Source organism: Rattus rattus, chromosome 14, assembly GCF_011064425.1.
Source record: "Rattus rattus isolate New Zealand chromosome 14, Rrattus_CSIRO_v1, whole genome shotgun sequence".
Taxonomy (NCBI): Eukaryota; Metazoa; Chordata; class Mammalia; order Rodentia; family Muridae; genus Rattus; species Rattus rattus.
In genome coordinates this window covers 57,938,581-58,082,759 of record NC_046167.1, presented here as the reverse complement: position 1 = coordinate 58,082,759, position 144,179 = coordinate 57,938,581, and the positions used below count along the sequence as shown (strand labels likewise).

The following is a 144,179-nucleotide window of genomic DNA, read 5'->3' as shown; positions in this document are numbered from 1 at the left end:
TGTAATGATTGGTTCTCCGTGTCATTTCTTTTATATATCAATCTCACTATTTCTCATATGGTAGAATTTTGGTAAGACTTACATGGGGTTTAAAGTGTTGGAGTCTGGGAACTTGATCAACACCTGTTTCACATCCCTATCTATTAGTTAATAGGCTGCTGGAATTAGAGTTCTGTAGGGTGTAATAGGTTGGCCTGATGCTGCTTGTATTCTGATGCTAATATTGGGCCCCCAAGACCTGATTGTCCCAGAGACAAGAGAATCTGTACTTAAAACCAAGTGACACTGTGTGACTTTGCTCCCAAGTTTTTTCTGATGGGTAAATAAAGATGCTGACAGTCAACAGCTGGGCAAAAGAGACATAGGTGGGGTTTAGGATTCCTGGGGTTCAGAAGGGGACCACGAAAGAAGAAGGTGCAGGAGGAGGAAGGAGAAGCCACTATGGGTTAGGTGATCCATAAATAAAGGTGATCTTGAGGGCTGGCCAAATGGAGTTAAGAGCAGCCCAATTAAGCATACTGATGATTTGGGGTTATCGATAGGAAAGTAGACTCTGATAGCATAGAGGGTCAATATCTGCCCAACTCTTGTGCTCTTTGAGCCTTTTGGTAAACATAAATGTTGTGTGAATCTTTTATTTGGCAACTAAAAGACCAAAGATGGGGTAGAAACTCTGGATTGGGATTAAAACTTTCTACAAAGGTAAGAGAACGCTAATAGAGAATAAAGGAAGGGGACTCCACTGATCTCCTCTGTGTCTCGGTGTTTACTGTGAGAGTTAATTTTGATTGTCAGTTTGATTGGGTTGAGAAATGCCTATGAGTTCAGTGAGTTCAGTCAAGCACACCTCTGGGTGGATCCATGCTGGTGATTCCCAAACAATTAGACCTTTGGACCTAGGTTTACACCACTAGTATACTCAAAAGTTTGTGCAGAGTATTGGGAAGGGATGAACTATGGAAGGTAAGGTCTGAGTCAAGCCAACAGATGAGTAGGAGCCTGCTTTCAGCTGCAACTTGATGGTCCCTTCCTATTACTTCTTGCCACCATGTTTTCTGTCTGCCACAGTGTGAGCCTCTCTACCCTGCCTCACCATCCTCACCAAAATGGACTGAAGGGGTGAGCTTAAATCAATAATCTCCCCTCCCCTTTAAGTTGTTCTCTTAGGTATTTTGGACACTGTAGCATAAAGTCTGGCTAAAATACTCTCTATGAAGACACACGTGACCTAGTTTCTGTTGTTCCATTCTTCTCACCTCAGCAACCCATCAGGACCCGCTCTGAGCTGCAGGTCTCACCAATCGCACCTTCAAACACCCAGCATGGCTGGAAATGGCTAGTACCTGAAGTGAAACTATGCAAATATGTGAGTGTAACTCTAGTGATGTCTATAATACTAAAAAAGAATTCTAATTGTTATGAAAATTTCCCCAATTTGTTAAATTTATTAATAGTGGAGGGGGAAAACTTTTAAATGCTTTTCAAAGGGTGGGAATAGAAACCATAATCAAGATGGAGATTGAATCTCAAAAATCTTGTCAAGAAATCTACTGTGCTTTTATTCCATTTTCTGAGATAAACAAGATGCTTGAGGCCATTTTACTATCTCTGTATTTCAGCTTCCCTGGTTATAATGGCTGATGGGAAAGCATGTATATGACCATTATGACTGAGGCTTCCTCTATTTGGTCTTCAGCAGTTTCTTGGTACACAGTTCCTGAACTTCTCAGTATTTTACCTAATGATGAAATGACCTAGGCCACGCAGTTCATTCTACAGTGACAGGGTCCTAAGTGGGATGACCAAGAGATGAAAAGGTAAAGAACACTGAAAGCTGTGGCTGAGGTGTCCTACACCAGCCATGTCTTGTTCCAAGCAAGCATATTTAAGAAGCACAGCATCTTACATTCTTTTCTCAGGGAAGAAATAGGACAAAGTCAACAGAAAGTATCATACAAGCGGATGAGTCAGCAGGAAGCTAACCAAACAATGCTGCACAAAGAGAACACAAAGTATCTCAAGAACATTATAAACTGAACACAAAGTAACCTGGAGAATTATAACCAGAGCCATTTAGAGCGAAGAGGCAGGTTCTCCGGAGCCTCCAAGATCCTCTACTCTCCAAAGCCTCTGGCCCCAGGCTATTACCAGCTCTACCACACATATGCCTGTCTTTGGGAAAGGAGCTGTGTTCCTTCTCCATTCATCATGGCCTAAGGGAAGCCTTGATCATTCCATCCCTCAATAAGGATGGTATCTTTCCTATGCTTCTGAGGTCATTGTTGGTTGGCAGTTCTTCAATAACTACAAGATAGGGGCCGGTCATCAGAAAGACCAACTCAGGATTTAAGGGTTGGGACTTTCAGTCTCATCTTGCAAGCACTGGGGAGGAGACATGGTCACCAATAGCCAATGATTTAATCAAGGATGCCTATTATTGAAGTTTGCACGAACAGCCAAGGTGACTGTATGCCAGAGGGTCCAGATCTCTAAACACACAGGAGATTCCTGGAATGTCCCGCGCGCCCTCGCCAGCAAGAAAACACGCGGGGACATACGAATCCTTGCTGCAGCCAAACGTTTATTGATCTTAAGGAGAGGCCCGCGCGCCAGAATGGTGGCGAATGTTATAGCGGCCCTCTACACTGGAACATGAAGCTTCTCATGGGGACACAGAAAGTCTGTAGCTCTGTGTCCCCCATCCCTGTGTCCCTGGGTCCCTGCGTCTAATCTAGCCTTTTGTCTGAACTTTTTCTAACAGACTTCATAGTAAACTAGTACCTAGAACAGTTTTCCTCATTCTGAAATCTATACCAGCACATTAATGGGCCCAAGGCTGTAGGAACATAAACTATTCCAAGGAGGATACTACGGAAATGCTCTCTCTCTCTCTCTCTCTCTCTCTCTCTCTCTCTCTCTCTCTCTCTCTCTCACACACACACACACACACACACACACACACACACACACACACATTTAACTTTTAAATTTTCGAACTTGAAATCCAAATGCTTTGCGAGGATATGTATTTATTTTCGTTTGAAACATCCTTTCTTGCGGTTATTTCTGGAAAATCTTCAGCAGCTAAAATTATCTTCTTCTGAAATTGTTTTTATTACACCTTTTCCCGGTCCTCCCACCCCCACCCCACCCCCCGCTTCTTACTTAATTCATGCACAGGGTTACTAGTTTAAGAGTGCCCTCTCCTGTTACTTTTCTAAACTATAAATATTTTATGGAAATGTATAAGAAAGAAAAGGAGTTTTGGGTACTTTTCCATTTCCCTTTCTACAGAATCTTCACACACACACACACACACACACACACACACACACACACACACTGCCACAACTTCTTTCTACTGCCACACATCTCTTAGAAGCACTATTATTTTTGTGTATCTCAGATTTCCCCTAAGAGTAACGTTTCTCACAGGTTCCATCATTTCTGTCCCTTTTAAGACACCTACCTGTAGACAGTGCAATGAAATACAAAATCCAAGCTCTGGGTTAAAAATTGTAGCTGAGTGGTAGTGGTGCTTGTCTTTAATCCCAGCACTTGGGAGGTAGAAGCAGGTGAATCTCTGAGAGTTCAAGGCCAACTTGGTCTACAGAGCTAATTTCAGGACAGTGAGGGCTATAAAAAGAGACTTCTCTCTCTCTCTCTCTCTCTCTCTCTCTCTCTCTCTCTCTCTCTCCCTCCCTTTCTTTCTCCCTCTCCCTCTCTTTCCATATACATATACATATATGTGTATATATACATATATACACATATGCGCATATATATATATATATATATATATATATATATATATATATATATATATTCTTGAACTTTTTCTCCTAACAGTAATCTTTTTGTGTGACGCAAAATGTCTCTGTCCATCTACTCTCTTATATGGAACCTTTAAACCACTTCTCCTATTCTTCCATTCTTCTGATATCAGACAGAGATGTTCTCAAGAATTTTGTTGATTATATTTTTGGACACTATGATTATTATTAATCTAATATTTCTAAAAATATAACATGGTATGAGGGATTTGATTACACTGCTGGTTTACCGAACACTATTGGTTGGGGAGGTATCTGCAGACAAATTAAATCAGGCCTCTACCCTCTCCTTGTATAACATGAAAACCGTGCTTAATGACTCAGCTTCTAGCTCCAGCTTCTCAGGAAGCTGAAACAGGAGGAAATAAATTCAAGTCTCAACTAGGCAACTAAGCCAGATCATGTTATAAAAAAATACAAAAAATGGCTGAGAGCAGTAGAGCCAGAGAAACGGCCTAGCAGTTAAGAAGCTTGTACTGATTTTCTGAAGAACCTGGGCCCACAGCCCAGCACGGAAGGGACATGGCTTATGACCACCTGAAACCCCAGCTCTAGGAAATCCAATGCCCTCTTCTAGTTCCTGCGGGCAGTGGAACTCATGTCCACACACCCACACACATACACATAATTGAAAACAATAGAATAAATATGTTTAAATAGACTGGGGATGGGGTTGGGGATTTAGCTCAGAGGTAGAGCGCTTGCCTAGCATGTGCAAGGCCCTGGGTTCGGTCCCCAGCTCCAAAAAAAAGAAAAGAAAAAAAAATAGACTGGGGATATAGAGCAATCGCAAGGCACTTGCCTGGCAAGCATGAGGTTTGTGGTTCAATCCCCAGTGCCTCTGTTAGTTAATATTAATTCAGGCTTCTACAGCATTAAAACAGAATGGATTTTTAAATAAAAGTAATGATATGAATGGACTTCCAGACATTATGTTGATTTGAAAATGAATAAGTAGAAATGAGTAAAATAAACATTGTCATTTGTATAAAATATTACAACTGAAGTGAATTTATTGTAAAATAAGTAAGATAAACTGTAGCATAGAAGAGATAGAAGGGAAATTTTCTGTAAATGATTTCAGAGAACTTAGTCCAACAGTGAAAAATGCTGTCTTCATCCAGGAACAATCGTGTGATTGAATACATTTCTTGAAACATATCAGTTCTGCGTTTACAATATCTGTGCTTTGTCGCCTGTATATTGTATCTCAATTGATCTGATCTTTTCTATAAAACTCAGTGTGTTCGTTAAATAAAATCAGGCAATATGAGGCGCTTCATAAAATAGGTCAGAAAGATTAAAATATGTATACTATTTTTAGTGTAAATAGAATTTTAGAGACTAGAAAAATAGTCGCTAATATGGATTTAGTAAGAATTCCAGGGGACCAAAATAAAGGAATAGAAGAGAGGCAATCGTCAAAGAAATATGATGAGGTTTCCAGAACCAAAGGAAGAAATAAAATTTTATATGGAAAATGAAATGGAAATTTGAGCAAGCTAATTTATTTTCTTTAGAGGGTTCTCAAAATATAGTGAAATGTAGCCTTTCACAGACTGAGAGGAAACCTAAAACCTTGGAAGTCTGTAAGAAAAGGAAGGATGAGAGGTATTGGTTTCAACTGTAAATCTAGATGCCAGAGAACCTGGAGAAATGACAACATGCCATCTCAGACCTACAAAATTGTTCCTGAGAAACAAAATAAAAAGCAAAAATAAATAAAAATAATAGGAAGGAACATTAGTTTCTTACTGATAATTGATACAAATGTCTATAACGGTAATGAAGAAAAACATCAAAAATTAATAAAACTGAAAGTTGATATTTCAGCCCAGCCTCACAGATGTCACAGGAAATGATTATTTTTTTCTTTCCCTTCCAATGCAAAATTTTCTTATTTTGAAATCTAAAAGGACCCCGAGCCGATGTGAAGCACAACGTCTCTTTCCAAAAGCAGAGTGGGCTGAGGATAGCTACATTTAATTTATATTTCAAAGTAACTATTTGGGTAAAAAGTCAACAACCACCACGGCCACAACAGAAGATCAGTTTGAGATGCAAATACTTCACCTTCGCCTGATCACTACACATTACATACAATTATTGAGCCTCAGACTGCATCGTCGATAATCCCTTGTCAACAACATATAAGACTACCACTAAAAACGCTATAACAAATATGTGCCCGAAACCTTGAAGAGAGAGTCTGAAGAACGCAGAGTGCGATGCATGAAGGTAACAAGGACAGTGGGCAATGCAGCTGCTCGCAAAGGGCTCAACGTGTGCCCTGCAAGCTTCCTCCTTCATGCTCCATCAATTCCCTGGCCCTGCACACGGCTGCCTGCATACACAGTGGCCTGCCCCTGCTCATCTCACTGACGCCCAGATGCATCTTTTCTAGAAACATTTTGACAGGCATAGGCAGAGAGGACAGTTTTACATCTTTTCTAGGGGTTTCTCGCATTAATAGGTCGACACCAAAACTAACCGTCACACTCCACAAAGACTGCAACCATCATCGTCATCGTCATCGTCGTCGTCGTCGTCGTCGTCGTCTTCATCATCACCACCATCACCATCATCATTATCACCGTCATTTCTAATTTTTTCATGTATCACTGCTTGTCCAACATCTAGCCCAGAGCCTAACTCATCAGTAGCATCCAAAGAACTGGGGCGGAGGAAAAGTAGGACGGAAAATTTCTGGATAAGACACCTGTCTCCCCACCCCCACTCCCCCCCCTTTTTTTTTTAACACTGTCTGCATTTCCCAAGCATAGCAGCACCCTCCATTCAACCCATGAGCTTCTCATCAATCCCACCTAACAGAGATCAACTCCAAAATCTGCAGTCCCTGCCTTCTAATGCTCCGCGATACAGCAACCCTGCCCCGAGAGCCACTTCCGTACTTGGGTATGACACAGGGCACTCTAAGTTGCCCGTCCTCCATGTGATGCGATGCCAAGGAAGAAACATCTGTGCTTCAGAAGGAACTTCACGTAAAGGAAGAATGAGAGCTGGAACAGAAGGGAGTGCCCTGGAGGCTACAATGGTATGAATGCTCCCTGTAAGCGGGCTGGAGACAGCCCTCCTCTGCAGGTGCATTTCCTAAATGAATTACAATGCTTCCAGATTGCTTGTAAAAGGAGAGGCAGTGCTTATGGTGAGGAGCCTGTCATGTGACTTCCCATCACTCCTCTCCCCACCTATATCCTATCCTTATCTCCCTGTACACTTGCACACGTGTAGTCAAGTACCAGCATTGTGAACCTTGCCTCAGACTGCTTTCTGAAAAACCATGGCTGGGACCCAGAACGGAATTAAAAAGAGTAAACGGGGGGGTTGGGGATTTAGCTCAGTGGTAGAGCACTTGCCTAGGAAGCGCGAGGCTCTGGGTTCGGTCCCCAGCTCCGAAAAAAAAAAAAGAAAGAAAAAAAAAAAAAAAAGGAAAAAGAGTAAACGGAACGCCAAGTATTCATTTCCCCGTTTCCTGACTATGCACTCAGTATCACCAGCTTCCTCATACCTTCGTTGCCATAACTGGTGCGATTCTCACTGCCACACTGCTGTGGACTGTACCCTGAAACCGTGGGCCAAGAAGAACGTTTCCTCCTGTAATGTTGATTTGGCCCAGTCTTCGTCACAGTTGTGAGTAAAATGACTAAGACAGTAGGCCATGTGCTTGGGCAGGGTGCACATGGGTCAACTGTCATTTTACGATGTGAATGGCAAGGGTCTGGAATGCTAAAGCCTGAGTCTCTCCACTCCATTCGGTACCTCTCTGCAGACACAAGCCATCTGTAGAAATTCACCACAGGAGAGAATAGAAGAGAGTATTTCATATGTTTCTGCCACTATCAAGTTTACTCGTAAAATAGAGCATTCTGTTTTGAACAAAAGAAGAAGTTAATGCTATCATCCTGGATGGAAGTTTTGATAAAACTCTAACATAGACGCACAGGATGAGGTGATAAATGATGCCAGACACGGCAGTGTTCACTGTGATAACTTGTGGTGCATCTTTAATGAGGGTGCCGAAAAAAACAGGTAACGCGTATACAAATTGAGAACAGCCAATTTGGGGATTAATTTTGACCTACTGTCTCCTCATATCCTTCCACCTGAACATTTGTCCAGAGTAAATAAATTAACACACACACACACACACACACACACACACACACACACACACACACATAAAATAACAACAAAACCATAGGGCAGTAATCACAGAGATAGCTCTTAACAATGTTGTGCTAGCATTCATCAAGACTGTACCATTGTGACCAGATGTGTTGATGATAAGCACTAGTCATCCCAGCCCTGGGGATACTGAGGCAGAGGCTAGCCTGGGCTACATATGGTAAAATCTGTCTCAAACAAACAAAAGGAAAACTGTGGTTTACTCAATGGAAATTAAATCCATGAGTGTGGTTTTAAAGCGAAGTATATCTCATTTCAAACAGAAACCCTTGGATTGGCAGCCAAATTAAAAAAAAAAAAATGGAAGGAAGAAAAAATGTATTCTGATCCAAGATTCAACATCCTGTCTATCTCTTTCTTTTAATTTTACTTCTAAGAATAAAGTTTGTGTTGAAAGAAGAATTTTATCATCTTAGACAGTGCTGATGTGCACGGAGACTTTTAAGCATGTTTGTTTATACATATTCCTCCCTCAGTCATCAATTGTTTCCATATAGTCTTTGAGAAATAGAGGGATTTACATAATGGTATTATGGGCCACTTGTGTGGCATAAATACATATATCTCTAAGTAAACATTATATACACATAAAATACGTACATAACACTAAGTCTTGCTTATACAAGCCAAAGTAAAGATAGTGCCTTCTGGCTTAGCTCAGAAATGTAATTTCTGTACTGAATCATTTTTTCTGTTATATCCTTTCAAGTTGAAATCTAGACAAAAAAAAGATGAAATTTTCACATGTGCTCACGCGCGCGCGCACACGAGCGCGCGCGCGCGCGCACACACACACACACACACACACACACACACACACACACACACACACACGACAAGCACGTAGGAATAACCACCCCATCAGAGTCTAAATGAATCCCAAACCAATGAATGGGAAATAGTCAAGCATCATAATCAGAAAAGTGATTTTTTTTATTTCAGCCGGTCTATTTTTACTATTCACCAGAGCAAGAGAGAGGAGCCTGCTTTAGTGTTCTTATGGATGGTAACTAGATCTGCCTTACACCGAGAAGCCTCCCTCCATATGGTAAAGTCGTCGTTACTCCCAGCGGCTGCAGTTTCTGAAGGCTCAGTGGATCTCCTCTACTTGTCCTGCCATGAGAGTAACATCTGAACAATGACGACGACGACGACAACAACAACAACAGAAAGTGCTACCCTGCCTACTGTGAACTCAGGATTGAACTTTCTAGTCCATGAAGGAGGGAAGGTGGGATACAAGATAGGAGAGAAGGTATCTGGAGATTCTGAAGGAGAGTAGAAGTTACTCCCTAATGTGGGAGTTCTCCTCACAAAAACCATTCTTCACAGGAGGAAAGTGCTAAGGCGTGATGTTATGCTTACCTGCCTTTTCCCAATTCATTGTCTCAGGCATTACCTGCCATGAGCCACCGAAAGAATTACAGTTGAGAATAGTCAAAAAAAAAATCCACGAGAATATTGTTTTTCTTTTCTCCTCCGTCCTTTAAGCGTTCAGGATCTGGCTACCATGAGAGGCAGGTCTGTGTTCACAGTAAATTACCTTTCTGTATCACCACCTTTTAGGTGATAAATAGGCCAGGTTCGAATTCCTACAGCTGTTTGCAGCTAATTTTACGCACTCGAAGTTGTCTCACGCCTATTCTTTCAATTCTACAGACATTTCATTCTAAGCAAAAAAAAAAAAGTCACATTAAACCAATGTTTTCTGGGGAAAATATGCTTAGAAATAATATGCATTTATACGTGTATGTGTACATATCTTCCATGTGAAGTAAAAGTACTTAGAGGGAGCCAGAAAATGACTGCCCATGTGACACTTAGAACTCAGATTGTGAATTTTTAACTCATTTATGTTCGGTTATAAAGCTAAATACTGATGGCAGCATAAGCTATGGGTCTTAGTCGACTCTCTGCACTGCTTTTAATAAATTACGGACAATTACCAATACTTCTGATGGTGACATATTTTTCAATCATCTCGCAATTGGGTATGGCCTTTCTCGCCCTCTTTATATGACTCTGCCATAAAGAATAAAGCCCAGGGTGGTTATGATTAGCTTATTATACTAAACTCCCACCAAAGAGAGAGAGAGAGAGAGAGAGAGAGAGAGAGAGAGAGAGAGAGAGAGACACGCTCCTCAGATTTTACTTTTGGACTCTGTTAAAAGGCGTGTAAAGCACGCGGGCATTGGCTTTGAGAAGAGGTAATTGTGATATTAAATTTTATTGAGATTTCACAGGTCCTGATTTGTGTACAGCCCTGTGCTCCGAGTTCCCACGAAGCAGTAAAACGTTTAAAATACTGTCTGTGCAAATGCAAAATTTATGAATTCACACATCTCTGGTTGATTTATGTGAAATAATAATGCACTATTTAATGCTTAAACATGGCTAGGAGCGATGCTCGCCCATCAAGATGTACAATGGAATAATAGATTTATAAGACAGATAACCTTTCTGCCTACAGAAGCTTGTTTAAGGTGCTGTACAGATATATTAAACTATATGTAATTTTACACTAACTTAATGCTGTAGGCCTCTACTGCAAGCAATAAAAGATTACAGCCCCGGCATTTGCAATAATAGAATGATCTGGCTATTCAACATAAGGTATCGGAGGACTAAAAAGAGATAAGGAACTTGCTTCAAACTTTTGTCCCTTTTCATGCCTGGCACTTCGCAAAATATTTCTTTTTCCTTTATGTGGCCAACATAAATCCAGGGCCAAGTGCTTGCCTCCCACTGCCTAGCAGAGGGGAAGAGGCTCTGTGAGCTCTTGGAGGGTGGCAATCAAATGATTCCAGGAGGCCTCCAGGCACATTTACTTGTCCTGATTTGATAAAAAAAAAAAAAAAAAAAAAAAGACTGAAGATGTGTTTACATAAGATATGGCCGATACAGTGGGAAGTTCTCCGGTAACCTATCCTGTTTCTTACCAATTTTAGGACATATTAAAAGTATTTTTCATTGTTATTTATTTAGTGTGTATGTGTGCGTGTGAGACAGACAGACAGACAGACGGCAGGCAGTGCATGTGGGACATGGTGCTCCTGGTGAGGCCACAATACAGCCTTGCAGCCATAGTTTTTCTGCCTCCATGATGTGAGTTCCTGGGATTGAACTCAGATTGTCAGGTTGAGCAAGTCCCTCTACCGACCAATCCATCTCATTGGTCCATACATCTATTTTAATCATAGAAAAAAATGATTTTTAAATTTTGGATCATTGTATGGTAAACACTGTAATTCAACTAAGCAAATTTTGATGTTCAGATGTGTTAAAAGATGCAGAAAACAGTAAATATTTTAAAATATGGCATCCTCTCAGGTTTCAACCTTCTTTTCCGCACTAAGCTTGAGAAAGGACAGAATATCCACCTAAAATACATAAATATGGAGATAAACATATAAAAATTATTCCCAGTCACATTGCTGTTGTGACCAAATTTAACATAGGCATTCATTTATAATGAACAAAGAGGAATTCAGCATGATCTTCGTAATCTGAGTAAAATTTGATAAGAAAATACCCATAGATAATGCAGAATGTTAACCTAAGCTCTTTCGAAGGGATTGTAGTTTGGTAAAATATCATTTGGATGCACAACACTTTGCGAGGATTGCCACATCTGTCAAGATTGCCACATCTGTCAGTCAAGAGCAGTGGTTCCTAACCTTCCTACTGCTGCTTCCCTTTACTACAGCTCCCTCTTGTTATGGTGACCCTCAACTAAAAATCATTTCATTGCTACCTCATAAATGAAATTTTCTGCTGCTAAGGATCGTAACTTAAATACCTGATTTGCAGGATATTTGACATGCTACCCCCAGTGAGGGTAGCGACTCACAGCTTGAGACCTGCTGGTGGAGAACCATACTAGGCTGTACACCAGCCCCCCAAAAGAACGTATTCCTTCCTTCGTTTCTGCAGTTTGGAATTCAGAAGCTCCAGTTGCAACCCATTAAAAACTGAGTGACATTTCCAAAATGCTCAGGAAGAACCGTTTTCACTCAGACTTCTAAAACTTCCTCGTATGTCTTTGTCCACAGTTCTGGCTGGAGACGAAGCTTCCCAGGACGAAAGGAATGTCACGTGTATGAATTTCCAATCGGCTATGTTTGCCTGGAAACTACCTGCCGGTATGTTCACTGTCGTCTCAACTCCCTTTCTAAAAGCTAAATTTCAATAGCTATCATTAATGGGGGTTTTTAGCAACTTGTAGTCACCGTTTACAGTGGGATCGCATAGAACTAAAGCATGTCTGGGGGTTTACAATGTGGGCCAATCATTGATGGATGGTTTTCAACACTGCCCTAAGGCTGTGACTCCTCCCTGAACAACCAGAGACCCTGTAGCCAGCTACAACTTGCCAAAATATGTGGTCATTCTGACTTTGGAAAACACTTGACTTTCATCCATTGCAAGCAACATCTGCTGACTTTCCAGAGCCTTACCCCGCAAACAAGCTATCCCGCAATCGAGCCATGGCTGTAAAATTAAGATAGGCGAGCAGAGACGGCAGAGCTCGCCAACCTTTGATTATCAAAGGGACACAAATGCATGCTTCTCCAGAGAAAGAAAAGAGCCAGCCAGAATACAAAGGGCAACTAGAAATCATATTAACTTTGGATTGTAAAAACAGGCTGCCTCTCTTTGAATAGCATCAGCACAAACAACGCTGCCTCCTCCCCATACACCACCATCTTTCTCGGCCATCCCACTGGGCTGAATTGCTATGCAGTATTCTTTTTCCTCTCTTTACTGTTTGACTCCCCCTAGTAACATATATGCTTCAGCAGAAAATGTAACTCAATGGTAGAGCATTCGCTCAGCACGTGTGGGGCCCTGGGTTCAATGTCTAACACAGCAAAACGTAATAAAATACAAAATAAGAAACGTGAGTGCTGTGAGCCTATGGATGAGCCCCTTTTGTTGGCTACTGTGTGAGACCACACTTGGCACCTGCCAGCGTTCAGTTAGGAAGTGTTCGCTGGTCAAATGCTTCCCTTCTTCTAATGCTGCAGTCTTGAACAAGTCCTAGAAATGGTCCGGATTTCATTCTCCCTGTAATTTCTAGAATGATGTAATTAGACTGAGTGGTAGCTCAAGTTAAAAGGTTTTGATTTGAGTGAAGTGTTTTAATTTCATCCAATAGATCTTTACCTTTAAATTATAGGATGCTTCCATGAACTCATCTAGGCGATATTAATTTTCCAAACACGGCTGATTATGATTGTTGTGGGAAATTAGAGCTTCACAGACGCTGACTTCTTCGTGTTAACGATTTACATTTGTCTTCAGTTATTTGGGTTTTGAAAACTGAGTGGTTGTGTTAACTAGCATTGTATCCCTTTCCCAAGTCCAGGTTTAACTACCCTTCCTCCCCCTGCACTATTCCTGAAGCTGGACCCTCTAAGCGGCTCTCCAGAACCTACTGATGCAATTCTAGGCATTGCCAGTAGAGGGGGCTCGACAGACATTGCAGGAGAAGCCCGGAGGCCTTCACCGCGGCTGCCCGCTGTGTGTTTTCCTGCCTCTCTTCTGCAATGTCAGCCAGGGAGGGAATGTGCTTGGTACTAAATTACCCGCCAAGTTTCAGCAGCAGCAGCCCTCCAGGCAGCATCACAGTAAGCTCAGCTGGTGCCAGAATCATCATCCCAGACAGACTGGTAGGCAGCCCAGTGTCTCCCTAGAGGTCCCAGTGTGCTATCCTCTTTTCCAGTGCTTTCCCTGGGCACCCCAGCAAGAGATTTGCTGCTTGTCAATCAGCAGCACCTCAGTGATCTTCCCCAGCCAGTGAGCAGCAGCCACCGGCTCTCCTGTTCCTGAGGAAGGCACTATGCTGTGTCAGTCTTCTTGGGCACCTGCCTGAGTCACAAAATAAGCCCGCAATTCTCTGTGTTCCTATCAACCACTTACCAAGGAGCCCTACTCGCTATTTTATCATTCTTGCTTGTTGGTGCTGTGTTATTTGATGTTTTCCATTGATCAGACGCTCTTGCTATCTACAGTAGAACGGAACATGACCCAGGTCTCTTGTTCTCAATCCTCCTGCCCCTTCCTCCTGAGGTCAGAGATGACAGGAATGTGCCAGTACGCCTAGCTTTAACATTATAGGTTGTTTTATTCAATACGGCAACGAATTATAACTCTTTCATTTATTTTCTTTAAAAAATATATATATTTGCAATGTTGGAGTCCCCTGCATGCCAGGAACTGTAATCCCAACCCTCTTCGTTTAAGGTCTCAGTCTGATTATTATCTAACTGGCTTTGAACTGGTCTTGAAAGTGTAAGATCTTGCTTCGCCCTCTCAAGGAGCTAAGATGACGGAACTGGACTCCCACAGGCATCATGTTTCTTGGTTTCGATTCATTTGTGCAGATCGTCCCGTGTTTTCTATTTTCTGAAGGACAAAGTGATTCTTTCAATCGATAAAAATACATGGATGCTTTCACCTTACATTGAGTTAATGTTTGTGATTGTATACTTTGTAAAGACTTTGGAGTTGATAGATTTTTTTTAATTCTTTTTATTACTGTGAAGACCAACGGAAACCCTAAAATCTAGAAGTCTATTTCTTTCACTTCTAATTTTATACACAAGTATTTTTTTAAAGAGAGGTTTGTCTTTTTCGTGAGCCAGCAAGAAAGACTGGGTTTTTAAAGTTCATTAATTCCTAGATTCCTGAGCTGGAGAGATGGCTCAGTGGTTAAGAGCACTGACGGCTCTTACAGAGGTCCTGAGTTCAGTTCCCAGCACCAGCATTGTGGCTCACAACCATCTGTAATGGGATCTGATGCCCTCTTCTGGTGCGTCTGAAGACAGCAACAATATACTCCCATACATAAAATAAGTAAATTTTAAAAAAATAGAAATAAATAAATCTTTTTTAAAAAAAAATCCAAGACTCCAGTTTCCTTATAGCAGAGGATAGATTAGGCTCCAGTGCACTTTACTTAAAATACAGCTTTTCTGAGATCCTGTGCATCTTACGGGACATCAGACATTTAATGCAGAGTATGCAATAGATCATATGATGAAGAATTTTTAATCTATTTTATATCACATATTATTCTTATGCATCCCCTCCCTTTAATTCTCAAAAGCTAAAATGTATTGAGACTTCCAAACGCTTGACAGTCTTGTTTTCTCACTGATTGGGAGAGAAGGTGCCATGTGACAAAACTACCCACACCCTCCCCTGTGTTTCCCAAGAGCTGTGCTTCAGTCTTTATAGGAAGTGCAGTTGTAATATCAACCAACCATTCCCCACCAGAGCTCCTAGAGATTAAACCACTAACCGAGGAGTACACATGGAGGGACCCATGACTCCAGCCACATATGTAGCAGAGCATGGCATTGTCCAGCATCAATAGGAGGAGAAGCCCTTGGTCCTGTGAAGGCTCATTTCCCCAGTGTAGGGCGGTCAGGTGGGAGTGGATGGGTATGAGTGGGAGCATCTTCATAGAAGCAGAGGGGAGGGGGTTATGGACGAGGGGGGAAAGGGGATAACATTTGAAATGTAAATATATAAAATAGCCGAGAAAAATAATTTTTAAAAAAAGTACAATTGTGGCTGGAAACAGGAACCCAAGCACCAAAGTAACCTCCAAAAGAAAAGGGGAAAAACAAAAGAGTCATTTTCAAAACCACAGTAAGACATGCTATGTATTGTAAGCAGGGTGGATGGAGAACATCAGCAGGAAATGTGGCACACGGGAGCTGTTGCTGCCTGAGTGCATGGGGGGAGAAGAACGTGTTCCTACCTAGCAAGACCCATGATCCTCCTCTGAGGCCCCATCATTGTCTGATTGTTCCGCTCCTTCCCCTACAAGCCCCTGCCATGTCACCATACTGGCCCATGGCCCTCATTTTTAAAAAGGCATACGGGAGACTAAGGCCAAGTCAATGGAAATGGAATTTCATTAATGGAAATGAATTTTTAATGCATTGATCACTATAGCCCTTGTCATCAAAATCATCCCAGGGGCACTGTGGCAGAGAGGCAGCAAGTGGCCAAGAGTCCAGCCTCCTCTGCAGCCTTAAAACATAGGTAAGTTCATTGTCTATCTAAACATTGACATGAATAAAAGGTTTTATGTGTGGATTCTAGGAATTATCATTAATGGTATAAAGTATGTCCTTTCCCACTTCCTGGATGTTTCTTGCCTAATCAGTTAACACTAACTATCTCTCATTTTAATAGCCATTTTAGACCCTGACACAGCATAACGGATCTTTGACGTCATAGTGGCAGCCTACCAGCCCTGGACTATTCACCTCAAGAACAAAATTACTGCGTTTAAGCCACTAGTAGACACATACAGAAAGCTCTCGCCTTGGCCACTACTTGTGATTTTAGGTTTACGAATTTGTAGCTGCTTTTGCAAGCTAGAAAAACAAATCGTCATATCCCCGATACATGGGTTCAATGAAAGACCAACCAAGGCGCTGTTACTTATGGTACAATTCACCGGCTGGCAGCAGTAACATCTGTCAGTTTAGCAGAAAGTTCCTATGGAAACAGAACCTGTGTGCTAACAGGATTCTTGGGTGACAACATCTGTATACATTTAAGTCTAAGAGGCACAGCTCTAAGACCTCTGCCTGTTGTAACCAACCATGGACAGGTACTGCTGGTATTCTTGGATGTGAGCAATTTCTCAGCAGGATCTTCCTGTTAGGATCAATAACAAGAGTTGGCCTTTGGCAAAATATCCAGGTTCTAGTTGGTGTGTTTTAGTCACTGGTCGGTAGTGCTCTATCAAGGGCTATATTTTCCAGTTAATGGATATCAAATAAACAATTGCAAACCGAAGTGTTCTGTGTTTCAGAAAGCAAGGAACACAAATGTCAGCAAGTAGTTTTAACACAAGGAAGTGTTCACCTCTTGCTTTGTTTTTGGCCATATACAATACTAGTTTCTTACAGAAATGGACACACTATAATCTAGAGGCAAGTTGCTTAATTCCAGGGTGAAAGTTTCCCCTCTTGCTGTGGTTTCTTTGTACAGAAAGAAGCAGAAAGCATGTATAAAAGGTTGGTGTGTCTTCAAGACATCGGGTAAGTTTGGCCCCAATCACATAGCACACGAGATAGAAGTTAGACTCTCGTGGGCCTTGATGCCAATGTTCTTTCTCTCAGACAGAAAGGAAAGAAGAAAGAAAGGAAGAAAGAAAGGAAGAAAGGAAGGAAGAAGAAAGAAAGGAAGGAAGAAGAAAGAAAGGAAGGAAGAAGAAGGAAGGAAGGAAGGGAGAGAGAGAGAAAGAAAGGGAAGAAAGGAAGGGAAGAAGGAAAGAAAAGAAAGAAAAGAAAGAAAATTGAATTGCACCAATTTTGACTCTGCAAAATCTCTTCCAAATGCTATGTATATGTAAAAGCACAAAGCTGTGTGGTGTCCATTTTTTATGGATAACTACAGGTGTAGAAATGTAGCCTTTCTGGAGATATTGCTTTATTGACGTCTTGGTCCCCTAATTATTAGAAATAATTGTTATCTGGAATTGGCAATGCTTAAAATTAAAAGTAAGATTTAAAGAGCAGCTTTCTACGGGACCCCAACATGAATTTGTTTTCCCTTACTTTGTTTTGGGTTGGCTTATGCCTGCTCTTGTACCGACAGTTAGGGGAACTAAGGTTAGATCATACTCCTGCCCAGTGTTCTTAGTGAAGTAGCAGCAGATGAGGCCAAAGACACGGGAGCTAGGATCAGACAAACCTACATTTATAACTCAGGATTTACAGTATGTTAAATAGACTATCGATTTTCCAATGCTTAGCTGTGCTTACTTTAACATGTAACAAATATGGCATATTAAAATGTATAACCTAATAACTCTGACACATGTGCACGCACCCATAAAACAGTTATCACAGTCAAGACAATGGGTATACCTATTAGACAGCCTCAAAGGTTTCCCGTGTTACTATTTAATCCCTGTTGTTTTTGCCACCCCCACACCACAACACCCTGCTCTCTAACCATGTCTGGTATTGCTTTCTGCCGCTCATGTGAATCCCCTAGCAACGGCATCATGCGGCTTCTTTCAGGTACCCCATGGTTCTTATGGTGAGGAATGAATGACTGCTCTTTTGCTGTTAAATGCTATTCCGCTGTAAGACAGTTGTAGGAGCCATCCCTTCTCCACTGACCCAGCCTGCTGCACATCTTATGACCACAGAGATCGTATATGCTGGGGCTGAGGAGTCTTTACTTTGTTCGCCAACACCACGTTTAGCCTCCTGCTTGCCAGTATTTTTGGCTCTTTCCAATGGTTGCTATGAGTAAGTCTTTGCGTCAACATATGCTTTTGTTTCTTTTGATGGGATTTCCGAAAAATCGCACAAAGGAATACTTAAATTTCCAAGATACTGCCTAAGAAGTTCCCCATTTTAAACTCAGAATCTGAGAGAAGTCTGCCAAATCAAGTTTCACAGCTCTCTCACTAACCTTATGTTCATTCATTCGTCCGTTCATTCACTCGTTCGATTTTTCAGTGCTGGGAAACAAACCGCATGCATCCCACGCACGCGTTCTACTGATTGATCTCGCTTCCAACCCGCTTAGCATCGGTCTTTCTTTTTACTGTCATCTTCGGGTAATAGTAATATTCCTTTCTTTAATCACTAATGAAGTTTTTGGCCCATGTTTATGTGCTCTGTGCATGTCTCATCTCTTTCGAGCAAACTTTTAGTTCTAATCTTTTAACGTTTTTAAATCGCGTGACTCGATCTGCGGTGGCTGCATTTGGGAGCTCGTTCATGCCCAGCTGTAAGTGCTTTAATGCATTTTTTACTTGTAAGTCTGAATACGCCCAGCCCTAATCTATTCAGTGCATCCTCTTGGCAGTTCCCTTCAAATAAGTGAGTTCTATGGTGATAGAGACCAATTTGGCTGGCTTTTTTTTTTCTTTTGGGGGTTATGCTTTTGATAAGTCTAATTAGTGGCTACCTCGATTTCACAGTGTCTACCTCTAGGCATTTTGTATTTTTAGATGCTTAGTGCCACGGTGTTTGGGGTCACCTTGGGTGGGTGCCCAAATCTCTTGTAGGAACTGTCCCCTCTTCGTTGACCCAGCCCTGCTGAAAATCTTTTGACTTTTTGATTACAGTGCTGCTTTTGGAGGATGCCGGCCGCTGCCAAACCGTGTGACACTGACCGTGGCAAGAAACTTCTCCTAGAGCAGAACCAAGATTCCTCAGCTCCAATGTATACTTTGCTGTTTCCACCGTTGCTCAAGGGCTGCACCGTGTGATTTCTGACTCTGTGCTCATTTCCAAATCAGTGTGTTAGATTCTGCCAAGTGTCTGTGAGGATTTTGAATGAGATCGAATTGGATCTATCAATCAACTAAAAGAAAACACCATCCTAAGAATACGGCGTTCCCAAGACAAGAACATTGCTCTTCTTTCTCTCAGTTCATTTAGGTTTGAAAACTTCTGTCAACAATCCACCTCAGTTTTCAGGCCCTGACATTGGCACCATTTTTTTTTTTAATTTAACTCCAAATATTTTCTTTCAATGCTCATTTAAACTCTATTATTTAATTTGTAATTGCCCACTGCTAAACTATAGAAATAAAAGTGGATTACATTCACCTTCCATTTCAGTTGTAACTTTACTTTGTCCTGCTTTATAAAAATAATGACAACTGTCAACAGACATGAAGCCCCAACGGTGATGACAGCCACAGGTCTTACATGAGTCTCTTTGCCAGGATAAGCAATATTTTCTTTTTTTTTTTTTTCATGTTTTCCTAAAAGCTGATCAGGAATCAACATTGAATTTTTTTGTCAATGACTTTCCCAGTTCTACCAAGACGGTCTTACGCTCAGCTAATTTTCTTTACTTTGTTTGAAGTGGAAGGAGTGGTTTATCCACACGAAGAATTACGTGTATTGAGTTTTAACTGTTGCTAACTGTCTGCATTCCCAAGATCAAGTTAAGTGGATCAGGCTGTGTTATCCTTTCTAAAAATAATTGTGGGTTCTACTTGGAACTTCCCTTAATTCATTTTGTATCGGAGTTCACTGATCAGGCTGTAATATAGTTTCTTATATCTTTTCTGGAGTTTGAGAGTTGAGTGAGGCCTCTCTCAAAGAAAAGGTCTGTAAATAGCTTCCCTTTTCAATTTTCTTCAAGTGTTCTCATAGACTTTGTATTGGAAAGGCTAGAGCTTTCTTTGTGGGCAGCTTTTAAACTCCATATCGCTGTCTAAAGCTCATCTCTGGAATGCTTTCTATTATTAGAATAGTTTCATAGAGGCCTCTAGTCATCTATCTATTCTAGGGTAATTGTGACAAGAAATTGAGCCACTGTGGTTTAATGTCTGTCAGGGTGGGTGCTGACAATAGACCAAAGAATCAAGACTGCCAAGTGAACCAATGAGGTTACTGGGGTGTCTTACAAGAGCATCAGTAACTCAGGTAGTTGTAGTGCCAAAAATCACCATTATACCAGCACTGGCAACTCATGAAAGCCAGGTCCCTGGAGTCCCCACTCCGGCTTGCAGGCAACTTCCCCAAACTCCCCTCCACAGCTGGTTTACTACTTCTCTAACCCTGGGAAAGAGCCCCATGAGTCTTGTAACTTTCTGGCCCTCCTGTATCTTGTAAGTTGGTTTTGCCTTCTGAGTCTTATACGCCTCCCTCCTCCTTTAAAATGAAATATTTCAATTTGAGAAAATAGCTGCTTGACAGTGTCATTAGATATAAAGTGGACTTTTTTTTAAAACAGGCAGTATATAAGGGAATTTTTTTCATCAAATATTCTTAAGTATAAACTTCTGTCTTACCATTTGCTTCTCTTTCGCCTCATCTGCATTTTTTCCTTTCTCTCTGCCTTCATTTTTATCTTTCAATGGTCCCACTATATTTTTTTGGTTAGCTAACTAACTATACAGCTTTGTTTTGATTTTTTCAGTCATTTATTTGCAGTTTGGGGACTATATACTGAGGATGCGTACCCCAAGAACAACATAAGAACCGTACAATTGTTGGTTCCTGTTTCTACCTCCTGGTCTTTGTGCAACCAGTTAGTTTTCTTTCACACTTTACCCACTCCAAATTTCTAGTTTTACTTTATTTGATTATCAATATGGTGAACAAATTAAAGGCTGGTGCCACAGCTGGCCCACTGTATCTTTCCCATATAAAAAACACTGGCTGGATTCAAACCTAATTTCTGCCTCTGACTTATGTACTCTGTGTGTGTGTGTGTGTGTGTGTGTGTGTGTGTGTGTGCAGTTTGTTTGTTTGTTTTGTTTTGTTTGTTCTTTTTTCAATTTTAATTTCATTTTTTCTACTGATTCACTTTACATCCCACTGCCCCCTTCTGGTCACCCCTCTCACAACCCCCCCCATCTTCCTTCCCCTTCTCCTCTGAGCAGGTAGGAGCGACCCCTGGATATCCCTCCACCCTGATACTTCAAGTCTCTGGGAGGCTAGGCACTTCCTCTCCCACTGAGACCAGACAAGGCAGCACAACTAGTAGAACATACCCATGACAAGACCTTTAGGGATAGCCCCCATTACAGTTGTTCAGGACCCACATGTTAAGCACATGTGCAACATATGTGCAGGGAGGCCTAGGTCCAGCCCATGTATGTTCTTTGGTTGATGGTTCAGACTCTGAGAGCCCCAAGGGTGCAGGTTTGTTGACTCTGTAGGTCTTCCTGTGGAGTTCCTATCCCCTTTGGGACGCTCAAGCCTTCCTCCTATTCTTCTATAAGAGTCCCCAGCTTCCACCCACTGTTCAGCTGTGGTCAACTGCATTTGTCTGAGTCAGCTGCTGGGCGGAGCCTCTCAGAGGACAATATCCTCCTATCTGCAAGCATAATGGAGTATCATTAATAGTGTCGGGGATTGGTGTTTGCCCATGGGTTGGATCTCAAGTTGGGCTGTTATTGGTTGACCGTTCCCTCAGTCTCTGTTCCCTCCCCTATGCCTGCATTACTTGTAAACAGGATAAATTTGGGATTGAAAGTTTTGTGGGTGGGTTGGTGTCTCCATAGCTCCACTGGGGATCTTTGCTTCTCTGCATGCTCTTTGGATGATGGTTCAATCACTGTGAATCCCCATGGGCTTAGTTGACTCTGTAGGTCTTCTTGTGGTGTCCTTGACCCCTGCTGCTCCCTCAATCCTTCCCCCACTCTTCCACAGACTCCCCGAGCTCCACCTAATGTTTGGCTGCAGGTCTCAACATTTATTTCTATCTGCTGCTGGATAAAACGTCTCAGGTAAGACTTATTCTAGATTCCTGTCTACAAGTACAGCAGAGTATCGTAGTGTCAGGGTTTGGCTCTCTCACAAGGGATGGGTCTACCTAGCCCCCTAAATATTTGGAGCAGATGTACCACTTGATGTGGGGGCTCTCTCTGACTCTGTTGCCTGCCTTTAGATCCCCTTCCCCTAACTGGACTGCCTGGTTGGGCCTCAGAGGGAGAGGACAGGGTGGTACCCAAGATGGGCTTCCCTTTCTCTGAAGAGAAGGGGAGGGGGTCATATGGGTAGAGGTTAGTAAGAATAGGACTTGGAGGAAAGATGGGAGTGGGACTTCGATCAGAATGTAAGTGAATAAATAAGTAAATGGAAAACCCTTTGTTTCCCCATTTCTCCAAAGAATACCTGAAAATCTCACACAGAACACTCAGAATTGTCACTTGTATTAAACATTCAGTAAGGATGAGAAAATCGTGTCCCCAGAAATGAACTCATTTTCCTGTCACCAGAAAGACTAATAGAAAGTAATTCATAAAATTTTACTAAAATATAAATATACCCATGCTATTACACATTTTACATACACATCTGTTGTTCTTTGCTTTGGTCTAAAATTGATGCTTAAGAAATATCAATTAACCGTTTGACATAATTGTGGCATTTTGTTACCTGTGGGGAGAGACTTATGATTTAGTTTGTTTGGGTAAATATTTTCTCCTCTTTCCACCTTGAGAATGATTATAATAGTGCCTTAGACAATCAGTGCTCTTCCAACAATATGTTACACGTGAAGAGAACATCAGCCCTAGTCATGGATCCCCCACTCCAGTTAAATGTCCTGTTATAGGAGACGGTGGACTTGCATTTCAGTTACCAGCCTCATTGGGTCAAGTTCATTATATGAAATTCAGGCAAATACAGGAAATGGGAAAATATGGTGAATTTTTATTTACTACTTTTAAAAATAATAATCTCACTATCATAGTACTTTGATTTACTCATCTGTCAGAATTCTCTGTTCTATGTTTTAAAAGTTAATTGCATGCTGTACTTTTGCAAACCAGGATATGCCATATTTATTCCTATTCATTACAGCTCCTCGTGTTTTTATTTGTGGAACAATCTTGAGCTCAGGGAAAGAGGAAGGGACCACTGCTGGCAACTGACAACTGATTGAAAGCCAGCATGTATTTTGGAAGTCTTTGTACTGGGGAGGGGATGCCAGCAAGATGCCAATAGCAAAGGCTACTAGTTACAATGGCTGCCATGCCTTTTCTAAGTAATAGAAAGGACTAAAGTGGAAAACTGCTCAAGATGGGATTCACTGCGAAGAATTCATGTCGAACGCTTTGGAATTTTTCCATGGCAACCAATGGAATGTGCTATTGGGAGGTAGTGACTGATTATCATGGCCTTTGGCTTTTCTCTAGATTGAACCATGTTATCTAACTAGCACAAAGGTTAAGGCCCTTTCAGTTAGACCCCAATACCAAGCTCTTGGCCAGTACTTTCTTTTGCAAGAAACTTGCCTGTCACTTTGATCAAACCATTTGAAATCACACAGCAAGGCAGTCTCTCCTTACAGAAACTAGCTGTGGTGTAGTGGTTAACATCAATCGACATAACCCAGAATGACCTGGGAAGAGTCTTCTTGGAGGACTGCCTCCATTGGATTGGGCTGTGTGCATGTCTTTGGGGGTTATCTTCCTTGATTGATGTCAGAAGACACTTTCTACTGTGGGCGGTAGCATTCCCTACGCAGGGTATCCTGAGATGTATAACAATGGAGAAACATAGGGGAACGCAAGTGAGCAGGTGAATATATGTGCATTAATTTATTTCTGATTTCGACTGTAAATATGATTAGTCATATATGAAGCTTCTGTCTTGATGTCCCCACAATGACAAACTGTAATTTGTGATTGTAACATAAAATGAAACCTTTTCTCCCCTAAGTTGCTTTTCATCAGGTTATTTTATCATAGCAACGCAAATGAAACTAGAACACGTGACAGTGAAATTAAACTCTGGAGATTGCTAATGGGTAAGAATTAATGGAAGACAAAAGTGATAAGCAAGAGCTGAGACATCCTTATCAAAGTTTAACAGAAGCAGAATTTTTCCAAGATAATGAATTCTAAAATGGTTGGAATTAAAGCCTTGCTTTTAATTTCATCTTAAAGATTTAATAGTTCATAGAGAATTTTAGTTAATGTTATCATTAATTAAAACTAATCTTATGAAACTCCTCCATAATAAAATAAAAGCCTTAGATTATCATAACCCTGGGAAAGAATTAACAGCATATTGCTTATTTATTTTTCTAAGACAAGCATAAAATTCAAGATAAATTAGATACCCACCATAAAATAATGATATTTTAGTAGTAATGCATTAAGAAAGTACAGGAGTTTTTCAAAAAGTTAAATATTTCCTATAAAGTTTAAAAATAATTTTCAGGATTTTTTTTTAAATTTGCATAGCCACACAGAAGATATTTTAAAACAAAACAAAAAAATTAAAGACATTCATGCGTTAGAAAATACTTAAGGGCAAGTTAAGAGAACATCACTAACCAATCTTTGGAAGATTTATTTATTTATTATTGTTATGTTCATGTGCCTAATATGCTTTTATGTACCCTACATACATACAGGAGTCCATGAAGGTCAGAAGAAGGCATTGGATCCGCTGGAACTGTAGTTACAGATGGTTGTGACCCATCCTGTGGGGGCTGGAAACTAAAAGTGGCTTCTGTGGAGGAGCAACAAGAGAGCTAAACCAAGTCCACGTGGGATTTCAGAGGGCATTGTTCTCAGAAATTTCTATCTCCAATGATGAGAAGAAAGGAAGGAGATTAGTGGCAAGAGAATGGAGGGGAAAGAAAAGTGATGGGAAAAGCAATTGTCCTTTGTAGTAGTAGATGGAAAGCACCCATCCCTTGGTAGTAAGTAAGTGAGAAAGCACTCATCCATCTTCGGTAGGTGGGAAAGCATCGGTCCCTTAGTGGCAGGTTGCTCCTCCTTGCCTCTCAGCACTGCTAAGTGAAGACATCAATGGGCATCTTGTTATCTCTGTGGCTGCTGAGAAGCCACAAGATTCCCAGGACCGCCCTCATATCAACCAACTCGTATGCACAATGTCAACTTCATGTTTTTTTTTTTTTTAACCATGCCCACTCTCCCACCACCTACCTCCTGCTTCTCTCTCACCCAGAATCCATTTGCTCTGGCTTTCTCTCTTGCTCTCACAAATTTCACTACCTGAGCATAGAAGTAATTGTCTTTGAGGAGGTTCATCTGATGGGAGTGGTACTCTAGACATAAGGAATTGCCTGTAAATGCAGACTCCAGCCGGCATACCGTGACTGGCTGTGATCTGGGCGATTGTAAGCATCTGATCTCACTTTTCAGTCACTGCTGAAGGGATGTGGCTGATGCCTTTCTAAGTCCTGACACCACCCGTGGCAGAGCTGTGTGTGAGTCCTGACAATATTTAGTCAACAGCTAAACAGAAACATCATTCCTAATCCCCGGCAGTTGCTGTTTCTTTGAATTCTACCTGTAACACTTCCCATCTCCTTTTAAGCATCTTAGAGTAAACTGCTCGTAGTCAACTTAATGTAACTCCTTAGTCTTTTAGAGGAAGGGCTTGTGAGCTCAGCAACTTAAAAAGAGGAAGTTTGAAAGGAAGTTAGGAAGTAAAGGAGAGAAGGAAGAAGAAAAGGAGAGAGGAAGGAAAGGAAATAAGACATTGCATTATATTGCTTTTCCTCCAATGGATATGTTGACATTTAAATTACAGACGTGTTCGTGTGTGTACGGGTTTGCATGTGTGTAGTGTGAGCACAGTGATGTATGTAGACGCCCATGCACACTTATGCAGAGGCCAAAAGAAGATGCCCAGGTTCTTCCTCTCTGCCTCTCCATCTCCTTCTTTGAGACTCGTTCTCTCGCTGAACCTGAGGTTCGCCATTTCAGCTAGGCTGGTCAGCTAGCTCCCAAGATGCACCTCTCTCCACTTCCCAACACTGGTTTTACAGGCATAGCCAGGCCCAGCTTTTACACGGATGCTGGAGATTTGAACTCAGTGGTTTCTGATTTCACAGACAGCTCTCTTGTCCCCTGAGCCCTCTCCCTGAACCAATGACAGAATTTCCAGAAGGTGAGTTTTGCAGGCCTAGGTAATTTCCTTTACTACAGAGACACAAAAACTTTCCCAGAGTCACACAATTGATGGCAAAACTGAGGGTGCTTTCCCCACTGGCTGTTACAGCTTCATTTGTATCTGTCTGCACTCTCAAGCACAAACCACCTGAGCTGTGTGTATTCAAAATTTATGATTCATAATTTTTAACAACTTAAGCCATATGACATATATAAGCATGATTTTCTAGAAAACTACTTATTAAAATTGACTGAATCTTAATTAATAAATAATCTAAAAAAAGAATTTCTCCAAGATTGATCATCAGTGGTTTGTGTGTATATGTGAGTGAGGGAAAGAGGGAGATAGGAGAGAGAGAGAGAGAGAGAGAGAGAGAGAGAGAGAGAGAGACAGAGACAGAGAGAGAGACAGAGAGACAGAGAGACAGGGACAGAGAGACAGAGAGACAGAGACAGAGAGACAGAGACAGAGAGACAGAGACAGAGAGACAGAGATCTTTCCCCAAAGAGTACACTAATGAATTGACAGACGCCTAGAGTTGATTGCGGAAATGTCTACCTGTTTCATGAGATAGTCCCCAATGACATTTGGGATTCGTGAATGCATTAGGAAATGTAAAACTTCTAAAATTTCTGTCTTTAAAAAAAAAACAGTCCATTGTATAAAATTTTCACATTTCTATTTGATTTATTTTACTTTTTATGTGTTTATTCCTAGACCTAAAGAGAAGAGAAAGATCTTCAAAGGATGCCAAACCTTAGATTGAAGGGGACATCAAGGGGTGTGGCCTGGCTTCCTGCTTGCTTTGGAATTAAGGTGAACCCCAAAGAGCAGCTTCAGAGAGCAACACGCACGCTCCAGCACACACACACACACACACACACACACACACACACACACACACCTGACACCCTGCATTCCTCTGTCCTCACTAACATAAAGCTTGTCCTCAGGGCAAGTCAAATGAGCTCCACAGTTACTCATCTGGACGTCAGTAAGACGCCTTGAGAGGTGCATACTCTTCAGTACACAAAACAGCTCCACAAGTACAAACCAGTTCAAAGACGCCCTGTACAGCAAGTCAGCTCGCTATCTTGACACGCACATTACTTAAGCCCGGGATTAACGTCTACATTCCAGGATGATGTCACGGTGAAAGGTTCGTCCTTTCCTTTTCAAGGACTTCTTGGGGTTTGGAATTTGGATTAAATTAACTGCATGCAAAAAAATAAAAATAAAAAACCAATAGTTGCCATGATTTGGGAGTATTATTATTCAAGCTTCATATAACAACAAACAGGGCAATAATGTAAAATGTTAAGTCTGCACCATCGAAATAGGAAGAAAGGAGGTGTGTGGCTGTGCCTTGAGCCATGTACAATACAGAAGGAGTTATAGTGTCCATGCTAGCAATTTATAGTAAAAGATGTAAGTGGCTCCAACTGAAGCCATATTTAGACACAAAGGTTATGTCCTTCCTGGTCAGAAGTTCTGCCCTGTTGAGCGTTGAGAACAGATGTTTATGTATACAGACCCCAGCTTGAATTCGTTTTTTTCCCCCTATTTATTAGATTTTTATATTGTTTGAAATGCAGAATTCTTTGTGAGCCATTTTCTGGCTTCCTGGGTTTACCTAAAACTTTCTTTCCTCACTATCAAAGATATCCATTTCCCATAGATTGCTTAAAACAGATACATGATGTTTGTTTTCTCATGTCAACCTGATGAGAGACTGACACTAGCTCTAGATGTCCCTTTGTGCTTGTCATTCTGTTTTCTCAACCTGTTTATCTGGTAGCTGAACCTGTTTTCAGTTCCTTCTAGTTTACCTGTGACATTTATATACATGGTGTGTGTGTGTGTGTGTGTGTGTGTGTGTGTGTGTGTGTGTGTGTGTGTGTGTGATGTGTACCATCTGGGGAACAGAATAAGAAGTTATTTTCCTGGAATGATCATTGTATGTTATTAAGTAGGTGAGTTCTTTTGTAATATGTTGTCCCAGTCTATAGATTCAAATGACATAAAAACTAACAGCACATTCATTGATTGACACTTAAGTTTTATTTAGACCATGTGTATTAGTTAAGACAAAACACTTTCCCAAAGCCACTGCATTTAGAAATGGTTTCAAAAGAGCCCTAAAGGTATCTTGCGGGAGTTTCCACCTATTCATCTCTTATCTGTTTAACTACTGGAGAAAACATTTTTAATCACAATAAAGTAGCAATAATGACTAAAAATAGTTCCTTATATACTCCTCATCAGAAACAGTATCTTCATTCTTTTCTTAAGTTTACTCGCTTCGAAACAAAACTGCACCAGCCTCTCTCTCTCTCTCTTCCTCCATTTGCTTTGCAATGGAAAGTGTTGGTCAACAGCTACATAATTGGATGGGAGGGCTGAGTTCTGGCACTTTCCTGTTCAGTGGGGATCACACAATTAACAACAACGCATGTCCCACAGTAACCGGACTGTTTTGAATGTTTGCATGGCAACATTCGAGGTGGTAGATATGTGAATCATATGCTTTGCTTATTATATTACATTGCACCGAATTAATATGTGTAGGTATTATGCCCATAAGGAAATAAAAATAAGGGACAATGATCTCCAGCTTCCACTGACCCAACTAACTCTGTCATATCAGAATATGGTGCAGCTCAGGAGTCACCTATCACAGCAGGATCCCCATGGATCCCAAGAGGAGGCGGTCACTCTTCAACCAGCTTAGTGGCTGACTCATAGGAGTCCATGAATGTTTGCTTTTGAGATGTGTGAAAATAAGTCTAAATATGATACTTTAGATAACAGGGATCACTAATCTTCTATTTCTATTTAAGTATTTATTCTTTCATAGTTTCATCCAGTGTATTTTGATCATCTTTAATTCCCCTTCCTAACTTCTTCAAAGTCATCCTACTTTCCTAGCCCCCTAACTTATTATCCTATTTTCATATAAACCTGTTTTGTGCTGGCCACATACTCATGGGTGTGGGACCATCTCTTGGAGCATGATTGGCCTACTAGGTGCACACTCTTAAAAAAAATATTTAAAGTTCCCCTAGCAGCTATTAATGGCTGTATGTAATCTGTCCGTGTTTCCTTGGGTATGGAAACATACCCAATGGTTGACCTACCAAATGCTCACCCTTAAAGAGAATACCGACTCTCCTCCCAGCACCTATCAATTGCTAGCAGCTTTCCAGCTAGAGGTATGACTTCATGTCCACCGCCCCCATCTATGCTGGGATTTCTGTCTAGCCTGAGCTTGTACAGGTCTTGTGCATTTAGTCCATCACAACCACTGTGAGTTCATGTGCAGCTGCCCTGCATCCAGAAAACAATGTGTTTAGTCATTCACCATCTCTGGCTCTTAGAATCTTTGCACTCTCTTCCACGGTGTTCTCTGAGCCTTCCAAGCATAAAATGTGATATAGACAACCCTTAGAGCTAAGTACTCTGAGGTCTTTTATCTCTGTGTGTTGACCGATTGTGGGTCTGTGTGTTAATCTCCACATACTACAAAAGAAGAAAAGAAGGCTTCTCTGATTTAGTGAGGTGAGAGTGATGTCTCACTAAACACAAATATTAGTGATGCAATCCTCCTCCCACCCAGCCCTGTGTGTGTGTGTGTGTGTGTGTGTGTGTGTGTGTGTGTGTGAAGCAATTTGGTCCTGAACTTTGAGGCTTTGATCACTCTTTGGCTTGACCTTCCCAAGCAATTGCAACTACTGACACATGCCACCATACCTAGCTTTAATCTTCAAATTCTAAAGAACATTTGTTGTGCCTTATTTCTTTCAACACAGTTGCTCTTGGTGTGCATCAGCATTGCCTGACAATTTGTTAGAAATGTAAACTCCTGTTCTATATCTCATAATCTACATATGAGGAGCTCAGGATTGGACCTATGAGGTTTTTATTTTGAAGACTCATTCATTTGTTCATTTTTGTACATGGGCACACACCTGATGGGTGGATGTCTATGTACCAAATAGATGTGGTGCCCCCACAGGCCAGAAGAGGGCATCAGATCGCTGGAACTTGAGTTGTAGATGGTAGTGAGCGCCCCTGATGTGGGTCCTGGGAACTGGCCTCAGGTCCTCTGAAAGTGATCACATCCACTGAGTCATCTCCTCAGTTCTTCAATCTGTACTTGGACTTGGATAGGCCCTCAGGCAATTCTGAAGCCTGTTAAAGTAGAAAACATTATGTTTGTTCTCTAAAGGAGCTATTTTATAAGACTGTCCATGTGAACGTGAGAGTGTGCCTTCGGAAAGAACCAGATTCCCGTGTCTTCTAGCTCATTCTGAAGGCGCTTTCAGTGAACAACAGAAAAATACTACCCAGCTCTTGCCACTCTCGCCTTTAGTTGTTCTCTGCCAATTCAAGTTGTTGAGAACAAGCTCCGAACACCATTATACAATAAACAAGGAGGTTTTGTTCTTGTTCATTAGTGCTTCTAAAATGCATTCCAAGCCTTTTGTTCACATGAAGTGTTGCTGTTTTCGCACATAAATGATGGCATGACACGATTCCATGCAGGGTATAGTGTACAAACTCTAAACTTACTGGTTCTGTCCAGTGGCAATGAGGCAATTAACACGGTAAGCCTGAAGTGTTATGCAAGACAAACCTTAAAACTCATGGCCTCCTCTCTACCCTAACACTGGTTACAAGCCTATATTGTTCATTTTCCTCCCAGGGCTGGCAGAGGCATTAGAAGATGTGTCAGATTAATGTCATGTGCCGTGAAGAAGCATCTTTGAAAGAAGATTGTGTTTTTGTTAAATAATTATATCCAGTGTATAATGTTATGTATCAAACTATCCTAAAATTTTAAGGCTAGAAGCAAAAAATTGTTGTGTAAAAGATTCCTTCAAGATTGAAATATTTCATCCTGCAAGAAGCTCCATAAGCGGGAAGGTAAACAACTCAAATTAGCTTCAGGAAGTCCCTGAAACTGAACAGATTCACTAGGCCCCTCCCTGCCAACATAAAAAATAAAAACTAAGGAGTTCCCTTCAGAAAAGGAAGCTGAGCAGCTAAGAAGATTCAGACAAGCTGAGTTGCAAAGATTTTGAGACTGGACCAGCTGTCTTGAAGAGATTTAGATCAACTCAGCCACCTGGGAAGGACACTCTCCAACACGTTGAGGTGCCTGCAGGCTGTGCAGCTTGCTCCAGGTTCCCAGCTTTGTAAGCTGTTGCCCGTGCTGGGGTAGCCTTTGGTGTTGCATCCGCCTTTGGGTAATTTCCATTCCTTTAAGTAACCCCGCATCCATATTCCTATAAGTAACCCCAATAAAACTCATTGGTCCACCAAGTTGGTGGTACCCGCATTTTCATCTGTCATGAGTTCCCTAACTGGTATGAGTAGTCATGTGTGTTGCATCTCCCCAGAGAAAGGTTTATCACACAACACCCACATCTGGCTCCTTTTAGCAATTCGAACAAGGCCAACCTATCTCCCGAAAGATGAGAGGAGCCTGAGAAGGCAGAACCACTTCTGAGTGACAGTCACTTAGGAAACCATCAAGACTGCTGCTCTGTTAGGACCTTTCATTTCTCCATCGGGGTCTCCCCCACAGTACACATGGGGCTTCCTCACCAAGTGGCAGCTGGAGTCCAAGAGTCAGGGCTGCAGGAAGCAGCAAGCAAGAGTTTTCAGAATCTGAAGGCCATAAACAGAAAGCCAACTCAGTACCACTTTTAACATATAGTATGTGTCACCTATAGAACCCACATGAATTCCAGGAGAGAGAATACACGTCCCATTTCTTTTCTGGGAGTAATCTCAAAGAACTCAGGGCCCTCTTTAATTTGCCATAAACTCCTTTATTCACTCAGATATAGATTTTGAGCTATTGGTATTGTTAGCTTTCTTTAGCTACATGTTATGTGTTTTGTATAAGAATTTAGTCAGTGGAGTGAAGAAAAACTTTTAAACGCTGAATATATGTGAGGATTAAAAATTAAAGTTGAAAACCATGATCTTCATTGCTCTGTTAAAACTATGTCTGTAACTGAAGGTCAAGAACAACTCACAACCCTGTTTCTACAAGGGCTGGGTGATCGCAGAGCATCTTTGGACCCTGGAAGGACTGTCTGTCATTCAGTCATTTAACTGGCTGGTTTTGTCTCAACTTGACCCAAGCCAGAGTCATCAGAGAAGAAGGAGCCTCCCTTGAGGAGATGCCTCCATTAGACCCAGCCGTAAGGCATTTTCTCAATTAGTGATCAAGGGGGGAGGACCCAGCCCATTGTGGGTGGTGCCATGACTGGGCTGGTGGCCTTGGGTTCTATAAGAAAGCAAGCTGAGCAAGCCAGGGGAAGCAAGCCAGGAAGTAACATCCCTCCATGGCCTCTGCATCAGCTCCTGCCTCCAGGTCCCTGCCCTGCTAGAGTTCCTGTCCTAACCTTCTTTGGTGGTGATCAACAATGTGGACATGGAAACCAAAGAAACCCTTTATTCCTCAACTTGCTTTTCGGCCATGGCGTTTCCTCAAAAAAAAACAGAAACCCCAGCTAAGACAGTTATCATAGTTAAATAGATCCAGCAGCACTCAAAATAAAAGTAACACATTATCAACCTAAAGATACACTGACTCCTCTGCTTAATAGCAGACACTTTGTTTTCTTTCCTTCAATAGAATTCCCCAGGGGTGGGGGGAGAACAGTTTCCAATGTTCAAGTTCACTTGGCCTTTGAGCACAAAAATAGTTTTTCCTCAAACCTTAAGTATTACCAAATCTATTAGAAACAACAGATAATAAAAGAGCTACAAAGAGAGTCGTTACATGCAGAGGTAAAACAATGTAACATATACTTTTAGTTTAAGTATGTATTGAGGTCAAAATAGAGCAGTGTTTGTCCCTATGGGCTTGGATGGAACCTCAAATTAATTAAAAACCATTTCCTCATGTCAAAGCAAACATAACCACCCATAACAACATGGCTGGCTTTGTGGTTGCTTTATTGTTGATCTCCAGATCCATCAGTAAAGCTCCGACTCAAGGCAGAGTACCATCAGCATTGAATTTCACACAGCCAGAGTCTGAGAGAAACCACATAATTTCAAAGGGTAAATGAATGGCAAGCCGCATATATGACTGCCCCATGTATAGTCTTACAAAGTGACATGGGATTACTGTGTGGTGCTTCAACCATTAACTTGGTGAGTCCTAATTAATCTAAGGTGCCAAGTTTTTGCTGGAAATCCTGCACCAAGCCTCAGATACAGTCGGCTGCTTCCCCCTTCTGGCCAAAGGTGGAGAGAATTTTGATTTTACTAGTTTGAGCAGGACTGTCTTCCCAGGCAGCCTTTGAAGTCGAGTCTGAAACAATGAAAATTTACTATACATTCTCTCAGCGAAATAAAGAGTGCTGTGATCCCGGAAGCATGGATCTAAGATCCAGAAATCGTCTCCTAGGAAGACGAAGAAGCATAGAAGTGAGATTCCCTTCCATTTGTCAAACTGCCTTCAGGATGGAAAAGGTGAGCTTTGTTGCTCTGAGGTCACTGGAGGCTCAGCTAAGATTGTCTTGATTGTCAACTAAGATTATCCATACAGAGTCGAATAGGCATTGATTGTTCTACAGAGAAGAATATGAAATTATACAGATAAAAGCTGCACAGATTTTACTTCAGGTTCTAACTCAAGTCAGTGCCTCCTCATGGTCCTGCAAGAACGGTGAAGGAGTCGTTAGGTGCAGAGGCTCAAAATATGACACTTAATTGGGATAATTTAAAGAATTTCAATCTCCCTGTAGGTTTGTTTATATTTGTCCATAGGCCTCAAAAATAAGAATTTGAAATTAGATTCTACAAAATGTCAAGAGAAAAGAGATTTTTTTATAAAAAAGAAAAGAAAAGAAAAACTCTCATTCAACAGTCTTTGCCTAATTTATATTAACATAAGTCTGCAGGCATAACAAGCATCTTTATAGGTAAAAAAATCACTATCTCATTCAAAGGAATGAAGTTTAGAATAATAAATTCTGCTAAACTTTGGTTTCGAAAAGTGTGTGTTTTGAAATGTTGATAAGAAATATGAAAACGTTGTTAACTGAGGAATGTCTGAAGGAAAAGAACAGCCAAACTTTTCATCCTTCTGTTCCATGTGTAATTTTTTAAAATGTAATAGAAGCTTCCCAAGGAGTCAGAGAAAGTGAGTGATTCGAAATCAATAAACTGTGCAAATGCCAGCATCAACCAGATACAAATAAGAAATCAAATACATCCAGGGCAGTCTTCTAAATTTGTTGTAAGTTCTCCCAATAACATGAGCCTGCTTGTTTTTTCTAAAGACTTTAAGCAAGTTAAGCTGAAATAAGCTGCTATTGGATGAGGAGAGAGAGTGTGTGAAATGGAGGGAAATCCCCATCTCTGTATCAATCCACTGTGCTTCGGAGGTGGAAGGCACACCGAGCGTTGCACAATGCTGCACTCACGCAGCCATTCCTAGAAGCTCAGCCCCAACCGTTTTCATTCTGTAAAAGACAGCAGCACATTCGCCACCAGAGCTTGCTAATTGGACCTTAGAAAAGCGGATAATAAATGTCTAAAGCATTCAAGAAATGAGGTCTGGTGGGACCCTTGGAGAGAGTCATGTGTCCCCACCCTGAGAGGAAGGATGATGCATATTCACTCTTTACTTCCCATGAGCAAAGGGCACATTAGAACCATTTGGGAGGCTGGGGTATAGGGAGTGTATTGGCTGGTTTTGTGTGTCAACTTGACACAAGCTGGAGTTATCACAGAAAAAGCAGCCTCAGCTGTGGAAATGCCTTCATGAGACCCAGCTGTAAGGCATTTTCTCAATTAGTGATCAAGGGTGGGAGGACTCTGCCCATTGTGGGTGGTGCCATCCCTGGGCTGGTGGTCTTGGGTTCTATAAGAAAGCAAGCTGAGCAAGCCAGGGGAAGCAAGCCAGTAAGTAACATCCCTCCATGGCCTCTGCATCAGCCCCTGCTTCCTGACCTGCTTGAGTTCCAGTTCTGACTTCCTTTGGTGATGAACAGCAACATGGGAGTGTAAGCTGAATAAACCGTTTCCTCCCCAACTTGCTTCTTGGTCATGATGTTTGTGCAGGAATAGAAACCCTGACTAAGACAGGGGGCAATGTTCTCATGTCTGACTTAAGCATTGGAATCAGTATCTATCTGAGTATCTGTCCTGAGTGTAAACAGAGAAGTAGCCCTTCATAGAGAGTGATCTGGCCTCTGGTGGTCTGGCTCATGTGAGCCTCTCTTGGACCTTGAAGGCACAAGATGAAATTCACCAAAGAAGGAACAAATGGTGGGGCACTTGTCCTTCATCTTACCTAGGCTAACACTTTATAGAGAGAGCCTACAGGAGAAAAAATGGAGACTAACACTGCTATGAACATGGAGATTCATAGACTCATAGAGATACCCAGACTAGAGTAGCGACAGATCAGAGGGACACCATGCAGAAGGTGACTATGTAGGGAGATAGTATGGCCACATTGAAGGAAATACAAGCGAGTGGTTTCCAATGAAGCAGGCCTGAAGAAGAATGTCCTGGATAAATAAATAAGTTATAAGGAAATCAGTTTGAACCCTGCAGGTCTTTAGAAGGCAAAACTTACATGAAGTAAGACATTGTATTGGCCACTGAGTGCTTGAAAATCAGACTGAGACGTTTTTTTAAAGCCCAGTTTGTGTTAGGAAGGAGTTCACTTTTCAGACTCCTTGGGCTGCTTAGATGACACACTGGCTGAAAGCACTCACCCTGTGATTTGAATGACATGAGTTCAATCCCAAGTTCCCTAGCAACCCTGATGAAAGCACAGAATAGTTTCCTGTAAGTTGTCTACTGGCCTCTGTATGTATACCATCACACACACACACACACACACACACACACACACACACACAGATATTCATATGCAAAGACACACAGATAAACAGATGCACAGACACAGATAAATACACACACACTACACACTAGAATTTTTTAGACTTCTTAGCAGACTCAAATTAGTTCAATACTTAGCATCATTATCATCACATAGAGCTGTTTACAGACTACTTCAGACTTACTAGTTCATGATCTCTACAATAATATGGCCTATGTACGCATTAAAGTTGAAGAATTATCAACTTCAAAATGCCAGCTGAGCAACCCCCATAATGATTGCTTGACTTCTACTTCTTTGACCTTAATAGCTCCTTAAGACTCTCTCTCTCTCTCTCTCTCTCTCTCTCTCTCTCTCTCTCTCTCTCTCTCTCTCTCCCCTTCTCTTTTTTTTCAAAATAAATACACCTTACCTTCTAAGAGTTGACACTAGCATACATGCATGCCAACCCAACCCAAATCAACCCAACCCAAACCAAACCAAACCAAACCAAAACTAAAAAGGAAATTAGTGCTTGAAATATGAAAGTCAAGTGAAAGGTAGTAGAGAAATGAGGTGAGGAAGTCACAGTTTTCCAATGCCAGGAGAAGGTGGATGATAAGTGTGTTATTTGCATCATTTTTCTGGGCTGAATGCTATTCCACCAGAACACACACAGTGAATCTGTAACAAGCTGGTCTGGAGAGTGATGGTATCGTTTGTGGGAGGTTTGAGCTGCCTCTCCCAGCCTATGGTCAATGCAGATCTTCACAGTACCTCTTTGCTTCCACTCAGCTTGGGATGGAGAAATATCCTTTTTCATGAGTTTCAAGGATTCAATGACCTACTCCTGCTTTGTCTGCCATTACTATCCTTAACCCACAGGTTGAGAACCACTGGGCTTAGAGTGTAAAAGTACATTCTGATGTAAATATCTCATATGCAGGATATCTTATATGTGAGGTCCAAACGGGTCGAGACCCACATGCTGAGAACCAGTGTTTTACACTGTAGGTTGTCTCTCAAAGGCCCCTGTGTTGAAGATTTGGTCTGTAGTCTGGATCATAAGTGGAGGAACCTTTAGGAGGTGGGTCTTAGTGGGGGTGAGTTAGGTCACTAAATGTGGGTCCTCCAAGGAGAAGACAGGATTCTGGCTTCTGCAGCTTGCTGCCTTTGCTTCCTAGCCACCGTGAGATGAGCAGGCCACTTTCACCTGGCATTTGTCCCCTGTGCATTGTGCTGCACAGGTCCAAAGCAGCAGGGCAATGTGAGAATGGGCACAGGCCTCTAAAATGTGAGCTGGAACATAGCTTCTCTCCTCAGTGGCTGACTGGTCACATTACATCCTCAGTCAGGAAACAGAGCGTGAACAGGAAGTGAGGGCGGTTTCTACAACTTCCAGATCTAAAGGTTCCTAAAGGTTCCTCCACTTATGATCCAGACTACAGACCAAATCTTCAACACAGGGGCCTTTGAGAGACAACCTACAGTGTAAAACACTGGTTCTCAGCATGTGGGTCTCGACCCGTTTGGACCTCACATATAAGATATCCTGCATATGAGATATTTACATCAGAATGTACTTTTACACTCTAAGCCCAGTGGATCTCAACCTGTGGGTTAAGGATAGTAATTGTAGACACTGTTTACAAAGCACTTACTATAGGCCAGAAGTAGGTCATTTAATCCTTGAAACTCATGAAAAAGGATATTTCTCCATCCCAAGCTGAGTGGAAGCAAAGAGGTACTGTGAAGACCTGCATTGACCATAGTCTGGGAGAGGCAGCTCAAACCTCCCACAAATGATACCATCACTCTCAGACCAGCTTATTACAGATTCACTGTGTGTGTTCTGGTGGAATAGCATTCAGCCCAGAAAAATGATGCAAATAACACACTTATCATCCACCTTCTCCTGGCATTGGAAAACTGTGACTTCCTCACCTCATTTCTCTACTACCTTTCACTTGACTTTCATATCTCAAGCACTAATTTCCTTTTTAGTTTTGGTTTGGTTTGATTTGGGTTGGGTTGATTTGGATTTGGTTGGGTTGGGTTGGGTTGAGTTGGGTCGCATTGGGTTGGGTTAGGCTGGATTGGGGAGTTTGCTTTGGCCTGATCAAGTTGAATTTCTATGCCTTAAAAGGCATTCATTTGTTGTAAACATTCAGTGATTTTTTTCTCTTTGGATCCCCACCCCTCTCTGTTTTCTTTTATGCATCTCTGCTATGTGTTTGCTATTGAGTTTTCTTAGATGGGCAACACTTGCTCTTTTGTGTCTGTTTTTGCTTTGGAAAGCTTTTTTCTTGTTTTACACCACCTGGAGATTGGCCTCCTGATGTTTCCCACACACCCAAAGCTACAAATATCCAACAGTAACTGTGACAAGTAAACCCTCAATCTAGTTGGTCTTATTTGGAAATATCCGATCTCCTCCAGTTCAATCCTTAAGAAGCTGTGTCAGAGGCCAGGTTCATGTTGTCTGTACCACAATATCATTGTTGGTTTTTAGGACTCTCTCTGAAGAATGGTTGCACAGGCACACACACACACACACACACACACACACACACACATTCTGATTATATTACATATATATATATATGCACATATACGCACATGAATTTGTAAATTTTATACACACACAATGAATGTATCTTCACACCATGATCATGACTTCTTAGATGTTATCACCTTTGTGTGCCAAAGATAGACTTAAAAGATTTACTTGACACCTGAAATATTTGCAAAACATATTGACTTTCATTGATACTTAAAATACTGTGGCTGAGACATTTCAGTTATTTATTGTTTTTGGTGTTTGCCTGTTTGTTTGTTTGAAACAGGGTTTCTCTGTGGAGCCCTGGTAGCCCTTGTAGCCCTGGTACTTACTCTATATATGAGGTTGGCCTCAAACTCAGAGATCTACCTGCCCCTTCCTCCAAAGTGATAGGATTAAAGGCATATACCACCACTGCCAATGTAAATATTTATTTTTAATATGTAATTTATATACCATAGAAATTGCCAATTGAAGTGTGTTAATTGATCTTTATTCACTCTAGCTTTTTTGAGACAAGACTTCATATTGACTATGATGCTGTGATACTCACTCTGTGTCCAAGGACGACCTTGACCTCTGCCAAATACTGAGATTCCGGTGTGCACTGCCACAGCCAGCTTCAGTGGTCAACACCACTCACAAGATTTGCAACCATCCACACCATCTAATTCCCAGGCCCACTCGTCATCCTGCAAAGAGGCCCCACACCCGTTACTGCTCACACATTGCTTTCTCCTCTCCCTTCCCTGGAAATCACTAACATTGTGCCTTCTGTCACTAGGGACATGATCTTGCTATTTCATACAGGGAATCATATAGCATGTGCTCCCACAGAGGTGTCTGGTGTGTTCCATTAAGCAAATACCTCTGTCATAGGGTTTCTACTGCTGTGAAAGAATCATGGCTATCTATGGTTGCTATTGCTGTGATCAAACACCATGACCAAAAGCAAGTTGAGGAGGAAATGGTTTAGTTCACTCATAATTCCACAGAACAATTCATCAACAAAAACAGTAAGGGTAGAAACTCAAGCAGGCAGGAACCTGGTAGGAGATGACACAGAGGCCATGGAGGAGTGCTGCTTACTGGCTTGCTCCCCATGGCTTGCTCAACCTGCTTTCTTCTAGCACCCAGGACCACTAGCTGCCCAGAAATGGCAGAGTTGGCACCACCCAAGTGAGTAGCCCTCCCACATCAATTATTAATCAAAATGCTCAACAACCTTGCCTACAGGCAAATCTTATAGACGCATTTTTCTTGTCTGAGAGTTGCTCTTTCCAAGTATCTCTAATTTTTGTAGAGTTTGCAATAAACTAGCCAGGGCAGTCTCCAAGGCTCATAAGTGATGGAACATGTTATCAGTTCTTCATTTCTTTTCATTGGTAGGTAATATTTCCTTACATCATTATATTGATATACCATATTTGATTTATCCATAGACCAATGAGCCAACACATGGATGGTGGAACCAAACCTCTACTCTGTGTAAGAATAATAAGTGTTCTTAACCACTGAGCCATCTCTCCAACCCTCAGCTCGTTCTTGATTTGTCTTTCAAATCCTGCCTTCTGATTCCTGCTCAGCAAAAAAAAAAAAATGTTTTATTTGTAACATGATTTTCCATTTAATTTCATGTTGCTTTCATGGAACTGACATACAGACAACAGTCATTCTCATTTTACAAACAGACACCAGGTAGCAGTATGGTGAGTTGCTATGAGGCAAAGCTAAGTCTTCTTAATTTCTAGATCATTCTTTCTTTTCTTCATAAACTTTCCAACTTTTGAATTCATTCCAAGTTCCTGTTAGAGTCATGACACTATGACATTAGAGTAACTGGACTGTTTGGCTACCCTGGAATATTATCTCATTGAGGAGATGGTGAACAAAAACGCTAAGCTATTCAAAGGCAATAAATACATAGAGAATTCCTTAAAAGATCAATATTTAATAGCCACATAGAAAATATGAATTACAATTTAACTCCAAATAAAATGAAAACATATAGATCATGGTAAAAAAGAGAGATAACTTGAGAAACTGATATTTGAAATCTTTCAGGTCATGACAATCACAGTCCAGGGAGTATTCATTCTAGAATATTCATACAGTATTCATTATACAAGAGTAGACGAAAACACAAGGACTAACAGTAACTCCTATTCTACAGGCTCAAACACATCCTTAACCAGTTGGTATTTTATCATTAGTTTCAGTTTTAAACACCAACGTGCTCTGTCTCCAAATCTGCACATGGAGCTAGGCATGAACATCTTTCCCATAGCCAAAACTTAATGCTACTGATTTTTATGTTTTTAGCTTTTAATCATAGAGTTATACGTCTTCTAAATCTTTTATCTTTTACCAAATCAATAACAGCATGTATTCCCGCAAAACTCTGTGCTCAGAAGCTCATTCTGGACACCTCTCCAAGGGAGAACATAGCAGATACATTAGTCTCAACAGAGCAGACACGCTTTGCTAAAAATAACGAAACGACACACAACAGAGCTCTGACGTGGCTGAGAAAGAGGTAGACTCTTTTAACTGGATTAAGGTACAAAAGGAGTAATAGAGTCATACAAAGGGGCCAGAAATTAGGAGGACGAGGAGGCAGCCTGAGACAAAGAATAACAATAATTTCTATGCTGTAATTTAAAGTTTCCTTGGGCCTGCAGTTCCACTGAAGATGGAGGAAACAAAATGGAGGCTGGATGGAAGCCGGAATTACGGTGAGGCTTGACTTGGGGATGGTATATGGAATGATTGTCTCTTTCGCTTCCTGGCTACCACAGGCTAGCACCTTTGCTCCACCCCCATATCCCAGCAGGCTGTGCTACCTCACCACAGATCTTTGAGAGGAAGAAGGTTTTCCTTCCTCTTTTTAATTGGTTTTCTTAAATATCTTGTTATAGCAACAGAAATCTCACTAGTGCATTCTTCTAATTCAAAATCATAGTCTCCAAAGTTAAAACAGAAACCCATTGCTGGGCTAACAAGCAGCATCCAAGCCTGTGAGGCCAGGAATGGTGGCAACTGCCTGCTCCCCAACATTGAGGGAGTAGAGGTAGGAAGACAGGGAGTTCAACAACTTCGTTCCTAGTTGTGATGTACTCTGCTGATTTCTCTAGAACGTTGAGCTGAGATTCCAGAACATTCTTATGCAGCAGTAGTGAGCTCTGTTCCCTGCGATGTTTACACAGTTTTTGAGGTATGTGTGCTGTGTCCAGTCATTTATATGATATAATCATTACCTTCTTCTAAGATGCCATTAGGAGTTATGATTTGAAACTATAGAAGTGAAATAATTCAGTACGAACCAGTTCAGCTTAATTCAGTGAGTCCTATAATTTTCATAGGTGAAACATTAACCTGTCCTTAAATTTTTTATTAATTTATTTAAAAAAATTAATTTATGTTCAAACATATTGCTCAAGGGGTTTAAATTATTATTCATTCTTTAAAAGACCCTATCTTCCCAACTTTGCCATCCTTGTGTCTTTAATTCAGCCTGAGGGTGGCCTTTAGCATTCGCTGGCATCGTTTGATTCTCTATCTTCAGACCTGAGTAATTCTGACGGTAGTTCCTTATCCTGGCTGGACCCTGACTGACAATGTGACTCAAAAACCTTCCACGAAGTATTTGTCCTATGAAAGGGCTTCTTTCCGTACTTTTGGTTTTCACAAAGTTGACTAGGTGATTTTGTTTATCTTACTGTAGTTTTTCATTTTCTTAATCATGTATACTTACATACTTCAGTAAGTCATCTGGTCATTTTCTCATCATAATTTCTGCCAACATTTTATCTGAGCCATTCGACTTCTGTTCACCAAGAAACTCAATCACATAGAATTTAGACATTCATACATTGTATCTGCATAAAAATTCCAATGTGTGTGTGTGTGTGTGTGTGTGCATGTGTGTGTGTGTTTGCATATATTTGAGTCTGTTCATGTGGTGTGTTTGTGTGTATATACATGTGTGTGGGGAGGTGTGGTATATGTGTGTGTATGTGGTGTGGAGTCTGTGGTGTGGTATGTGTATACATGTGTGTATATGTGTCTATGGCAGTGTGTGGTGTATGTGTATGTATGTGTGTGTGGTATATTTGTGTAATGTGTGGTGTGTCTGTGGTGTATGTGTGTATGGTGTGGTATGTGTGTACATGTATGTATACATGTGGGTGGTGTGTGTTTAACACGTGTACAGATGCTTGTAAAGCCAGAAGAGGGCATGTGATCCCTTGAAGCTTAAGGTACAGGTGGTTGTCAAATGACATGGGTTCTGGTAACTGAACTCAGGTCCTCTAGAAGAACAGTAAGAGTTCTTAACTGTTGAGCCATCTCTCTGCAGTCCCCTGGTTTCACAGGTTCTGTTTAATTGGTGGGAGATTTTTAGATTTCCTGTTCCCTCTACTCCTTGTCCCTCGCATATGGACAAATTGGTAGGAAAACCTTTGTTGTCCTTCTCTATGTCCCAGGAGGAAACTCAAATTATTATCTTCTCTCAGCTCTCTCTTCAGACCACACTGAGAACACAGTCTAACCTATTTTCCCTACACAGCCCCGGTTTGTGAGTAATAAGCTCTTCGTGCCATCTTGGTACCAAACACGCCATAGAGACAGAAGCTGCTTAAAAACTGGGAGGAATCTCAATTCACCAGAAAGCTGGAGCAAATCGGCATCTGAATAGCACATACTCTAAGCATATAAAGTTTAAAATTTTGTAAAGTATGGCCACCACAAGGGGTTTTAACATGAATTAAACATTAGCGAGTGCATAGATGAAACCAGCCAGAATCTGCAGAAGACTCCATGGCTGAGAAACACGCCGGGCTGCAGTTGCCCAACAAAAACGTTTAAGAAGTTAAACCACATTGAAAAGGTTTTGATAAAAATAAAATTACCCTAAAACATAGAGTTAAGCTAACTAACGAACCAATACACATTGGTGAAGCTTAAAATACTCTAAGAAACCAATGGGTCAATTCAAAAGACGATTACATTTTTTTAAATCTCTGGCTAGGGGTGTGGACATGTATACAGTTGCTTGTAGAATCAGAAGAAGGCCTTACAACCCCTGCAGCAGGAGTTGCAAGCCGTTGTGAGTCATCTGATGTAGGTGCTAGGGTTTGAAATCCAGTCCTCCGTAAGCGCAGTCCATGCTAAATCTCTGAGCCATCTATCCAGCCCATAAAAATAAGATTTAGAACCAACACATGTATTACAAATGAAAAGATATGCATGATAATAATGAAAACAATAACGAGTATGAAGCAGTTAAGGTATGAAACACTAGAGCATGAAAATGTGCACGGAATGAAATGTTGGGATGTACAAGAGAGAGACCATCTGTGATGCAAAGAACATGTGTGGTTCATACGGACCATGAAAATCCAGTTCACCACACAAAGAGCTGGTTATCAAACCGTTGGCAAGAGTAATGGTAAAGGACAGATTTTAGATCGTAAGCACTAAAGCCTGAACAAAACTTGGGGCTAAAGCGATTGCTCAGTGGCTACAATGCTTGCTGATTCTCCTGAAGGCCCCAGGTGAGTTCCCAGCACCCCAATCAGAAGGCTGACAATGGCTTGTAACTTAGCTCCAAGATGTCGGACAGCCTTCCTGGAATCCATAGGCACCCTCCCTTCCCCTCACACACAGACAGACACACAGATGCATAAATCTCTTTTTAAATGGACGTAATTTGGGAAACTCGTGGGCTGAATGTATAATAAAATTATGAACAACTTGATGCTACCCTACAATTACTTTTATTGTATAATACATCAGTGACACTAGAGAAACACACTAGAAACCGTGAATATATTAGGCGAGCTCATTTGTGAATATCAGTGCCAAATTCATAAACTGTTATCCAATCCAATTTAGTACTAATTCTTAAGCAGACTCCGAAACGGGACGTAATTGGACTGGATAACAGGACGACATCACTGTATCTATCTTCCAGCAGGTGATACAAGGCAGCACCACAGTTATGGGGTCGAACACAACAGGTTCTCTTAGTGTTGTGGAGGTCAGAATCTATGTTCCAAGGAATGAATCCTTAAAGGGAAGGTCTAGCCTTCACTCTCTCAAGTTATCAGTTGAAGTCGTGATTCATTTGAAAAAGACAACACCCCACCCCACGGTAGGTGCCACGTAGGTGACAGTCTTGCGTTCACAAGTTTAGCACCTTACAAACAAAAAGTCTATAAATTGAAATTCTTTTTTAAATTTATTTTATTTATACGAGTACACTGTAGCTGTCTTCAGACACACCAGAAGAGGGCATCAGATCCCATTACAGATGGTTGTGAGCCACCATGTGGTTGCTGGGAATTGAACTCAGGACCTCTGGAAGAGCAGTTGGTGCTGTTAACCGCTGAGTCATCTCTCCAGTCCGTATATTGAAATTCTTAAGTAGACTCTAAAACAGAACAGAAGGTCTAAATTATAAGTGGACTAGTGAGACAAAATAGAAAGAACAGAATGGAAAATAGTTTACAATGTTTGCTGTGAGTCTGGAGCTGCGAGCCAGCTAAATACTAATTATATCAGCAGTGATAAATTAACTGAAATATCTGATGACTCATGGCTTTATTCTACAACTCACGGTTTCACTCTAATTGTACAGTGAGGAAACCTCTGCAGTGGGTATTCAAGTGTGTGCCTAGGCATGGTTGTGGTTTTGTTATTTGGTTGGTTTTGTTTTTCTTTTAAAAATCCCAAATATTTGGTTTTGCCAAATGAAGACTCAGGAGTCAGACGTTGTGGTAAAAGCACACTAGCTCAGAGAGGCAAAGGAAGCACTCAGCTTATCTTCCTCCTCCACCAATGTCCCAGAGGGAGAAACCCTTTCCTCCTTCTCCAGGCTGTCTTAAATACCCTTCAACTCCATGTCCCTCCTTCCTACTTCCTGTGTTCACTCCCGTCAACTGGTTGCTTGCTCCATCTCTTGACCTATCATTGACTTTGTTTAATCCTGTTTACAGAAAGCTCTTTGTGTGGGGGTTAGGGCTGAGCTACATAACAACCTGTTTACAATAAAAGGATAGCTCTTGGCGTAAAGTGTGTGCTAGGGTTGAGCCACACCACAACAAGAAACAGATTTTTTTTTTCCAGTTTACAATCTTAGGGTTTGCAATTCCCCAAATTGAAAATTCTGAAATGAATGCAGCATCATTGTACTACACTGGAAAAACTATGTTGGCTTAATAGAACGCATTACAAAGCAGTGGAAATGAACTATGTCTTCTTATGTAAATGAATATCCAAAATGTAACATTGAACAAAATAAGTTATAGGAAAAAAGTATCAACATTTAAAGATAATTCATATTACTTGCATAAGTAAAAAAAAATAAAATAAAATAAACAAGAGGTAGGGGTCATCAAGCCGTAATCCCGTTACCATTGAAAAGAAGAGAGTGCTAGCAAAAACAAGACTGTTTCAGCAGGAATTAGTCCAAGGCAGTACGTATGTATTATGGAAGCTTTTTAAAGTTATTGCTTTCTACATGGATCATGAATTTTCATGAGTTCTTTTACATACAAAATTCATTCCATGGTTTTAAAAAACAATAAGCAAAGGGCAGGGGTCAGGAACAGAAAAGGCATTCTGAATAAGAAAGTCGGAGTGTGTTTGTGTTTGCATGAAAACTCTGATGCGATAACACAGCCCACCTGAGTCATTACCTCTTCACAATAATGCTCTTCCTTCCCCGTACCCAGAGCCACAGACTTGGATTCCTGACTGATAAGGGCTCAGTACGGCTGGGACGCCACCTATGTGCTCCTATCGGTACTGCATAAGCTCTGCGTGACTTGTAATATCTAACACAGTGGGAATGGTCATTGGCATGTCAAATCCTGCACTCCTCTGTATCAGGCGTTAACACTTTTACACAACGGTAACAAAGTAAACTGTGGGAACAGGGAAGCACAGCAAAACCACAGAGAAAATTAGCCTGCAGTGAACAGCCAAGAACCTGTCCCACACATGCGATGTGCATTGCAGACCCTGGGAAAGGACTTCGCTAAAACCATTGGAAAAGGAAATAAGTCAAAAGTGTAGTGTGCTAATTAAGTTTTGTCAACTTGACACAAGCTGGAGTCCTGTGGGAAGGGGAAACTTCAGTTAAAAAAGTATCTTCATCTGATTGGCCAGTAGGCAAGTCTATATATAGGAGTAGTTTTTGGTTTCAAGATCCATCTGTGAAAGCCCAACCCACTGTGGGCGGGGTCACCCCAGAGCAGGTGGTCCAATGGAATGCTTAAGGAAGCAGGCTAAGCGCCGCATGAGCCAACCAGGAAGTAGCACTGCCTCATGACTTCTGCTTCAGTTCCTTCGTCTACATTTCTGCCTTGAGTTCCTGGCCTGACTCCCCTCAGTATTGGGGTGTGAAGTGGAACCCAAGCTTTGAGCCCTGGTGTTTATCTTAATGATGGGACACAAACTAAGACGTGGACCTGCTTCTTACTTCATTACTTCCATGAGCTTCTGAAGAGCAGAGAAGGTACCCAGAGCCTCACCTAGGGCCTGTGGCTGCATTTCAGTCCTTCATCAGATGGCCCAGATGTTTAGTAAGTCACTAAAATGGGGATAAAATGAAAGCACACGGGGTTGGGGATTTAGCTCAGTGGTAGAGCGCTTGCCTAGAAAGCGCAAGGCCCTGGGTTCGGTCCCCAGCTCCGAAAAAAAAAAAAGAAAGAAAGAAAGAAAGCACACTTGTCTTTCAGCCTGTGACAATTATGCAACACACTCAAGCCTCCAGTATCTGCCAGTTCCACATGCACATGCCTGTAGCAAGCTGGTCCAGACTTTGTTCCTGTCTCTATTCTGTAAACGATACAGTGGAGCAATGGCCATTTCCACTGTACAACGAGTTATAAACGTCACGTGGAGCTGACGCGCATGTGTGGAGTTCCAGCAAACCTGAGCCATTATCTGTCAGGAATCCCAGAGCGTGGCTCCTGGTATCTGAAGGGTTTCCCAGAAACAGAAATCCCTGGGTATATTGTGGGAAGAATGTAGCCCATCTCAAGTAGTAATAGAAATACTACTCATGGGATGAATTCTCACTAAGTGGCTAGCTTCCAGACTGCCAGGGTTCCAGTTTCCCAGATAAAAGGCTCAGTGTGATATCGCTGAAAAGATCCGTTTAAAATCATGTTTGTGATTTTACATTTATTTGCCGTGTATGAGAGAGAGCTGTGTGCACGAGCAAGTGTGTGCATTGTGTGCAAGTGCATGTATGTGCATGTGTGATGAGCGATGGTGAATGTCAGAGAACAATTTTCCTTCTTTTCCACCATATGAGCTCCCGGGATCGAACCCTGCTCCTCGGGTTTGTTTGCAAGCCCCTTTACCTGCTGAGCCATCTTGCCAGCCCATTGTTTGTCACATTTCTGTCTAAAGTCACAGGCTTTGATTTTGAACAGCTTTAAGAGATGAACACATATCCTCGACTTCATATATTCAGTACCCAGTATAAAACTTTGCGGATAATGACTTCTTAGGAAGTAAATAGTGTCACACTGATGTAAATCAGAGGAGAAAGCCACATTACTATAAAGAGGGAAGGAGGCAACACGGGCGTTGGAAAATGCCACAGCTTTTCACTGCTGTGTGGGGAAAAAAACAAAGCAGTGTTTTAAAGGCCAAATTTAATGGATTCCCAAGGCCGTGCCACTGTGAAATTATGCTACTGTGGAAGAAGAATTCCAATCAGACCTTCCAAAATGTAAAATATCACGAAAGATAAAGTAATAAAACACAGTATACTTTAAGTGAATAGTCCAATTAGCCAAACACCTGGGAGAACTTGAGAAAGAACATAACTTTATATGGGCCGAGAAAGGGGCGGCCATTAATGTTCACCACGATGACGGGCCAGAGACAGCAAGCACGTGCTCATGTGACATTCCGGCAAACCCTCATCACCAAGCAGCACCGGCCATCTGCTGTGACCTCACAGGTCCCCATGTCCACAGCTAAAATCATCCAAATGCAGAAAAATCAAGAGAAACAAAAGCTGTGCTCCGTCCATTTTCAAAGAAGAAGGAATGAGCCTGAAGAACTAGCATTAGCTCAATGTTCAGGGTCACCGGATTGTATCGTGTGCTTTAGACACTGACTTGAATATCTATCTGTCAAAATGACGTGTCATGGGAGAAACACATGAGCTCATGGCTGCCGTTCACTGCTAAAATACTGAAGGAGATATTTCTTTTGGAATCCATATCATAAACACTTTTAGGATATGTAAAATTATAATTTTCCATTAGTCCTGTTGAATTTTTGATTAATTATAAAATTGTCAAATTAGTTTGTCTTTTTTTTTTTTAATGTGTGACTGAGCTGTTTAATTGTTGGAATTATAATATCATTATCCTCTAACAAAAATGTGGGGGGTTTTTTGGTTTTTGGTTTTTTTTTTTATTATTATGATTTCTCGACTTGGAATATCAGAAGGTTTTTTCCTTCTGCACTTCCGTTATCGTTCTAGGGTGATCAGAGGTCGTATATCAAAGCTAGGTCTCCAAGCTATTACATCTCCCTGTCTGGTTAACCTTATCAGGAAAGCACATGAAAACCAACCCCACAGATTAGAATTCATCCGCTCCGTGAGTTATCCTGGCCATAAAGTGCTGCACAAAACTGGGATAAATTATGATGGAGACCAGAAATGGGTTACATTAACTCTGGGTGATTGAATTGGGCTGGAAGAGCTGAGTGAGTGTCAAGTCACAGAGTGCAGTGCGGGGGACAGTGGCGCATAGATAAAGAAGTGCGGGCTCAAAGATGCCTGTCATTCAGTTTACTCTGACCCAGCCCTGAAGAAGAATGCTGAAATAGCCAGCTGCAAACACATCTGGACTTCAGGGTCTTTACCAATAAGAGTGTAGGACAGGCAGGCGTGTCTCAGAACTCTGAATCTTCATCCTACCACCCTCAGCTCCAATATTTTGAATCAACTCAGATTTGATGCAGACATGATGGGGATCCTAGAAAGATGCCGGAACTCACACACTCACGCGTAATAAGAACTCACGAAAATTTGTGAGTGAATTTCCATTAGGGCCGACAGCCCAAAGCACAGTCTTAGAAAACACACGTCTCAGCCTACAGAGTTCACGAAGTGATCCCAGCGTTTGTCACTGGTGTTCTCAGAAGACACAAATACCCTCTTCTTCTCTGCTGGCACTAAGTTCAGGTAGGAGTGGCTTTGCTAGTAAAATGATAGCCCAAAAGAAAATTGTTAGTGCTCTACAATATTCTGGAGATAAAGAGTTGCTAACTATTAACAGCAGTGAGTGTGCTTGCCAGAAGATGCAGCTTGTGGCTACCTCCCTCCTCATTTCTTGCCACAGTGAGAAATCTGAGAAACCCATCCCATCCCTTCCTGCTCCGTCCCGGCATTCCCACGGAAAGTGCAGAACTTCCAAAATGCATTACCATGCAAATGTCTGGGGTGCTTTTTGCCACACATTTATATTGCAAGGTAATCAATAAATTATTATTTCAATATTTATTGGAATCTCAGAATAAGAAAGGAGATGGATTACACAAATTCGTCTTCTGTGATTAATGGATGTTCCAGCAGAAGGCAGCGCTGATGGAGGAGGTCAGTATGCAGACTATATTACTGAATATTTCAGCCCAGGCTGTAAATACAGTGTCTGTTTCTCTTAGGGACTGTCACACTGAGTGCAGTATAAAAGGTAATAAATTTCAACAGATTAATTAACTCTTTGGTTACTGGGGCTGTGTATCACCTACCCTGTCACCTAATAAAAATTCCTTAATGCCAGGACATAAAGAAGGGCCTCTTTGGAAATGAGTTATTAACAGCGTTTCGTGAATAGATGGAGAAATTGTAGCTGAGCCATTTAAGTGTCATAAAGAGCGGCAAAGGCTGCTGGAGGCCTCTGAGGGACGCCAGGCAATACCATAACAATCAAATCTGAGATGGAAGAGGGATTGAGCTGTCCACTCAGAATTTTTATATTGTCAAAGAGCGGCGAGGAAATAATATGATCAAGAAGTGAATTAACCTTGTGTGTGAAAGAAAGGGGATGATCTGGAAATGTCAGTAAAGGAAAAATCGCTCCATAATGCCGACCTTGCCAGAGCACCACACGCACACGCCGAGCGAGGGGCGCCCCCGACGTCTCCGTGCCGTTAAGGAATGATTCCCACCCTCTACCCGTCATAACCCCATTACCTGCTTTCATCTGTACTAGGAATGCACTCGAGGATGAGATTTGACTTTTTCCGTGTTGTAGGCTCACAGAGCACTTACTCCTGTAGACACCCTGTTTTCCGCAGGCTCCCGCAGAGCTAGTCTTTGTCCGGAACAAAAACTCGAAAGATGTATGCCAGACCCATCTGCCCTCCACCTCGCTCTGCCTTGCTCCGTTTAGCAGCTGGGCTGCACCCCCTACGCATCCTTGAGGATTGTTTGGCCACCATATTTTAATGCTTTTATTTCAGAGCAAGTGTTTCCAGCAAGTAGAAAACGGTCAATTTCAAAAGCTTATCTACTAATTAACGTTCAGGTCTTTCGTTTTCTCTCTTGAGGTTAGACCTTGTTAAAAAGCACTTGTTAAAAAGCAGTACAGCAGTTCAAAAAGAATATAAAAATTGGAATGAAGTTTATGTCCATGGTATTTTTTTTCTGAAGGCAGCACCTTTAGCCTAAGTTATTTAAGAAAACCAAACCCAGGAACGACTAGCAGATAGGTGCTTGGCACGCAAACCATCCTTTGCACACCGGCCTCTGATGTGACCGAGTCCTGCAGATATAGGCGGTTGCCCTCGATTAAGATCCTATAAAACAAGTGTTACTTATTAACTAGGGATCTGCAACGCAGCCAATTCCTCAAGCCACAAAGCTAATTTGAATCCCGCCCTAAAATATTTCTACAGGAGTGTGGGTCCTTAGGTATTTTGTAAAGTTTCCTCATCAAGCAATAGTTAATTAATACAGGACCCAAAAGCTGTTCCTTGGGTAATGTGTTTGCTACAGGAGCGTGAGAACCTGAGTTTGTTCCTGTGTGCTGCAGGAGGAGGCCTCTTGTATGATAGCCAAGCACAGACCTGGTCTGCAAGTACAGTGTAATGACATTAAGAGTCATGTTTTGTTTTGTTTGGAGAATTGTAGTATTTGGATTTACCTTCGTCCCCACGGGTTATCATCTAGCTAGTCCCAGGTTCTTGGTCATGAAAGCAGTGTTGGGTACGGGGTCCATCTCATGGTGTGAGCCTTAAATCAAATTAATTATTGGTTACTCCCACAAGCCACCATTGTGCCTAGCATCTCTTGGAGGCAGTACACCTGGTTTGAATAGGAATGGCCCTAAAAGACTCAGGTGCTGGAATGCTCGCCCATAGAGAATGGCATTATTAGAAGGTGTGGCCTTGTTGTGGTAGGTGTGGCCTTGTTGTGGTAGGTGTGGCCTTGTTGTGGTAGGTGTGGTCTTGTTGTGGTAGGTGTGGTCTTGTTGTGGTAGGTGTGGCCTTGTTGTGGTAGGTGTGGTCTCATTGGAGGAAGTGTGTCACTGTAGAGGTGGGCTCTGAAGTCATATGTGCCCAAGCTATGACCATTGCGAGGCATAGCATCTCTTTCTGCTGCATATGGATCAAGATGTAGAACTCTCCTCCAGCACCATGTCTGCCTACACACTACTATGCCTCTCACCATGATGATAATGACTAACACTCTGTCACTGTAAGCCAGCCCCAGTTGAATGTTTTTCTTTATGAATGTTGCCTTGGTCTTGGTTTCTATTCACAGCAATAAAACCACAAGTAAGGCAACAGCACTGGAGATAAAGGGTTCGTGGATGGGTGAAGGCTCCATGTAGACCCCAGTTCAACATCTCCATCTTCAGTGTAGGTGTTGTCCTCCACAATGGAGGCTTACAGTCAATCTGTGCAGAGCAACCTATAGTCGGGAAGAGCTGGGTTGCTTAGGAATTTTCATGGAACCCCTTTGCCCAACAACCCTAGATGTAACTAAACCCTAGCATTGGAAGCTTTGTTTAATGACAAGAGATGTCCACTCAGCACTACCCCAATTATTTGGAGATTTCATTTTGATTGCTTTCACATATGTATTTTAGGGAGATCCTACTGCATTTAGCTTACACACTACCCCTCAAATGCCTCCGATTTTAGCTGTCTCTCACCATATCCTCTCACAACTCCTTTCTCTCCTCCCTCTCCTCACTTGACCATCCCATTCCAGCCACTTCTCCATCCATCCATCCATCCACCCATCCGTCCATCTGTCCGTCCACTCATCCATCAGTCCATCCATCCATAACTATCCTTCCCATTTCTCTTTTCTAATGAGATCGATCTGTTCCCTGTAGTCTCTCAGTCTGTACTCATCCACAGTCATTATGCAGAGAGTAAGAGATCTTGGAACATCAGCCCTAAATGGGATGTCTCCATCGACACCCTCTCCTCAGGTCTTCTGCGCCTCTATTACAACTCAAGTTTAGTGTGCTTGATGGGATTCCTGGGTGCGTGAACGCGTGACAAGTGAGCCTCGGATTCCTGCGCCCTCCTCTTGAGCAATGTTTCTTCAGTGGGTTCCTACTGTCCAACCTGATGTGGTAGCCTTTGTTTTATCTTGTTGTGTATTATTCTGTTATACTTTTTAAAAATGAATTGAGGGGGAGGAGAGAGAGAGAGAGAGAGAGAGAGAGAGAGAGAGAGAGAGAGAGAGAGAGAGAGTGTGTGCCTAGCCACTAGGGAAAAGAGTAACAGTTTACAGCTGAACTGTCGCTTATGTCTTCTGGGAGAGAGAAGAATCAGTTTTCGCCAATAGAGTGACACTGGGTATACATATCAACCACTCCAGGGCAGGTCTCATGGTCAGGAGTAGTTCTACATATAATTAACTCCATAGGTTTTTCTTTTGTTTTTGTGTTTTTACTTTTGATTTTGGTGTGGTGTGAGTGTGAGTGTGTGTGTGTGTGTGTGTGTGTGTGTGTATGCATGCTTTTATTTTGTTACACTTGGGTGCTTTTTGTTCTTTTGGGGTGTGGTATTATTTCATTTTCTTAGTTTGGGGTTTTTCATTGTGTTGGGTTTTTGTTTTGGGGGTAAGAACTTAAAGTTCAGTGGATAGGGAGGAGGAGAGGATTTGGAAGGGCTTGGGGAGAGGAACAATATGATCAAAAGATATTTAAATTTAAAATGTTTTAAATAAGAAAAATACAATTAAAAATGGGGGAAAAAAACAAAAAAAGAAAAACAACGCTGAAGGAGGATGTGGTACTGCAGGTCAGTCTTCCTGGAGCATAGGAAGATGGGAGGCTCCCTGCAAGCTTCCAGGCCAGTGAGCCTGGTGTAAATCCATGGTGAACAAGAGACCCTGTCTCAAAAGAAGCAAGGGATAAGGACTGACACCTGCGGTTGCCCTATGACTCCAACAGAAGAGCTGTGACCTGCATGCACCTGTACTCACACACATGCACGAACACACACACACACACACACACACACACACACACACACACACACGTACACGCACATGCACACGCACACGCTGTTATGAACAGATCCATTTAATACCAACTTGAACAACTTCCCCAAGAATATATTTCTACACTAAGCACTCACCTTAAATTCTACATAAAATGATTCTTGTGCATTTGGGGGGTGGCTGTCCCTTACCCATCTACATGGTTGGTCTTTCTTTTCTATGTGGGAGCATTGCTACTCGCCCACTCATCTCGGCACACATACCTTAACTGCCCTCTTCTGATCGTCCCTCTACACTCAGCCCTGTTCTCTCCTTCAGGCGGACTGCTCTGAGTTGTTCTCACTAGCTGGCTTCACTTCTTCCCCCAATATCCCCACCCCCAAAGAACCCGCTCTAACGTGCCAACCCCCAGAAACGGCTGCACTAAATCCAAAGGTCACTTTTATGCCTTCATTTTGTTCAACCTTTAGCAAACAGGACACAATTACCCACCCACTTGCTGTTTCCTAGACAATCACTCCCTGGCTAGCTGCTTCCTGTTACTCTCCATCCTGCTTGGTTTTCCTTCTTGTTCCTTGCCCTCCTCTCCCCAGCTGTCAGTTACTGAAGCTGTTTAGATCCTGCTGGGGGCTTCCTTCTGTTGTTATCATCCACTCCCGTGGTCAAGTCATCAATTAAATAGATACAAAAACCATCTTTTGCTGATCCTCCATACTGACACCACAACAACAAATAAAACTTTATTTATACCAGGCTGGCCACAAGCTGTTTGTATAGCTGAAGATCTATGAATTCTGGGAAATAGGCATACACCAATGCACCATGCAAACAAGATCGAACCCAGCCCATGCTCTCATTCTTATCTCTACTTGGTCCATATCTGATGTCAACCTGATACCTGTGATAGGCCAACATAGAAGTCCTTCAGGCTGCTCAGAATAAACAGATACAAATTGGAACTCTTGACTTCTACACATGACTCCTGGTCTTCCCCTCCCTACTCACACACACACACACACACACACACACACACACACACACACACACACACGTACACGCACATGCACACGCACACGCTGTTATGAACAGATCCATTTAATACCAACTTGAACAACTTCCCCAAGAATATATTTCTACACTAAGCACTCACCTTAAATTCTACATAAAATGATTCTTGTGCATTTGGGGGGTGGCTGTCCCTTACCCATCTACATGGTTGGTCTTTCTTTTCTATGTGGGAGCATTGCTACTCGCCCACTCATCTCGGCACACATACCTTAACTGCCCTCTTCTGATCGTCCCTCTACACTCAGCCCTGTTCTCTCCTTCAGGCGGACTGCTCTGAGTTGTTCTCACTAGCTGGCTTCACTTCTTCCCCCAATATCCCCACCCCCAAAGAACCCGCTCTAACGTGCCAACCCCCAGAAACGGCTGCACTAAATCCAAAGGTCACTTTTATGCCTTCATTTTGTTCAACCTTTAGCAAACAGGACACAATTACCCACCCACTTGCTGTTTCCTAGACAATCACTCCCTGGCTAGCTGCTTCCTGTTACTCTCCATCCTGCTTGGTTTTCCTTCTTGTTCCTTGCCCTCCTCTCCCCAGCTGTCAGTTACTGAAGCTGTTTAGATCCTGCTGGGGGCTTCCTTCTGTTGTTATCATCCACTCCCGTGGTCAAGTCATCAATTAAATAGATACAAAAACCATCTTTTGCTGATCCTCCATACTGACACCACAACAACAAATAAAACTTTATTTATACCAGGCTGGCCACAAGCTGTTTGTATAGCTGAAGATCTATGAATTCTGGGAAATAGGCATACACCAATGCACCATGCAAACAAGATCGAACCCAGCCCATGCTCTCATTCTTATCTCTACTTGGTCCATATCTGATGTCAACCTGATACCTGTGATAGGCCAACATAGAAGTCCTTCAGGCTGCTCAGAATAAACAGATACAAATTGGAACTCTTGACTTCTACACATGACTCCTGGTCTTCCCTCCCTACTCACACACACACACACACACACACACACACACACACACACACACACCACTTTCATCCATGACCTTCCATCCAATTCCATCATCCCAAACTTGTCCTCTTCCATTCTGCCTCTTTTCATGCTCATCTTGAGGCCACTGATTGACATGTTTCCAGGTCTAGCTGCTGTGACTGGGAGATTTTTCTTTGTCACTAAAAAGATATATGGCAGGAGATCATTCTTCTGTGCTAGGGAAGATTCAAACTTACAATTGTGTGGTTCTGTGAGGAAAACTTGGTGAGGACTTCTATTTCCATTTGCTATCAAGCAACTTCTATTACCTGGGGGTTATTTAGCTTATAATCCCAGATTATTCAGTCCACTGTAGCAGAGAAGTCACAAAGGTAGGAGGTTGAGGAAGGCGATCACATAACATTCACATCAGAAACACTCAGAGCAAGGAATGCATCTCAGCGTTCAGGTCACTCTCTCCTTTTGATTCACTATAAGACTCCACTCCCAGTGGAGACTGACTCAAGGTGAAGGCTACTGTGGCTGGTTACCTTCTCTGTCCTGCACATTGCAAGTAGAGGGTCTTGATTCTGGATGGCTTGGAGCATCTGCCATGAGAAGTGGGGTACTAGCAGACCAGTCCATTGTATGCCTCCAGAAAGCTCTAACTCACCTTTGGCAGAAACGGGAATTAATTGGGATTCCAGAGGAACAGAGACTACAGAGAACCGAGGTTGTAAAGAAGCATATACTGGATCTTCTGGATAGCATGACTGCTGAAGAGGAGAGACTGTGGGGAGGGCTTCTCAAGAGCATATCCACCTGTCAGAAGGAGCTGAGTAACCTGTGCAGTGAGCTACAAGTGAAGCCATCTCAGGAAAAGAAACAACTGTCTTGCAACTAGAAAAAGATTTGCACCCTCAAATAGAATTGATGAGAAAACAGAAAGAGGAGAGAAAGCAGGAACTTAAGTTAAAGAGCAAGATCAAGAACTCTGTGAAATTCTTTGTTCGCCTCCCTGGGATGTGGACAGCACCTCTGTCCCCACCTTAGAAGAGCCGAATCTATTCCGACAACGTGCGGCAACTTTGAGGGAAACAAAGGAATTGAGGCATGAACAATTTGTCAACAGTAAGAGACAAATCATATTGCGTGTGGAAGAATTAGAGCACACTCCGGATATAAGCTTTGCAAGAGATGTGGTGTATGAAGGTGAGAGCGCCTTTTGTTTGCCACTGGAGAACACTGCAGCATTACAGAAGCTGCTAAGGCAGCCGGAAGTGAAAAAAAAATTCACAAAGTGAAGCAGAATGTGAGGGGCTCCTGATCAAATCTGAGAGCTCTGGGATAGGTCACCAGTACCTTAAGAGAGAGAACCTGTGGCTGCAATTATGACTGAGTCAAAAATGAAAATCAGGAATGCGCTGAAATCAGAAGTGCATTGGTTAGAAGAACTGAAAATGCAGAGCATAAAGCAAGTGATTGAGAGCATTCGAGTGGAGCTGGCTCGGTTCTGGGACCAATTTTTTCTTCTTCTTCCATTTTTATTAAATTGGGTATTTCTTATTTACATTTCAAACATTATTCCCTTTCCTGGTTTCCAGGCCATCATCCCCCTAACCCCTCCCACTCCCCTTCTATATATGGGTGTTCCCCTCCCCACCCTCCCCCCATTATGCCCCCCAACAATCCCGTACACTGGGGGTGAACAACAATGCCAACCAATCAGAGCTTCCAGGGACCAATGTTTTTATAGCCAGGAACAGAGGCAGGCTTTTGGCCTTTACTATTCTGAGGACTACACAGAAAACCCGCTCCATCTTCATAACGTTGAGATTATACGGTTAAGAAACTACTACGAAGTTCACAAGGAACTGTTTGAAGGGGTCCAGGAATGGGAAGAGAGCTGTAAATTTTTCCTAGAGTTTGAGAGAAAAGCTTCAGATCCAAGTCAGTTTACAAACCAAGGGGGGCGAGGTGTCTTTTAAAAGAAGACAAGGAATGAGCAAAGCTCCAGAAAACACTCCCTAAGCCAGAAGAGGAGTTGAAAGCACGGATTGAACAACGGGAACAAGGGCACTTGACAGCATTTGTGGTGAACAGGCAGAAATTCATGGAGTATGTTACAGAGCGGTGGGAATTACATCAGTTGGACAAAGAGCGAACCAAACAGGAGAGACAACTAAAGAACAAGATCCAGACAGAGATGCTGCATGGCAATGCTCTCTGGACACCTAGCAAAAGACCAGGACAGGCTCCCAAGGAGTCTGGCAAAGTATGCAAGATGACTTTACAACCGTGTCTAGTGCTACACCCAATAGTAGCATTTGGCCTGTCTTTGCTGGATCAGTGTACCATTCACCCATGTCTTGACTACCCCCTTCTGGCAGCAAGTCAGTAGTCACTTCTATGTGTTCTGGAAAGAAAACACCTAGAGCTGTCCAGCTTAGGGTCAAGAAGGAGAACTTAGACCTCAGTGGTCCAAGAGAACTTTCAAAGGCTTCCAGATCTGATGCTACTTCTCGAATTCTCAATTCGACCGACATCCAGTCCTGAGAATCCTTATCCAGTTAGCCAGCTGTGGCTTCCTGTGCCTAGACTGGGCTGACGAATGTGAGGGGTGATTTAATACATTTTCATCAGATTAGATGTTTGCAACAATCTTGGGCAGGTTCTGTTAACTGCACCTGACTTAGACATGAGCACAATAGTTGGAAAGCCTTTGCAGGCACAGTGAGTCCACAGAGACTTGTTTTTGAGTCAAGAGAGCCCTTAAAGGCTGGTTATGATAGTTAAGTACAAGTTTTAACATCTGGTAGCTAATTTTCTTCTCTACCCCATAATTCTAAAGAATTCTAAATCTAAAGAATGATCAAAGATTTGTCTTATTTCAATACCATATTGGGAAATGAAAAAAAAATTATTGTGTTCAGCTTTGGGGTACAGCATACGAGACATGAAGTAATTCTGGCTTGTAGACATGGAATTAACATCTAAAAATATATTTATTTTGTTCATGGATATTCTATTAATGCTGTAGCTATGGTAGTTTTGATCTTACCCAGAGGCCTGTACCTGCCACTATCCCAATGAGGATTGCTTGGGGTTCAGCATTTGAGATGGCCTGACCTGCGGCCAAAGAGTAGCAGTGACAGTGGTTTCTGTAGTGCAATCTCTGAGGTATGTGTGCGTGTGAACACACATGCTTGTCTGACCTTTTGGTTTTTCTCCAGTCTTCCATCCCTGTGCTCACTAAGCCTAGTCTATTCCCTGTAGTTAACCAAAGAGGCGATCTGGGTGGATTGGGCGATTCTGTCATGGACTCAGCAACTTTGCACATCTACAAGTTATCCATGTAATCATGTCCACAATGAGGCTCTTTCTATGCCTACCCAATTCATCACAACTCTTCCCAAAGGCACTATTACTTATTCTTTCTCTGACTGTGCCAGTTCTGCCAACACAGTAAATGATTCTTTAAAACTTGGTCTGCGTCAGTATATTGTTTACTCATACATATACATATACATATACATATACATATACATGTACATGTACATATGTGTGTTGTTTTTAAATATATTAAAATAAAATGTATATAGTTAGCTTTCAAAAAATACTCCAGGCCCAGGGAATGGGACTGCCCATGGTGGGCAGGTCCTCCAAAAATCAATCAACATAATAAATATAGTCCCTCACAGACATTCCTTGAGGCCAATCTAATGAAGTTAATTCTTCCTTCAGACTCCCTTTCCAGATGACTCTAAACTTTCACAGCTGTCACATACCAACCATAACAATGGTGTGCACATGGATACATGTCTTGAGTGAATGAGTAGAGCACAGGCTTGACTAACCCCAAAGTCGTCCTGCCTCTGCAGTTAGTGTGCCTGAGTGTTCTTCTTAGGTGCCATCCATCTTGCACTTTGTTAGTCTTTCACTGACCCAAGGCTTGCCAATGAGACTGGCTTACCACAGTCTCGGAAATCCTCATGTCTCTTCCCTCAACAGTGGTTCTGTAACTGTATACCATACCAGTATTGTTATATGAGTTCTGACGTCAGGCTTAGGTCCTCATGCTCGCATAAATAGCACTTAGCAGACTGAGCCACTTATCACATGATCTAACAAAGTCCACACTGGGTTTAGAAATTTGTAATTTGTTCTCATGCCACTGGAGTTAAATGTCTTCCAATCATCTCCCCTTCATATATTTGCATAACAAATCACCTCAAACTCAGGGACTTAGACAGAACTTTAGTATGTCTCAGTTTACAGTTTAGTATCTACTGTTGGCAAAGGCCTCATTTCCCGACCATTGGGGCTGATTAGAGACCTCAACCATGGCAGGTGGCTTCTCTGAGTGGCCTTCCAAGTGTGAGGGAGCTAAGACTGAGCTATCTTCTTTAGGACCTAACCTCACAAGTCACAGAGCTTCACTCCACCACATTCTATTGACTTAGAGGAATCACTAAGTCTCAACCAGACTTAAAAATTAATCCGCCATTTAGGAAGGAGTTTGGAGACATTTTAAATCGCAGGTGCTTTTTAGTCACTGTGGCCTTGTATTTCCTAGAATTTACTATCTTTTCTGTCTCCAGTGTCTCCACACATGCATCTGCCTTTCTAGAGGGCATTCTCTAGCTCACTGTACCTGAACACTGCTCCCCCTCCCCCACCAACTGATGTTGTGACTTTCCCTCAGATATTTCAAATGGAGGACTCACTGAGGCTCATTTATGATCACATCCACAGTCTGTGTCTTTTAGAGAACAGGCATGCGTGCACACACAGAGAGAGAGAGATAGAGGGGAGGGAAAGAGAGAGAGGGAAAGAAGGAGGGAGGGAGGGAGGGAGGGAGGGGGAGATGGAGATGGAGAGGGAGAGAGGGGTTTGTGAATGAACAAGTGGAGAAAGGTATAAGGTATGCATTCACAAAATGTTTTTAAAGAACTACAAAGCAAAGCCACTCAGAGGAAAATGTCGAAGATGATAAGGTAGTTAATAAGCTTAATGTGCGAAGTGACATTACAGTTCTCTTTAAAATATTTAAGGGGTTACTGTGAGGGAAAATATTAAGTTTATACTTTATAATTCATGGGGCTGAATTAGGACAGATGAGTAAAAATTATGGGAAAACAGAGCTTAGTTGAATAAAAGATGGAGCTTTGTAATGACTAGAGCGATCTGGAAAAGAAGCCAGTTCACTTCCCAGAGCAATTGTCCTGTCATTCAAAATATTTAAAGAGAAGTAAGCTATAACCAATCTGCCTGCACTGTAAGAGGGAAAAAAATGCAGATCCAGAGAAAGGCTGGACTAGAAATATTTTTACACCCCAAGACCAGTGATCTGACTCCTTGGGGAGTCAATGACCTTTTCACAGGGGTCCTAGATATCCTGCATATCAGATACTTAATTACAATTCATAACAGAGCAGAATTATAGTTACAAAGGAGCAACAGAAATAATTTTATGGTTTGGGGGGCATCACACGGGGAACTATATTAAAAGGTCACAACATTAGGAAGGTTGAGAATCATTGATCTGCAACTCCATGCAACTTTTCCTGGGGAGATATAAGACAATACACATGTGCGCAGAGCACGTGCGCACGCACACACACACACGCACACACTGACTCATCTACTCACCCCAGAAAGGGAATCCACACCAGATGAAGTACAGAAGCACTAAAGTCCAGTTTGGAGAGCCAATGAGTTTCATTAGGTTACTTACGGGAATGTAAGTGAGGGGCTGCTCAGGGAGCAGAAGTGACTGAAAGACATTTGCACCTCCAAAGTCCACCCCAACATGGGTGATAGTTTACAAAAGCTGGGAACCTGTAAGCAGCTCAACAAGTTGAAAGGTATCCAGCTCAGCTGGAGAGTGGTCTTTCTAGTTGACCAGTTGGTCTGGCCTCTTCCGGGAAGTACAGTTCACCGGGTCTCTGCTTTTTCCAGCCTGCCTGGCTCAGATCAGAAACGGCATGCACCTGTCTTTACTGCTTATATACTCTTGAGGAGGAAGGGTCTTAGGGAATCTGGTTAGTTTCTTGGACTTCCGGAAGCTATTTTGAGTTGTTTACTTCTTGTCTTAAAATTCCCCTGAGGGATGGAGGGAAGACCTCCCACTAAAACACCCTGTTGTTTCACCTCCTTGTAAACTACCTGTCATAAAATACCCTGGAGTTTCACTTTCCTGTCCATGCCATGTCTTAAGAAGCTTCAATCCAGGATGGAAGGGTTTCATCCTGGGAGGAAACCACTACAAAACAGATACCTTTAAAACACACACACACACACACACACACACACACACACACACACACACACACACACACACACTATTAAAACTGCTAAATGTTTGAGTGAGGTAGAATAGGAAGAAAATTATAATCTAAAAGATGTATTTTTTACTCATGACTTAAAATAACTTAGTTATGCAGAAAATTTTTTTAAATATGTTTATTTTTGTGATTATAAAAACTGTATTTATTTTTAAGATCTAAATGCCTCAGGTTTCTTCAATATAGGTACCAGACTTGGAGCTCAAGAGGCTTTGATTAAACTCCTCACTATGAAGCACATTTTAAAATATATCTGGAAGTAAACAAACTAACATTTAATTTCTACCCATGCATTGAACCATAACATTTCTACCCATGCATTGAACCAACCTTTTAAAATTAAATAAAAGAAAATTATTCTTAAAAAAAATAATAGAAATATTCTTCATGGGTAAATTAAGCAACCTAGAGTACATATTTATGCACTAGAATATTTTATAATTGTAAAAACAAATAAGGAAAGGCCTGGCAGTATAGAATTGTAACCCCAGCTGCTCAGGTCATTGAAGCAGGAGTATTAATCACAAGTTTAAGTCCAGCCTCAAATAGAGTAGTTCAAGGCTGGCCTGGACAGTTTAGTGAAGCCTTGTCTCAAAGCAAAGATAAGGGAGAGGGCTGAGAGATGCTCAGTGGTAGAGTGCTTGTAAGCATGTGTGAGCTTTTATGCTTAATCCAAAAACAGTCACAAAGTGCTGGAAAGTTTAAATGAGCATTTCCAAGAAGACAAAAAACAAAACCAAGCTATAGATTGCATGATTCTAACAACATGATCATCTTTTAAAAAAAAGAAAAAGACAGGGTAAAACTGTCTAGATAGTCAAAAACTCAGTTACTGCCCAGAGCTCACAGGCAAAGAAGGTTAGAGAAGGAAAGGACAGAGGGCACCTAGGGCAAGGGTTCAGCACAATATTCTCTTGATGGCTTTCTCATCACTGTACATTTCTCCAGACCCATGATGCACAGCACCAAGTGCATTCCCCTAATGTAAACTGTAGATTTGAACCAAAGATAATGCACCACACTGCCTTGTCAGTGTAGCCTTAGCAGCATGATAATGTAAAGTCTAAAAGCTTTACTATGTGCTCACCTTTTGGTGAGGCACATAGATTTTATGCTCTACATAAAATAAAAGATACTTAAGTGTAGGCTGTTTGAGTCAAGTATTTATGTGTTTGTATCAAAAAGAGAAAGAATCTGTAATAAAGTATAAGAGACTAGATTGCAGAACTTGGAGAAAAATTGATGATCATAACTGAAGAAAATAAATGAAAACTCAAAAAGAATGAATGATATTGGTGATGTCCTTTCTATTGCCAATGATAAATACAGTAATCATGTAGGACAACGCATTAATCTAGTTTCTGTTTCTATACAAAACACCTGTATGGCAATGCCACATAAAATATCTGTAAGCACTCACACTAGCCACAGTCATGAACTGCTGTGGGCCCATGAAAAGTATTCTTGTCTGTTGGGAATGGAGTACCAAAGAGACTTGTAGCTCTCAAGTGCCCTTAACGGATTGGCATGGTTATACAAAGAGCAGTGATCTGGACAAGGTCATCTTAAGGTCAGGAACCTGGAGGGGATCTCTAGTTGGAATCCACAGTCTAGGGTCCCACGTACGGTAGCATCCTAGAGGATTTTCACTCGATATCTGGCTATGACCTCATGACACAGTCCATTTCGCCTTGGAAAGCCACCCTACACTCAGAAGAACAATGTCATATCTCAGTTTAGTTGTAATTCCACATTTGTAGCCACATAAACATATTTTCTTAACTATTTGAAGACAATACAGTACAGTCATTGGACACATGTGTCCTTTGGTTCTTTCTCCATTGTCCGTTTCAAAGGAACAGTTGGTAAAACTGAATGTCACAATTGAATGCATAATGACTGCTTAAACCAAACTATATATGAAAATATGAATGTAGGAACAGCTCTAAGTAGTACACAAATGTGTGTGTGTGTGTGTACCAAAAATTAACTTATGCACGGCAGGCAAAGGACACACAGAGGCCTGTCTGCCGCCACACAACACAGGCAACACAGCAAGGGAGGAAGAAGACATCCAGAAACCCATCCACCACCATGCCATTCTGAGCAGGCAGGGAGAGATGCCCAGAGACCCACCTAGCAATGAGACAGGCTGACTGCATGACAGGCTTCAAATTGGCAGTTCAAGAGACTAGGCCTAAATTTCTGTTTCCAAGAACTGATCAAGTCCAGGCAGGTCAGTTACTGAAAAAAACCCCAGGACTCAGGCAACCAGTCAGAAACTTCTCTGCCTACTGCCCTGCCATCTGACCTGAGGCAAGGGCAACGGGTCAGTTTCCAGACTTCCCCAGCAACAGTTTCCAGCCCCCACACTTCAGCAATGGTTCTAGAATGTTCCTAGAGATAGAGCCAACAGATTAACAAAAAGGTCATCTACCCCTTTTCCTCAGAATTCCCCCAATGTGCTTTAAATTGAGCTTGTGAGCTTACTAGTGCACCTCTATCTTGGTAGATGGTAGACCCCAGCATGTTGTACTTCTACAGAATAAAACACTCTTTGCTTTTGCATAGTACTTGAGTCCAGGCATCCTTCTTTGGTGAATCATGGAGCCTTACACTGTGACACTCATAGGTGGCCTGCAGATACCTAGGGGCAAAGGCAGAGCAGGTCACCCAGAGGCCTGAGAGCTGAGAGGTCCACCCACTCAATTGTAGGAGGAGCCACTACAATATGCAAGTATGAGGTAGATAGAAGAGAGAGGAAGAGAAGCAAAAGAGTTTGAGCGCTGTAAAGAGAGGGGGAACAGAAGATCAAGGCTGGAGAGGAATAACTTATTATGAGCAGCCAGCCCTGCCACCTAGGCCATGGTGAAGTCCCAGTCTGTGGTGCTGAGGGCCACGCCTGGGTCCATGGTCATGCAGGGGAAGGGGTCTGAGTGGATGTCTATGGCTTGTACTACCAGTAGACACCATGTGTGTGTTCCCGCTCTGGGCATCCTCCTGGGACCATGTAGCTGTCCAAGGACTATGCAGATCTGGCCCCGCACCTCACTGGCTGCAGCATCCTGGGCCTCCTCACCTTAGCAGCACTGTAGAGTTGGCTCTGAATGATGGGAGGATTAGGGAAGGGGATGGTGTAGGTGAGCGGGCTCAGAGGACGTGAGCACTGGATTGCTGGCTTAGCTCCTCATTGGCTGCAGCAACTTGGGAGAGTGTTTCAACTGGGCAGTACACTGCAGCAAGTTCTGGTGGCACTGGAGTCCAGGTGAGCCCCTGGAGTGCTGACTCTGCCCCCTACTGGTGACAGCTTTGAGTGAGCTGGCCAGGACAGTGCTGGAAATCCCATCCTGCTGATGAGAATACCAGAGAGCCAGCAGGCTGACCAACTTAGCTACCCCACAGACCCAGATCTGGGGCTTTGAGTTGGCCCACCCCCAAATCCACATCATCTATGAAATGTTGGAGCACGTGAAGGGGCCAGAGCTGCTGATCCAAAGCTGCGGGATCTCCATGACACGAGGTGGCGTCTCGGTGAAGATCCAATACTGATAGTGTAGCAGAAGCCAGAGTCCTCAAACCAGACCAATGACTCGCTGCAACGAACATTTGCAAGTAAAAAGATGTGGACAAAGGGGTGTACTGTGGGGCACACTAGAGCTTCCAAGACGAGATGTTTTCTATGCTTTCTTTTGTCAGCAAGGGCAGGGGGCAGATATGAAGGGACAGGGAAATGAGTGGGACTGGGCTGCATGATGTGAAACTCACAAAGAATCAATAAAAGTTTTTTTTTTAAAGGAACTTATTTCTTCTCTCCTCTTCCCTGCTCTCTTGCCCTCTTCCCCTTTGTCCCTGTCCCTTCTCTCCCCATTCCCCTCCCCCCTTCCCTCCACGTGCTCTTGGCTGGCCTTTATTCCTCTCCTCTTCTACTCTTCTTCTTCTCTCATTAAACCTTTCCACGGGGGGGGGGACTTCTTACATGCTGCACAATTTAAACAGGTTTTTTCACCTATAACCTAAAAGGAATCTCAAAAACGTAACTTTAGATAAAGGAAAGATACAGAAGGTCATCCATTGTATGACCATCTTACGTTTTTAAAAAGTAAAAGCATTGGCTGGCATTTCTTATGCATATGCTATTGCAGGAAGAATATGAACCTCCAAGTTCCATCAGCTGCCACAGGATAGGAAAATTCAAAGAACTAAACGTGTGATTAGATTTTTACCACTTGTGCTTTGATAATACAAATTTTAATTATGTGAATATATTTTAAATGTAATTTTACAATTATAAATAACAAGTAGACTAAGAAGGTTACAAAATACATGCTGAATTTAAAGTCTCATTAGTGGATAAAACGTGGCTGTTGAACCCTCTTTGGCCTTCAGTGTCATTTACCGGCTTACTTCTTGACTGTAAGGAGATGACACGATCTAGTTTAATTCAGTCCTTAAATTGTTCTCCACCATGAAAGACAAACCAAGACATAACTACACATGTACAAATACAGAAGTAAAATAAACCCCCCGTTTGTCTGCATTTAATAGCATTGTCTTTACATTTTCATTCTTTTGCAAATTTCATCTAGAATGACACCATATGACGGACTAGAGATTTCATGAAAATGTAAAACTGTGAATGATATCATGGGTGCTTTCAACAATGTTAGTGGACCTGCTCTAACAATTACCTCACTACCTGCTGCACATAAGCCCAAGCATGAAGACCAAGGGTAAGAAGAACACCATCTCCTTCATTACAGCGGGGTGAAGTGGAACAAACCCGATGCTGCCATTCCTCCTTACTCCAAGCTATGTTGGTCCCAGCAACCTTTTCTTTTTCTAGAGGAATCCAATAGACTTACATTATAAGAAGGCATATGAAGTAACATTTTCATTCTGTGTCACAGAACCTAAATGCCTAGTGAATACATGTGATTCATAGCATTTCTATCAGAAACACTGGCTTGTGTTGTCACTAAGACATAAAGCATATCAAAGTAATCACAATGCGGAGAGACAGACAGACATATATACATACATATACATAAATGCATACACATACATACACACAAGCATATACACATGCATACATGCACATAAACACACGTACACACATATACAATACACACAAACACATATACATATATACATATACATACATGCACATTAACACACATATGTATTAATTGCATAAACATATACATACACAGATAGACATAAACACATATACATACATACACATATTTATGTCTATATAGACATAAACATATATACATACATACACATATTTATGTCTATATAGACATAAATATAAACACACATATAAATACACATACATACACACATATACATAAACATATACTTATACATATGCCTAGATACACATTAACACATATATGCCCGGGCCTGCAGGGATTCAGCGGAGACCTGGGAGGGGGATGAAAGAATGGGGGACAGGAGGTGCAAAGGAGAGTAAATCTGTGTTCTGATCAAGCTCTCAAACTTGAGAAAACAACGGCTTATAAAGACAAGCAGGCGGGAAGGTCACCCAGGACCAATTTCACTACTGTCACCACCCTCCCTATAGCCCTAAACCGTAAGTTGCAGGTACAGCCTGATAAGAACAGACGGCTGGAGAAGGAAGCTGTAAAAGTAGTAAGAATGGACAACTGGCTGGGTGTCCCGGAGGGTGTAAGTGGGCTTGACATTCCTGACACATTCCTGAGACAGAGGTTGTGTAAGCGGCTTGGCTCCCGGCACATATACACATACACATATGCATAGACCTAGTAAATACCTAATTCTTAATGAATACATTTAAACACATGCATACACATAAACACATATACATACATATACATATACATATGCATATACACACATACACCAAGGGGTTACTTTGTGAAATGCTATTGTTAGCAAGTTAAACTCAAGGCACAGGGTCTTGCAATTCATTGCATTCTTTTTAAATTTATTCATATCTTCTTTGAGATCACTAAACATTTTTTAAAAAAACATTTCTTTGTAATTTCTTTTATATCACTGCTACTGCAGGCCATCACTATGAGATTAGTGATTTTTGGAGAAGACGGTCTTGGCTTCTCACGTTGGTGTGGGTGGCATTTATGTTGGGTTTTACTGGTGCTGTCTGTTAGCTAAAGCTTTCTTGAAACCCTGGGTTGAGTGCGCATTTGTTAAGGTGCAAGGCGTTTCCTCCGCTCTGTGGGTCCTGACTTGACTAAGCGTTGCTGGAGAGCATTGATGGTGTTGACTTGTGGATGGAGCAGCCGTGGCTGATCTTGGCTTACTAGGGAGACAAGGCCTATGAATTCATAAGCCATAATCACTGCAGAGAGCGCATTGATGCTGTGCATCTTCTAACCTCAAGGAGTATGGCTCATAAAGTGTCGTAGGAACATTTGTAGGGGCTGGGATCATGTTTCCTCTAACTACAAGCCAGGGTGTTTAAAGAGTATGGCGCATGTGTGCCGGGTGTGGGTGGGTTTTCTCTCTTCACTCGCTCGGTTGGGGAGAGCACATAGAGGTAGGGATGTGTACTGGAGGAAGGAAAGGAGGTTTTGCCTTTAGCTTCCCCAACTGTGGTGGAGGAAATTGTGGTTGGGTGCTGGACACCCTGAAACATCCAACATGCTCGATGAGGATTAGTCTATTGGAAGGCAGAAATCCATTGTAGGGAAGAGGGTTGGGAAACTCCAACCTATCCAGTCAGGGCAAATGCCACGTGATGAAAGTTCATACAGGAGGAGGAAGGTCCACTGCCTTTTAACCTGTTTGTGTGGGGTGGGTCGAGGGCAGTGGACCTGTACAGGAGAAGAATAAAGAACTCTAAGCTGATCAGCAGGGGCAAGCAGCGCTCAGCAGAATATGCAGCAGGGACTCATCCAGGCTGGATGCTTGCTTACAGGGAGCAGAGTATGCTTGGGAACTGGAAGGTCTGGACATCTCTAACCTATCTGGGCAAGGCGCTTTGTGGGCAGCCTGATGTAGAACTCTTCTACCACAGAAACCAGAATTTCTGACCTACAGAAAGAGGCAACACAAATTCTGTTACCAAGCCATTGGAACTCCCAATGAGAAGAGCTAGTCCTTTTCTAAGTTTCGGATCTCAGGCTGTGACTACTCTAACTACTGGAGAGTACATGCTTCTGGTTCTGTATCTCAGACAACGGCATCCCCAGCCTGCTAAGGTCTTTGTTCCTGGTGAAGGAGCGTTGTTCGTACTCTAAGAGGATGCTCGCCTAAACCAGTGACATTCAAGTGTTAATGTGTGGCAGAACCAATGTATCCCTTAGTCATGTGCCCCATCGTGTCACCTTCTTACCAGGAGTGTTGTCTGTGGTCAGTGGTGGTCTGTCAGAAATGTGTATATGTCTATCAGATTGGAGCACAGGCAGAGGAACTGTGAACAGAACAACTTCAAGAGTGCTAGCAATTTCCTTTAAGGCAAACTACTGATCTCTATACAGGAAATGCTTTTGAGATTTCAGTCCTGATAAAATTACACCCACTTCAAAGGGCAACAACCTCCATAAAGAGATTTGGAATGCCTTTCTTCTGATTGGTCTCTCCCTTATCTACCTTCTGCTACCTGCACACTTCTGTCTCAAAATTGTTGGTTGAGATAACCAAAATAAGAATATGTTGAACCTGGGCCAATAGGACTGTGCTGTGCTGTGTCCCTATGCCTGAATTTTTAATTGTGTGAGAATCATTACATCAAGGAACATCTAGATTCACAGAACTCACCAGAGCAGAAGGAGAAAGAAATAGGAAAGTCAGATATAGTAATATATAACAGAACAATTATGCACACCAAGGCCAACTGAAAAGCAGTCATGCACAAATGAAATCTATACAGCCGTTGTCCAGGGCTAAGGTTAGGAGAAATGGGACCAACTTTCTTTTGCAAAGAGCTGCTGCAGGCTACTGAGATGTCTCCATCCCAGTCTACTGTAGGCAGTCCCTTATTTCTGATGGCAGACCCCCTGGAGGGATGTGTTCCTGCTTCTCGGGGTCCCAGATGCCATTCTTTTTTTTTACAAGGAGCTGCTGTGGGCTTCTGAGATGTCTCCACCCTCGCCTGCTGCTGCTGGTAGTCCCTGTCACCGTATGCTGTCCCCAGCAAGAAACAAAGTAAGCTGCAACCCTTTCCGTCAATCACGATTCCTGCAAGGCTGGGTCATTAGTGCAAGCAGGATAGTTTTTCTAAGCCTAGAAACAGTTCATGCATGCATACTCCAGTTATTTTCATGAAGGAGCCAACTGATCTTGTTCTACGTTACTAATGGAGGATCTGCCAGCTCATAACCACATAAAAAACTTGCATTCTTGTAGAACCTCACTTATTTCACAGCAGCTGCAATTGGAGCTACTTGGAGAGGTTTACTAGAGCCCAGCAGTGCACATCGTGGCTTACCTAACTACTGCAGAGGACCAAACAACTCATGGCAACCTCCCTATAAGTTTAAAGTCTTTGCTGACAATGCTACTTCTGAATTTCCTAAGGACAATTATCATCTGATCTCAGAGGCTTATTTTGGGAATGTAGTAAAAGAATGACCAATGGTGAGCAATGCCTTGGGGATCTGTGGAAGAAGCTCCAGGAAAAAAAAGGCAGAGGGCATTTTACAGCCGGCATACTCTGTCCCCTGGATTGTTATTGAACATAGTTTGGTGCGTCCTGGGACAAACATTTCCATTCGAATTTTAAGACATGTTTGTTCTTGTTGGATGTTAGATCATATAGAACCCAATCTGGATACGGCCTTCTGCCTTGCTTTCATGCTTTCCCAGAGATGATCTATAATATGTGTCAGGCAATTGTGTTTCAATTGCTTTGTCCTGAGAAAGTTCTGGGAAAGGGCTGTTCTGTTAATATTTAGTATGTGCTTACCAACATTTATTTACACGTTTTTCTGGTCATGTTTTTCTGAACTCAAACAATCCTTGCTTGGATTATTGCTTTCTTTGGTTCCACTCATGTGCTTTTGTACAAGGAAGCTGGAATACAAATGTCTACAGCATTACACCATAGTCGGCCCCATTCTTTCTGTTCCTCAGATCCCAGGTCCAGCAGACAATATCTGCACAGATTGGCTGAAAAGTTGGCACCTCGCCATGGAGAAGAAAGAGAACACCTTGGGTTGGAGAGATGGCCCAGCTGTTAAAGGCTAGGCTCACAACCAAAAATAGAAGAGAACACCTTCTGAACAATTTTCAAGACTGCCTAGTAATGAAATCTCTCAATTTCCTTGTATGTGCAATTAGTATCCAATTTCCTACCTTGGACTCTAAGAGGTAGATTATTTCTAGAGCTGCCCCTTCCTAGCATCAATGGTCAGCACAGATCAGAGAAGACCTTATCTGTTGTTAAGCACAGGAACATCACTCATTCTCTGAAGGATGCTGGGGACATCCTTGTGAGACAGACTACGGCCAGTATACCTTTCACCACTAGGCCTCCACTTTGAGTCTTTAACATCAGTATCAACTCAGCGTCTATGCCCAATGGCCCTTGGTGACTTGGTGCTCACCACGGAGTAAGCCCGTGTGCAAACAGGCTCAAGTGCACTGGGAGACGAACACTTACTGAAAAAACTCGCAGTGGCAATAGAGTGTTCTTCGCCCCGTGTCGAGGGATCTGTTTCTCCCTCAAGGAAAGAGTTTGGGCATGAGGTTAACTTTTGTGGGAGCAGTTCCTTGGTTCTTCTGTTTGTTCTGTGGTTAGTCAAAGCAATCAACATGCTGAGACTGCACATCTTTCTTCACATGAAGAGCATGAAATTTTCATGAGTCCACAGGCAATGGTAACCCCTTTTCCGCTCTAGCTTTCTGGCTGGTCCTAACTGCAGTCCCCTTGTTCCTATTGGCAAACAGGGCTGCTCTCACCTGCAATTCTATCACTAACTTCCTCCGTAATTCCACAACAACAGCTGGTAAATGCTTCATTTTCATCCCCAGTGGATGTACCTGACAGCAATGTGCCAAGCCAAAGGAGCAGGGAATGTGAAGCCTGGCCCGGGTTAGATGAACTCGAAAATGTGGTTTGGATATGACCCATCAAGAACAAGTTGCAAACCATGGGAAGGGTTTTAGGTTTCCATGGGATGGTAAAAGCCATTAAAGGGTTGTGAGCAAAACAGCATCAGATCCTGCTGTTGGGCAGAATTAGGCTGTAAGGAAGTACAAACAAAATAGGCTACTGTGATTGCCCGGAGAAGTGGATAGACCTTGACCCCTCCTGTATTCCAGGTTTATATAATAACCATTTACCTTCTCACCTGTGTCCTCTAATTCTTTATGGGCAGGAAGCCCTTAAAAGCTGTTTATAAATTATGCTAATGAATAACCTACACATATGCCCGTTCAACAGATGTTTGATAAATGTTTCTTTTTGGCTAACAGTTGTTTTACTATTTGCTATTGTTGAATGACAGAATGACATCTCTAAACCGGCTTTATTATTATCTTTAGGGTTTTTTTTCTTTCCTTCTTTTTTCTTCTTTTAGCTTCAACTTTCAAACAAAACTGGCTTAGCAAGGTTTGTATTTTTAATCTGTCTAGCTGGACCTTTTCCCCCTCACCACTTAAAAGCTTCACTCACAAGGCACAAATATTTCTCTTCCTGTGTAATTCTTGTGAAGTTTTAACACTTATATGCAACAGACTGGATTGTAAAATTTCTGTTGACACTATCCACCTCTTTTCCTACCAAAGCAGACTCTCGAATATTATACTGGTTATGGTAATCGTAAGAACTTTTATCGCCAAACCCACCTTGGCATTTTCTTCTTTGTATCTCAGTAACTGTAGGTGAGCTCTCAATGTGGGGTAGTTTATGATATTTGGAGATCAAATATCATAGATCTTTTAATATTTGTCAGACTCCAAGCTAGGGATTTATGTTCTAAGCAGTGAGTGGCCCGTCAACACAATCCTGGTTAATTTCTGGCCAATTACAAAGCATCATCACTGTAAGGGCATGTGACGTCGGTTCCCTATTTCTTCAGTCCATCTTAGCCAAAAGGGCAGGAATGAGTCCTGGAGAACTGGAACAGGAAAGGAGTCGAGAAGCAACATCATTCTTTTGAATCAAAAGACCGAGGCTGGGGAAAGGGTAGCTCAGGCTGCTTAGATCCGGTTCGAACATTCTAAACTTGGTCTCCTTCCCACGCCTCGGCTAGGCTATCTCGTATTAGAATCTACCAGATGGACAGGACCCAACCTCAGAATACGGAGGAGCATGCGCAAGAGGTAGAAACAGCGGAGGGCCGGCGAAGGGGGCGGGGCCGCACGCTGGCGCACGCGCACAAAGACGCATAGGCGGAAGTGGCGCGAGGTGTCGGGCCTGTGGAGACCTTCGGGGAAGGTGGCGGCCGAGGTGGCGGTCGAGAGAGCAGGACCGGAGACAGGTGGATGCGGAGGAGGTGACAGCGGCTGAGCTGGGAGGGGGCCTTGCCGCGCGGTCAGGCGTCGTCTGGCAGCACTCGGGTGGGCGCCCACGCGGTGTCTACAGAGGAGGTGTCGGACGCCGCCGTCGGAGTTGTCAGGGATAGCAGGGGCGCGCGCTTCCAGGAAGAGCATCCTCCCCTCCTGGCCTGGGAACCCCAGCCCGCACTCCTGTAGCCTGCTCTCCGTGCTCAGAGACTTGGTCTCTCGGATTCCCTTGACTGTGTTTGCAGTTCAGAGCCACTTCCGGGTCTGTGTCCGGTCTCTCCGTTATCCAGTGTTTATTTGCCTTGCGGTGAATTGACTATTCTTGCAGAGCTGTTAAGTTTATGTCGCTGAAATCCCAGGATATTACTTTGGGCTTTGCAGCTGAACTCAGAGTCTCTGTGTGTGTGTGTTCGTTCTCTCTCTCTCTCTCTCTCTCTCTCTCTCTCTCTCTCTCTCTCTCTCTCTCTCTGACTTTGCAGCTGAACTCAGAGTCTCTCTCTGTGTGTGTTCGTTCTCTCTCTCTCTCTCTCTCTCTCTCTCTCTCTCTCTCTCTCTCTCTCTCTCTCTCTCTCTCTCTCTCTCAGGGCTTTGCAGCTGAATTCTCTTCCCCTCCCTTCCTCCCTTCCTTTCTTGTCTGTCCATCTTTCTGTCTGTCTTTCTTCTTTCCTCCTTCCTTTTCTCTTCTTCCGGAAAACCACTGAAAGATTTTTATTAGTTTGCTATCAAGAGTTGTTTGTTTTGTCCCGTTGTATTTTAAAGAATAACATCTGCCACTTCTACACTAGATTGTCAGAATCCCGAATTTTAGCTAAATGTTTCTCTTACAAGTGATTTGAAATAGTTTGAGACTTGGAGGGAAAAGACACTGACAACATTTGAAAAATGTTTTTAGATAACATCACTTCTGCTTAAAGTCTACTTTAAATCCTAATGTTAGCCCTTGAGGGGAAAGGAGTGTCAGAAATCACCAGTCCCTCACCCTTTGTGTGATAAGGTACAGAAGAAATCACAGAATTGTTTTTCTGCTCTGTGATTCTCACTTCGCACCTGGAACCCCCTTGTGAAGACATGATTGTTCCAGGAGCCGGGGAAGCTGGGACTTTTCCAGGCTGTGCACATGATAGGTTTTCTTTGCTTTCCAACTTTGTAATAGAAGGCTTTGCACTTTCACATTGGAAAAAGACAAGGGTAAGAGCTAAGGCGAGGCCAGGGAGATGGCGCAACAGGTAGGAGCACTGGAGGCCAAGTCTGGTCCTTAGAACCAACAATGTGAAACGACAGAGACCCAGTTCCCAGAAGTTGCCTTCTGACCGCCACTTGCCATCTGGGACATATACACACAGACTTGTTTAAAGAAATAAGCTTTTATTTCAGTGTGTCATTGTAAGGCAACATCACCAGTTTCCGATTGTGTGAGTTTGCGTGTGTGTGTGTGTGTCCGTGTGTCCGTGTGTCTGTGTGTACGGTATGTGCTTACTCCAAGTACTTTTAACTCCGTTTTAGCTGTTTATGTCTACCTTCAATGTGCTCAGTGTTGAGTTTCAGGAATGACTTGAGGCAGCGAACCACTTGCATGGTTTCTTTCTCTTTTAGTTTCAGAGGTTATTGTGAATTTCTAAAGCAAGATATTGGCTATTTGATAGGAAAACTTTTAATTCTGTTCTTGAGCTTTTGTTTGTTTGGGTTGTTTGAGACAAGATCTCTGTAGCCTAGGCTGGTGTTAAATTCTCTTTGTAATTTAGGCTTTTCCCCTGTACTATAAGGACTTGTCCCTGTTTGTTTGTTTGTTTTAACATTTATTTGTAGTGTGTGTGTGTGTGTGTATGTGTACATGTACACGAATGCATTTGTGGATATATGCATGAGAGGGATCTTATGGGAAGCTGAAGCTAGAGTTATAGATAATTGCAAACTTCCTAATACAGTTGCTGGAAATCAAACTTGGGTCCTCTACAAGAGCAACAACCTTTCTTAACCCCCGAGCCATCCCTCCAGTACGGCTCTGATTCTTTAGATAACAATACCAGTTATTAATAATAGAAACAGGAGTGAGATTGCAAGCATCGGGGATCAGAGTTTGAGAGTAGCAGAGGCCTTCCTCAATCATGCTTTCTGACCAGTGTTCACTGTAATATAGTGTAAAGCTGCACACTAAATGCCAGACTTAAAGGGCAGATTTTGTTGTACTGAGACATCATGTTAGCCGTGACAGTGAATCCATTTCCTTGGTCATCACAAGGGCTTGGTAGGGGATTCAGGAGAGATGAGTGTGGCGTTGAACACGTTTTCAAAGGGTAATGCTGAAGGCATTCCGTGGGCATGCAGCCTAGAGCTGCAGCTCCTAAGACTGCCAGGAAATGTGTAGGAGTGTCGATGTGGTGGAGGAGAATGGAGTGGAATCACGTTGATCACTTGTTTGTTAGAGCACAAGAGAATCTGTCAGTTCGGTGTCTTACTTCTTTTGTAGTGGTGGGTGATAGAAGAGACATTTGTGGGGCAGGCTAGGTGGGAAATCCAGATCCCTGTTCCCTACCTCGTGTCAGGAAGCAATCACATGACAGTTTATTTTTTAAGTGAAGCTCCCTGCCAAAATTGTTCCCTCCTACCCTCAGATTTGCACTCCCTGAAATGCCAACAGCGAGACTGTTTAGGAAGACGGCCCTTCCTTCCTGTGTGTGTTCCATGAGTCTGCACTTCTTTAGTGTTTACATGGAATTCTCTATTTTCCATTTATGTAAATGCATAGGGAAACTGACAGTCATAGGTGGTGCCTTCACACTTTTTGGCCAACAAAAGATGACATATTTTCTGCCTTTTCCAAAGACGTTAAAGTAGAATGGTTTCCTCCATGGTAAGATGGTCTTCTTAGTCATGATGGCTCATGCTTCTAATCATAGTGCTCAAGACGCTACAGCAGGAGGACTGTCGCTTCATCACCAGCCTGGACTATGCACATTTTTCTTTAAGCCTACCGAGTGTTCTAGCTAAATCTCACACCTCGGTTTCACATTTATTTGTAAAACTTGAGTAGCAAATAGACTGTATGTCAGCCCTTAGACATCACCCTTTATTCTTTTACATAATCTGAAACTATGTTACATCTTATTAGAGTTAGATATACACTAGATGATAAACACATACTACCATGTGTAGTCCTAGTTTGGGTTACTATGGAGATGAATATGATGCTGTCCAATGCTGCATGAGTGTAGGGGATGGGTTCTTGTATTTGCCGTTTGGGAGCCGGGGTGTGGGTGGTAACACCGATATCCAGTAAGTGAATGTTAAGTCCGTACATTTTAAAGTGTACTTGGGATTATTACATGAATCTGATACTCCATAGACAAAGTAGTTTACCATAACTGCTATTCCCTGCTCTAGGCCCAGCCAGCAGAGGCAAGACAGGGCCCAGCAGTGGAGAAGAGCAGAGACAAGGTTGCAGGCCTTGAATGCGGCAAAGCAGAAACAATGGACCTCAAGTTCAACAACTCCAGGAAGTATGTCTCCATCACCGTGCCCTCCAAAACCCAGACAATGTCGCCGCACATCAAGTCGGTTGAGGACGTCGTGGTGCTGGGTGTGAACCTCAGCAGGTTTAAGAAGCTCACACAGTTTCTCATATGTGTGGCTGGAGTTTTTGTATTTTACCTAATTTATGGATACTTACAGGTAAAAAATAGTCATTTATCAATAAGACTGTTAGTGATTTATCACTTACTGTCCATGTTGGTTTTGAGTACTTATTTTCACCATAATATTTTTATTTATGGGCTACAGGGTGACTCTTAGCTTGAGATTTTTATAGAATAATGGCCTCCTAAAGGGGCTGCTAAGAATAAAGATCAGAATCTGCAAATTAAATATCTTAAGTTGGAAAGAAATCTTACGAAATTAAAACTATGAAAGTAAACTTGTAAATATTTAAGGAATAATTGTAATCATGTGTTCATCTTTAAAATGTATTCATTTACTTTTTATGTGTCTGAGTTCATGTCTGTTGCCCAAGGAAGCTAGAGGGGGCCTTGCATGCTCTGGAATTGGAATGGAAAGAGGTTGTGAGCTGCATAGATGCTAGAAAGTGCACTGGGCCACCTCTCTCTCTGCCTCTGTGTCTCTGCTAGGCCCCCCCCTTGCTCTCTTGCTCTCTCTCTCTCTCTCTCTCTCTCTCTCTCACACACACACACACACACACACACACACACACACACACACACACACACACACACTGATTTTAAAAAGGCAATGAGTTAGGCATTGGTTAATGTCCGCTTACTGATTTGCTAACATGGCCAATTAGTAACTAACATAAATGTTTTTTCGTAATAAAATACCTGTATTTAAGAGCTTGGAATTTAGCTCTTTTCGTAGAGCATTTGCCTCGTATGCACTAAGGCCTGCACTCATTTCTCCACACTTCATAAACAGGATGGCAGTGCACACTTATCTTAGTGCTGTGCACATAGAGGCAGGAAGATCAGAAGTTCAGGGTCACTCTAGGTTAGGTACTGAGTTTGAGGTTAGCTTGTGTACGTGAGACCTTGTCTCAAAAAAGCAAAGGGAAGGAAGAAAAGAATGAGGTGCTTACATGTTGTGTAGGGAAATTAAACACCTACTGTACAAGGAAGATTTTTATAGACTCTGACAGAGAATTTTGAAAACGCTGAAGTCTGAACCATTTTCCTATAGAGAAGCAGCCTCGGTCTTAGTGCCATGCACTTTGCGTGTGGGTTCTTAAATTGGCCACCTGTTTTGTTTGGGGAAACTTTAATTTTGTTTTATTTTTATTTATTTTCTTTTATTTTAAAAAGATTTAAAAATTTTTAATGGAGAGGCATAAGAAAATGTTACATTTTAGTTAGTTCTCTGTTGATTTGTATGCCTGTGTGATCTTATGAAGCCTTGTGATTTGGTGGGAATGGGGGTGGAATGGAGTTGGGAGTATGACTTAGTTTCTTTTAAAATGTGCTTAGAACATTGACTGGAAGTCTTCTCTGCCTCGAACCTAACAAACTCAATTGTCTTCAACAGGAGTTGATATTTTCAATGGAAGGCTTTAAGCCTTACGGCTGGTACCTTACTTTAGTACAGTTTGCATTTTACTCTGTATTTGGCCTAATAGAACTCCAGCTCACTCAGGACAAAAGGAGAAGGTATGTGATCTTTGGCTTTCTGGGGAGTTAACATTGCTCTCAGCAGTTGAATGTGGAAAAGAAAAGTCAGCTTGCTGAGTGTGCATGAGCTGTGTTTTCTGCTAACATCTGATCATGGGTCCTCATCACTATAAACTACTACTTAAAATAACAAATCGATTTCTTCTGTGCACTGGTGAAAGGTAGATTCCCTCCTTTAAGTGCAGTGTCACAATAGAGCTCAGGTCAGTTCATGATTGAGCACACTCCCCCAGACACAGTGCTCAGGTACAGAGTTTCATAACTAGACCAAAAAAAGTATATACTTAGTAGAAGATTCAATGTGCCAGCATCCCAGAGTCCTAGTAGGTATTGAAGTGTGAATTACTGTTCTGTGGGCTATGTCCTGCTACATTGGGATGAAGTGTCTAGTAATTGAGATCTTTGTATTTTTAATTAGTTAATAGTCAGGGTTTCCTTCTGGCTTTCTCATGGACACGTGTCATGTTGTTCTAGTTCATCCCATCCCCCACTGCATCCCTCAGCTTACCTGCTCTGCTCTTGACCCTCCCTCCCTCCCTCTCCTGCTTTTATGTAACAGGTGTTTACCCTGTCATGTTCCTCCTCTTCCCCACCTAAGATCTGTCCCCCATCCTCATTGTCCCCTGTCTACTTTCAAGTGCCTCCCCATACATCACCTCAGGTACCCTACGTGAGGGACAAGAGAATGGATACTAGCTCCATCCATTTTCTTGCAGGTGTCTTGATTCCATTTCCCTTCATGGCTAATAAAGCTCCATCCATTACGTAGACACACCTTGTTTTCTTCATCTTTCACAGGTTGTCAGATGTCTAGGCTAGTTCTCTTACCTGGCTACTGAGATTAGCCAGGATGTCATGGATGTCAAGGACTTCTGCCGCATGTCATCCTTTCAGTAGACTAGGAGTGGCAGAGCTGGGTCATGTGCTGTGATATTATTCTTCATCTTTTTAGGAAACCCTTACTGATTTCCATAGTGGTGGCACCAGCAGTGTGTAAACATTCCTCTTTCCCTCACCCTCTCCCGCACTTCCTGCCATGTGCTTTCTCTATGGTGACCGTTCTGGCTGCGTTGAGGTCGACTCTCAGAGCAGTTGAACCTGCATTTCCTTCATGGCTGAGGACATTCACCATGTTTTCAAATATTTCCTGGCCATTTACGTTTCTTCTTGAGAACTGTGTGTTCAATTTCTTAACCCCTTTCTTGAACGTTTGATATGTTTTATGGTGCTTAAGTTTTATGGTGTTTAATTGAAGGGAAGGAGAGGATAATATAATTCTCAAGATTAATCTCTTGTCTGGCGTATAGATAACACAGATGTTCTCTCTCTCTCTCTCTCTCTCTCTCTCTCTCTCTCTCTCTCTCTCTCTCTCTCCTCTCCCCTCCCTCCTCTCTCCCCTCTCCTCTCTCCTCCTCTCCTCCCCCCCCTCCCCCCACTTCACAGGCTATCTTTACTCTGGTGGCTGTTGTCCTTGCTGGGCAAAGGGTTTTAATTTTGTGTGATAAGGTTTATCTGCTCTTGAGAGTCTGTCCTGCAGGACTAATGTCACTGCCCACACTTGTATCTTGAAGTGCTTTCTCCTAACAGTTCTTATATTAATATAAACACCATGTCTTATATTAAGGTCTATGATCTATTTTTAATTTATTTTTATCCAGGGTGAGGGATTTGGATCTAGTCATTCTTTTACATGAGTATCCAGTTTCCCAGCACTGATTGTTCAAAGGGGTTGCCTTTTTCCCATTATTTGTTTTGACACCTTTGTCAAAAATGAGTTGGTGTAGTTGTGTGTTTCTATCTCTTCTATTCTGTTGTTCTATATCTGTTTCAGGGTCCACTGTCATCCTTTTTATCAATATGGCCTTATAGTACAATTTACTGTGATACACCCTGCATTGTATTTTCTGTTAGGAGTGCTTCAAGGTCTGTTACACTGAAGAAAGATTTTCAGGACTATCTCATCTAATCGTGTAAAACATGCATTTGAATTATGATGGGATTGTGTTGAATCTGTAGATCAGTTTTAGTAATAGTTATTTTCATTAATTCTGCCAATCCAGTGTCTTCTTCAGTTTCTTTCTTTATCATCTGCAAGTATCATTGGAACAGTCTTTCAGGAACTCCTTGGTTAAATTTATTTCTCAGTTAGCTGTTTCTTTTTGTAGTTTTTGTCAGTTTGTTTTTTCTAAACAGTTGTTAAGTGGAATTTTCTTCATTTCTTCCTTAGCAGGGTTGGTTTTGGTTTATAAACTTCATATGAAGAATCTTCTGGTGAAGTCTTTAACTTCTTTAACTATAGGGTCATGTTGTATACAAATAAGGATGGTTTGACTTCTTTCTTTTGTGTGTCCTTTTTCATTTTATGTTCTAGCATAAAGAATGTATGTACTTTTACATTTCAAATTGCACCGTGTGTGTGTCAAACAGTGCAGAAGGAAGGAAGAGAAGGCTTGAGTGTCACAACATGTGAGAGTAGTCTGTCTGAGGAAACTTTCAGGAGTCTACACTGGGGAACAAGCCCAGACTGCCAGCCTTTTCAGCAGGTGATTGTATCCACTGAGCCATGTTGCTGGCCTCTAGCTAAGATTTTGAGCACTTTGAGTATAACATTGACCATAGGTTTGTCATAGAGAGCCTTGGTTTTGTAGATGTCTTTTGTTCCTATCGTCTTAAAGAGTTTTAATCAGAAAGGAGTACTGAATCTTGTTCATGATCTTTTCTGTTTTCTACATCTATTGAAATAATCTTTTGATTTCTGTTCTTAAGATTATTTATATGGTAGATTACATAAATTTATGTATGTTGAGCTAATATATCTGCTATATCCATTTGAACAGTGGTATAGTTTAAAGTTTCCTTGTAGGTTTTAATTGGAATGACCTGTGTAAAGATGAGAACTGGCAGTAGGATCTCCTACTGTGTTCTACTCACACCTACGTGACTTTTAACGCCTGTTCATGTCTGTATGAAGTCCTGAGTCACAGTGTTTGCTGCATATTTATTCACAGTCGTTATAACTGCTGTTCAGTTGATCCCCTTACTACAACGTGCTGGCCTTCTTTTTGTTTGTCCTAATTTGATTTCAAGTTATCAGCTATCAAAATGCTATACCACCTTGTATGTGGTTTCCATTTGCTTGGAAGTCTGACTTCCATCTTTTGACTCTCAGTCTGTGGGTATCCTCCAGAGAGATGCTCCTTGGAAACATTAGTTTCTTTGTCTCTTCATTATTGAGGTGTAGTCGTCTCCATTTGAGGTCAGCTATTCTTAGAGATTTTATAATCACTGCAATTCTGTTGCTTAGATGGTTGTTCTTTCTCCCTCCTGTCAGGGGTTTGCTGTTTACTGCATCGGGCATGATGGATTCCTTCTGAGATCTTCTTTGTTGTCTGCTCCTCTGTGAAAGTCATACTCCCTTAGTCTCTCATGATCGAGAGTGTTTTTGCATCTTCCTGTGTGTATAATATTCCTTTAGCTGTCTTCTGGAATGCTGAGTTGGTGGTCATGAACTGCCTTGATTTGTGCTTATCTTCAAATATTTGTATTCCTTTATCAGTTTTCCAAGAATGCTGCTGAACATAGCAATGGGTCAGCACGCTTGAACTGTCACTCCATGCTTCCCTGACTCGAAGTCACTGATGAGAGAGAGGCCTGGTGTTACTCTGGTAGTTGTATCTCTGTAGGTAAGCTGATTGTTTCCTCTTACAGCTTTTAATCCTGTTTCTTTGTATTTCTGTTGTCCTGGCTGTTGTGTGCCAGGGAGACATTCTTATCTGCTCATATCTATGTGGCATTCTGAATGACCTTTTGTGTTTTGCTGGCCATTTCATTCTCTAGGTCTGTGAAATTTTCTGCTATGGTTTTATGGGCTGCGTGCCTGCCATTCTCACCTAAGTTTCTACCCACAGTTCTTAGGTTGGATTGCAGAGTTCTTGGGCGTAAGGTCAAACCCTTTATTGTCTTCTTTATGAATATTGGAAAGTAGTGTTTGTCTTTTGAGCTCTCCAGCCCTGAAACTCTTTCTTCCTCTTGGTCAGGTTTCTTGGCAATGCTTTCCAGTGTTTTTTGTTTCCAAGTTTCTTCTTTCAAAATCTCATTTTCCTTGTTGATTTTCCCCCTTACCCAACTTTTTATCCATTTTACTGAGTCTCTCTGTGTCTCTGTCTCTGTCTCTGTCTCTCTCTGTCTCTCTCTCTCTTACATATACACACACTTTTTTCAACTTTTTTTATGTTGCTGATTTTGCTCCAACTTTATCCTGCAGCTTGCTTGCAAACTCTTCAATTTTATTTGCCACTCTGACTAATACACTCTGAAGTCTCATCTGACATTTTACTATTTGAGTAATGCAGTAATGCCATTGAGTTCAATAATTGAGTTCGGGTCTTTTGAAGTCATACTGTGCGTTCACACAAATGTCCCCCCACCCTCTCTCTCTTGTTGTTCGTGTGTGTGTGTGTGTGTGTGTGTGTGTGTGTGTGTGTGTGTGTTTTTTTGTGGCTGTTTAACACATCTATCTCTTGGTTTGAATATTCCTTCAGTTCTATGTCTCTCTCTTTGTTGTAAGGCCGTCCCACATAGACAAGTTTGGAATAGTGGGTTTCCTTACGGCAGCGCCAAGCCCCTGCCCTCCGGGTGAGATTCATCTCCCAACACTGACCTGTCTGCCTGAAACACCAGTCTCATCAAAACCTACCACTGGATCAGAGGCTTTTTCTGGCCAGTCTCAAGGGTAGAGCTGCCTGTGTCTTCACAGGACTGACTTCCCTTTTGGATGACGCTCCTGTGCCACCCCAGCCCCCACCAACAATGGCCAGAGCTGTGTGGCTTGGTTTCATCCTTGTTGGCATACCCTCCGTCTTGAAATCAAAGCTTTTTATCCTACTCTTCCTTCATCAGGTCAGGAGGAGCTGGCAGCTGTACTGCCTTCACTGAAGTCCAAGATTTCTTTCAGTTGATCTGTTTGTTCTTTAGCAGGGGTGTGTGTGTGTGTGTGTGTGTGTGTGTGTGTGTGTGTGTGTGTGTGTGTGTGTGCACATGCTCTAGCCCCTCCTTCCCTCATCTTCCTCCCAGCCCTGTGAGCTTCCCTGCCCCCTCCAAGTCCATTTCCCACATTCTTGTCTGGAGATCTGTACTCCTAAATACCAAAGAAGCACAGTTCTTTTTGTTAAATACAGAGCTCTTATTTCAAAATCTTTTAAATTAGTAACCATATAGATTTGAAAAAATACTTTGGTTTATCTTTAATGGCATATAAAACAAAACACAGTAATACTGTGACCATAAACAGAGGTGGTTAGGAATGTGGGCATACAATCTGTAAATGAAGCGTGTTCATCCTTCATTGAGCCTAGGATGCATGTATTTCATGTATCTGTGGGACAGTAAAAAGATAATAAAGATAATACCGACATCCCATCTTCTCAATGAATGTTTGGTGCCTTAAAAACATCACGGCTTTTTAGTTTTCTACATGTGATTGTTTCAATATACATAGGTAACTAATTAATTTTAAATATTCAAGTCCATTTATACAAAATTCCTACTAGAAGAGTGTAGCAAATTTCTTTATAGATTTTATTTCCCAAATTGCATTGCTGGTAAGTTGTTAGAGCAGATATAGTTAAGTCAGCGTATCTTGCTTTCATGCTCTAAAACTCCAAACGAAACTCAGACTAGAAAGGAAGTAAATGTGATTCCCAGAACTACTAGTGAGGAAGGGGCTAAGGATCCATTATCTCTCTGAAAGTTCGACAGCTTCTGTCTGCTGGGTTTGAGAAGGAGGTGTCTCCCTGTCTCTGCCTGCCTGGTGAGAAGCACTTCCCTATAAGGCCAGCCAGATGAGCTATGGTGAGGCTAGATTTACCTTACCTTCCTAGCCATGTGACCATAGAATATTTGAAATAAAATAACTTGCATTTGACTTAAACATAGGAAGATTTTGAGGAATGAATTTCTAGACTAAAAGACAATAGTGTTGTGACTGAAGCTGTTTGTCTTGACATATTTAGAGATGCTTTACAACAAGTCTCATTCAGCCACAGGATTCCTCGTCTGTAATGCACTTCACTTCTGAATTGCCTTGCATGTTACTATCTTTAGCCTTTGACCTATACTCTGCTTAGTTGTTTTCTCTCTCCAAGTCTGTAAGGTAATGCTATATTAGCACGAGAACAGGATTTAAAAGTTAAGATTGTGAGTTTAGGCACTGTGTCTTATCAGCTCTGTCAAGGCCTGGGAAGTCTGAGCTCTGGGCTTGAGTGTTTGGGAAGTAACATCACAGCTCCCATGTTTGAAACACGGTGCTGCTATTGCTCACCAAATAACAACTTCTTAGCCATTGCCCTTCCTCATCACTCATGAGGAGCCAGGACCTGGAGGAAGGCTGGCATCTTTATAAGGTAGAAAGTTCATCTAGGGGTTAGAACTTCTACCTGAGCCCCTGAGCCTAGGATAACCCTTTCTACCTGTATTCTGCTTTTGTAACCTTTCCTCATACATTTACTGACTGGAATTTTTGCTTTCTGGCCACCATTGTTCACAGTTTATCTTTGAGGAAATTTATGGTTTTGTTCTGGTTTTTGTACTTAGCTGTGAGAGTGATGTTTCCTCCTTTGCTGATAAGGACTGTAATTGACCATAGTTCAAGGACACTGAGGAAATACAATTGTAGTAATTAAAGGTTACTCTATGAGTGAACCAGTTCTTTGCATTGGATTTTAAATGTTTACTCCTGCATTAATGCTTAAGTAGGAAAAATGTCAAAGTTGAAAGGGTAAATAATATGTTTCAATTGATTTTCTGATAAAATATTTTAGTGTATGTCTACCCATATAAAAGATGTGTAGAGTTTGGGTATAGATCAGTTGGTAGAGTCTTTGCCTGACATGCTTAAAGCTCTGGCTTCCCCTGCACCACATATGCCAGGCTTCAGGGCATATGCCTATAATCCCAGAACATAGAAAGTCCATCAGAAGAAGCTTAAGGTTTTCCTGTTACATAAGGAATTTGAGGCCAACCTGGGCTAGAGAACCTGTCTCAAAAAAAAAAAAAAAATGGAGGAAGTATGATTTTTATCTGATTTAAATGCCAGTGTAAATGCCTGAATGTAGGTTACATCGCAGCATAACCAAATTACACGAATAATTCTTTTTTATGTCCACCACACCAGTATGCCAGATTATTATTTTAAACTATTAATAAGTATTCAGAGTGAGCATATGACCATACTAATGGCTTGAAAGTCTCAAGATAGCAAATTCAGACTCTTCTTCAGGAAACCCCAGTAGAGCCAATGTTACAAAAACAGCATCAGAAACTTTACCTGAAGCTGACTATTGTAATGTGGAAAAAGGGATAGTGATTTTTAAGATACTGTAGCAACATTGTGCATGGAGTTGTCAAGCCCAGGCACTAGCTCTTGAGAAGTTCTTTCACTTTCCTGGTGGTCACATTTTTCCTAATGCTGGATGGAAAAGTTAGCTAACAGCAGCAATTTAAAAGTTAGTTTACAACATTAGTGACTGGGGCCGTAACTGTTGGGAGGCCTATATATTTTTAAATCATCTCTTTTTGTATGAATTAAATCAAGATAGTTTTTATCTACACCTAGAGCTACTATAAACAAATTCTTTGATCAGCATTTATACATGAATTAGAATCTCAGTATCTTACTGTTCTAACACATGGTTGAGATTCCTCATTGATGATTCAGTAAAAGTATATTGTGATTTTTATCAATATCGTGTACAAATAAGCCATGTTACACCTTGAAACGAATGACTTTTTAAATGTATGCTTCCATACAGTGAAGCACATGTAGGAAATCAGTGAAGCACATTGTAAGCCATCATCTTTAAACTACTGTGAACTGGGTCCCACAATGAAAGTTTTAAAAATTGTCTCTTCCAGAATACCAGGAAAAACCTACATGATAATAGCTTTTCTAACTGTGGGTACTATGGGCTTATCAAACACTTCCTTGGGCTACCTGAATTACCCCACCCAAGTCATCTTCAAGTGCTGCAAACTGATTCCTGTTATGCTAGGAGGAGTTTTTATTCAAGGTACAGTAATGATATGTTTTATACTGTTTGAAGCACACAACTATGTTGTGGCATCTGGCATTAGGAAAAACAGTTAAATGTCCACAGCAGTGTTCTTGAGCACTCTAGAAATTGTTATAGTACAGCATCTGTTAAAAAAAGGTGTCATAAAAACACTGGTATTTCTCTAAATATTGCATTTGAGGTTCATAATTTGGATGTGAGAGAGAATAGCCAGTATTTTGTTTTCTTTTATCTTGGAATTTAATGCATCCCCACAATGCTGTATTCACATAGTGAAGCCCGTCTGAGCGGACCCACTTCTTCCCTGACTGCACCGGCTCTCTGATGATCATCTGGGGTGAGCTGATTAGAAGGAGGAGGCAGTTAGAGCAGCAAGCGTTGGATCAAGTTGTTGCCTGATGCCTGTCTTGAGGCTGTTGCCATCACTGAAGGGCTTAAGCAGCCTGCTCTTGGTGTATGCATCAAGATGCCTTCCCAGAGTTGACCTTTTACAGGTCACCAGGTGTGCCAGCCACCTCCCTGGACATTTCAGATAGTGGTTTGTTCATAGGGAGAAAATACCTCAGTCTCTACTAAAACTTCTGAGTAGGCACACACATTTGAGAATCTTTACCAAAAGTTAGAATACATGTCATTTCCAAAATAGAGGCAATAGAAAATGAGTGAACTTTCCCCTGTCTAATGGTCTTCACATGATATTGATAAGCAGAAATGATGTTTAAAATAGCTAAACCCATTACTCTCTTCCCTCAGTAGACTTAAACTTACAAATTGCAAGAAAATCTGTAGCCTTTTAATAAATAAAAGACATACTCATTTCTATAAATAGTTAAGATTGAGGAATATACCTTTTCCTTTCTCAGTTTTCACACATGGCAGTCATGCACTATGTCAGGAAGCTTTGTCACCAGTAGCCTGGGAATATGAAAATGCTCCTCTGAGATAAATTTGCCAGTGACATCACATCCATGTCAGTCTGTGTGAGTGTCTTGATGATATCACAACAAAGTCCTCCCCAAGTGGACTCAGGCCACATACCCTGAATTAAGTAGTCGGTGTATGTGTGTGCTTTTGAGTTGTATTTTCCTGTCGTAATAATAAGATAGGATCCCATTTCTTTCTTACAAGAACACGTGGTGCCTGGTGTGATCTTAACCCTCCTAGGATCGTTGTATGCCTTGATCTGCGTGTTCTTTATGTTCTGGGCATTAGGCATGAACAGCACATCACATTCTGCCTGGTGAGGCACTGTGGTCTGGTGGTAGGCTGGGCAAATATTTGCATAATGAGGCCACCTTCCTCTTGTCTTACCTAGGAAAGAGGTACAACCTTGCAGACGTGTCCGCTGCAGTGTGCATGAGCCTTGGCCTGATCTGGTTTACCCTTGCTGACAGCACAATTGCACCAAACTTTAATCTGACAGGTGAGGAATGGATTTTTATTCCTTAGTTGCATCTTATTTTGAATAAGAGTTTGTAAAATTTCTTGAAGATTTTAAATGATGAGTCTCCCAGTTAACGAGACTTTCAGACCTTCCCAATTGTAGTAAAAGTGTCCCAGCTCTAGCTGTAACGCTGAGGGGCATGACAGGAGGCTCCGGGTTGCATCAGTAGCTGTCAGAGACGTGAGGGTTGGCGTGTGCTGACCTGGACCCGCGCACAGGCATGTGAGGAGGTCACAATGACGATAGCAATAGAACTGTTGGTGTGATCTACAGTTTTCTCCGATGTGTGCTGTGTCAGCTTTTGTCAAGTAAATTTATAGTTTTCAAAAGCCAAATAAGTATCACAATATGTCCAGGGGTAAAAATAAACATTAGAATCATGTTTTTATTTTAATAATCATTCAGATAAATTGTTTGTGGGTATGTGGGACATTTATTGTATATACAGTATTTTCCTAAACTTACTAAAAGAGTTTTACTAAGAACACTATTGTAATACCAGCAAGCACAATGTATAAACTAATTATTTCTCTAATAAAATATTGGTTACATTAGATCTTCAATTGCTCTTAAATACCAGACCACTTATCAGTCAGTCTTCCGAGCCTTAGTGATCCGCCTGAGCTCCCTGTGTGAACACAGCCGTTGGGCCTCTAACAGGGGGCAGCCCTCTAACAGCCACAGTCTGGAGGCAGCTCGGTGTCTCAGCCTCCATCAGAGCCTCCCCCCTGCTCAGTTCCGGGAACTCTCACAGTCACACCTGTTGCCATCAGAATCAAGACTTTTCAGGAAATTTCTATTTTTACATCACGGACTTTCACATCAAGACACTGCTTTGAAAGCAGACACCATTGGCTCTTCTAGTTGAAGAATAAAGTTAGAGAAGGCACAGACTGCAGTGGTGAATTCTAACCAAGAGTGGACGACTTCAGGCCCTTTACTCTCTTCTGTAGAATAGCGAGAACATGGCCTCCTCCAGAGCTGGTGGGAAGAGAGGAGGTGGCAGAGGTGTGAGAACCATTTTTCATGCTGTTCGATGCTTGCCTTTACAAGTCACACTTTCACCTCACCTATGACCAGGCTAACAGTGTGCTTTGAGGTGATTCATAACTTTATACTCATTCTGTTTATAAACTGTATCCTAATCCTGTTTAAATTTAGCCTTTAAGAAAACCGTGTAATCAACCTTTCCGTTTTGGACTGTGTACAATATTCCTTACTTCCGGGTGACCCATTCATGCCCCTGACTCAACAGTGTGTGTGTGCATAAGGTTGCTGTGTGGCTCGATGTAAGACGACTCTCTGGAAACAATGAAGTGTTGAAAGCAACGTGTGGCTATAGAATGATAACATCTGGTTATGGCAGGTTGTGGCTGGACATGTTGTTCCAAGTAAACAGAGTCAGAAAAGCAGTTTCATCCTGTAAAAGATTAAGACAAACCTTACTCTGTGTACTCGCTTCCTTTCAATACCCCAGTTGCTGTGCAGTTTAATAACTAAGAAAGGTGATCTTTGTTTGAAAGAAAAGATCATATCAAGAAAGATCAGAACTCTCCGGAACAAATCAGGCCCACTCTTAGGTAAAGGGCACCAAGGGTTAGTTGCTCTTATCTGGACATAATGTGGCATCACCTCAGGAAGGCAGGCTGAGAACACACACATGCAGCAGTGGGAGGACAGCAGAGGGGTGGTCAGGACAGCCAAGGAAGGTGCACCTCGGGCACCAAGAGCTTCTCCTTCCTGAGTTCATGGGCACATTTGAAAGAATTAGAACCCAGACATACTCCATGAAGGAAACTGGTGAGCATTGGTCCCCTCCATTTTTTAGAGCAGCAGTTCACAACTTGTGGGTCATGATCCTCTGGAAGTTAAATGATCCCTTACAGGAGTCACATAGAAGATATCTTGCATGTCAGACATTTAGATTATGATTCATACCAGTAGCAAAATTACACTTATGAAGTAGCAATGAAAATAATTTTATGGTTGGGGATCACTAAAACAAGAGGAACTGTATTAAAGGGTAGCAGCTTTAGGAAGGTTGAGAAGCACTGCCTTATACGTTAAGCCTGTGAGCCCCATGAAACCCACAGAAAGAACCATGCCTCCTTTTCCTTTGTATGTGAAGCTCAGGGACAACCAGGCCTGTTCTCATGCACGCAGCCTCCTAGGATTTGATTCTGTTTGCAGTGTGATAACTTAATGTTGTTCACATTACTTGTGGACATGAAAGGGAGGCTTGCAGACGTGAACAGTTACTGAGGCAGTCTGGCTGGCAGACTGAAGAAGTCACTGTTGCATTAGATGCAACTGAGACAGCTGTGGAATCGAGGGCAGATCCTAAGTTGTAACTGTACTTCTCACCAGATGCTACCTGGAGAGCATGGAGACAGTGGATATGAGTATGATTTATAGAGGACAATGCGTAGAGTTCCAGGCAGGAGCCATGCCACAGAAATGACCCTGGCAACCGCCCATGTGTTCCTTTAAAATTGAATATTTTAGAAAGTTTGTGTGTGTGTGTGTGTGTGTGTGTGTGTGTGTGTGTGTGTGTGTGTGTGTGTGTGTGTGTGTGATTTTTTTCCTCTAAATATTTGGGGTTTGTTTTTTCCTCTTCAAATCTTTTATGCTGCTCCCAGTCCCAGTGGATCTACACTTGTTCTTCAGTCACACCATCCTTGCTAAGGAGAACTGACGTGATGCTGAAGTGTGGTCCTGATGCTGGCAGTAATCAGTTTGTTGGTGTCCATCCTTTTTATGTTAATATCATCTCCTATCAAAACAAACTACAGATCACAGTAGTCACTGTTCCAGCCAGATGGGAGGGACAGTCTGCTTTTGCTTTTTTAGCCCAGTTAAATTTCTGGTCAACCTTGTCTTCAGTCAGTATGTTAAAAGAGGATCGTTCTCTTATTCCTTGAAGGTGTGATGCTTATCTCCCTGGCACTGTGTGCAGATGCTGTCATTGGGAACGTTCAGGAGAAAGCTATGAAACTGCACAATGCTTCCAACTCCGAGATGGTGAGCACCCAGCACAGCTGATTCTCTGATAGCTACAGTCCAGAGACTTAATGTGCCCTTTAACTTACTTTATCGCTGTCGTGAGCATAATGCTACGAATACTATGGAAGGTCAGAAGAAAGCCTGTCACTGCTAAGAGTTCATAGTATAGCTGGTCCATATTTTCCTCATTAATTTCTGTAACCTTTTATCTGTATACAAAAACCTCTGTGACATTGTTTTTCTGTTTGTATCCTCTTTGTGTTACGCTCAGTGTGGAGGTTTGTAATTCTTATTGATGCTTTCTGGCAATTTGTCAAAGCCTTTTCCAACTCAAGATTTTAAAATTTTCACCCATGTTACCTGCTAGTTTTATAATTTCAAATTTTTATTAAATAAATCCTGCTAAAACCTAGTTCTGTTTATTAAACACACTGCCCTTCCCACTTGTGTTAGATGCCTTTAAAAAAAAATCTCACATCCTCACACAAGGGTAGGAACTGAATTCTCTGTAGTTGATTTCTGCCTTTGCCCACAGAAATATAAGCAGTTTCATTTGTTCCCCATTGTAAGGACCTTTGTCCCTTTTTTACTATAAGCCTCCCATAAACCAAAAATTCCATTGGGATTATGATTGGACATTAAATTCTAAGTTAATTTAGGGGAATGATATTTGTATACTTAATTCTTTCAGTGTGAGACCAAGGTCTTTCCTTTTATTCAAGTGTCTTTTAAAAATATTTTTATTTTATTTTTAATTGTATAATATTAGAGGGAGAAAGTGAGTGTGTGTGTGTGTGTGTGTGTGTGTGTGTGTGTGTGTGTGGTGTAACGGTAGTTGTTAGGTTTACTGGCTTTAAACACTCGATATGTATTTATTTCCTCCTAAAGCTGTGTGTGCGCATCTGTGTCTGTGTGTGTGAGAGAGAAAGACAGACAGACAGCAAGAGCACACTTGCTTTGAGGTTCAGAGGGAACACACTGCAGGGAAGCCACTATGTTTCCTGTTGCTGTCTGGGCACAGCATGGGCATCGTAAGATAACAGGACGTGAGCTTTGGCAGGTATTTTTGTGATTATTGTCACTACTCTTCATGGCTGGGATAAAGATGGCCTCAGAATTAAGACCAGCAGGTCACCTGGAGACGCAAGGTAGCCAAGAGGTCGGCAGGCTTTAAACTGAAGCCTTGGTTCCTGTCCTAGGAACTTCTAGCTCTCCTCCGGAGCAAAGTTACGATCTCAAGCTTCAGTGCCTTCCTTTGAAAGTCAGAGGTCTTAGTTGTAAGGATCCGGGGAGCAGCCCACAGTGGGGTAGCATAGCTGACTGAGGCAGGCATGTTGGTTAGAAGCTGTTTGACACACCCTTGGAGAGGAGGCTAAGCAGCCAGAGTGAAAACTGGCTGGGAAATGACAGTGAGGATTGTCGTGTCTTTCCCAGTCTCCTGTGTTCAGGGTGTCTTTCGTGTCTTGTAAGTGGCTTTGAGGATTTTGCCATGTTTATTCTTTTGGAATGATAAAATTAAAATCTGCTTCAAGTTAACAATGAGTCCAGACCCCTCAGCTCCCCTTTCAGTGTGATAGTCATTTTCCTGCTTCTGCCTCCCCAGGTTTTGTATTCGTACTCAATCGGTTTTGTGTACATTTTGTTGGGATTGTCATGCACCAGTGGACTGGGCCCTGCAGTGGCATTTTGTTCAAAGGTAAGCACTCATCCCGTTTTAAAAAATAAACATCTTACATTTAATAATTTTCTCTGTCCTGTTTTTGCCTAGTTCAAATATGGCTATTGTTGATATAAATCGCTAACTGTTTAATACAACAGTCCTCAGAAATGATTGATATTTAACTTTTTATTCATTCCCTATCGTGTAGGTTAATTTTTAAGAAGTTTCCAGTGTACCAATCAAGGGTTTTCACCTCATCACGATTTTCCATTAAATAAAACTGTTTGTTTGCTTGACTGCTTTGTGCAATGACTTACTGCCGCTCAAGAGGTTGATTAAAATCTGTGGCTTGATTGTGTGTGGTACCTCTGGGTTTGCTTTGTACTTTTCTAACCGGCCATTTCACTCCTCGCAGAACCCTGTTCGGACTTACGGCTATGCCTTCCTGTTTTCCCTCACTGGTTACTTTGGAATCTCCTTTGTTCTGGCCCTCATTAAAATCTTTGGTGCTCTTCTGGCTGTAACAGGTAGGAGACTTGCTTAGACTATGAAGTAAATGTTTACAGTGTTTATGTTGAAGTAAAAGTTAACATTCTTTCCAGCGTTGTTTTGTGAACAGACAAGTATGATCTCTTCCTTAAAAATAGTCTTGTCTCCAGCTTAAACTCCAGTACCTTGTGTGGAGTTCTAAAGGAAATGGGTTTTGGTCCTAATTTCCTGTTTTGAAGATTTCATTTTTTCCTTCCTGCAGTACTGAGGAAACCCCCTCAGCCCTCAGCATGCTGCCACTAAGCTGCATCCCTGGCCCTGAAGGCTTCATTTTTATGTCATATATATATACATTTTCATGAAAAACATTAAATACATTAGAAAGAAATTGTTGTAAAACTATGATGGAATGAAACCCCTTCAGGGAAAATACTACCTTTATATACTTTTAATCGATCACTGAAATTCCAGTCTTCCTTGCACTTAAAGTATGGCAGGTGCATTTTACAATTTGCAAGCCCTTCCCTTGGATGTTTCCTGACCCCACCCTGAGATCAGTGTCTTTCTTCAGCAGTGATGAGGATGTCATTGTCCACCCTGTAGAGGACTGAAGGTTGCCTTTGATGTATTTGGAGAGATGGGGAGCAGAGTGGGAGGAACCAGTGACTGCTGCATCGTTTCCCAGAGCTGTAGATGCACACCGGCTTCCATGATAGAGGCAGAAAGGTTTTACTGTCTAATAAAAGGCAGAGGAAGGAATAGCTAACACAGAGCCCTTCCTGTGTGCTAGACACCATTTTGGGTGAGTCCTAACCAGCTGGCACCATATGCACAGATAACGTGAGTATGGAGAGGTAAAGCAGCTCACGTGACAGCCTGCTGGAGTCGGGGTTCAGGCAGCACCCCGGCTCCATGCCTGCTGTCTTCACCGTGCTCCCTTGGTTAGGCCTCACTACCCTCCCTACCATCACAGCTTCCTGCCAGGCGGCTGCACAGAGTCTGAGAATTTACAAGACATACAGTCCTCCCTCTGTGGAAACTTTCTAGGATGCTGCACTCCTCAAAAAAACACAGCTACCCATATTTTCCTGGCCACAGCCTAAGTCACATGACCACACCTAAGTATAGGGAAGACTTCTGACATGTGTGCCCAGAGCAAGTTCTTCAGTCACTCACGCTTGAATGTCAAGTGTAAGGAGCAGGAAGGAATCTGTGAGACAAGGTGTGGGACTGAGAAAAGCAGTGGGAGGGTAGAGCGCTAGCATGGAGAGCTGTGTGCTCCTCTTCTGCTTGCACTGAATTGGACAGTCTCAGGCCTTACGGCAGAGGTTGATGGGTAATACCCAGAGTGGGAAGAAGTGTTAATACAAATGTATAAAGAGCAGGACTGTCACAACTACTGTCCTATCCACAGAGGTCACCATGCCTAAATCCTGTAAGCCATTGTAGTGAGCATGCCTGGAATCTCAATGGGATGGAGGCCAGAGCAGGATGAGCAAAACATGGCAAGACCTGTCTCAGAAACACACAGAATATCTGGGTACTAATGAACCTTCCACTATTTTGAAAGGATAACTGTAGGCATAAATTTTTTGTAGCCTAATTTAAATAAGGGTTCAACCTCTTCTCTAGCCCACCGCCCAGCAGAGGTAATAGAAGGGAAAATTATTAGGATATGGGGGAAGTGGACCTGGTCAGCCATAGTTCTTTGGGGACAAGCTCCGTCTTTTTGGGCAGCAGTTCAGTCCTGTAGCAAACACCAGTTGAGATTCAGCAGCTGCAGACCAGTCCTCTAGGTAGGCAGACCCCAAGCAGCTGAAGAATCCTGAAGAAAGCACTAGGCTTGCCCACCTGCCTGAGGTGAGACCACAGAAACGGCAAGCTGCTTTAGGAAGCTTACAAGCAGTTCTTGGGCGAGTTTCTCTCAGTGGCAGCATTACCACAAGCTGAGCTCAACAACACTATGTAAGGCGAACCAATACATGCTTGTCGTTAGTGAAGCAGAGAAACCAAACCAAGGCTCAGTGCTTGTCCCCCACTGTGGGGTCATAGTCATACTCCTTCATCAAGTGTCCTTTACTGTGTCTGCTGTATCCACACATCCTTTCACCTGGTCTGCCTCAGGAAAACAGACTTTGGAGTGTTTGCTTTAGCAAGACATCCTTTCACCTGTGTGCCCCAGGAAAATACCATTTGATGTAACCAACTTTCCAAAGAACTGGAAGTTCCCACTTCAGATAACCCTTGCTCTACCCAGTAATTTCTTATACTGGAAAGCCTGTGCTGAGGCAGCTGATGAACACTTACTACAGTTGTACGCAGACATTTGATGGATCAACGCCAGTTCTCCAAACCTTTACTTCTATGGCAGCATGAATTTGGTTGGTTGGTTGTATTGTTTCTGGTATCTTGTCATATACAGAGCTATAAATATTTGTAGACAAATGATTTCCAGATATTACCGCAGCAGTAAGATACATCTAACTCTTTTCCCTGCAGTGACAACAGGACGAAAAGCAATGACCATCGTCCTGTCCTTTCTGTTCTTTGCTAAGCCATTCACATTTCAGTAAGTACTTTGTAATGTAAGGGTCTCAAAGTTAGATACTGGATTTCATATTTTGTGTTAAACAGCAGTATTTTCTAACTTTTACTTTATATTAATTTATGTTAATATGTGTTAGCCTATTTTCCTCTACAAAGAATTCTTTTCATCCTAATCTATCTACTAAGTGCCTTTTGATAGTTTAAGAATCTGTGGACATCATTTTATATACTTAAATTGACCAGCTAAAGCCCAGTGGAAATGTGGTCTTGTTAGCAAGTGACTGCATGAGAAGGAAGTGTATGACAGATGCAGAGTGAGTGACTGGGTAAAATGTACACACCAGTGTGACCGACTGTTAGTGGGGTGTGTGCACCAGTGTGACCGACTGTTAGTGGAGTGTGTGCACCAGTGTGACCGACTGTTAATGGGGTGTGTGCACCAGTGTGGCTGACTGGTAGTGTCGTGTATGCACCAGTGTGACCGACTGTTAGTGGGGTGTGTGCACCAGTGTGACCGACTGTTAGTGGGGTGTGTGCACCAGTGTGGCTGACTGGTAGTGTCGTGTATGCACCAGTGTGACCAAGTAGGAGTGAGGTATATGGTCCAGTGTGACTGACTGTCAATGAAGTGAGTATGTCAATGTGCTGATGAGAGTGGAGTGTCAGATACAGGATGACTGACTGACTGCATGTTTCTCGTGGCAGTGAGAATGAGTAGTATGTGTGTGTTGAGTAAATTGTTTTTCTTTCCCACCTGTATATATGTAAATTATGTTTAAAATTCATGTGTGTACATTTTTTGTTTATAGCTTCTTTCCAGAGCAATAAACAATAGGAAGATAGTCTGTAAGTTGTGTCCTAATGATTTAGTTTTGACTTTTTATGAAAGTGTTCAGCAGTCTTTTTACTATCTATTATGTGTTTGAAAATAATTCATGTGACTATTATAGGTCACTAATTGTAATTTTAAACCTAGTTTACAAATATATAAGCTTAATTAAAATTGTAAAATAAATACCCATCAATGTATTATAAGTTGTGTGTTGTTTATAGATAACCTTTTTATATATTTAATATTTTAGTAATTAAATTATGTTGAGCCTCTGCTTTCTTCAGACTATGTCTCTTTTTTTAATCATCATTGTTCCACTAAACTGGGACATCTAGTCAGAGTACTGTGTTGGCTATACAGTGTAGCCTTTGATAGATAGGAATCTGGTATTTTAAATAGAGTCGTAAGTCTTTTGGTAAGTATTAGACTTTGAATATGCCAATAACCCTAAAGTTTAAATTACTCTCACTTTGTATAACTCTTCTCTCTATGTAATCAATATAATTTTTTAAGACTCCTATAACATATAGACAATGAATTTGATCAAATCCACCTCCTACCCCCTCCTCTTCCAACTGTTCTTGGCCTTCCCACCTGACGTTTTTATCCCAACTTAATGTGCTCTCTTTGACTAACTGCTGAGTCTAACTGGTGCTGGTGGTACGTGATGGATGTAAGGCAGTCCCCAGGAGCATGTGTAACCTGGGCTATATCCCTGAAGGAAATCGATACGTCCCCCTTCCTTCCATCAACTGCCAGTGCCTTCGCTAGGGGGGAGGGTTTGCTGCTCGTATTTATGTCATCGGGACAGTCTGGAGTCTGCTTGTAAGAGGGAACCTAAACTGAGAAAACCTCCATCAGCCTGTCCTGTAGACAAGCCTCTGGGCATTTTCTTGACTTATGACTGACATGTGAGGACCCACCTCACTGCTCGGTGCCATCCCTGGGCAGGTGGTCCTGGGGTGTATGAGGAAAGCTAACTATGCAGGCCAGAAAGACCAAACAGGTAAGCAGTGTTCCTCTGTGGTCTCTGCCTTGGTCCTGCCTTGGCCTCCTTCTGTGGAAAGGGACTCGGGATGGGGAAGCCAAACAAAGCCGTCCTTCCTTGAGTTGTTTTTGGTTATGGTCGTTAGCACAGTAATGGAAAGCAAACTAGACCAGGCTTCATGAACCCCTCCCCTCTCCATTCAGCATACAATTCTAATACTATTACTTTAGACCTCTAATAGCAAGTTTTTATATGATTAAAGTTATTATGGACTAACGACTGTATGCCTTAATTAACAGTGAAGTGTTGCCTTGTTAATATCCACTGTTTCATTTCCTCTTTTCAGGTATATATGGTCTGGCTTGCTAGTTGTCCTTGGCATATTTCTGAATGTTTACAGCAAAAATATGGATAAAATAAGATTGCCCTCGGTGTACAGTCTGATAAAGAAAGCCATGGACATGAAAAAGTCAAGGACGTTGGCACAGACTGTGTAGGAACTGTGTTCGCCTATGTAAAATAAAAGTCTGAGGGAACAATCATTAATCAACTCACTTTCCAAAGGCTTGTGGTAAAACCAAAGGATCTGAAGGCTGCTGTCATCTGAACAGATTGTACTCTCGGTGGTTCCTTGGCATCTGCCTCTACAGAACACACGCTTTTGATCAGCTCCAAAACGATCAAGAGCCCACACCTAGGACATTTTGCAATAAAGTCAGTATGAAGGAAAGTGCTTCCTAGCTGTCCTGAACATTTCACTGGAAGTGGACCGTGTTGCAAGACTGATTGGCAATCCGTCCGGCCTGTAGCACGGTGCCGAGTAGTAGCACTGTTTGTCTCCATTCCGTTTCGGTGGTGTTATTTAAATTCTTCTCTGTTATAAGAGTGACTGATGATTTGAAGTTTAGAGAAAATAGCATTCATTTATAAATAAAATTATCCTGTGATTTTTTTTTAAATGGTGTTTTAATAAAAATTTGTTATTGAGGAGAATGGAGACAGGAAGAAGGGCTAATGTACACTTTAAAACATGGGTTTTTAAAGTTCAGAGAAAATAGCATTCATTTATAAATAAAGTTATCCTGTGATTTTTTTTAAAAAAATAATTTGTTAATAAAATTTGTTATTGAGGAAAATCGAGAAGGGAAAAAGACTTAACATGTACTTTAAAACTTGGGTTTCCACTCATAATGAAAAATATTCTGAAAGCGTCCTCATCTGTATACAAGAGGAAGTGCTGAAAGGAGATATGCTAGGGTTATAGTACGCCATGGTGTTTGGCTTTCCTTTGGACTTTTTAATTGAAGGACTGAAGTTAACATCTTCAGCTGCCTGAAATTATTCCTGATTCTTTGTATAAGGATGAAATTTGATTTGAAGGCTGAGAGGAAGTGGGATGGATTTAAGAAACATGGGGACGTTTGTCAGGCTGGAACAGCATTGCTTCTCTGATGCAAATGAACTCTCACAGTCTGGGTAGCCTTCTCTCCGAGGTCTGGATGCTGGGACGCCCACGCTGAAGGTGCTAGCAGACCTGCAAGGGTGGCCTCCTGCTTTCTAGATGTCGTCTTGCTATGTCCTCAGATGTTCAGTTCTAACCCCATCTTGAGGACTCCACCTTCATGACTCAGTGTCCTAATGCTGCCACTAGGGAGGTGGGATTTCACAGGTGAATGTGGAGTTCATAAACTTAGCCGATTACCTCAGAACATAGCCTACTACCTTAGTGGGTTTGAGTCTAAACCTCTGAGGTTTGCTGCCTTTCAGTAGGGATTTTTATAATTGCTGTATGCATCCACTCACTGTGTGTGTGTGTGTGTGTGTGTCTGTGTGTGTGTGTGTGTGTGTGTGTTTATTCACACATAACTGAATGTGTGTATAAAAGCTGTTAGTTACTCTTTATTTTCACCATAGTCAATATGATTAAAACCCTGTGTTTATGCTCACAGTGACTGTCATATTTTGTGATGATCACTCTTAAAATTCCATTATACCTAATGGATACTTAGCCTGCTCTTTGCTGTGCAGGCCCCTCGGAGCCTGCGGTCATGGAAGTGTCTCAGGTAAGGAGTTCACCTTGGATTTCATTCATCAAATCCTGGGATGATTCTTTTACAGTTCCCTTTTCCTAAATGGAGAATCTTTTGAATCCGTTTGTATTGTGCCGCCTTGAGATGCGAAGCATTTGTGCTTTAGACTCGTTTGCTTCCCCCAGTCCTTGAGGAAATCATACTGTGGCTTACCCAAGCATCATTCTGCCCTCATACTTTCCTTAGATCATTCCCTTTGCCTACTGCCAGCTTATCATCCCAGGCGTGATTTCAAGCGGCCTGGCCGCCTGTCACTGTTGCATTGGTTTGCTTCTTCACCCGTCTTCTTCACTTCGCCATCTGTATGAATGAACGGTGAAGTAATCAGACACGTTTTGTTACGGTGATATTGAGTGTATGTTTTGAGCCAGGTTTTGTAATACCTTTCAACTACACTGTTTTATTCCAACCACTGAAATGACAACTAAAAATGAAATTGTAGGTGTTTCTGTGGGTAACGGGTGCCAGGGACTATTAGATGCGATACCTCACTCAGCGTAAATACCATCCTTCTCCACTTAAGGAAGCAGACCGGAATGCTTGATGCTCCAGAACATGACAGGTTCAAGTTTTTATACCCCAAAGTACTTTTCAGTCCATTGCACTCCACTCTGAATATGTAAGCACCCACATTTAATATGAGTGCTGTGGCTGAAGCTTGTCCCCTCTCAATATGTTAGATTCTGGCCTCCAAAGCAATGATCTAGGAGGTGGAACCTTTGGAAAGGGGTTAAACTACAGAGACAACACTCATGAGTGAGACTATCGTGTCCTTGCTAAGAGACCCCAGAAGGATGTCCTCACAGACCTTGGGCATTGGCCTCCAGAAGGGGAGAGAAATTTCTGCCATGAAGCTTCCTGATAGCCTAACCTGATGAAGACTGTAACTAAGTACTAAGTGAAGAATTTGTAAGGCAAATAAGCCGGGATCATTTGGGACTTATAGGTCATAGATCTATTTGTTTTAAGCATGTGGATACAAATTATTCCTTCACCTGTGTCCATATTTACCTCTGATTTATATAGTCAATAACTGTGTCATACAAGAGTAACCAAAGAATAACATTAACCAAAAAAATACTGGCAGATCACGCCCTCTGTAGTATTGTTTTGGTTTGTCCTGAGATGTACAGACACATTTGTCTCTGAATTTGGCCAGTCTTTCTCCCATACTCCATTTTTTCCTATCTCCCTCAGTACTGGTTGATCTTTGTCAACCTGACACAAATTAGTGTTCCCACCTCCCAGGAAGATGGAGGGCCAACTGAGGAATTGGCTCTATCAGATCGGCCTGGGGGGCATGTCTGGAGGCATTTTCTTGATGAATGATATCTGTAGGAGGGCCCAGCCCACAGTGGGCGCTGCTGTGCCTGGGCAGATAGTCCTAGGTCCTATAAGAAAGCAGGCTGAGCAAGCCACAGACAACAAACCAGAAAGCACCCTAACCCTATGGGTTCTGTTCAGTGCCTGCCTTCCACGTTCCTGCCTTCCAGGTTCCTGCCTTGCTGAGATCCTGCCTCAGCTTCCCTCAGAGAGAGACTGTGATTAGAACACGGAAGCCAGGTAAGCCCTTTCTACCCCAACTTGCTGGTAGCATTTTATCACAGGCACAGAAACTGAACTAAAACAACCCCTCCCTCACTTTCTCCCCTTCCCCTCTCCCTCCTTGACTCATTGCCTTTCCCCTGTGTCTGATTCTCTCCCCGTGCTCTCTTGCTCAGCAATCTTATTCTCATATCCCCCTCTGTCTTAGTTTCTCCTGCTGTGTTTTGGAGTTAGAACTTATGAATCTTCCTCTCAAAGATTAATACTCATGTTTATCAAGTTCCCCATCGTGAGATACATATAAATAAGAGCCTCTTGGGGGTTGGGGATTTAGCTCAGTGGTAGAGCGCTTGCCTAGGAAGCGCAAGGCCCTGGGTTCGGTCCCCAGCTCCGAAAAAAAGAACCAAAAAAAAAAAAAAAAAAAAAAAGCCTCTTGGCTACCGTCTTTGGTTGTTTTATTTCAGAGATGTTTCATTTGTCACTGTAATTTGGTAGAATTTAAATGTAAGCAGTGTTTTTAATGTTTATGATTTAAATAAGGACTTCAAATCAGCGAGAAAAAAAAAGTGGTAGAAATATAAGCTATTCTCTCCCATGATAAACAGAAGTTGATGTTCATATTATAGCTAATTAGGGAAGGTTGTTTTAATATATATCTCTAATTGGTAGAGTTAAGAAAATGTTCCTGTATCATAAAGCTCTGACACAAATTCACACACCTTGTGAGTGTCCCCAGAGCTGCAGTCATTAAATCATTGCAACAAAATCCAGTGAGCTAGGCATTCCTCAGACATTAGCTATGGCCTCTGGCAGATAAGCACACATGTAAGGCACAGTGGTGGCAGAAGAAAGCTGAGAAAGTTGTCCAAGTGAAAAATGTCTCTCGAAGGCTCTTGCACTTGATCCCCAGATGGCGGGTCTGTCTGGACCGGTTATGGAACCCCTTGGAGGCGGGGCCTCGCAGGAGGAAGTATGTAGACTTGGTGAGGGTTTGAAGTCTAACCCCGCCTCCTGGAGTTCTCACTGCTCATTGGTTTGAGGTTGGTAACCCCGCCTCCTGGTGTTCTCACTGCTCATTGGTTTGAGGTTGGTATGTGACGTCTCAGCTTCCAGTTCTTACCATTTGCTGCCAGGGCCTCTGCAGCACTGTGATGGCCTCTCATTTCTCTGGAACCTGAAGCTCATATAAAGGCTTTCGTCTGAAAGTTACTTTAGGTCGTGCTAACAGCCCAGCAACAGAAGAGTCACAAATGCAGGACCTGAACTTTGTGAGCCTACATCTGGCAACCCTCTCTTCAGGAGCCTCTTCCCCTTCTCAGCACTATACACAAGTAGTTGACACATGCCAGTTGTCCCAGAGACCTTCAGGTGGCCTTCTCTGGCCCACTTAAACTGGGTGATACTCTTTCCAAGGACATGTAGACAGTCCATTCACATACCAATTAACCAATGGAAAGAACTGGTCCCCACAGCAGGCCCTGTGGGATAGACAGCAGGAATGGAGAGACACCTTCTTCCTATCTATCCTCAGACAGCCGGACCCACCCGTGTGTGCAGGGCTGGTCTGTGTTTCAGGTAGACACCTTGAGTAATGTACTGGAAACTGGAGCACACAGAGATGTGTAAGATCCTGGGAGAAAGGGTGGAGTCAAAGGACCAATCTACCTACAGAAGGCACTGAGCATGGTAGGGTGTCAAGACACAGGAGACACCACTGGAAATAGCCAGGCAGATGAATAATCACAGAGAATTTGGGTCCCTAGGTCAGGAAAGAGATGAGGGATGAGGTTTACTGAGCTGAGAGTTCCAAGACAAAAGGCATCTTCTCAGCAATGGACCCAGTGAGACTAAGCCTAACAAGAGGGCGGGAATAATAGAACAGTGGGCAGAGATTGGGGATGGAAGAGACAGATTGGAGTTCTACTTAATGATTTCATGAGACTCTCCTGAAAGCTGGGAACATTGTCACCGTAACACATTCTGAATCTGAATTACTGTCAGTAATGAAATGGGAGTTAGCACAAACTGCCACATGTGGTTCATTTACCATGGTGCCAAAGACGTAATTAAAACCGAAAACAACTTTGGGGCTGGAGAGAAGGCTCGGAGGTTAGGGGCTTTTACCGCTGTTCTAAAGGACCTAAGTTTGCGTCCCAGCACCCACACCAAAGCAGCTTAGAAACTCCTGTAACTCCAGCTCCAGGGAATCTGATGCCTTTTGCCATCCAGAGGTACCAGGTCACATGTGCACACACACAAATTTAAAAAGTGATAGATAAATAAAATATACATATATATGTATATATGCATATAAATATATGAAATATATGTTTTTATATATTATAACAAATTTTATATATTACATATATTTTATGTAAATATATACACGTATGTATGTGTAAATAGATATACTACAAATATATAAATATATGCATGTAAGTATAAATATTATCTATACATAAAATTTATTTTATGTATATATACATGTTTTCCCAAAAAAACTGTTATCTTCTTATTATAGTCTTGTTAAATGAAAATTATGATATTCAAAACTCAAATTACACATTCCTATGTGTTTCCAGGCAGACAATTTCAGTATTATGGTTTGTCATTCCAAATGTATATGACTATTAAAATGAAGTGGTTGTAAAGTCAAACGGCTTTATTATAGCCCTGTGGCAAAAGTCCACTCAGATGAATAGTCCCATCCTAACTGACATTTGAAAACAGTGACAATGCAGGGACCTAAACCACAGAAAAGTCTTAAGTCGCCCGCAACAGTCAGCCACGGAGAAGGCAGTCTGCTGCTTCTTTGCAGCACTCATTGGCTAAGCGTGTGGTAGAGAATTAGGAAGTAAATGGTGACATAGGAAGAGGACTGGGAACATTAAAGCCAAGCCTTTGGAACTGCTGAAGGAGCAGCTCCAAGGACCACGAGAAGTGTCCTTCCATGACATAGTCAATGTTCCAAGCCAAGGCAAGTTTGCCTTCTCTTAATTGTGCTGAAGGCTTTTTAGACACATAGACTGTGTATGCATGGAGACCGGATTGGAACTGTAGCTTCACAACCCTGGGGAAATGATAAGCCTTGTTTTCATCAGGAAATACAGAATTGACATGTCTTCTTTGCAAAGTGGCTGTGAAAAGCCACATGGCAAGCGGAACAGCGTTTTACACATGTAACTGCAACTTTAAGCACCATTTCACAGAAAATACACAGTAAGTAAAGCCTAACGTAGAATGGGTAAGTGAAAAGAATGGGCACGTTAAATTGTAAGTTAAAATGTATAATAAACATAGAAAAATGCTTATTTTAAAAGATTGGGTTTTTAAAAAAACCTCTTAACTGATGAAGAAATTAGATAAAATAACCAATATCTTAAGTGAAAAATGAGGATCTTAAGTATCCAGCAGAGAGCTAAAATAAAATGTCATTTTAAGTCCTTTCTGCCTATGGATTTTAAAATGTAGATGAAAACAACCAATTCCGACTACAGTACACTTTACCTAGAAGAAACAGGAAAACAAAATCTGAATAGCTCTTGATCTACTCTTAAGGATAAATTACTTGTAATTAAGAGCCGTCCCTCAGAGGAACTTAACCGAACCTTTTAAAAAACAGCCTTTCCAAAACATTCTCAAATACTACTGGCAGAAGACCTGTCCAAATTCTCTCTTTAGGCCAGGATGATCATGAGAGGGAAGCCTCCCCAGGGGAAGGGAGTTTTGTGACCAGTGCTCAGTGCACACATGAACACAGCGTAAAGAGCCTAAGAATGGGCTAACCACACTCATGGGAAAGCTAACAGGGTAATACCTCATCCTTCAGGAATTCAGGCTGCCACATCATGTGACATCAGTGTTGTTCACTACATTAACAGAAAGAAAGAAAAAACCTCAATGGCTGTGTTAAGACTACTGATCAGAATTTAGTATCAGCCCAGGATATATATGTTAGCAAGCTAACAATGACTAATAAAGAATCTGCAGAAAAGAACCCTACTTGAGCAGGACACTGTAGTTGCTAGAAGCATTCTCTTCGATTTCAGGAATGAAGGGCGTTTCCGTGGTGAGGAAGTGTTCACTGTTTTATTGCAATTCCTTCCATGATATAAAAAGCAAGAAAAGGAAATAAAACTACAACAAAAAACATTTTGTTGACAAACGAGACAACTGTCAACATACAAAAATGCATGGGAAACTTCAGATGATATGTATTTAAAAAGTGGATTTGACAAACCCTAAATCCAAGATTAACATGCACAGCCATTGTATTGTTGTAGACAGCAGCAACAGTTGGAGAATTCTTAACTGAATTTTAAGTTTTATTTATGTTAAGATTAAACACCATGAAATTATTTGGAAACTATGTAAAGATATGTAAGATCACTGCCAGAAAATAGAAGTTGTTGAGAGTAATCAAAGAACATATGTGTAAATTTAAAAATATCCATGGTCATGCTTGAAAAAGGATACTGAGGTAAATGGTCATCTCTAAAAGAGCCTATTTCAATTCAAATCCCATGTGTGTGAGAGCAAGAGAGAGAAAGTAACAGTGGCAAGAAGGGAGGGGAGAGTAGGAGGAAAGAAAAGGAAAAGAAAAAAGAAAGAAAGAGAGAGAGAGAAAAAGAAAGAAAAAGGGAAAGAAAGGAACAAAGGAAGGAAAGAGAAAGAAAGAAAAGGAAATGTTACACACACACACACACACACATATATATAATCTCTTTTTATGTGCTAGTCAACTTTTTGTGCCTACCTTTTACACACATACACACACACACACACACACACACACACACACACACAGCACAAAAATCTGACCAGCATAGAAAATTGGTACTGAGAATGGAATCATAGCTGTGAGTACATGTGACAACATGGATCGAAGGCCTTTGGGATTTTGGAAGAAAGTTTGAAACATTTGAAGAGGTAGACCACAGAAGCCTGAGAATGCTGAGAGAGGGCCTTAACTGGCCATCCATGGCCACCAAGAAGACAAGAATTCCTAAAGAGCAGTTGCTAAGCTTGAAATGACGTTGCAGGAGCTGGACTGGAAGGCTCGGTGGGTGAAATTTCAAGACAGCACAGCCTTCAGCGGGGAAATTAATGGCTACTTCTCCAAAATGCATTTTATTGCATCTACTAGTATTGTATGTGCAGGTATAAACACAAGCGGAGGGAAAGTATTTGGAAACTATAGTTTGTCAAACAAACAAAATGTCAGGGAGGGCACTTAGTGGTTCTGCCTAGAAGGGTACATGTGCTTAAGGAGTTTACCACCCCACCCCATGTTTAAATGGTGCTTTGCACTAGAACACTAAGAACAATGAAGCCTTAAAGGCATCTCGGGAATCATCAAGACCCACAAATTACAAGCCAAAGATATGATTAAACTCTCCCAAAGACTTTCTCATGAGACCAGATCCGCCAGCATGTCCTATGGCCAAGGAACTATTTCCTTGGGATTTCGCTCCATGTGTTTAGTTATCAAGACAGGCAGAGGTTGCTCCAAGCTGTGGTTCGAGACAGCCCCAGTGTAGTTCATGCCACCATCAGAACTCAGTGCCTTCTGCATGGTGCTGGCTGGTTTTCCAGGCATGCATAATTCAAGGCTTCCAGGATTATGGAGGCTTCCACCAAGATTTCAAAGACAAGGCTAGGAGACCAGGTGTGGTATGGGGGCATCAGAGTCCCTACAGGTAGCTCTTTGGGAGGATGGTGTAGGATACCAGTGTTGCCATAGAAATCCAACTAAGGATTATAGAGCACCTGATTAGAAAAAACTGCAAGAAGAAGCAGAGCAAGTTGAAGAGAGTATCCCAGGGGACTCCAGGGAGCAAGGCAAAGGTGAGGTTGTCCAAGTCCTAGCGACCTCAGATCATGCCAGTCTGTGCTCCAGGTGCTGTATGAGTCAACAACGTCTCCGTTGACTGCTAGGCCTTGTTTTGGTCTGATTCTCGGTTATTTCTTCCCTATTCCTCTCTTTTAGAATGGAAATGTTTACCCCATGCTATCCTGTCTTAGACGTGTAAATGGTTTTTATTCTAAGTTTGCCAGGAGTCTCAGAGGAGACATTAGATTGGACTTCCAGTCGTACTGAAACACTGAGGACATTTTGAACTATGAACTGATTGTACTTTCACCTTGGTGGGACGTGAGATTTGAAGGATGACCAAGGTAAATGCTAAAGGCTTCACCTCAAGTTTCTCCACTTTCAAATGCTCACTTGTTAGACCTCAGTTATGCTATTGGGGAAAATGACAGAATCTTAAGGTGGAACCAGATAGCTGGAGTATACCTTTGAAAGGGATACTATAAGCCACAGATTAATTCTCCCACATGCTCCCTCTGCACCATTTTTATTTCCTGGCTACCATGAAAGTCAGTCATCCTCCACCACATAATCTCTCCATAAGGTACACTGCTGGCAACAGCCGGAAGCAAGGGTCAAAATATTAGCTTGAAGTTGGTACCAAATCATCTGAAACTGTGAGCACCCCCTCCCCCAATCTCTGAAGCTGGTTCTTTTATCCCAGTAATGAATATCTGACTAAGCACAGTTCAGCTTTAGTTTTCTAAAAAGGGATATAGAAAACTTTTCTAAAGATGGCTTTAAAAACTAAAACCAAAGACTCTAACTAGTAACTAGCCTATGGCATTTCTTCCTCTTAGATCTTGTTTTCTGTTTTATTGGAGAAAGCATCCTTTAAGATTACATTGAGCACATTAACAGAATATGGCATTTTCTTCTAACCAAACTTCCTCCTCTTCTTAGCAAGCTGCACAGGGGTTGGGGATTTAGCTCAGTGGTAGAGCGCTTGCCTAGCAAGCTCAAGGCCCTGGGTTCAGTCCTCAGCTCCGAAGGGAAAAAAAAAGTATGGAAAACTTAGCAAGCTGCACGCATACACTAAAACAGTTGTCCTTTGGTTAATGACAGCAGTGGCAGGTTACATAACGACACAGAAATCTCCCTTTTAAACCCTTCCTCCACGGTCTAAGTGACTTCGGATGTGCACTGCATCGGATACTCCACCATCATCACAGAATTCGTCAGACAATGTCCATTTAGAAGACAGATCAGAAGTACCAGCTCTGCTGTTCTTAGGTTGGCAATTTAAGTGTAAAATCTTGTCAGAGTGGCAATCCGTTGAAACGAAACAGTCCTGGAAATTAAGCACTAATTTCCCTTCAAATGGCCATTTCTGGTTCTTTCCTTTCTAATTACCATTGTAATGAAGTGGCCCCGTATTATGGGAGGAAGCGATTTCAAAGGCAGCAATCTCTTATTATGAATCATACACTTGATTTTCTACCCTAATGGGAATCAGCCTTAGTTATAAAACATGCACGTGCAAATCCCCTCTCCACTGAGACTGCACTGGTCCCAGAACTGCAAATCCTTCTTTCGCTAATTGTGGCTCAGAGAATGAGTAGACTTGCAAGCATTGCGCTGTAGCAAGGCTGGGCGCAACCACCCCGATCCTCGTGACAGCGTCATGCGCAGTCCCTCAGATTTGTTGTTCCCAAACAGTCTCGGCACCTTAAAATGCTGTCGTATTCATTAATATCATCCAATAAAACCTGCTTGTCTCAGAAAACCAAGGGCTTTTGTCTGACCACACCCTCCCTGACCACACCCCTCAGCCCTGTCTACTCCATTTTTTATTACCCACCAAAGTGAACTATCAGCTTCCATCAATTGGAATGGAATTTCCCTTTCACTTTGACCGTATCTCCACATGGACTTCTGGTCCTGTGTATCCCTAAGTTTATTTTACATTAAACTGTTTTCAATATGCCACTGTTCCCGGTCTATACATTGCAGGATAGTGACAGTTGTGGTCATCTGGTTCTTGGACATCTTACTAAACTGATATTATAACGATTTATTCCAGTGAAACAGTGAAAAATGTGCACCCAACTGCTTGGTGTCAGTGACATCACACATGAGGAGCTGTAGGAAGCAGACAGCACCAGCCTGCTATCCACACTGGTCCTGATGAGAACTGGCAGTAGACAAAAGGAGTCTCTTTTCTCTGGGCAGTCAGTCCTGTGTCTATTAGACCTTGAACGTGTTTTCCATGGTCATTCTTGGGCCCACGGGGCATTCTTTGATTGGAGATGTACTTCCTGTGGCTTCGTGGGAAGAGAAAACAAAATGTGTACCTTGTAAGAAAACTAACTCTATGTCGTTGTTAGGGTTTTGTTTAAGCAGGGTAGAGGTTCTCGGAGGCATGAGATGTTTACAATCCGGGCTGCTTAACAGTTGCGGGGCAATTGTTAAAGTTTTTTGAGGTCCTGCAGGGAGATGGAGAAATTAAGGCATTAAATGTGTGAAGTGTATATAAATCTTTATAATTCAGTAAGGTTCTCAACTCTTGTCTTCCAGCCACTAAATATGTCCACACGAATGTTTGCTGCTAGTCAGGAGAGTTGCTGATATTTTCCCCCAGTACCTGATAATAGGCAGCACACAGGTGCTTCCTTTCTGGTCAAGGTTCTGGTACAGATGGGTGCAAAAGGCTGAGGGCTTCCCAGCGCCACTTAAAGGGAGGCCATTGGAGCATTGGAGCATAGCTTAATATTCTTTTGTTCCCATCAACTTGGACGTTTTACTTGATTTCAAGCTATGCTGGATATTTTTTCTTGGAGAATCAGAACAATGACAACTTCTAGAAGGTTCTTCTAGGCCCTGAGTTTAATTGAAATGTGAAATTGTGGTGGTGCTCATGCATACATAATTTAACTACTTGACACATGGACACCATATGCAATGATAGAATTTGACTTTACATATTGTCCAGAAATCACCAGAATGTATCTTTCGATGTTTGCTATGTGAGCTCAATTACTATTTATTATTTATTTTTCTCTCCCTACTCACTTTATTACTTTTATTTTTTGAGGTTATAATATAATTACTTCCATTTTCTTTCCTTTTCCTCCTTCCAATCCCTCCCACACTCTCTCTTACAGTTCTCTTTCAAATCCATGGCTTCTTTTCTATTGTTATTGCATGAATATGTAGATATGGATATACCTATCAAAGTGGTTTGAGTGAGAATGGCCTCCATAGGCTCATATATTAGAATGTTTGGTCTCCAGTTAATGGAACTGTTTGGGAAGGATTAAGAGATCTGGCTTTGTTGGATGAGGTATGTTGTTGGACGTTAGCGTTGAGATTTCAAAAGCCCATGCCTCCCTCACCAACCCCACTCTCTCTCTCTCTCTCTCTCTCTCTCTCTCTCTCTCTCTCTCCTCTCTCTCTCTTCTGCTCTCTCCTCTCCTCTCTCCCTCTCTGGATCAGGGTGTAAAAGTTCTCAGTTTCTGCTCCCTGCCATGATAATCAGGGACTAACCCCCTGAAATTGTAAGTAAGCCCCCAATGAAATTTTCTTTATAAGAGTTGACTTGGTCATGGTGTCTCTTCAATCAAAAGAAGACTAAGACATCGTGACTCTCTTTTTAGGCAGTAGAAGACATTTTTGCATGTATTTCTATGAATTGTCAGGCAATTCTATGATATGTCAAACATATAGCCCCATCACAATTAACCTTCTCCATATATAAGCATCTCCAGGGAAATTCTGGACTAGCTTAGCCTCCAACGACTAAAAAAGGATGGCTTGTCCTTTGTATTCAGCCCCTTTATCTAGTCAGCTCCTGCAAAGGAAACAACACGTTATTTTGTGTCTACAGTTTTATCGTTTCAAGAATACTATTATATAAATGGAGTCAAATAGTATCTATAACATTTAGATAAATGTAATGAATTTGAAATTTACACACACTACAGTGTACACAACTGAGTGTCCCTTTTCAGTGCTCAGTAACTTTAACTTTCCATTATATTATTGTATCATCGTTGACTATCTCGTATCATATGTTGATAAACATTAGAGGTGTTTTTAATATTTAAAGTTACACGCTAAGTTACTCTAAGTATTTCTCTGAAAAAAGTTTTATGTGAACATGTCTTTTTTCAATACTTGAGAATGGGTAGGCATTTTTATATACTTTTACTTTATAATAATCTTCCAAACCACTTTCCAGGATCCCATTTCCAGGGTGTGAGAGTTCCAGTAGCTTTGCATTCTCAGCAACACTTGACAATGTAAGATTCAGAAAACGGGCCTTTCTGATGGGTGTGTGTGGCAACTCATTGCAGTTTGAAATATACACAGCCCTAATGACTGTGGCAGTGGGTAACTTTTCATGTGATTATATTATATTCTTAGTGTTTGTTCAAGCCTTTAAGTCATTAAAATTTGTTTAATTTTTTTGTGTATGAATGCTTTGCCTGTGTGTGTGTGTGTGTGAGAGTGTGTGTGTGAGTGTGTGTGTAGTGTGTGTGTGTGTGTGTGTGTGTGTGTGTGTGTGTGTGTGTGTGAGTGTGTGTGTGTGTGTGTGTGTGTGTGTGTGTGTGTGTGTGTGTGTGTGTGTGTGTGTGTCCACACGCGCACTCATTGTGGGCATACCTGAAGCCTTCAGAGATTAGAAGAGGGCATCAGATCCCCTGAAACTCTACTCAAGGATGGTTGTGAGCCAACATGTGGTTCTGACAATCAAATCTTAGTTCTCTATGAGATCAATAAGTTCTCTTAATGGCTAAGTCTTCTCTTCACCCCATGTTCAATTGTTTTCCTAATTTTTCATTGAACAGTTTCCTTCTTTATCAGATGTGTTTTTATTTTGCATATATTTTATCCCTGTATGTGGTGCTACCTGTCTGTCTGTCTGTCTCTGTCTCTCTGTGGTGTGTGTGTGTGTATACATTATGGTTTTCAGTCAAGAGTCTACCGCTGAGTTATATCTCTGGCCACTGATTTCATTTTTAGTGTCTTTCCAAGACCAGGAGCCTTTCATATTTATGCAGTCTAATTTACCTTCTTTTGATCTGTTGAGTTCTAAGACATACATGTCTTACTTTTGGTCAATAGGATGAGTTCTATGTTTTCACAGTTAATAATTCCATATGGCATAAAGCATGGCTCAGATTTCATCGGTGTTCATGTACACATTCAACTGTTCCAGCATCATTTGCTGGAGAGATATCTTTCCTCCATTAAAGTGCTTAGTGGATTATACATGCACCTGCCTCTGTACTGTGTGTATTCTGGTCTTGTATCTATGATTAAGTCAGCACTACTGTGTAGCTTTGAAAGTCTTAAAATGATCTGGTAGATCCTGTATATGTGTTCTGTTTCTCCTGACATTTTTCAGGGTACTTGAGTTTGTTGAGTTTGTGTTTCTATGCATGTTATGGAATTGCCTCTTCAATTGCTATACTAAAAAGAAAATGTTGCTGTGATTTTTTTTGATTGGGAGTGGAAATTTTAAGGACAATGACCTTAGCACTCTCTAAGTTTATATCCCTTGCCACTGTCAGTCTCTCTACATATTCCTGACTTCAATTCCATCCATGTTTCTTTGCTTTCGTCATCATGTACTGTATGTGTCATTAGATTTAGACTTTTTAGATAAAGCCCAACTGTGGCTTTAAAAGCTACTGTAAGTTGTACTTCATACTAACTTGAATTTCTCGGTGTGCATTGTTGGTATATGGAAACACATTTTTCCTTTATCAATAAGAATTTTACTTTCAATTATAAAATTTCCACTGGTTATCATACATATGCTAAAATAATGGCCCTTTAAAGCTGATCTTCAATATCACCTAAAGAATTATTTACAGATTTCCAGACCTTGTCTCCCACAGGTTCTTTAGCCACAGCTCTGGATGTGCCTAGGACTCTGCGTTTATAAAGCTTCCCTGGTCCTCAGTGAGGTTTGGGAATCACTGTTAGGCATTCGTGGGTATAAATTATTCAACAGATGTGACAAATAACTGATTCACTCCCCCCACAGACATGACTAGCCTGCACTCACTCGGCATTTTAATTAGATTTCTGGTGATGGATTTGCAGTGAAAATGTGTTTTCTGAACCAGCCCTTCTTTTTTTAACCAACCACACATGTTGGAAATTGAGCCAGATCATTTGCTGAGGTTAGACATTCATTAAAGTTCAATCTGTGGCCGGATTTGGCCAAATTAACACATATTGCTAATTATTCAAGTGAATTATACAGACTTGCTTTGGAGAGGGAGCAGATGAAGAGACGCTGGCTTGGAAAAAAAAAACCTTAAAATTGGCTAAATTCTAAAATGGTTGGCTGAGCTAAAAAATAAGAAAAAAAATGTCCAGAGAAAGGAATTGTGGCACCAAAGTCACATTTAAGTAGATTTAAGTGGCTTTGAGAGGTGGCAGGCAGATTTATTACCGGAGCACTGTGATTTCAACAGAAGAATCCAAGACAAGGAATTTCAAGCTTGTTCCCCAGGGGATCAGAAAAGCTCTCTCTTCAGATTAGATGGCTTAACTGTCATTAAGAGGGCAACTGTGACAGCTAATCTTCATTGTCGACTTGACTAGCTTCAGAGTCACCCTTGGGTGTATCTATGAGAGTCTTTCCAGAAAGTTTTAACTGGAGAAAGAAGACACACCCTGGACTTGCATGACACCCTCCGGTGGACTCGGATCTTGCATTAAATGAATATCATTCCTATTTTATTTTGTCTTTTTTTTTCCCATAGCTGAGGACCACTTGCAAGGCAAGTGCTCTACCACTGAGCTAAATCCCCAACCCTTCTTGCATTAAATGAAAATGAAGAAAGCTGAGATGCAGGGATCGCCTCTCTACCCACTGACTGCAGAAGTGATAGGACCAGCTTGCCTCAAGCCATGCAGAGCCTTCCCCACCATAATTAAGGATCCCCTTCAACTGTGAGCTAAAATAAACTCTTGTTCCCTTCAGTAGTTCCTCTCAGGCAGCCAGGCACTCCTTTAATTCCAGTGGAAGGATGAGAGTCAAGCAGACCTCTAGGAAAAACAAGCAAACAAAGAAGAAACAAAGAAGGTGGAGAGAGAGAGAGAGAGAGAGAGAGAGAGAGAGAGAGAGAGAGAGAGAGAATATGAGAATGTGGAATAACAAGAGAAAAGGACAATAGAGGGCTGTCTCATGAAGTCTTAGAGAACACTAGTGGGAACTGGGCTAGTGGTCATTGGTGTGATGTTCTGGCAAAATGTCTGGCTGTATCCTGCTCCTACCTTGAGAGTTTGAGTGAGGATGATTTCAAAAGCGATGCACCCAGTTGTGTGTCACCCAGGCGGTGGGGTAGCTATTGTGGGCTCTCCGTATTCAGACCTTCTGTCACAAGTTTAAAGCTACAGACAAAAAGGTGAAATGGGGGGCTGTCTGTAATTGTTAAATAGATTATCCCCCATTAAAGGGAAACCTAGTGTTCTGTGCTGGGACAATAGAAAAAATGCCCTCCAGGCAAGATCCATCCATCAAAGGCTCCAAACAGTGAAAATGCAAATCCATTCCAAAGAGGGGATACACTACTGGAGAAACTACCCCACAGGGACTAGTTTTCCCAGGGTTGGCCTCAAGGGCACACAAAGGCAAGCAGCATCTGTGGCCCAGAAAGGCAAGGCTACATCTCAAAAGGACAACAGAATTTGGCAGCATCACTCCGTGGGCATGAAAGAAAAAAAAAAAAAAAGTGTAATGGAAACTCACAGCAAGGTTCTAGAGACCAAGGTTCCTGAGGCCAGACAATATATGACAAGGTTGTATTTCTGACAAGGAGGTCTTGGGAGAGCATTGCATATGCTGGGGCTGTGAGGCCCAACTTCTAATAAAAACACCAGAATGTTGGAGCTGACAGGATCATGTGCATCCTCAGAGGCAAGCTGCAGCCATGGAGGGGAGTCAGCCAGAGAGAGAGAGGAGGGTCTCTCTGGGCTAAAGACAGAAGAACTGGTAGGCTGGAGCTTCTCAAAGCTTTGGAGCCTAGATGGTCCATCAGGAGCCCCAGATTTCAGATATGGATTTGTAGAGTTTGCTGTCTTCTTTGCTGGGTTTTAGTTTCGCTTCAGTTGTATTTTTCTTACCATCCTCTCACCTCCCCCTTTTGGAAAGGGAATGTTTCCTTACTCTTTGTCACTGGCTATTGGATGTAACTCGTGGGGGGTTTTTGTTTGGTTTGGTTTGGTTTGGTTTTTTGGTTGTTGTTTGATTGTTTTATTTACAGAGACTTGGAGTTGGGAGCTTATCTGGAGACTTTGTGTTGTATTATTAAAAGGATAAAGAGAGGGGGGATTATGTTCTGTGGGGGTCTGGGGAAAAGGGATGCCTCAGCGGGCCCATCCCAGACTTCCCTTCCCCCTGAGGAACCAGCCACAGTATAGTGTAGTGTAGTGTAATATAGTATGGTACAGTAGAGTACAGTAGAGAATAGAATAGAGTTTATTCAGGGCATGGGGAGGGGAATTAAGAGGGTAGTAGATCAGAGAAAGAGAGAAAAGTAGAAGACTAGAAGAGGAGAGGAGAGGAGTAGAGGAGTAGAGGAGAGGCTGGCCATGAGCACCTGGAGAGAAGCGGGAGAGGAGAAGGGACAAGGGGTCAAGAGAGAGCAAGAGGAAGCAGGAGAAAACAGTGAGGAGGGGGCAAGCAGCCCTTATATAGTGTCAGGTATGTCTGACTGTTGCCAGGCAACTGTGGGGGTGGAGCTTAGACGGAATGCTGACCCTTTGGACTTTTAAACTTTTTTGGGACTGTTAGAGACTGTAGTGACTTTTAGAGATGAATTAAATGTGTCTTTATGGGATGAAAAGGAAACTTTGGTGGCCAAAACTGTAATCTTACAGTTTAAAGTGGTACGTCTGAGTGTCGGGTTGACAAGAGGTCGAGATGCTGATCTTCATTGTTAACCTGATTGGATTTAGAAGCTCCACAGAAACAAATCCCCGGAAGTTAAGTGTTTCTAGAAAGGCTTTACTAAAAGGGGAATGCCGAACATGAATGCTGGTGACACCATCCCATCGTCAATAGTGCTGGCTTCCAAGGAGGAGAAAACCAGCTGAGAACCGGGACTCATCTCTCCTGACCGTGGCTGTGGTGTGTCCATCCATCTCACATTCCTGATGCACACTTTCCCTGCTGTGATGGACTGTACCCTCAAACTGCAAGCCCAAACCATTCCTTTCTTAAGTTACACTTGGTAGGTGTTTGGTCACAGCAGTAAGAAAAGTAAATTTCTTATTAATAATAAAGCACCCTTTATATTGACTGATGGAGACTATAGGAAACCCTGGGGGGAAAGAAAGGATTCTTCAAGAATAAATTGGAGTAAGGTATTTAACTTGATGAATGTAGTCTGTAAAAACAATCTCCTTTCTTAAACATGAGTGATGGCCATGTGTTCCTACCCTACAGTTTTGTGAGCACACCGGTGTCTTTATTCCATACGTGTGCATATTTTGAATTGTCTAATAAGCTAAAAGCAGCATTTGCTAAATGAAACTCTGAGCTAGGGAAGAAAACATCCTGTCTTAAACACATAAACTTAGATTTAGTCCATTCTTTTAACTCGAGCTTTACACAAACCATATTAGGGTAATTAAAACTAAATGACTTCTAAATAAAGGACTTCTAACTACATGATGGCATTGGGGAAATAAGGCCATTGGCTGGGTATTGTATGATGTTTTTCTTCCTTACTACTTCTCAAATTAGAGTGACTTCCAGATTGTACCTCAGAATTTAATGATTCTAGGGGTGAAGCTTGGCTTTATGGACCCACTGACATCTGAGAGGGGGAGGGATGGCTTTCCTGGGTTATTTATGAAACATTCTAGAAAAATAAAAGTAGCATATGCCTTCTCTCACAGAAGTGGTACAGTCCCCAGAATCAGGCAGGCTAGAGGAGAACACCTCATGGTGACCTCATCTTGTTTTATCAAAGAGGAAATGAGAATGTGGAGAACTAGGTGGTGTCTACATTCTTAATGAAATCTTATAGCAGTGACCTGGGAGACAATCTGGCTCCTATATTCTCTAGGCCTAGCTGCCCCCTGGGAATCCATAGTTTCCCACCTCTAAGCACTGAATATAGAAGGCTTAACCAAGAGTGAGCTTCTTTAAGTCAACTCTTGTGTTATCCTTGAAGCAATATCTCTACAGGGTTCCCTCTGCTCTCACCCTGTCATTTCCAAATCTTCCCCTGCTGTCGGGGGGTCTGACAGCCAGGCCTCTTATCCACTGCTGTAGTAGAATCCTTCTTTCATTCCAAAGGTCCAGTGGTCCGTCTTAGCATTGCTTAATTGTACACGTTTGCCTGTATTTTCAGATGAGGCCTTGAGTAAGGACTCCGTAAAACAAAGCGCATATACGTGAGGATCTAAGACTATAGCTGATTCTCCTTAGTGCGGTGGCTCTCAGCTTGTCGGTCGCCGTCCCCTTAGGGGTGACATATCAAATAGTCTGCATATCAGATATCTACATTACGATTCATAGCACTAGCAGAACTACAACCAAGAAGTAGCAATGCAATACATTGTATGTTGGGGGTCACCACAGCATGAGGGTCCACTGTATTAAAGGTTGCAGTGTGAGGAAGGTTGAGAACTACTCCCTTGGTGACTTAGAAAGATTTAATACCTAAGGCTGTAGTTGGTAAGCCACAGAATTACCTCTGCTCAGAGTTGGTACTGATGAGTGTTCTGGACTGAATGGGGTGTCCTCTAAAGTTATATGCCCTGCCCCTCAGGATGATTTGTTCCAGAAAACAGGGCCTATATGGAGGTGATGAAAGAATTTGAGCTCCTTAAACTGTGATGACAGTATCCATATAGGAGAATAAAGGGTAGCAAGGGGCTCTTTCCACTTCTACCCAGAGGAGCACAACTGTGCAGACAGTACGGCACAGTGACCTTTGAGAGAGGCCTTGCCAGTACCCAACATTGCCTCCTTGATCTTGGGCTGTCACCTTCCAGAACTGTGAGAAAATAAATGTATGCCAGTTAACATGTAGTTGGTGTTGCTGTATTGTAGCAGCCTGGCAGAGTGGTGCGAAGACCAAGATGGTACAGTGTGTTGTTTGGTAGCGAATGTGAATCCAGAGATTAGCGAGAGAGGCGGCAAAGGCACCTCGAGAGTGTACTGAATAGTAAGGCCTATTGTCAATCCTTTGTTTCTATGCTTTTATTTTCTTTTTAGTTGTTTATTTTTTCAGTCTTGCAATGCTAGAGATTGAACCTAAGCCCCTGTGCACACCAGGCAAATGCCAAGAGTCTCACCAAAAAATCCAAACCAGCTAAAAGTTCTCAACCTGTGGGACCCCCTTCGGTGTCAAATGGCTATTTCTCAGAGGTGACCTAAGACCATCAGAACACAGATATTTATGTTACAATTCATAAAAGTAGCAAAAATGACAGTTATGAGGCAGTAATAAAATAATTGTATGGTTGGGGGTCACCACAGCATGAGGAACTGTATTAAAGGGTCCCAGCTCTAGGAAGGTTGAGAACCACTGGTCTATACCTTTAGATATTATCAATGCATTTGTCTGTAGATTGTTCTACAATAAAACTTTTTGTTCAATTGTTCTTAACAATCTAGAGGAGATGTTACCCAGGTATATCATTTACTAAAGTGTACTGAATGGCTTATCTTTCATAGTGTGTGTGTGTGTGTGTGTGTGTGTGTGTGTGTGTGTGTGTGTGTGTGTGTGTGTGTGTGTGTGTGCATGCCTGTGGGGGCCAGAGATTGATGTTGGATATCATCTTTGATTGCTCTCTGCTTTACTTCTGGAGCAGGTTCTCATACCGAGACCAGAACTCACTACTAGTTTAGCTCACTAGCCTACCCCTGGGAAAATCCCCAGGCTCTGTTTCACAAACCAAAGATTTCACGCTAGTAGCCACACCCACCAGGTTTTTATGTGGATGCTGGGGATCCGAATTCCAGGCCTCGTAGTTGCAAAGTAAGGTCTTTACCCATGGGACAATGTCCCTAACAGCGCATCCTATTTTTCACCCACGGTTTGAGGGGTTTCATCAAATATTGGGGCACTTTACCTACTTCTCCTAAATGTTCAAGTACTTTGTTAAACTTTATTAATAGGTATACTTAATAAGTGTTACTAAAATACTTTGAAAATATTGTTCTTATGTAAATATTCTATTGTATACAATTGTAGATGGTGTAATTTCCATTGATACTTGTTTCCCTGAAAATAAGCTATTGCTGGCTGTCTCGGGGACCTGCTAAAGTTTCTAATGTCTCTGCCTCCATGCTTTCCCCACCCCATTCCTAGCGAATACAGGTGCCCATTAGGACAATGGCACCCTTTTGTTTTTAGGGATAAGATCTGAGTAGGACCCCCAGGCTGATGAACTTTCAGCAACTCTCTGGCCTCTACCTCCTGAGTGCTGGGATGGTGGCTATGTACTAGCCCACTGGGCTAGCATGCCGCCACTTCTTTTCTGATCCTTTGGAATATACAAGAGCTCTAAATGCCAGTATACTCCATTTCACCAATAAATCCTGAAGTAATATGAGAAATTGACATTAGTCACAGTGTAACTGTTACACCATCCATCCCAAGCAAGTTTCTAACAGAAAGCTTTAGGGGATAATTTCATAGTAAACTGCATAGCGAGATGGCGTGGTTTTATTCAGAATCATGTGAAGAGAGCATGCATTAGTTATGTTGCTATTGCTGTGATAAAACGCTGCGACCAAGACAGCTTAGAGAAGAGCTCACGTAGGGCCACCGGTCCAGCATGTGAAAAGTCCATGGTGGCAGAGTGAAAAATGGCGGCAGAAGCAGGAAGCTGAGGACTCACATGCTGAATCACAAGCATAAAGCAAAGGGGCTGAAATGGGAATGGGAAAAGGCGTCAAAACCTCAATCCATGATTGACATAATTGTTCCCACGAGGTCTCATCTCCTAAACTGTTCCAGCAAGTGACACCGATTGTGCACCAAGTATTCATACACCAGGAAATATGGGGAACATTTCTCATCAAACTATTACTGACCACAATGAAATCGTTCATGAAGAGTCTCCCTTAAGTATTTCGATTTTCCACCATTTTCTTGATATTTAAATCAAGGAAGGAAGACGATATCTACACGTTGCTTACAATTATAACATTGTCTGGGCCAATGCAATTTGTTGAGGTTATTAAATCTGTTCAAATTTTGAAAAAGAAATGTCTCTATGGAGTTCAGGTATGTTTGAGCACACACCCAAAACAAATATTAAATGGTACGTGGAAACTAAGCACATCGGAAAACAGACAAAGCTAATTGTCTGAGGAAGGTTGGCCTTAACTGGTATCACCAGGCACTACATTCACTTTCTAGGTCTTGTGTGCTATTGACCAACGTGGAGCAGATGAGTTTGATAGCCCTGTTCCTGCAGCCTGATTTGGTCATCTGACTGCATGGTATCATCCACGGGTGACTCACAACAAGAATGCCAGAACAGGACCGTGGACTCTGATGGCCTTCCAGATCAACACCAATGTCTTGAGAAGGTAGAGAGAATCCGGGTGATGTCCCTTTCTTCTCCTCACCACTGCGGCCTTCCAGTGCCTCCTCACAAGCCTGCACCACTCTCTTTAACCCCTTTCTCCATGTCCTGTAGAATATTTATGTCCTGTCGCCATCAGTGTTAGAATCTCTCACTACAGTGGACCAGTGTGTCCCTGGCTTGGCTCCAGCCTGCTTCTCCATACTTCCCTCTCATTGTTTTCAGCACACAAGACTCACTACAGCTAAAGGAAGACACTCACTCGCTCAAAACGTCCCTCTTACCTTGTGGCTATCTTAATTACTGAAAACCATGGGACAGAGTGTAACAACTTGATACACAGGTATAGCCTGTGATAGAAGCAAATGAGTTAGTAGCATTTTCAGCTCCTTAAACTTCATTTAAATTGATGAGTGTGGTAATCACTCATTTTATGAAAGATGATACAGCATTCCTTTCTTCTCTCCTTCACCAAATGATTCACCTAGAATGGCAGTTCCAACCAAACTCTAGAAAATTCCTTCTTGTCTTTACATTACTCCTGTATGATCCCTGGGAAGCACAAAAACGACAAGAAAGTTTTTCTCTTCCCACATCTCCACAACGGAGTCACATGACCTCCCTTGGATCTCAGGTAGGATACTATGCATGCCTGCTTTAGCATGGCCTCCGCCCCACATATTAAAATAGTTTCTTTATAGTCAGTTCTATCTTTAACTTCATAGCAGGGACCAGGTCGTTTATCTATGCATCTCTCTCTTATAGATGGATGAGTGGAACCGTAAAAGCTTATTAAACTGGAAACCAAATTCTGCCTTCCTTAACACAAGTCTCCACCAAGCCTTCCCACGTTTTGCTCTTAACTAAGCTCCACTCAACACTATCTCTCTGTGATTCCTTTGCTGAGTCTTTCCCTGGAGCATGTGAGTCGTATCTTTCAACCTTACTTCCTGAAAGTATTGTGTGTCCTAACCAGAGTAGGAAGGCCAGATGTGGAGAAATTGCATCTTAATATCTTCATGCAGCCTCACGCTGGGCACACAGAAGCTTCCAGCATTTGCAGTTTGGTGTTCTCACGTGGGGGATGGCTCACCCTGGGAAGAGGGTACCGACTAAATCCTCCAAAAGGTCTTTGCAAACCTCAACGCCATTTTTAAAATCAACACATCCCTTTGTTTAACAGAAGCACTGCTGTGGTCCTTATCCCCATCCCCGTTCTTATTATTATCAGTTGCCAAATAAAACACATCTATCCTGCAGCTAAGAGAGGCACTAAGAGGCGACATGCTTTGAGTGCATTTATTACTCAGGGCACCCGTCTTTTACATGCTCGGGTCTTTAATATGCATGAAACAGTGTTCTCAGACGCAACAGATGATTAAAGAAATATATTAAAGCATCCATTCTGAATGAAAATACATGGACAAGGTAATTCCCACGGCTCAGGGCAGCGACGGGGAGTAATGTCAGCTGAAGTAGGTCATTTCTCCTGAGAGAGACTCTATGGAGATTGCTTTCGATCTCTCTCTCGCTGCTTTTAAATCCAAGAAGTTGCAGCGTGGAGAGAGGGAAAAATAAGTTTCTTACTTGTTCATAGGCGAAAGCTGGTATGGTGGTGCTCTGGTTTCCTTCTGGTCCCCCTTTGTTTTCTATCTGAGTGATGGATGGGATGATGTCATCACAGGGCTGGCTCATTGCTAAAGCCCCAGAAGCTCCCTGTTTGCTCTTCTGGACATGAGCTAGCCCCGGTCCTTGGAGGAACCTCTTGACTTTTCCTTTCTTTTTAATTGAAAACTAAATGTTGCCCTTATTGATCATGTCCATCACGATACTTTGAATTAAGTATATATTGTAAAGTAGTTAAACACACTAATTAATATATGCATGGCCTAGCACATCCCTCCTCCTTCTTTCCCTCCTCCTCCTCCTCCTCCTCCTCCTCCTCCCCCTCCCCCTTTCTTCCCCTCCTCCTCCTCCTCCTCCTCCTCCTCCTCTTTCTCTTCTTTTTTCTTTATTTGAGCCAGAATCTGGCTGGCTTGGAATGAGCTCTGAGGATCAGACTAGCTGGAACACAACTTCTGCCTCTCAAGTGCTGGCATTCAGTGCCATACTGCATCCATTTTGTTTGCTTGTTTTATGCGCCTTCATCCTCAGCATGTATAACGAATTGTGGTTACTGTAGGCACCAAGGTGCTTCCTTATATAAAATGTAAAACTCTGTTTATTCATTTATTTGGGGTCAGGGAATGTGGAGGTCAGATGACAACTCGTAAGAATCTGTTCTCTTCTCCCATCATGTGTGCTCTGACGGTTGAACTCTGGTTGTCAGGCGTGGTGACGAGTACCTTTCCTGTTGAGAACTTTTGGTGCCACTTCTAGGAATTTGGCATTTGTCACTGGGCTCGGACAAGGAAGTAGACTCAGATAAGAATATCGGAAACAGGGGTTGGGGATTTAGCTCAGTGGTAGAGCGCTTGCCTAGGAAGCGCAAGGCCCTGGGTTCGGTCCCCAGCTCCGAAAAAAAGAACCAAAAAAAAAAAGAATATCGGAAACAGTGACCGTGGGGCTTTGTTTACTGCTCGGGTTGATTACTTCGTCTTTGATCTAAAAACTGACCATGTTTTTTGGATGTACCCAGAATGACATAAAAGCAGGCTGGAGAGAAATAAGGCTGCTTCAGCCTCAGCATTGGCTGGAGTCAAGTACCTTTATCTAATTGTCTTTGTGTTTTCAATCCTCACTCCCTCCCTTGAGACCCAGTTTGACTGAGCTGGTGCAGTCGGTCACTTTTTCCTTGACTGAGCGATCATAATGGCCCTCTCCTGGTCTTTCTTTTCCTTTTAACTTTTTAATTTTATTTTTCTTGGAAATTTTATGTATTTACATTTCAAATGTTATCCCTTCCCCCTCTTGCATTCTCCTCCCCCTGCTTCTATGAGGATGCTCCCAGTCCCACCCACCCACTCCAATCTCAACGCCCTGACATTACCCTACACTGGGGAAACCAGCCTTCACAAGGCCAAGGATTTTTCCTCCTATTGATGTTTGACAATGCCATCCTCTGCTACATATGTGGTTGGAGCCATGGGTCCCTCCACGTGAACTCATTGGTTGGTGGTTTAGTCCCTGGGAGCTCTGGTGGGGTTTGGTTGGTTGATACTGTTGTTCTTCTTATGGTTCTTCCAGCTCCTTCAGTCTTTTCTCTAACTCCTCCATTGGGAACCCTGTGCTCACTCCAATGGTTAGCTGCAACCATCCTCATCTGTATCAATAGGGCTCTGGCAGAGCCTCTCAGGAGACACCCATATCTGGCTCCTGTCAGCAAGCACGTCTTGGCATCAGCAATAGTGACTGGGTTTGGTCAGAGGATATGAAATGGATCCCCAGGTGGGGCAGTCTCTGGATGACCTTTGCTTCAGTCCCTGATCCACTTTTTGTCTCCATATTTCCTCCCGTGAGTATTTTGTTCTCACTTCTAAGAAGGAATGAAGCATCCACATTTCGGTCTTCCTTCTTAGGCTTCAAATAATCTGTGATTTTTTTTCTTAGGTATTCCAAGCTTTTTGGGCTTATCATTCAGTGCATACCATGTGCATTCTTTTGTGGGTAGGTTACTTCACTCAGGATGATATTTTCCAGTTCCATTCATTTGCTTATGAATTTCATGTAGTCATTGTTTTTAATAGCTAAGTAGTACTCCACTGTGTAAATGTACCACATTTTCTGTATCCATTCCTCTGCTGAAGGACATTTGGGCTCTTTCCAGATTCTGGCTATTATAAATAAGGCTGCTATGAACATAGTGGAGCATGTGTCCTTGCTATATGTTGGAGCATCTTTTGGGTATAAACCCAGGAGTGGTATAGCTGAGACCTCAGGTAGTACTGAGGTCCAATTTTCTGAGGAAAAAAAAACCAGACTGATTTCCAGAGAGGTTGTACCAGCTTACAATCCCACCAACAATGGAGAAGTGTTCCTCATTCTCCGCATCCTTGCCACCATTTACTGTCAACTGAGTTTTTGATCTTAGCCATTCTGACTGGTGTAAGGTAGAATCTCAGGATTGTTTTGATTTACATTTCCCTGATGACTAAGGATGTTGAACATTTCTTTAGGTGCTTCGCAGACATTCAATATTCCTCAGTTGAGAATTCTTTGTTTAGCTCTGTACTCCATTTTTAAGTAGGGTATTTGATTCTCTGGAGTCTAACTTCTTGAGTTCTTTGTATATATTAGATATTAGCCCTCTATCAGATGTAGAATTGGTAAAGACCTTTTCCCAATCTGTTGGTTGCCGTTTTGTCCTAATGACAGTGTCCTTTACATTACAGAAGCTTTGCAATTTTATGAGGTTCCATTTGTTGATTCTAGATCTTAGAGCAATAAGCCCTTGGTGTTCAGGAAATTTTCCCCAGTGACCATGTGTTTGAGGCTCTTCCCCACTGTCTCTTCTACTAGTTTCCGTGTATCTGGTTTTATGTGGAGGTCTTTGATCCACTTGGATTTGAGTTGCCCACCCTCTCCTGGCCTTTCTTAACCTTTGCTTTTCTTCTTTCAAGTAGGAACCACAAAATCTTTGCCTAACTTAGATTATTGGATAAAGTAAGAATGAGAGGCCAGATAAAATAAGGAGGTCAAAACTTTCAAGTAGACAGATAAATTATCACTGAAATGGCAAGCACAGGGCCAGCATGGGTCTGCACTAGGTTCTCTGAGTATGACTGTTTGCTCAGTGTTTCTGTGGGACTCCTATCAGAGGAAGTGGATGTGTCTCTGACTCTTTTGCCTGCTCTTGGGATTCTTTTCTTCCTATCAAGAAAAGGATTTCTTGGAATTGCCTTGTCCAGCCTTGATGTCAGGGTTTGTACTTATTGTACCTTGTATTGTCCCATTTGGCTGTCTTCTCTTAGAGGCATGGTCCTTTGTGAAGAAGAAATGGAATAGAAGTGGATCTTGAGGAGAGGATAGGTGGGTGGTAGGAGCTGAGAGAAGTGTAGGGAGGGGAAACTGTTGGGATGTCTTATATGTGAGAATCTATTTTCTATAAAATAAAAAATTAAAGCAGAAAATAAACAAACAAACAAACAAAATCAAACAAAATTATCAAGATCTTTCATGTCTCCAAAGTGTAAGATCCCCCAAATATGAGTGACATATTACTACTATGGTAAGTCACGAGGCCAGTCCGGACACATACTAGTAATGGACTAAATGCAAACTTGACTTTGCTTAACCTAGAGTCAGAAGGACTGCCCTTGAACAAACTGGCACCTTTGAGATAAGGCTGTGAAGTCCTGAATGGTACTCTTCTTTTAAACAATTGACCCACAAAGTATTATTGATTAGTAACAGCCACAGGCAAATCACATGCACACTGGATACAATTCACTAAGTGTCTGGAATTATAATGCAAATCTGATGTCATGTGACATGTGTCTGTGTCAAGTCAACTAAACGCTCATCCACTGTGTCTGTGCAGAGACAGAGTTACGGTGCAGCACGTGGTCTGAAATGAGGAAAAGAAGGAAAAACAACACATTTATTTCCCAACGATGGCTGAGCAATGCACCACTGACACAGGACAAACCACGGCAGTTCATTCCCACGTGGTTCTGGAAGCTGAAGTCTGAGCTTAAAAAGGGCTGATTTCTCCTAAGTCCTATACCTTACCTTGCCATTACTGTCTTTCCCCTGTGCTTCAATGATCTTTTGAGTGTGTGTGTGTATGTGTGTGTGTGTGTGTGTGTGTGTGTGTGTGTATGTATAACTATAGGTGTGAATATATGTGTAAGAGTGTTTATACGAGAGTGTGTATAAATATATGTGTAAATGTGTATAAATTGTGTATAAATATGTATGTGTGTGTACTTATATGTCAGTGTGTGGGAGCATTTATAAATATTATATGTGCTAGAGTGTGTGAGTGAGTGAGAGGGTATGTGTATATAAATATGTGTGAGTGTGTATGAGATGTCTGTACATGTGTATGTGTGAGTGTGTGTGTGAGTGTGTGTGTGAGTGTGTGTATAAATATTTGAGTGTGGGGGAGTGTTTATAAATGTGTGATTTTGCGTGTTAGTGTGTACGAGAGTGTATGTGTATATAAATATGTGTGTGAGATATCTGTGAGTGTGCATGTGAGCATGTGTGCTAGTTTGTGTGGAAATGTGTATGTGTGAGGATGGGTTTGTGAAAATGTGTGATTGTGTATGTATGAGTGTGTTGAAGGGTGTGAGAGAGTTTGTCTGAGTATGTATATATAAATATATGTGTATGAGAGTTGTCAGTATGTGTTTCAGTTTGTGTTAGTGTGTGACTGTAAAAATATTTGAGTGTGTGAATGTTTGTGTGAGTATAAGTGCATAAGAGTGAGTGTCTGTCAGTGAGAGTGTCTGTGAATGCATGTGTATGTGAGTGTGTGTGTGTGTGTGTGTGTGTGTGTGTGCATGCGTGTGTATTCACATGCACCTATATCCTCTTTTTCTAATTTCCTCTAAGTCACTTTGGATTATGGCCCACTCTAAACAATTCATTCAACCTGATTTTTCCTTCACAGACTCAATATCAAAGTCCATGCTGCTTGGAGGTCATGTGGACTGGGACGTCACCATGAATTTGGGAGGGACACAATCAGCCCCAAGTAGACAGAAGCAGTTCAAATATTAGAGGGAAAGGAAGATAGGTAGTCCAGGCAGAGAGAAGGAGGGAGCAGAGGCGAGCAAGCACGTCATGCCTGGAGCAAATAACTCAAGTGAAAAATGCACTTTTCAGGAACAGAGCACACTGCTTATTTTTATCTTCACAGCCGACCCAGGAGGAAGAGACTGTTCTTCACAGATTAGAAACTCAAGTTTGGGTCTTACCTGTTAACAGGCAGTTGTTTAAATTTAAAATATCCCCACCACTCCCGTGACTGAGCACTTGGTCTCAGGTGGTGGTATTGCTATAGGGACAACAGAATTCTGGGGCCCAACCAAAGGAAGCAGATCTCTGAGAGGTGGGCCCTGAGGTCTCAATCCTGCGTCTTCTCTTGTCTCAATGTTCAATGCCACCGAGATGTGAGGAGCAGGGAGCCACAGTTACAAGCTCCTGCTACCGTGGAGCTGCCTGGCACCATGCTTTCCTCACCATGGTAGATTGAAGCCCTCATAGGAAAAGCCAAGGGAGCCTGTCCTTCCCTAAGGCTGCTACTTGGCAAGTATTGGGTCACAGGGATGAGAAAGGCCACTGGTGCATTTATTTTTCCAAACACAGACTCAAGTTCAGATACTTGATTTCACTCTACTGTTTTGACTGATATCGTTATTGCTCTGCTTTGCTTGTTGTTATGATAAAACACTGCTCAAAGCCAAGGGGCTTACTTGGCTCACATGTTCAGATTGCAGTCAGTCACCGGGAGAAGTCAAGGCGGGATCTCAAGCCAGAAAAGAAGCAAGATGTCTGTTCACTGCTTTGCTCTCTGTGGCTTCCTCAGTCTGCTTTCTTATCAGCCCAGACCACCTGCCCAGGAATTGGCAAGATTGGGACATGGCTTTGATGACTTCCCTCTCACATCAGTCACTAGACAGACCATGAAAGGCCCCGTGGCCTACAGGTTAATCTGATGGAGTTAATTCCTCAGTTGAGGGTGCTTCCCTCCAGGTGAATCTAGTTTGTGTCAAATGGGCAAAAATCCACCAGCATTCTAACCAAAGAAACTAAGGGGAAGATGGGTTTCTTTGGCTTACACTTTCAGGTCATAATCCATCCCTAAAGGAAAACCACACCATGAATGTAAAATCATGGTGGAATGTGGCTTACTGGCTTGCTTTCTGGCTGCTTCACAGGTCCATGCCTGGCTATCTTTCTTTTACAATCTAGGACCTTCTGAGGGTACTGCCCACAGTGGGGTAGGCTTCCCTACCAAGTAATGATCAATACATCCCCCCATAGACATGCTCATAGGCCAATTTGATGTAGGAAATCCCTCAACTGAGGCTTTCCCATCAGATGTCTGTTATCTGGATCAAATTGACAATCAAAGGTAACCAAAATCTTAGGGTTAGACCAGAGCCTGTGCAGTGACTTTCCTCAGAAGCCTTTAAGTGATATTGATGCCTATGGTCCTTGCCTATGCTCTAAATAGCAAGGACACAAATGTAGGTAGACTGTGGCAGGAAAAAAACATATTTTAGAAAATTCTTATTGTTTGAGAATTTCATATATAAATACAATGTGTTTTGATCAAAGCCATGTCCCAATCTCACCAATTCCTCCCCTACCACACCCTTCACTACTTTTCCTGCTCAACTGCACTTGCTTTATTTGTAAATCCACTGAGTCTCCTTAGAGCTCCTTCTATTGACGTAGGTGGGGGGTCCTCTACTGGAGCATGTGTAGCTCTGGGATCAAATTCATGAGGAAACTGAATCACTCTGCCAGCAGCCATCTATTGCCAAGATTTCCTTAGCTAGGGGTGGGGCTTCATGAGCCCTCCTCCCCTCCACGGTGGGATTTGGGCTGATTTGATCATGTGTAGGACTTGAGAATGTAATCACAGGTACCGTGAGTTTATATGTGTAATGACCCTGTTATGCCAAACGTATACTATTTCTCTGCACATATCCACTACCGCTGAGTCTTACAATCTTTACACCCCTTTTGAAATGCTCCCTTGGTCTTAGAAGATGTGATAAAGAAGAAATCCTGCAAGGTACACTAATGACCTGGCCTGGCCCACTGGTGTAATAGCGCCGATCATGCTGCAGGAGTAACCAAACACTTTCTGACTGGATTTGAACCCACTTCCACAAGGTGGAAAACTGTATTTTTAGAAGAATATGACCAGAGTAGGCTTTGAGATCTGAATAAATATTGGCCTGGTCATAGGTCATGAGTTAGATCAGGCATCATCTCATAAAATTCAAACAAACAGTAGTATTGGTTTATCAGTTTATAGAAAAATAAATCCTTGAATTCAGCAACGTTATCATTTAAAAATTATACTATTGTCAGACATAGTAGCACGTGCTTTTATTCCCAGAACTCCGCAGACAAAGGCAGATAGCCTACTTTGAATTTGAGACCAGCCTGGTCTACATATTGAGTTCCAGGCCAGACGAGGCTACCTGGTGAGATCCTTTCTCAAAGATAATAAATACTCTACATTATTGAAAAATAAAATGTAACGGGAAAGTTTCTGTGAGACTTTTCCAGACACACTGGAACACATCTATAACCCCAGCACTTGGGAAATTAGAGCAGAGGATCCAGAGGCTAAAGCCAGTCAGGAAGACATATTCTAATGACAGAATTTTTTCCTCACTTTCTGGCTTTTATATTGGATGCAATATAAACATTTCCTGCTAAACTATGATTTTCAGTGTTTAATGAAATTTGATGGAAGATTACTAAATGGAATTGGTCAGATAGCATTCAAAGTTCCAAGTGAATCAGCTGGAATTGACTCTGTGGGAACATGATTGGATGATGTTTGTGGACTAGGGCATGAGTGGATGAACATGGTGTTTGGGAAGGCCAGAGATGGACTCTTATGCAGGATGGGTAAGAGAAAAACAGGAATGAAAGAAAGGGTCTGGGATATTGTTTAGAAGTTCTGAACAAGCATGGCAACATAGGGAAAAGAGAGGATTGAGACTAGATTATTCGGCTGGGGCAGGGTGGTGTTTATCCTGACGTTGGCACTCTATGCTGGTATTCCAAAAGCACGCCTGGCCAAGCTTCCCAGTAGGAAGTGATGGTGATAGAGAAGAGTGATGGTAGACTTCCACTGAGGAACTTCATTTTGTAGTGGATTGTGGTCAGTACAGAGGCCCAACACTCATCAAAATGCAAAGACTGACTGTGGAGGGTTCAGGACTAAATTGGACCTCCATAGCATAATCCTCCCTCCCCAACCAGGCAACAGCAGAGAAGAGGAGAAAAGATCAAAGATCGTACCAGCCAGAGGTCAGGAAGTGCTGCTGTGAAATAACATTTTCTAGACAAGGCAGGGCTGTGGCACTCATGAACTCCTATCAGTGATGGTTCCCTAGACAAGACCTGTTCATGAGTAAGCCAGTGAGCATGCAAGCAGGGATGGGGTAGTGGCTCTTGAGAACCCATCCCTAGCTGAGAGCTATTGATTGACAGCTGGTGGCTACAGGGGCGGGGAGGGTCAATTTCTCTAGGAGGCCACTCTTTTCCACACCACTGTTTCTCTAGTTGTCCTCAGAGTTCACAGAAGAGGCAAGAAGCAAGTTAAGAAACAACCTTGACCAACTGGGCTTGAAACATGTAAGACACAAATGATTCTTTCAGAGACCTGCAGCCTGACTCTTCCTGTGTCCTACATGTCTGAATTCATCTAGAACAATCAGATACTCACAATAGAGACTATGGCCTGGAGGTACGGAATATTTTTTTTATTTGGTTCTTTATAGTAAAAGTCTTTTGCCTGGTTGTGATCCTAGCTGAGGCAAGCAGATTTTTGAAGCAAGCCTGATCTAAGAAGTTGCTGACTAGCCAAACCAAGGAAACTTGGTGAGACACTGCTAAAAAAAAAAAAAAAAGCTTACTAACTTTATGACGTACCCTAGAAACCAGAAACTACCTTTATTTAGATAATAAGTGTTCCCTTCATGTTGAAGGCTTATCCTCCAGGTTCTGCTGTTTGAGAAGTGGTAGAGTCTTAAGGAGGTGATCCTGATCGTCACTGGATCATGGGAGACTACCCTGAAAGGAGTCATGGGGACTCTTAGCTCTTCCTCTCCCTGTATCTCTGTATCATCTTCACAATAGTCTCTCCTGGGCTCCCTTCAGAATTGCAGACCCTGCCACACATACCAGGCCTCAACTTCTCTCCGTGAACTCCTCAAATCTCAGGTTTCTATTTCAACTGAGGCTGCATATCCATCAGTGGCTTCTTCTGGCTTGTCACGGTGCCAAGCCTCAGCTGCTCTCCATGATTCCTTCAGGCCTTTAAAACTGCCACAAAGTACAGTATTAGCCCTTTCTCAATATGCCTAATGTGGAAATGGTGAAGGCCATCTTGTGCTCTCACTAACATTTAATTTATGTTTTACTTGAGCTGGAAAGACACGGAAGGACTGACACTTGAGCACGGGCTGATTCAGCTCAGTCTGGGCAGTAAATTCAGAATAGATCTAACCATGGATAAAAAGTTAGACAGTTACATATGCATAAAATTACACAGATAGGGGTTGGGGATTTAGCTCAGTGGTAGAGCGCTTGCCTAGGAAGCGCAAGGCCCTGGGTTCAGTCCCCAGCTCCGAAAAAAAGAAAAAAAATTACACAGATAAAGGTTGACAGGGACACAGTCTCCACTCTCTAAAAGTTCCAGGTCCACCTAAGACTCAAGTCCAAGCCTCTGATCCAGTCTTGAGCAGTTAATCACAGAATCCAACACGCCACACACATCCACCACACCGAGTGCGCAGGGATATGATTTGCAGAGCACCTTACGGTAGAGCTGCATGTCGAGAGGTTACACTGTCTAGACTGTTTAATTAGATGGTAATAACGGCAAGTTAAGCATTAAATTGCAACCCGCCATGCTTGTTTTAAAGCACGCCATTTGTGTGTGAGGGTGATCTGGCTGTGATGTGGGTTCATTTGGCTGATCCAGCTGGCTAGCTGAGTGTCTCCTTTCTCCTTTCCTCATGTGCCTGGACTGAAGCTGAACACTCGGTTTATGGAGACTACTCTCCCTGGACAGAGGAAAACCCAGACTCCCATCATGGGTATATAAGTGGCTGTGCTCCCTGTGAGGGAAATCAGATAAGCTCTCAAGGCTAAGATATGCCATTGGCCTAAACCTCTTTCCTACCCTGACCTCTCCACTGACATTTATGTCTGCCTGCTTCTCCATATTTAAACTAAAATTAGTCCTGAATGAATTGTGAAGTAAAACTAGCTCTAATGAGATTTTTGATTTATAAATATGTATGTATGAACTTGTAATATATGTATTTGTAATATACACCGTTTACTTAATTACATATTAAAATATAGATCTGTCCAACACTAGCCTCTCTCTTGCAAAATATCTAGCTAATAAAGGAAGCACAGACATTTTCAATATGAATAAAATGAAACAAAAATCATTTAAATATTATGGTATAATGATATGTTGTTTCTAGTTAATCAAAGACATGTTTTTTTTTTTTTTTTGCCTCTCAGTGAGAAAATACATTTATTTTATTTTTAAGCAAGTAGTTTTAGGAACACTGTAACTCAGATGAGAAATACCTTTGCTTTGGGCACATCCATTGTGTATGATAATCAAAACCATTGCACGCTCAGTTGACAACCCTCTGGGTCTTCCCAGACCAAAGAGGAACATGATAAATTAAATACAGATGAGATAAGAATACAGCTTTTTAATTTTTGTGGAGCCCTCCTGAGATGCTGCTGCTGGTGACTTCCGAACCACATTTTATGGACGTTGAAAGATCTTGCTTGTATTATAGCTAGATTGATATCTGAGCAAAATAAAAAATGATCACGTGGTGGTGGCGGTGAGGTGGATGCTGACAGTGGTGGTGGTGGTGATAAGGACAGTGGGGGTGATGGTGACAGTTGTGACAGAAGGAGTGGTGTGGTTTTAGAAATAGCGAGCATGCCAGCATCCTCCTCCTGTGCTGGGTTAAAAGGCAGCTGCTCTGTGTTTATGTTTTTGCCGTAAGAGCTCTGTCTCCTGTTTTGGTCAGCTGCTTTGTCAGTTTTACACACACACACACACACACACACACACACACACACACACACACAGAGAGAGAGAGAGAGAAAACAAATTCTCTCTCCACCCTTCATTTCTGTCAGAACCCAACAGTTTGACTAGCACAAATATTCTGCAGTCACTCATGAAAAGAAATTTTTAATAATAAATATCTAACAATTAATGGGCTGGTAGTCGCGATTGTCTGCGGGGCATAATATCTAATTTCCCTGCAATGTTTCATATCCTCAGTTTTCACGCTGCAACAGTCTATCATTAAAACCAAATGCAGGTTTCTATCACTTTTATTTATTTTTCAAATCAACTTATAAATCATTGCCAGGCCTTGTTATAGATGAGTTCTAATAAATTATCGGCTGTGGACAGATTCTGAATGTTAAACACTTCCTTTCTCTTCCTCTGGCCCCTGTTCTCTGTTTCTTGCCCCTATTGCCCCTCTCTCTCCTCTCTCTCTCTCTCTCTCTCTCTCTCAGCAATGTCTACCTGCAGCCCTCTAGGCCTGAATAACCCACTGCCAGTCCTAGGTGCAAAGAACACAGAGCCCTTGGTGCTTAATTATGTTCTATTTAAATAATGCAAAAACACATTTATTTTCAGAGGAAAATACCAATATAGGAGATAAGAGTCATTACAAGAGTCATTTTACAGTCCTTGAGAAATTTACCTTCCTGGATTTCCAAAGAGAAGCATTTTTGTTAGAGCAGTCCTTGCTTTCCTCACAAGCTTGTGAGTGAGTGCACTAACCTATCTTTCACATCTGTCAGGTGAGGTGCCCTGTCTCCCTTTCTCAAACTACCGGATACTTCTCAGAAGTCTTTCTGCAGGTCCTGACAACTGCCGGTGCCTTATAAGGGTATGGAGTCAATGTCAGACTCTGCTCCCTCTGAATGAAGTGAGCAGAGCCTATGGGAGACAGAATTCTCCATTGTCTACAGGGGAGACCCAAAGGGCAAATATTCTTAAGGGTCACCATCTTCACAATAACCTTAAATAAAAATAAGAAAATAACCAGCTATCAGCGGCGCGGCACACACACACACACACACACACACACACACACACACACACACACACACACATATATATATATATATACATAGAAAGCTTTAGATGAGCAAGCAGAATTAGAATCACCATGGAAGAAACATGATTTAGGCTTACTGAGTAATAAAAATAATTATGGCAAATTTCATTGAGAATTATGTTTCAGGTACTGTCCCAAGCCCTTTCAGACCCATTAGCTCTACGAGGTAGGTAGTATCATTAACCTTCACTGTTTGACTGTTGAAGGATTTAGTCTTAATTTAAGAAGCTTGACCTTGAACCCGGGACTAAATGTGCACACAAGGACAGCTTGACTGCTGGGCTACGATAGCTCTAATATGTAAAGCTTAGATAGACACTGCGAATGAGGGAATCGGAACTTTTTCTCAACTTCACCACCGCTGTGGGATTTGGGTCAAGCTGCGAAACTCCTCTGTGTTCCCCCATCTCTATTTCCCATCACTCACTGCCCAATGGGGTAGCAATACTTCATTCTCAACTTGTTGGAGGATTCAATACTTTCTTGTTTCCAAATCCTACCATGGCTGCTGGCATGCTGGGGACATACAAAGAGCACATATGCTGTAATGGTTTTGCGAATGCTTTGACCTCCCTATAGGCATGGATCAGTGAGTACGAGATGCCTCTTAGGTGTGGAAAACAGTAGGATGTGAGAGACCATCTTCATAGAAGAAGAGAGAATGGATACCTGGCCTACTGCAACAGAGGGTGAGAAGGATGCAGAAGCCCTGAGGTAGAGGGAGCTGACAGACAAGGGGTTTGAGGCTAAGAGGCTGAAAAAGAGCATATGTCAGGCCAGGTGCCTGAGATTTTATGGAAATGACAGTAAATCGTGACTTGATCCAACCAAACTGTCAGAATCAAATGTCACCCACTATGCTGCTTATAAATAACAATAATTTATTTCCCATGGTTAGGTTTATTTTATGAATCTTATGTGGATGTCAACATTCCTTCTGCAAGGTAACTGAGCGAACAGGCCATCTGCAGAATGGAGATCAGCAGTCACGGGAGAGACATCAATGATAATGAAGGTTGAAGTGAAACCATTGCGTGTGGAACAGGAAGTCAGCGGTGAGCTTAGTTCTGGTCAGGCCCATTTCCCCTCACAGTATGTCAATCCCTGAAACAAATGTTTTACAAAGTGGGAAGACATTGCCTGCTTAGAGCGTACCCAAGCATAGGGAGACTGGATTCCCTGGGTGTGACTGACATTTATCTCCCTCAGAAACATTTTAGGATTTTTATGAAGTAAAGAAGCAAGGGGATCTGAGGCTTGCCAAAGGTAATCTAAGAGAAGTGAACAGTGACCATGATTGGTAATGGATCTTCATGGCTTCCCGTGGACATGAATCAGAAAATGGTGGCAGCTCACCTGAAACAGCATTTTCCTCCTCGACATCACAAGATCGCCTGTGGAGCTCCTGAAAAACAGCCAGTGGAGAGGGGTGATTTTGGCAGAAGGGACATTCAAGTCCCTGAAAAGTACCCCAAGCAACGGTCATCAGCATGACTCATCCATGAGGTTTGGGTGCAAAGTCCTCAGAACTGGTGATGTTTGAAAACCACGGCAAGCCAAATAACTAAAAGCAAATGAAACTGAGGAGCTTGTTGTCATTTTTGCTTCAGCTCCAAGCTTTCAGCTCAATTTCAAATTAAAGAAACAGAAGCTATGCTGTAAGTGCCAGGGAAGACAAATGAAGGATCAGGAAACCAGCAAGAACAAGGAAGAACCTGACTACCAGAGTTTAGCAGGTTTCATTTTAAAGCAGAATGTATCTAGGACATGAACTAACATGGAGAAGGTTAGAGGGTTGTCCATATCCGATTCCACATCTGACCAGGCATCAGGACCAAGTTCTCCTCCCGCTGCCTTGTATGTGTGCACGGCTAGTGTGGCCAGCTGGTGTTTGTGGGAAACTGCAGGTTCCGGGACCTGTGCCCAAGGAATTCATCTCACCTGAACCTTTCAGGTACCTCAGAAAGAGTCACTGCCTAGGTTTGCCCATCACTATCCCAGTCTATAAATTTTAATTGAGTGTACTCTCATGATGATTCTGGACAAGAACTGAGTCCCACGAACACACTTTGTGGCTTGGAGAAGTAGATCGTCTACGTTAATCCGAGAGCCAGAGATAGACAGAGGCAATTATGATTCATTAACTACCCTGTAGAACAGAGGCAAACAAAAAGAAAAAGTGTGTGTGTGTGTGTGTGTGTGTGTGTGTGTTTGTGGTGTGCGTGTGTGTGTGTTGTATGCATGTACTCATGTATGTGGGTATGCATATGTAGATTGCATGTCCACATATGAGTGTGAAAACCAGAGGCAGAAATCAAGCATCTTCCTCTCTTGTTTTCCACCTTATTTTCTACTCATTGGTTATGCCGGCTGGCCAGTGAACTCCCAAGATCTGCTGGTCTCTTTCTCCCAAAAACTAGGGCAATAGAATATGCCGTAAGACTGTTCCTTTGTTTTGTTAATGCAGATACTGAGGATGCAAAGTTAGTCACTTTACAAAAAAAAAAAAAATCTATTTCCTCGGATTGAAAAAGTTTTTAAACTACCCTTATCAATAGGACAAAATGGCAACCAACAGATTGTTTAAAGATCTTTACCAATCCTATATCCAATAGAGGGCTAATATCTAACATATACAAAGAACTCAAGAAGTTAGACTCCAGAGAATCAAATGACACTTTTAAAAATGAGCTACAAAGTTAAACAAAGAATCCTCAGCTGAGGATTATCGAATGGCCAAAAAGCACCTAAAGAAATGTTCAACATCCTTAGTTATCAGGGAAATGCAAATCAAAACAACCCTGAGATTCTACCTCACACCAGTCAGAATGGCTAAGATCAAAAATTCAGGTGACAGTAGATGCTGTTGAGGATGTGGCAAAAAGAGGAACTTTTTCTGGTTCCTGGTGGGATTGCAAGCTGGTACAACCACTCTGGAAATCAGTTTGCAGTTCCTCAGAAAATTGGACATTGAACTGCCTGAGGACCCAGCTATACCACTCCTGGGCATACACCCAAAAGATACTTCAACATATAACAAGGGTACATACTCCACTATGTTCATAGCAGCCTTATTTATAACAGCCAGAAGCTGGAAAAAACCCAGATGTCCTTCAACAGAGGAATGGATACAGAAAGTGTGGTACATCTACACAGTTGAATACTACTCAGCTATTTAAAAAAATGACTTCATGAAATTCTTAGGCAAATGGATGGAACTAGAAAATACCATCCTGAGTGAGGTAACCCAATCACAAAAGAACACACATGATATATACTCACTGATAAGTGGATATTAGCCCAAAAGCTTAGAATACTCAAGATACAATTTACAGACCACATGAAGCTAAAAAGGAAAGACAAGCGTGGATGCTTCAGTCCTTTTTAGAATGGGGAACAAAATTCTCACAGGAGAAAAATACAGAGACAAAGTGTGGAGCAGAGACTGAAGCAAAAGCCATCCAGAGACTACCACATATGTGGATCCATCCCACATGCAGTCACCAAACCCAGTCACTGTTGGGGATGCCAAGAGGTGCTTGCTGACAGGAGCCTGATATAGCTGTCTCCTGAGAGGCTCTGCCAGAGCCTGACAAATACAGAGGTGAATGCTCGAAGCCAACCATCGGACTGAGAACAGGGTCCCCAATGGAGGAGTTAGAGAAAAGACTGAAGTTACTGAGGGGATTAGCAACCCCATAAAAAGAACAACATATTCTACCAACCAGACACCCCAGAGTTCCCAGGGACTAAACCACCAACCAAAGAGTACACATGGGGCAACCGATGGGCTCCAGCCTCATATGTAACAGAGGATGGCCTTGTAGGGCATCAATGGGAGGAGAGGCCCTTGGTCCTATGAAGGCTCAATGCCCCAGTGTAGGAGAATGCCAGGACAGGGAGGCAGGAGGGGGTGGGTGGGTGGGTGGGTAGCACCCTCATGGAAGCTGGGAGTGGGAGGATGGGATGGAGGGTTTCTGGAGGGGACTCTGGGAAAGGGGATAACATTGAAATGTAAATAAGGAAAATATTTAATAACTCAAAAGGAAAGAAAGGAAAAGAAAAAGACAAAGGAATAAAAAATGCTCAAGAAAACTTATGACTATTTGGTGAACTTACTGTTATAGTCCGGTTCTTTGTAACATATGCAGGAGCAGACCTATGCCTGTTGGAATAGAGTTACCAAAGTAGTGTCAAGCAAAATGATGTTGCTGAAGCATCTGCGTCCATCCACTGTACCTATGGTCAGTCATCCACTTTATCTGTAATCAGTCATCCACTGTACCTGTGGTCATCCACTGTTCTTTTAGTCATCCACTGTACCTGTGGTCATCTACTGTACCTATAGTCACTCATCCACTGCACCTGTGGTCATCCACTGCACCTGTGGTCGTCCACTGCACCTGTGGTCGTCCACTGCACCTGTGGTTGTCCTCTGTACCTGAGGTGCACATGAACCACAGAACAGCTCTGAGCCAGAGCAATCTTTGGGTTTTAAAGAAATTGCAGCGTCTATTTCTCAGCAGTCTGCATCTATTGGTTTAATAAATAACACATATTCCTGCACATATTTTTATGATTTTGATAGTTAAGTGGTTAAATGTCTATCTTGCCTTGAGACTGTAAAACCAAAACCAGCAATCAGATATCTGATCACCCTGACATCGAGTAACAGAGGACTGTGGAATTTGGAATTTGGAAGAAGCCTACAGACTGGTGACTTGGGAATAAATAGTGGTTCAGACCCATTTCGTTCTGATAGAGATGCCCTCACTGGAGTGTTTGCACAGACAACAAGCTATATGGTTTTAAAAGATTTATTTATTTATTTTGTATATATGACTGTAGCTGTCTTCAGACACACCAGAAGAGGGCATCAGATCTCATTACAGATGGTTGTGAGCCACCGTGTGGTTGCTGGGAATTGAACTCAGGACCTCTGGAAGAGCAGTCCTTGCTTTTAACCTCTGAGCCATCTCTCCAGCTGTACAGTTTTAAATGGGCTAGATGCTGTATTAGGAAAGAAAGTTGCTTATTTTCGAAGGACTCTCCAGCTTTCTGAACAGGCTTTAAAATGAAAGTCAGACTGACATCTGACTTCTGATAAGTGATCTTCAGTCATGAGAGCAAAATATCGGAACCCTTCAGAATCTCCCACTCCATTTCTGACGAAGCTCAGCAACAGGGAAGATGGCACAAGGATTATAAACCACAGGAGAGAAGGGAATGACTCATGAGGGGAAGCTACCCAAGTAAACACCTCGCCTTTCATTCACTACACTGTTTGCTCCACTAACGTTTCAGTGTTGATGATCATAGCTAGTCCCCAGTGTTTACTTAGAACATCGACAACCTCCATCACAGTTTTAATATGAGCACCCACTATTTGCCACATATGACCTGGGGCAGATCATCAATGGGAGAGATGTTGTACATCAGGCACCATGTTAGACCATGCCTTCAGTTTAATGCAGGGAATGGCAACAAACTCACAATGATGCGGTGCGCATTTAATTCTATCTGTGTTTGGTATTAAGAACAAAAACCATAGCAGACAATGAAAGAGCGAAACAGGTCTGCACAAAGGATCTTTTAAGCTGAAACCTAAGAGACAGGAGGTAGGAGAGCATCCGCCCTTGGACAAGAAGGATAATGGCTAAAGACACGTGTGATCAAATGATGCAGGAAGGTCACCTTCAACTGTAACAAGAGTTTGGACATTTGACCAAAGCAGAAAGGATGTAAAGACGGGAGTGTCTGTCCTTTAGATGACTCTCATCCTTGTGACCAAGGGAAGGGACTTGATGAGCAACGCTGCAGCAGAGCTGAGAAGTGTCACTCAATGGGGGACTATGGAGCATCGAGATAACCGTGAGACAAGGGGTGTGTGCTCTAAACCACGCAAGTGGTCCCAAGAGCCAGAGACTGCACAAAAGGCCAGCAAAATGAGGCAAAAATTTTAATAACGTAACCGTAACCGTAACCGTAACCGTAACCGTAACCCTAACCCTAATCTAGACTTCTCAAAATAAACTTTAGTAAGAACTTTAAAGAGTGACTGGGCTTGGAGTTTAGCTGCCAGCACCCATGTCTAGCAGATCATAACTGCCTGCAAGTCCCATGCACATCACGACACACACACACACAGACACAGACACACACACACACACACACACACACACACACACAAAGCTAAAACTAAATCTTTTTAAATAATAGACTCAAGATTCTTTTTTGTGAGATCGAAGCAGAAATTATAAACAACTTCTGAAGCTGAAGTTGGGCATGTGATCCCAGCACTTGAGAGGCAGAGGTAGAAAGATTGTGAGTTCAAGGCCAGGCCAGGCCATAGAGTAAGACCTTGTCAAGAAAGAAAGAAAAAAGAAAGAAGGGAGAAGGAAAGGAGGGTGGACAGACAGAAAGAAATTCGCTATGAAACATTACAAAACAGAATAGTGCTAACAAAGCTCCAGTATGCCCAGAATCAAGGTTGAGTAATCACTATTTTTTTCCATTTACTTTATCTGTCTTGTTTCTCCCTCTTGTTCCTGAGTGATGTGGTACTGGAACACTTTGAACAGCATTTACACTGCGCTGGGTATCATCAGCTACTTACAGATGATTTCGTTTACACTTAGGATGTGCCCTTCTAGGTCAAGGACTTGAGTGTGTGTGGGCTGTGGTATCTGTGGGAGTTCTGGTCATGCCCCACCACACATGTGGATCTTGAGGAATGCCTCCATAAACCATTACAGGATACGTCCACTTTCACTCATAAGGGGATATTCCTCTTCCATGGCTCTCCAGCGTGATGTTTTAATTGGCTTAGCTTAGGTATAAAGAATCCAACACTGCTTTTCATGTTTAAAGACAATTTGCTGTAGGTGCTGCATTTCCACCCTTCTTGTCTTCACTCTGCACATATCTGTCAGCCTTAATGACCAGTTACCTCAAGGCATCTACCCTCCCTTACCTTAACTGCCCACCTCAGGGAATTGCAAGGTGATGGGCAAACAGATGCCACAGGCCTGTGACCATATCAGCAACACCACAGCAAGTTCCATCCATAGAAAAGTTGCTTCATCTCAAAAAAAAGGTTCAAATGGTGACTGTTTTCTGTGTCTATCCAGAATAGAGGTAAGAGCTGAGCTGTTCTTTCTTGTCCATGGTGGTGATCACCAAAAATGGACTTTCCTGCATCAGCTCCTTCAAGCTTGTGAGACCAACCCCTTCCCATCCCCCCACTTCAGCGACCTGTCCTTGGAGTTTCTTGTTTTCTTTTCATACATCACAGTTCCACTCAGATTTAAACTTCTGCAAGAAGCATTTCCTGAGCACCCCAAGCCTCTAGCCTGGGAAGATCCTCCTGTTCCCCCAACCGCGCTGTTGTCCCAGGACTCTCTGTGTTCTGCTCAATATTTGTGAACAAAGCATTCTCATATGGAACTGTGGACTCCAGAGGTCACAGATTGCCTCCAAAAAATCTTATTATCTCCTTTAGTGCATAGTATGGTGCCAACTACAGCTTAGGTTCTTGGTGAGTATCAGCTAAGTAGGTGAATGGAAATAGAGATGTGCCGCCCACTAACTCTGCTCTAGTCCTCTGCAGACAGGACAGACACCTCACAGCCATGCCAAGCATCTCTGGTTGTTGTACGCAGGTACTTTTTTTTACAATAAAATCTTATGATTATAGCTTTCTGCCTATAGAGGGAAACAAACAAACATAAACAAACACAGATGCTATTACATACCTCAGCAGGATAGGGGCTTCTCAGCCACCATCCTCCCCCACCCAAAAGCAATTTAATGCACCACTGGAAATTGCCTATTAATTGGACTAGAAATAAAGTAACCTGCGAGGGTTGATCAGGGGAAATCCAGTCCCCACATATGTGAGTGTGTATATAAATGCCTATGTATGTAAGTGTTCATTATTTCACCCACAAGTAAACAAGCAAGGGTGCTACGTCATTTTCTAATTACAGGGTTGTTTCATAAACTGAAATGCTAACATGGGAGAGGTAAATCATAGCAATTTAATTAATAAAACGTTTAGATACTTAAACCCGTGTGTATACCCCTGGGGCACCGCATCGATAAGAGAAGCTTGCAGGCATATTTTAAAAATTTTATGCAATCATTTGCAGATCTTGTAGTCAATAATTGTTACAAACTGCATTAACTCCTTTCTCGCCAGACCCTGAAAGTAAAATTTTCATTCATTAAATCTTTGCACTTTCCAGGGTCTCTTAGGATGGCCAGAAATGGTAGAGCAGGAGGCAGCTCTCTCTGATGAAGAAGGCAAGAGAGTCCCTTTCCTATAAAAACAGCAATATATGGCAAAATGAGAAGCCTGGTACTCTAGCAGACATCGCCCCCTGACCTTTCATGAGAGGGAAACCGCAGCAGATAATTAACATCAGAGAATGGAAAGTCACCATTTAAATTTGTGCATCTTTTTTATTTCGACCTTTAAAAAATTGTGTCTGTAGAACATTCATGCATTGCTTGTGGGAATGCAAAACCAAGTAGTCACTCTGGAAAACAGATTAGCAGCTGCAGTTAAAGGTGTAATATAACCCTAACATTGTACCTGGGGCCAACCATCCCCACTGCTCTCTAGCAGTGAGCTGTATGTCCTGTGATCCGGTAAAGCAACCACAATTAGCAGCAGTGCAAACTGCATCTCAAAACAGCCAGGAGGATGAATTTTGAGTGGACTCATCATACAGAAATGAGGAAATTCTATGGTATATATATTCACTACCTTAGTTGTTATTCATATAATGTATACATCAATCGGAATATCATGTTGCAATATAATTATTATGTATAAGTCCACTCAAAAATGTATGCATAGGATAGTATTATCCCTATCAGTCAAAACTAGTTATACTCCAAATGTACATCAATTGTTGAACACGAAGTCATATAGTAAGAATCCATGCATCAGAAAGAAACAGG

The 144,179-nt window shown here is 42.1% G+C and overlaps 1 protein-coding gene, 1 long non-coding RNA gene and 1 pseudogene across 7 annotated transcripts; 2 read left to right on the top strand and 1 right to left on the bottom strand.

Moving 5' to 3' along the window:
* Positions 1-51,465: 51,465 nt before the first annotated feature.
* On the bottom strand, positions 51,466-55,535 carry LOC116883507. The gene is made up of 3 exons (XR_004385767.1): positions 55,509-55,535; positions 52,038-52,126; positions 51,466-51,690 (listed from the first exon to the last, which is right to left on the bottom strand). It is a non-coding gene; the product is annotated as an uncharacterized LOC116883507 (long non-coding RNA).
* Positions 55,536-56,973: 1,438 nt separating this feature from the next.
* LOC116883233 lies at positions 56,974-58,916 on the top strand (annotated as a pseudogene).
* Positions 58,917-74,049: 15,133 nt separating this feature from the next.
* Positions 74,050-99,462, top strand: Slc35b3 (solute carrier family 35 member B3). Of its 6 annotated transcripts, XM_032884260.1 has the most exons (11): positions 74,050-74,154; positions 77,546-77,833; positions 79,193-79,314; positions 87,247-87,401; positions 88,720-88,827; positions 91,772-91,869; positions 93,455-93,547; positions 93,927-94,038; positions 96,500-96,569; positions 98,331-98,385; positions 98,714-98,804. In XM_032884260.1, the coding sequence occupies exons 2-10, from the start codon at positions 77,633-77,635 to the stop codon at positions 98,347-98,349; spliced, it is 978 nt and encodes a 325-aa protein (XP_032740151.1). In that variant the 5' UTR covers positions 74,050-74,154; positions 77,546-77,632; the 3' UTR covers positions 98,350-98,385; positions 98,714-98,804. The 6 variants fall into 6 exon arrangements, 2 of the variants coding, with proteins under 2 accessions (XP_032740151.1, XP_032740150.1); XR_004385738.1 differs by lacking the exon at positions 98,331-98,385 and having other exon boundaries at positions 74,051-74,154; positions 94,575-96,569; positions 98,714-98,766; XR_004385735.1 differs by lacking the exon at positions 98,331-98,385 and having other exon boundaries at positions 74,051-74,154; positions 94,572-96,569; positions 98,714-98,766.
* The last annotated feature ends 44,717 nt before the right edge of the window (positions 99,463-144,179 follow it).

Coding starts and splice junctions, on each gene's coding strand:
- Slc35b3 (XM_032884259.1), top strand. CDS start 77,633: ATGGACCTCAAGTTCAACAACTCCAGGAAGTATGTCTCCATCACCGTG. Junction 87,402..88,719: donor AGGAGGAGTTTTTATTCAAG/GTACAGTAATGA, acceptor TGTCTTACCTAG/GAAAGAGGTACAACCTTGCA. Junction 91,870..93,454: donor ATGCTTCCAACTCCGAGATG/GTGAGCACCCAG, acceptor CTGCCTCCCCAG/GTTTTGTATTCGTACTCAAT.